Source organism: Zosterops lateralis, assembly GCF_965231275.1.
Source record: "Zosterops lateralis genome assembly, chromosome: 4".
NCBI classification, from domain to species: domain Eukaryota; kingdom Metazoa; phylum Chordata; class Aves; order Passeriformes; family Zosteropidae; genus Zosterops; species Zosterops lateralis.
The window spans coordinates 15049414-15192423 of record NC_139765.1 but is presented as its reverse complement, the minus strand read 5'-3'; the positions used below and the strand labels follow the sequence as shown (position 1 = coordinate 15192423).

The following is a 143010-nucleotide window of genomic DNA, read 5'->3' as shown; positions in this document are numbered from 1 at the left end:
GTTGTGGTTGACAGTTTTCAGACCCAAGAAATTCTCCATACAACCACTACACATTTCAGATGATCAATCCTGTCTGAGTAACAAAGTAGGAAAGAGAACAATGGCTCTAAGTTCACCTTGGTCAAAACCAAAACAGATTGCATCAGAATGGGCTAAGAGATTTCTTGCTTTCCTCACAGAAATCTGAGTCTTAGCCACAACACTGCAAGCTTAGTATTTTCATAAAACAGTGGAAACTTTGCAGAAAGCAACTGCTTTTCACAAAGATGTGCATGATCTTAAAAGCCTCATTTGGCCTCTAAATTTGGGAGCAATGTCAAGAGTTAATCTTTGACTAAATTTGCTCCCAGATTTTCTCCATACCTAATTTTCCATGGCTCAGACATTATTTTCCCGAAACTGAGTTTACATGCACAGAAACTAGTTTTGCATGTTATTTGACTCAGAATCTCCAAAATAAAACTGCTAACAAGGTTAGCAGAGCTTCTCAGGGGATCATTCTTTGAAGCACCTATGACTGAAAAAGGGAGTATCTCAGTTTTTGACTGCCAGAAATGTAAATGTGTTTTAATGTTCATATTATTTGTTTAGCACCTTGAGGCTTAACTGAGTTTTCCCTTGCAATAAGCACTGTACAAATACAGGAAAAATATTCTTTGCCCCAAATTTCTCACTGTCTGGAGACATTTGATATTAATGGAGCAAACCACTTGAATTTCTAGGCTGAACTTTTGCTATTGAGATAGAACCTGTTAAGACAGAGAATACAATGAGACAGTGAATACAGCAGTCTTGAGAGGAGAAACGTAGCTTCTTTTGCCAAGAAAAAGGTCACCAGTTAATGTTAATCACAGCCTCAAAAGTGCCTGTGGCACTGGTTCCCAGTGGGAAACAGCAATACAGCATGGAAAAATTGGATGGATGGAAGATAAGCTATGGCCATTTACTTTCACTGGGATATTTTCCTTAATAAAAGGATATTAAGGTATCTTCTTCTGATCTTTTGTCTCTCCTGAGTCTTTTTCTCAGACAATGATATAATTGCTGCATGATCTCTAGAACTGCAGACTAGTCAACATTTTCTGTGACATATAGGAAAATCCCTACTGAAAAAATACTTTTGTATTCTTTGACTCTGAACACAAAGGTAACCATGAAAAGAGACTTTGCTCACAGATTGTCAGGGATACTTATCTTTAAAATCCTTAGTATTTGTTTACAGCTGCTGGTTCCACTCTAATAAAAAAAATAATAATTAAAAAAAAAAAAAAAAAAAAAAAAAAAGTGGTGAGGAAGGGACTGGCAGCTGTAGAAGTTCAGTTTCTGTTTTCGCGTATCCCTTTTACTACCTGAAGCAAAAATGCACAACCTAATGAGTGAGACAGGCCTGAAATATCTCCTAAAGAGGAAAAGTGAAGGTTAGGACCAAAACAAGCTGTAAAAGGACCCTTGATTGATGCCATGTGCAAATGGTCTCATAAACCATACAAAAGTATTAGATCCTAATTAGAATCCAAATTCAACCAGTAAAAATTTATGACTATTTTGGGGAAAGGAGCTCCCAACTTTAGATACAGTTTTTGCCAAAACACAAAAAGCACCCCATAATAAGTTCCTTTTAATTAGGTGGTTTTTTCCCCTTTGAAAAAAACATAAACGCCAAATTTTCACTTTGAAGCTGGGTTTTTTTGTTACTCTTAGGTAATAATTTCAAAACCCACCCAAAGGAGATAGTTGGAGCTTCTAAACAGCAGTTTGCACTTTTTTTCCAAAGATTGGCTTAAAAATTCTGACTCCAACATTCAGAGAGCAAGTCAGAGGACAAGGCTTTATGCAATTTTCTCTCAAGAAGAGCTTCCCTGGTTTTGGTCCTCACTGCTGAGTAGGTTAGGTGAGCTGGAGCTGAGCTTGCCTTGTTTGTTTCAGCTCCACTGTAAATATCAATTTCTTTCCCTGCCCTCCCCAGCCATCAGCAACAACAGCTCCAGGAAAATGTAACATGATTCCAGGAAAGCAGAGAGGAGAACTCCACAACAGTGAAAAGGTTTTTTCACCTTTTGCTCCATTGTTGTTCCCCAGCTATTGAGCTGCCAAGCCCTGGCAACTGAGTGCCCTGCATCCCAACTCTTGCACTCAGATCAGATTTCCATTAGTGATACTGAATTATTTAGTGAATGCATTGAAGATTGAAATCAACTACTTCTGAGCTGTGCACCCTCTCACTCTATCTTTCATTTCAAGCCCCCTCACTATCATCACAGAAGCTATCAATCTTATAATTGGAGTAGAAAAATCCATGGAGTTCAGAAATAATAATTCATACCTCACTCTCTAGTATTAAAGTAATCCAGCATATAAAAAATCAGATTTCCCAGATGCAAGTGGAAGACAATGGAGAGGGCATAAACCCAGAAGAGTTATTTTTTCCTGCACATATGCTAAAAACTCAAGATATTTGAAAACAAAGTCAGGGCCCCAGAACTTGATCTTAAGCTTCAGTCACCAAACCATGAATACATGTTGTAACTTTACACATTTGACTGACTCTATTTTCTACAAGAGGATTAAAGCTCTTCTGCTCAAAATTATTCATGTGCATACATCTGCATGTTGCAGTTTGAAATCCACAAATATAATGCAGCACAGCAGGCCTTTCCAGATCCCCAGCATTTAAAAGGCTGCTCTTCGTATGTTGGCTTCTCTCACTACTTTCTTCTTTTGTTTGTGCTGGCAATCCTGGGAATCGAAGTCCTACATATCCAGGATTTGAAGTCTACTGCATTAAAAATAAAATACCTTAACTATGATGAAAAAAATTGCTTTGAGTCATGATCACCTTTTTTTCCATAAACAAACATGTTCATTTCATTCTAGTTTTGCAGTTTAGGGAGAAGTTTAAACCAATGGAAAATGACATTTTATTTTGAAGCGCTGAACAACAGTTACTACTTCTGTTCTGTTTTCATAGAGTTTGTCACTATGCATCGTAAAATTGAAGCAAAATGCAGAAACAACATGTTTTTTCTTTGAAAATGAACCAATAAAATTAACACTTTTTATTGATTTCAAACTTATGGCAGAAAATCACTGTACAATTAGAATGCAAATTTCCCTTTCAATATCTCACAGGAAGAACCTGATTTGCTAATACCTATTTTTTCACAAGGCACTATACCCACGTGCTTTTCTATGGAAGGACTAGCTTTAGAAGTAGAGAAGATAGTATTTATAACCCTACCAAATCTGTCCTTGATGCTTTATTAAGGCAATCAGCTAGTATCAGACAAAGTACTAAATAGCTTTGCCCTCGGAACTGGACTGAAATGGTCAATTTTACTCTCTGCTAAGATAGCAATAACAGATTAGGGGCTCTAACTCTATAACAGGCAAGTGACTAGAAAGCTAGAAGCATTCTGATCCTTTCCCTATGAGCTGAATCATGACACGCAACATTTTCCATTTAAAAGTAAAACTTTAGTAACCACATTTTTAAACACATAATCACTTTCCATTTAATCGTGCCTATATGATCAAAAAAAAATTTCTTAATATATTCCCTTTAGGATGAATTGGTAGCACTTTGGGGAGCAACCGGTACACCACCCTTTACATTCACAATATGATATTACCAGCACAATTCTGAGCCTGAAAGAAATTCCACTTACCAAAATGTTCTCTTGCCATCCTGATTTGTTTGTCAATTTGTAAAGAGTTCACCTGTGTAATTATGATGATGCTAAACTTCACATTTAAAGACAAATATAAGTGGTTTTAACAAGGTTTTTTGTGCACAATCAAATGATAAGAGTTTTCTTTCAGAGCAATTGAAGAACAGGCAACTAAATCCTTGATTATGAGTCTGAGTGAAATCACAGCAGTAGAAGGAACACCAAGAAAATAATATTGACAAATAATTATCAAACATATTCAGAAATACCATTACTGAGAGTTCTTTATAGCTGTTTTTCCCAAGACTCTGGTGGCTTAGTTCACAGTTGAGCTCATCAGCTTTCAATGGTTACAGAACAGGCTTGCACATGCTAAAAGAGGGGTTTTTCTTACTTTAGGAAGGACATTGAGATGCTTGAGCACATCCAGAGGAGGCAAAAAGGCTGGTGAGGGGCTTGGAACATAAACCCTGTGTGCAATGACTGAAGGAGCTGAGGTTGTTTATCCTGGAGAAAAGAAGACTCAGAGGTGACCTTATCACTCCCTACAACTCCCTGGAAGATGGTTGTAGTCAGGTGAGGGTCAGTCTCTTTCTCCAGGCAGCAACTGACAAAACGAGAGGACACAGCCTCAAGCTGTGTCAAGGGAAATATAGGTTGGATATTAGTAAAAGGTTTTTTACAGAAAGGGTAATAAAGTACTGGAATGGTCTGCCCAGAGAGGTGGTGGAATAACCATCTCTGGATGTATTTAAAGAAAGACCAAATGTGGCACTCAGTGCCATGGTTTAGTTGAGGTGTTAGGGCTGGGTTGGATTTCATGATCTTGGAGGTCTCTTCCAACCTAATGATTCAGTGATTCTGTGATTTAGTTAGTAGCAGTCACTATAGTAAAGGCAAGCATGCACTGAGACTGACAATTGTGGAAGTGACAGCAACTCATCCATTAAGTAGGACACGATAAAATTCAGGCCCTAAAATGGCAGCTTCTGATGATGATAGGGTTGCAAAGATAAATAGATAGATATTTTCACATGAGAATAAAATAAAAAGTGAAATTGTATTAAGGTTATGTAGTACTCTTTCCCTGTTATAATTTTTTTTAGAAACAACTGTGGCAAATGGGAAATTTGGGTGATGTCACAGACAGAGATAATGAGAAACCTATATAAAGGTCTGTTGTTAACAACATAAGAACTGGATGAACAGCTATAACCTGCACATGTGCAATACCTCACTAGTTAATGTAATGGCCAGGATCTTTTTGCCCATAAGAACAAAATTAGGTACATCTGTTCTTAACTTATTGGCAATTTCTTGCTTGAGATTTGAGCCAGTTGCATGGCCCTCATAAAGCACAATACATCTTTGATGAAAACTCCTGTGGGATGCTGTTGGCTTCAACGTCAGCTTGATCTAGGTTTTCCTGCTCAGGAGTTTAACAAAACGTGGCATCATCATTCACAGGCCTAAGCCTGGACTGGCTGTTATTAAAAAAAATGTGCACATTACAACCTTTTAACATCCACATTAAAAATTTCATTCTGGTATCAAATTATGGGGATTACTGTGGGCAATGCTGACACTTCTTGCTAAATGATGTGAGATTTTTTCCCCGAGGACCTAGTTCCCAGCATTATGTGATTGCATTAGACATGCAGTTTTCAGAAGTAAAAAGTGCAAACATAGAGGAGAAAGTCCTGATTCTTCCACTTATATTTAATGGGAAAATCTCAGACTATAAATGTTAAAACTTTGTTAAAAAAATCCAGAGTCAATAAAAATTCTGAGAATATACGTCAAACTGTATATAATAAATTTTTTATATTATAATATATAATACATATAAATGTTTAACATTTGGAGCCTTTATCACAAGAGTTGGTGGGAGTTTTTTCACATTTTTAATCCTTGGAACCATCATCATAGTGTGAAACTCAAGAAAACAGGCACACATGTTGGTCTTTTGGTTATTTCCTCTGGCACATCCTTCATTTCAGTAGTTTACTTTGCATATCGGGAATTTTAAGTGGGTAGAACACAGGAGAAGGTATCTTCCCATGCAGAGTAATTTCTGACATCACTCAAAAAATCCTAATTTTAGGCCCATTTCGACAAAATCACTGCAGCTATTGCTTGCAATAATTTTGCCTGTACTGTTCATTTCTACAGTGAAATTATGGAGGTTTTTAACGGAGTTAGGTCTGAGCAAAGATACCTGGTCCTACTTAGAGGGGAGTGAACAATCGGGGTAACTCTGTACCGTCCTCAGCTCTTTGGGTCATTAGTCTACTATTTCTACCAAGAAGTGGATAGGAACAGGGTCTCATCCTATTTTTTAAGATCCCTCAGGCATTTTAGGCCTTTTGAAGATACAACTTTTTTAGCAGTGTTTATGCAATGTTTAAAACAGAAGCATGCAATCTTTGCTAAGGTTACTTTTTTCCTAATTTTAGTATTAATGCTAATTAATTAACATATGACATTATTGATGAAATTATATTCAGAACCTAAGAGGGTATATGTACTTGTACTTCAGTAGCAATATTTTTGCTTTTACAATTTGATTTTTAACACTACATGAGATTCTTCAGAATTGTTTTTACCTCCTCAGGCTATTCTTTTGCTAATTATTCTGCCTAAATGTTAAGATATTGCAAAGTAGACTTTTCCAAGCAGTTGAATTCTATCTCTCTCTTCAGCATTTATCCCTCTCTCTTTAAATAGCTAGCATCCTTCTCTTTGTCTAAATGATGCTAATATAAGATCTGATTAGGGCAGCATAAATAATGCACATCTAGAAATTGCAAGGAGTTGAAAGCAGTAACACCATCAGATTTTTCTTAGGAATCACAGTTAACTGCCTAAAGGCAATATCATATTTAATGAAATGTTCCCAATATTTAACAAAATTCCCATGCTTCTAGTACAATTTTCCCATCTACATTTCCTTCATCATATCTTTTAGGAGGTAGAAAACATGAGTCTTTAACAAGGAGCTCGTATAAGTCTGTGACCCTGTATCACCATTGCCTGAATTCTTTCTTTGGTGACATGTTTTAGATTTGATAAATTGATAAATTTTTTCCCTTTTTTTTTTTTTTTTTTTTTTTTTTTTTTTTTTTTTTTTTTTTTGTGTGTGTGTGTGTGTGTGTGTGTGTGTGTGTGTGTGTGTGTGACATCTGTTTTGTTTCAGCTGTCTGGGATAGGAAATGAGGAGCACTTTCCTAGCTGCGTTGCCTGTCTTTAGCATCTATGGGTACCATTCATTTTCCAGATGAAATACTGTTTTGGAATGTTGTAAAATGATACTCCCTTTATGTTTCAAATTATTCCTACAGTTTTGGTCAAAAAAATGAAAAACACCTAATTTTGAAGCATAGGCATAGGACCAGGTCACAAATGTAATTCAATGCTCTTTATGTAGTGTTTTTCCCCTGGTTGTTCTGATGATGAAAGAAGTGCTGGGAATCCATAAACTTGCTTAGCAAGTGTGTCTTTTGTGAGTTTGTTTATTCATGAAATTGAAAAGTGAAGATGGGTGAAATCCGTGCAAACTGATACATTACCTGATCCAGACAGGAAAAAGTCATCCTCCATGGAATCCTGGTTTATTAACAGGGATAACCTGTTTATTAAATCCTAGATGAACTCCCACAGCTGGATTCTCCTGCTGCCCCAGGCTGACTAGGACACAGATTCATCCTGTAAGGAATGCCCAGATCCCACTGCAGGCACAGTTCATCTAGGCTCTCCTCACCACGGAGCTGATTCTCACCTGTGATTTCCCCACTAACACAATAAGCCAGCTGTGTGACTGAGTCTGAAATATTACGCAGTGTTTTGATACAAGAATTCAAATCCCACCCACTGAGATTATTGAACAGAACCTGAGAGAGGCCAACAATATTGTTTTAACATTCAGGTGCTTTTTTATGTGGGATGGTGGAGAAGAGGAAGAGTTTGGGTTTTGGAACCTCTACAGAATACAGACCATTTTTAAGCTCAGGCTGTCCAAAAAATAAAGATGAATTAAAGAAAATGGAAAGTGATTTCCTGTTACCCTTGTGCAGAATTACTTCACCAATACTGTTAAAATTCTGGCACTCATAGCTGTAAAAGTCATTAACCAAATGTCATCCTGCTTGAAGAGATCCTGTTTCATACATCTCATCAATAGTTGAGACATGGGGCAAGACTGAACTGCTGGTTTTGACCTTCATTCCTGTGCCAGATTTTTCACTATGAACTCTTAAAAGCCTTTGTGTAAATAACATATGAAGGAGAAGAAATTGGTCACTTTTGGTCAAGGTTTGGGGTTTTTTGGTATAGTTTTTTGTGTTGCTTTTTTTCCCTTAATTAATATTTCAGAGCAACAGCTAAGAATGGGCATAATTATTTCAAAAAGGTAAATTTGAAAGATTGAAAGAGGCAAATAAAAAAGAAGACTTGGAACAGTAGTTCTACCTCAAGGATAATTAGTTTTCTTCATTTGTTATCAAAAATTGTAACACATTTCATCTGAAAACTGAAAGCTTCATCTGTATTACTGCATGCTCTATACTGGTGCTTATCCCAATGGTTAAGATAAGTTAAAGACAGTATTTGCATATTTTTTTATTAGTAGTAGTAAGCAAAATAAATGCTAAGTTCAAGCCCCTGGATGCTGGCTGGCCTCTGTGTGTGTATGTGTGAGACGGGAACTGGCTCCTCTGCTGCTGGAGCTTCAGCAGAGCAAAAATGCACTCAGTGCATTTTGTCCTGTCCCATCCCAGGAGAAACCACGTTGGCACCGGTTGCTCTTTGTCTGGTGGCTGCACCAGATCTCATCGGATTCTCTTTCTTAAGAGTTATTGAAGAAAATAATGCCAAGAAGAGGACTGAAAGACAGTGGTCACTGAGGCCTGAGTCAGTTGGCTGGACTGTATCTACATCACGACACCTCCGTGGGAACCTCCACCTCACACCCTTGTGGCAGGAAGATGAGGAATTACCTACCTGCTCATCTGGAAATTCTATGTGCTTCTTCCAGTCAGACACACTGCTCCTCCACAGCCATGTTGGGGCAACTATGAACACAGCTGTACCCTGAAGCAGATATTTTCTTAACTGTTATGTTCAGCTCACACTGAGATAAAACCATTTTGTTGTTGTTGTTGGCCAGTACCGTGGTAGTTGAACCTGTGAAGTAAGCAGCTCTCTCTTTTTCTATTGACTAACAGAGAACACAAGTCTTAGACCAGGCCCTGTAATGCTTTTTACTGCTATTCTCACATTAAGATGGACAGAAGAAAAACTAAACAAAAGAGAAAACATTTCCATATCTATTGTTTTAGGGGATCAGAATCCGACTTTTTCCTGGTGTCCATGTATATCAATGGAAAGAATGTCACAGGGCTGCAGGCTGTCCCCTCCTTCTCCTCCCAGTTTCCATTTAAAGACCCAACACATTTGAGAAGAACAAATCTGTTTCCTATTTTCTGCACAATAGGGATGCAACTTTTTGCTTCAGGGAACAACAACAGAAAAAAAACAACCCACAACAAACCCTAACAACTGAAAGAAAAGTGCATAAATTCATTAAAATACCTTCAGCACAAGAGACTGCAGAAACTAGAAAATTCAATGGGAGACAAAGTGCAATAGAATTTTCCAGATGTGAGGTTAACATAGTGGGAGTCAGAGGACTTGCAGGTCTATTCTTGATACCCAGCAGTGATTTCCTGGGTGACTTTGAGTAAAGGAGCCTCTCTTTGGGAAAGGAGCCTCTCTTTGGGTGTCTGTGGTGTGTTCAGCGCCTGATTCTTAAAATCATACACATTTTGTGTTTCCATTCATCAATTCATATTCCCTGTTCCTTATAGAAATTACTTTTTTCTTTCTTTCTGCTTTTATAAAAATCCAAGGAAGGCCTTGGTAAGACCTAAATAATGGTCCTAAACACAAGGATCCAACCTTGGTAATCCTGCCCTAACCTTAAAATTGACACTGGTTTGAGTGCAAGACTGGGTCAGATGTCCCCACCAACATGAATTAGCCTATATTTGTATTATACAATTTTTATATACGTATAGGTTATGCAATATATACAAATTATTTCTGTAATCTAGTGAGGAAACACAACAAAAAGCAGCAAAACATCTCGTATTGGTTAGGGAAAAAGGGCAGCAGCAACAGGAAGGTTCAATATGCCTGGGGAGGACCAAAGTTCAAATCTGAGACAACTAGAGCTGGGAATCACAGTCTGGAAACAGAAAATTAATTTCTCACGCCAGAAAATTTTGTTTCCTCAAGACAAAGGTAGTAAGAAAGAATCTAAAGCAGAGAAACTAACTTTGGCCAATGACAATGAAGTTCCTGAATCATCCACCATTCCCAAGTCCTTGGATCCAAGACTTTCATAGAACCACAAAATCATTTAGGTTGGAAAAGACCTTTAAGATCAAGTCCAACCCTTAACCAAACACTGTCAAGTCTACCAGTAAACTACATCACTAAAAGACACATCTACACAGTTTTTAAATGCCTCCAGTGGGGCCAACTTAACCACTTCCCAGGGCAGCCTGGTCCAGTGCTTATCAACCCTTTTGGTGAAGAGGCTTTTCCTAATATCCAATCCTAATATCCGACACAACTTAAGGCCATTCCCTCTTGTACCATCACTTGCTTTAAGGTAATTGTAGAGAACCATAAGATCTCCTATGAGCCTCCTTTTCTTCAGGCTGAACAACCTCAACTCCCACAGCTGGTCCTCTTTAGACCCTCTTTAGACCAGACCCTTCACCTTACACATACATATGGCCACTTTTAGAGGTGTCTTTTTAATTGGATGACTGAGTTGAGAGATTGAAAAAGGCTGCCATTTAGAAGGAGCTGATATTCTGGAAAGATTAATCTCATTGTTTTTTATTAATAATAACAACAAAAAAAAAAGAAGATAATCAGATCCTGTATTGCTGGATTTTCAGAATTAGAATACAGGAAATTACAGAAACTTAAAAAAAGAAATAAATCTTAAATGAGAAGCCCAGAAAGTATTGGCATTCAAAATCAAACAGTGCCTCATAATCCTAATTAGCCCTTTTTCTCTTTCCCCCACATAAGCAAAAAGGTGCTTCATTTCTGGCTACAGACGGGACCTCCTTCATTATTAAAGGGTGAAAAACAGCCATAGATGATCTCCAGAGCACTTCAATACTGTCCTAGCTCTCCCATTAGGAGGCCACTTCTTAGAGAGGGGCACTGCAAGTAAAAATCAGCTTGACTGTAAATCCAGTATAAGAATTTCAGGGTGACTTACGGAGTCAGACATACTGCTCACTTGGTTTTGTATTAGGGAAAACTTTAAACTGCCAAAAAAACTTTAAGTGACTGGAAACACTAACAAGAACTTTTAATAGCAGTGTTACATGGAGAAACTGCTGGTTATTCAGTGATCCCCCTACTGTACAATCATCTCATTCAACTGGATACCACTGTTCTTATCTTCCTTTTCATTATACATTTCATAAAAGGCAGAAGGGAGGAGGAAGGAAAAAGAGTGAACAGCCAGAATAATAACCCCTTATATTTATATGGAGCCTTACATCTCATTAGGATGTACCTCAGAGATGATAGTGAGACCCATTAGCAAAACACAGATACTCTTGGAGCTAAGTAGGTATTCATAAATGGACTGAGAAAGACCAGAGCTTGTTAGACTATCATCAGCTCTGCCAGGGAAGAAATTTATGAGATCCATACATGCATTAACAAAAAGACACAGGTAATCATACCCTGTTTAAAGAAAACACAGTCCTCAGCCTGTTGGCAGATTATATCAGGAGCAAAAGCCCCAAAATCTAGACACCAAACACTAGTCTGGATCACCTAACACCATTTTTGACTGAAGGTCACTCAGGTTATGAGCTCCAGGGTTCAAAATATTCAGAACCACATTTTTAATCTTACTCTTTTCTTTTTAAGTCACTTCTTCATTCTCTTATCACCCTTAAAAAAAGCCAACCAACCACAAAATAGATTTCAACTACTCTGTGCCCTCCATATTTTGTGGAGAGTAACAGAACTTCCTCCTGAGCAGGTCTACATCCGTCCTCTGGAGAAGCCTCCTGTTCCCTCTAATTTTAGCAGAAGGCTTCATCCAAAAGCTGAAACCTCTGTGGCTTCCTGTCAAGGTGTTACATGCTTTGGAGGCAAATGTAGAACAGTTGAGGCTGCAGCCAGAAGTTCTTCTGACAGTCTGTCCTACTGATTTTTGTTATAGTTCCCTGACGGCAAAATGTTTATAGGCATTAACCAGGCAGTGCTTCATCCTCCTGGCTTCCTATCATCTACAAATTGTCCATCTGAATTAACACCCAGCAGCCAACTCCTGTTTCTTATCAATGGGAAACAAACCTTTTATTTTTTGGGTGTTGGAAATCAAAGCTTAACTCAAATACGGCAGAACTGCTTTCCTTACTGAATGAGAGCAGCAGAATCCATGCACTTGACCCACTAATACTTTAACTCCACACTCACATAGCAACAGTTCCTGACAAACACACTCACACATCCCTGGTGCCAGTTAAGATTGTGGATAGATGGACAGAAGCAGAGAGTGCACCTCTGAAGGTTTTCTTGTGCTGCTGTGAACTAATACAGCTGCAAATATAATACTCATGGAGCAATATCAACCTTTGAATGTGAAAATATGAGATCAAACACCTTGAAATTATGGGACTGTTTCCAATATTTACCTATTTTTAGACTTAACAACCTTGGCAACATGTCTTACAAGCATCACTACCTAGTTTAAAAGGTCCCTTGTTAGGTAGAGCCACATTTTAACTGCAGGGAAATACTGAAATCATTTGGCTGTGGTAAAGCTGCAGGGGTTTGGGAGGAAAAAGGTTTCAAAGCAAATGATTCCTGTCAGGATTGGGTTTTTTCCTCCCAAGAATGGGGTTTTATTGTTTTCATTGTAGTTACATTCCTACTATGAAAGACTTAGCTTTTTAAATAAATATTATTACATTTCATATGTAAAGAAAGGTTGCATGAAAAAGGGAATTCCTCTAATAAACTTAAGTTTATTAGCCTATGAGATAGATATTTTAATATATATATATATGTGTATGTGTACATATATAGTTATGTATTTCACCAGCTCTATTAAAGAATTTTGTAGGGAAAGTTGGCAAGAAAAAACCCTGTGTTAGAAACAGTTAACGGAGCTGAAAGGCTGAGTAACAAGGGCAAATTACAATGGATGAGAAAAGAGCAGTTGGCCTCTCTTCAGAACTACACACATGTGTAAGGCCACACATATTCAGGATTTTGGGGTGCAAACCCCGCAGGAGGCAAAGCTGTTTTCTCAGGTTTTTTGATGCACCCGTGAGCAGCTCTGCCTGCAGGTGGTGGAACACCTCTAGAGGTTGCTGTGGGGGCAGCCCCAAGCACATCAAAAAGCACCTCTCCTCCACAGACATTTCCAGAAAGCAGCTGACAGCCATTTGGTGCAGCTGGTGGCTGCGAAGGACCCCAGAGGAGTCAGTGCTTTGTACCACAGGGCTTGTGGATGTCAAAGCAGGGCTTGGTAGTTGTTCCTTGCTGTGGAGTGCAACCCATGACTAGGCTACATCCTCCTGCAGCCCCAGCCAGTCCTGCACAAGCAGAACAGGCAGTCTTTTTAGCACTATTCTTAATAATAATAATAATAATAATAATAATAATAATAATAATAATAATATTCCTAGGCTGTCTGAGACAGCAGGAAAAGGGAGCTTAAGACATCCTTTAAAAGACACAAGCACACAGCTGGCTGCTGGCAACAGCAGTGAGCATCAAAGGGATTGGAGGAGGGAGACAGAACCACATGTGAGGGAGGTGTTTTGGGGGCAGGCACTGTCCCAGAGAGACAGGACAAAGGAAAAATGACAAATGGATTCAGAAATACAATTTCAGGGTGGGACAGCAGAGGCAGGGGAGCTATCAGGAAATATTGACTGGCAGAGAAGAGAGGTTATAAAACCTTTGTGTCAGAAATGGCGCAGAAACTCCTGAGTGAGGCAGGGAGGGAAGCTGCTGAAGACAAGAAAGCAAGCAACGGCCATGAAATTCTCTGAAAATCTTCAATCAGACACAGCTGGGCAGAAACAAGCAGAGCTTCATTACATGCTCATGGGTTAGTCCTGAGATAATATGGAGGTGAACTGGAGAGTACACTAGAGAAACTCTTCTGAGATGCATAGCTAAGATCCTGAGGTGACCTACACACCTACATTGCAGTCCTGCTAATATCTGCTGGATCTCTCCTGTACACACTGAATGCTGTGCTGACAATCTGAGTTTATCAAGGGACTGGGAAGATGTTCCTGGAAATATTAAAGGTATCATTAACTTTTTCTTTACCATGAGCTTGAAGTTGATTTATCCAGAGGCTTAACACTCTCTTCTTTACACTATCATACATACATATGCAGAATTTTGATCCCTGGATCCCTTTCCTCCACTGTCCCTAATTCTTCACAACTTCAAAGTCACACTAGTCTTTTCCACTCTGCCAGAAGCAGCAACCCAGCTCTGCTGGCAAATAACACAAAGAAACTCAGCCCAGCCGAGGTATGCGCTTCTTCACTTTTTATTCTGTACATTTCCACACAAGTCACAATACAGAAAAAGTGTCCAAAAGGAACAGTAACCAGCTCTTTCACTGTATATATGTTTTTCCTTCCCCCAGTTTAAAATCTCCTTAGTTAGCAACACAGTGATCAAGATACTTTGTATAAATAGGGAATGCAAGAAAATCATGGAAGAAAATACCTTCTTACTTTGTTACAAAAAGCCCCTCCTCCTTGTCCTATTCCCCCTCACTGATGACTACCTGTGCCTTGATTTTATGTTAAACATATATCCTCCATTCATGGGTACTGCTGAATGCCTCAGATTCCTTTTGCCAGCTGGCAGCCTCAAGATGTTCCTGTGCATTATGCATGGGGTAAGGTAGCATAAAAGAGCCCTTTGAGATGTTATTACAACTCCTGGAACAGATGTGGGTTCAGATAATAGGGTATGTACAAATTCTGGAGCTCTGGATGCCCATGAAATGTTGGTTAAAAATGCACATTTGTTACTTGAATTTTCTGCTCTGTTCAGGGGGCTGAACACATTATGGAGTGGTCCAGGTTCTGACCTCAGTCACATTTTGGTTCACCAGGAGCAAAGCTAGTGCAGAGGAGATCAGAATCTGCCCATTGTCCTTTCTCCACCATCTCCAGGAAGCACCACTACATATATATAAATATATATATATATATATATATATATAGCCTGGTGGAACTCAGCCTTTCCATCAAGAGTTTGTTCATCACCATCCCACTCCTTCCTAGCCTTGATGACTCCCTCCTAGCCTTCTTCCTTTTTGCATGAGAAACTTCCAGTTCCCTAAAATCTCTGCTAGCCTTTATCCTTGTTCTTTACCAGTTTTCATCTCCCATTTTCCAGGTGGCCAGAGGAGATGTTAATATGAATGCCAGAGAATCTGTTCCCTCAAATGTTTCTCTCCATTCCCCAGAAACCTTTCTCATCAACAAACCAAAGTGGTGATTTCTGGACTCTTAGGCAATATTCTGTCATACCAGCATAATAGCAGAGAGGTTTAACAGAAAGAGTTATTTCTGAGATGGGCACTTGGAAAGGAAACATTCAATGAACTCAATATGATGGAATAAAGCTGCTCTAAAATTCAGCAAGATACTCTTCTCTGAAGAGAAATAAACCACCTGAATGCTTTCATTGACTTGAAACATAACCTGAGTTACAACTTTTAATGCAAGATAGCTCAAACACAGAAATCAAGCATGAGAAGTGCAAAACAGCTCATTAGAAAATTGTCTTCTCCATCCCTCTTTAATATTTCAACTTCAACCAGTTAAACTAAAAAGCATGGAACAGGGCTACTCTCACTGCCTCTCAAAAAATGGCTCCAGAAGAAGCGGGATGCTATAGAGGAGTAACATTACAAGGCACACTAACAAAATCCCAAAACACAAAAACAAACAAACAAAAATCCCCACCAAAAAACCCAAACAAACAAACAAACAAACAAAAAAAATTCAAAACCAGTTAATATACAGCATATTTTGGGCTTGTAACACAAAGCATCTTTCCTGTTTGAGTATGGGGAGATATTATGCCCATTTTACAGATCAGAAAACTGAGGCACAGTAAGGCTAAATGCTTTACCCAAAATGACTCAGTGGAAGTGGCCAGGATACAAACTCAAACCATTGCTTTGCTACCTTTGGCCCTATCTCTTTGGCCCCAGTACCCACAGAGAGAATTCTGATAAATTCTGAAAGCAAATGCTTTCCCTATTCTGTGATACACAACCATGCGGCACACAGTTAGACTTGTTAACTATCATAAGACAGAAGCATGCCATTAAACCAAGTGATTATTTTTTGTATAATCTTCTTTGTTTTGCAGCAAAACAAGTCAGGTCTCGCTGGAAATAAATCTTCACCAAGCTAGCTGTGACAGTCTCATAAAACAAGCTCAGTCTTTACATACGTTGCATTTTCATTAGCACAAAACTGCAGCTTGAGGAGTGTTTGCCATAGGAAAAGCATGTTTTCCCCCCGTAGCACAATGGTTTTTTCCAAGTCCAAGGCTGCAAAACCATAGCTGCTCTGAAAGCTGTGCAGAAGCAAAGTAGCAATAGCAGTGGCACAAAGGCAGGCCTGTAGCTTGTAGCAAAATATTCTGATCACTGACTCAGAGAGGACACTGAAACCTCCACGTACTGCCAGAAGGTTTGTGTGGGAGCTGCAGAACACAAGTCCTCGGCTTTATCATTGGCTAGACTTTTTAAAAATCTTTCAAAAGCCTCCTGCTTTCAAAAAGCTGTCTGCATCCAAAATGACTGGCACAGGGTTTGCAACACAAAATAATATGGGCAGGAGAAAAATAACCTTCATTTCCCACTGTGAAAGCACATTTCACCTTGAGGGGGTTTTTACAGAGAAATGTTGGCATAGTCCATGCCATATTCCTCTTCCCAGTGCACTGCACCCTGGTGGGTCAGCAGCCAAGGCTGGCAGCTCCTAAGTCCATTTTAGAAGGGTTTTTAACTCTTGATTATTTCATTTTCCAATAGAGTTACAGGACACAGAGCACATGTAACACATGGTGTGAGGGCAGCTAGCTGGCACCCCTTACAAAGGGCATTCTCAGGATGATTGCTCTGGGAAGACACCTGCAGGAATTCCTGTCCTGAGGCACCAGGAAGAGAATCAAAAAGAGCTTGGAAGAGCCCTTAAGAAAGGAAGTCAGTCCTACAGGCTTTCTGATGTCCATATGTATTTTACACTCTACCTGGCACTGGTGGGGTGTCAGAATAGCTACCTTCAAAGAGTTGTCACTTTTGCCAGTAAGGTGAGAGATTATCTTTCTGCACATAAGGCATTCCCTGCTTTCCCTTTCCTAGCTCTGTGAGGTGCAACAGCAAGCTAGGGAGAGACAAAGCTCCCAAGAGCTGCTTAGTGCTTTGAGGGCTCAGCCACTTCTTTTCTTTTCTCCCAAAGCTGTTGCATGATCAAAGGAGGCAGATGGAAGAGAATCAGTCTGCAGTGACATGTAAACGGAACAAAAAATCCTGATAAGCCCCTGCCATCTCCCTGTGATTTCTGTGAGGTACATGCTGAGCAGAAAGCTGTACAGTAGCAAAGCCAGCCACTTTGCATGAGACCAGCACACTCACTTGCCAGTTGGAAGCAGCTGCCTCTTCTTGCAAGCAAGTCACAGAGCAATACAGTTACATTTGCCCAGGCAAAGATTATTTAACAAGAAAATCACAAATGAAAGAAACATGAGAGACAAAAAAAAAATTATACATAGAATTTTCCTATTGATATTAAAACTAAGTCTGGAAAGACTGAAATCAAGCCCTCAAGTATGAAAAACCCAAGTCCATCATACTTCACATCTGTTTAATCCTGAGATTACAACTCGGGCATTACAACTGCCCTCAGAGGAGCCTTTAGTACTGCACATCCAACTCATTCTTAGTACAGAGAATTTCAACACTCCCTACCCATATCTGCACATGGGCAGAGGAGATCCAACCATCTGTGACTGGTCAAGCAGAAGTGTCCCAAGGGTAAGCACATGAGCAGGATTTTGACCTTTCCAGTCCAAAAAATGAAGGTAAAATGAACTAAGGAAAGAAGAGGTGATGAAAGATTAAAGACTTTGGTACAGAAACTCTAAAAGGGAGGGGAAGTGAAGGAAAAGCAAAGAGTACTGAAGAATATTTAAAATTAAATTTAAATAATATTATGTTCTATTTCCTTCCTGCCATTAGCTGCCAGCAAGATCACTTTTTTCCTTAGCTTTGACATGAATGTACTCCTCCGCTATGCAATGCAGATAAAGGTGAGTATTACAACAGTAGCAAGACCACATACAACAGCCATAATTGCACCCATCTTCTATTAAAACAGGCACATCAACAGACTTCCCATTCAGCAACAGACTTCCCATTCTGATGAGGGGGGAAAAAATGGTCCTGGAAAAGGGCTGAAGCAGGGGACAGGAGAGGAAAGACACCTATTCACTTTGTGACCTACAACAAACATATATTTTGATATGCCATTGCCTCCATTCTTTTGGAAGGAAAACCTGCAGCATGGCTAAGGAGCAGGGAGAGATGTCTTTTCACACATTAGGGCTCATGTCTCACTTCACAAAGCCTCAAGCTTTGCAAACAGAAGGGTGTCCCCTTCCAGACTGTCTAGTGATCTCTATAAGGGCAGGAATACCTCTACACCTGGGTGACATAAATATTGGACACAGTGAGCATCCACCTATTACAATTACATATATCCAATTATGATACATAATTAATCATTACAGTGTTATTCAAGAAGTAACATTGCAACTCTCTATCTAGAAAAGAGCAATACATATGGAGGCTGTTCTGTAGAATTCCCCATTCTCAGAGGCCAGCTTTACTTTGCTTTTCTAATTTTGTCATCTTTTATTTTTTAATGTGAATGTCACACAGGAAAAGCAGCCCTAGAAAAGTGGGACTGCTTATTAAAGCCTAATTAGCCAAGTAGAAATCACTCGTGTCTGCTGCATCAGACTCAAGAGCCTCTTGAGCTTCTCCATACCTACAAACCTAACTGCTTTGTACAGTTCCTAGACAGGATTTGGATTCTGTAGGAACAGAGATTACCTTCTAGCTCTTCTTGACCACAGGTTGAAGAAGAGTGGAAATTGAAGGTCACTAAGATAGCTGGAATCAAAAGGCTGTTTTTCTCATTAAAATGAAGTGCAACACTAAGAAATGAATTGCATGTGGTTCATGCACTAGTAGTTAGGTAATTGCAGCACCACTTTTGCTTTGGATTGCCACAGTGCACACTTCACTGAGTGCTGGGTTACACATCAAGCAGCCTCCCAGACAGGGACTAATTGAAGAGCCAGGTGTGGCACTTCACCAGCAAAAGGAGGCTGGCAAGAGATGAAGCAATTACAAATGTAGTATTATATTGCTCAAAGAAATAGTGCTTTATTTCTTGCATTTCAAAATGCTACAGCTTCCACATATTTTGCATATGAATGCTGAGGCTGTTAAAATATTGGTGAACTCCAAAATAGCATTCCCAAATCAGGGTTCCGATTCTTGTGGATGAGGGTGGCAAAATAGAAACAAATTTTTGAAGAAAGCAGGTTTTTTTGCCTTTTTTGGACATTCACCTACCTTTATGTGCCTGTCAAGAGAATTACTGCCTCCTTAGATTCCCCAAATCTCTGACACATAGGAGATCTAAGAGCATGAGTTGACTGTTTTAATGGGGCTTAGCATCAAATTATTTCCTGAAATATAGATGCGTTAATATTGAAACAAATGTTTTTGTTTCAAGGCATCCCCCTGCTCAGACTTTAGAAGTCATGATGTGCTACATCAGAATGAGGAGATTTTAAAATGATCTGCCTGTCTTCCCCAGTCTCTGGGTAACTAGATACATGTGTACTATGTAGGATGGATTGGGTTTTTGTCTTTTGGGAGGTTTTTTGGTGTTTGTTTTTTGGTTTTTTTTTTTTTTTTAATCAGTCATGGAAACAAGAAACTGCAGCTGAGACTGGAATGTGGCACCTTATAAATAAGGCAGGAGACAAGATGCACTCTGATGGCTGAATACAGTAAGGTTATTCAGCTCTAAGCCTGCCTAATCACTGAAGTCAAATGTAATGAATTTACTGGTGTGATCAAGGCCCGAGGGAGAGAATTTTCCCCTTTTGCACAAATGACACCACATGTGGGCCAGGAAATTCCTTGGCCAAGGTAGGGGGTGTTGCTCCAGTGCACATGTATGGGGGATGAGAGAACACCACTCTCTGTGGGCACCACCACTGGCAGCAATGCTGGAAACACGCTGAGGAGGGGAAACCCCTGAGCTCTGCTGCCTGCAGGGAATCTCAGGCAGGTACTCCAAGGATGTCCAGCGCCATGGCAGAACCCAGAGTAAAAGCAGCCATGGGCACTTGCTATGGTCACCTGGAGTAACTTACAGCACATTACTGAGTTGCATACCACAGATTTTGGCAGGCAGGTCATGGAATTTAAGGCTGTAGCAATCCGTTGTTAAGACAGCAAAATGAGATGATGAGTGCCACAGTGAGCACTCTAATACTGTCCCCTATGCATCCAGACAGACACAGGAATATAAGCTGTTTCCAGGACTGCTGAAATGTCCAAAGATACTCACAATTTGATGCTTTAGACTAATTAGGAAGCTAATTACCCAGTGTCACTTTGGCTCAGATTCACTGGAGAAAATGATGAGAGAAAACTATCTCATGAATGGAAAAGCATAGGTAAAATGGAGGTCAAAATGTTACTTTTAGCAAGCTTAAAAACAAGTCTTATAAAATATTTCTCTATAGATGTTAGTTTGGTGCAAAAGAAGCAAAAGGTGGGAAAAGGAAAATTACACTCCTCAAATGGATCAGCACAAGGAACTGCTTTTTTCTTGTAGTACCTGGAGTACAGAGATGGAATTTCCTTGGGGTTTTTTCAAGGCATTCAAATTTCCAGCATGTCCATACATTTCTTGAGTACCATTAAACTCCCAGAAAACTTGAGGCTACTGACATATCTCGCTCATTTCATACCCCAGAAACAGATCATGCTTTTGTCATCTTGGAAGGGTCAATACATAAGCATGTTCCCCAATACAGAGGGCATCTGGGGTGGGGCTGAAAGGAAAATAGGCATGTTCTAGATGAATTTGTGTTTGAAACTCTCACTACTGTGCATTTCAGTGTCACAGCAAAGACAAAGAAAAAAACAAGTCAACGAGGCCATGAAATATTACTGAAACAAACCTTCTACAGACATCACTAGAAAAGCTATGTGCCCCATCTATTCTTACACAAGAGTACCAGCTCAGCAAATACATCTGGGAAGATTGGTGGCAACAATATTTGTTGTTGTATTTTGTACTGTTGGATTTTGTACTGTTTTCTTTGTCTATGGTTCTTCCTTATGACAGTCTTCATGTGGCAGGGGACATCTCATGTAGACTGAATCCAGCACCATGAGACTGAGCAATTCTACTGCTGCTTGGGAAAAGCAAGAGTGACAGTCTCAGTAAAAACACCTACAGACATCCTAAAGTGCTAAAACACAGATAAGCAAGGCCCCATATGAAATGGTGAAAGAGCCACTGGAATATGACACCTGTTTTGTAACAGGCAAAATTTGCCTTGAATCCCTGTTTTACATAAGAAAAAGCTCAACCTCACATCTCACAGTATTGAGGGATGTCCAGAGAAGTTGTGATGACCCATCCCTGGAAGTGTTCAAGGTCAGCTTAGATGGAGCAGCCTGGTCTAGTGCAAGGTGTCCCTGTTCCATTGTCATTCTATGCTAGAATAATTGAAAAATGTATGACATCATCATGCCTTGGATAACACATAAAAGATATCTCTAGCATTGAAACATGAAATAATAAGAGTAACTGATGCTATTAAATTACAAAATTAAGTTTATTTTATCAACATTATAAATACTTTCTTTCCCTCCATTTAACTCCAAAATGAGATAATAAAACCAGTACAATGGAACAATTCAGAAGCTCCTCAGTTCTCCTGAAAAAAGTTCCTTTTAATAACAAACTAAAATGGAAAAATGACATTTTGTCAGTCCAGCAATCTCAGTAGCTGAGCATCCCTTGGGACTTTGTCATTCAAATGGCACAATTTCAAGTGTGTTCGCATATGTATGTGTGCACCTATATACATGCAAACTGATATTTATAAATATACATATATGTAGTAATATACACACATTAACAGACACAGCCACTGAACAGAAGCTTTTAGTAAATTGAAAAGCTTTATACATAATTTAAGTGGACTCCCAGCTGCACACTGGAATTTGGGCCCTGCCCAGTGCAGGCACAGTTACACTGTACTAATCTAGACCCTCAAATGCTCCAGAGATTCAATATATTTATGTCACTTTTAACTGCTGCAGGGTCTGCCTGCTTCTGGAATCCCATCACACTTGAAAAGGGTAAGAAATAGTCCTGCAGCATTCTGGTCGAAAACTGCACTCTGTGAAACAACTTCTGATATTCCTTGCCACGCATGAGCCATTGTAGAAAACAATGGATGTGCTCCTTTACCTGCAGATACAAAACACCACCACTATCTAGTGCATCATGTGTGCAGTGCTTTGGGACACCTTGAACATTAAAGGCACTACATCCAGCCAGATCCTCTCCTACCTCCGGTGCTGGGGTGTATTTTTATCATACAGTAGCTGTCTCCTACTGAGCACACAGCATGGGCAGCTTTCCAGAGACACAATAGGCTCGCTCTGATCATATCGTCGTACTCCAGCTTTCAGTAAAAGGCAAACCATGCTCTCTTGTGTGCTCTGAGTTCCTCTGTGCAATCCAAATGGCACAAAATTGCTTGGGAAATCTGCCCATCCTGACAAGCTGCTCTAGAGCCAGCCACATCTGCATGCACTTCCTGCGGGGTACCAGGGATGAGCTGACAAGGGGAGGACAAATGGGGACAGAAGGATCAGAACCAGCTCCCTTATCATAACCCACATGTGGCCTCTGGAGGCTACCTGTGATTAAAGCAAGCCTTTACTGTTCCACCTGCTTCATGGGACTAAAGGATCAGGGAGCTGTCACTGCCTCAGTGACCATACTCAGCTTGGTCTCAGCACAAGAGAGAGCCAAGCTCCTGTGTCATTGAAAGTCCCTCTATTTCTCAGATCAGCAAAGCAAACCAAAAGATTAAAGTGATGTTAACATAATTCTTATTTTCATAAATATATAGAAATATTACAGTAGTGTCTTTTCTCACAGCTGCGAAATGATGCAAGGCCTACCATGAAAGCACAGTGTGAGGATCTTTCCTTGTGGAAATATCACATACACCAAAACTATATTCTTATTTTTTATTTTAATTGTTGCCAAATTCTGTTCTAATATATACACATACTTATTTTCTCCACAAGCCTCTGGATAATTATCAAGGGAAGTAATTTGTCTTTCATATTTTATTTTTTAAATGAAAAAAGTAAAGGCAGAAAATAAGACAAAGCACATTTCATGTTGCCATTGATCTATAAATTACAAATATATATAGTTTCCTTCCAGAGGAAGAAATACTAAAGAAATATTTTGCCCATATCAAATAAAATTTTGAAAAGAGGAAAAAAATTAAAATATATTGTCCAGCTCCCCCCTCCCTACCACAACAATCACTCATAGTTAAAAAAAAAAAAAAATCCATTCTTTCGATTTTCTCTGCTTCTACCAAAAAAGAAAAACTTATCTGGATAATGACCTGAGTTATTTTCATGTTTTCCAAATGCATGTAACCCGGATGATCACCATCTATCAGAGAGCTAACCCTAACAAAGGTTGTGAAAACAAATACTGGTGGTCCTTTTGAATCAAACAACAAAGCAAAGTTCAAAAATGTTTTGCAAGAGTTATGCCAAAAGTTGGCCATGAGAATCTTCATGGGTACTGGTCTGACAAAGTAAAAGTGGAAGCTCTGCTATTTGGTCAGCTGAGATATCTGTAGCAATTGGAAACTCAAAGGTGAAACATTTTGTCTGTGTATTTGTTTGCTTTCTCTTCTTTTATGGTTATAAGATAGAGAACAGATGAGTACAGAAGACACAGCTGCCCTTTACAGCAGCTAAGCTTTACATTTCAGACCTATTGTGGGTAACAAGGCAAAGAGCTGCTGCTTGTCCTTCTCCAGGGACAGACTCCCCAAAACTTTGTTCCCTTGAAAAATCAGATATTTTACAGATTCAGACAAAGGAGTTTTTCCCATTCCCAATGTGACCAGGCCAGTGCCCATTTGTTTGTTGGCTGCAGCGAGCCCAGGCTGGCTGCTGATGTTCCAGGTCTCTTCCTCCCTCTGGCTGTGCTGCAATGGGGACTAGGTCTGTCAGTCAGTCCATCAGAATTCCCTCAGTCTTGCACAAATCTCTCCCCAGTGTAAAACATCTTTTCAGAAGCAAAGAACAGCTATCAACTTCTAGGCAGGCCTGAAACCTGAGAAGAACTGGGTCAGCCATTACACACACAAGTGATATGAGAAACCTTCCTGGAGACTTTCTGCTCTGCCATTTAACATGGTTTATCCCATGTAACTCCTTTCCATACAAATGCCTGTCTCACGAGGATACAATAACCATATGCCCAGCCACGATGAGGCTGGGTTTTGTCACTCCTGTAAATTTAACCTTGCCCCACTCCCTGGGAAACAAGGCAATAAGCAGCATCCTCTCCAAAAGCATGGAAATTCTGTGGTGGCTGAGTACTGACAGCACAGCTTCCAACACGATGGCAAGGGAGGGAATATAGCTGGTAAAAACACCGGATATTTCTTAAGGGCATCCAGAGCTCCTCAAATATTTTGCTACTGCCTGACCATTTGTGAAGACAACACAGAGTTGACAGGTAATATTTAACTGATGAGAAGTGAGCAGAACAGGAGAATAAAAGCAATGCAGGAAATTGTAAGGATGGAGGAGGGCCTGCTTGGGTGGCTTAATGTACCAGTTAGTTTGGATTTTGTTCCCCCACACCCTTTTTACTCTTTCCATTTTTTTTTTTTTTTTTTTTTTTTTTTTTTTTTTTTTTTTAATAAATTGTACAGATGAACATGGGAGAAGTTCATGCTACTTGCTGGAAGCAATAAAGATAAATTTTTGTGGCCTATGGATTCCACAGACCTTTGAGTGTCCCACCTCATCCATCATGGGCTAACTTATGGAACATAACTGTTCCGCAGCAAGACTCAGTAGCCCTTAGAAACTGGTGGCATGTCATCAGGTGTTTTCCTCAAGAGTGAGAGACATGTGGATTCCATCAGTTTCTTCCTCACACCATGCCCGAGTGCCTCAGATGCAGTCTCGAGATTTCCAGGGATCCTCTTGGACATTTTCAGATATCAGACTGCTGTCTCTAGATCCTCGTGGGAAACCATTTGATAGTTCTGTCGACTCTCCAGGTAGGAGGCCAGATCTGGATCGCCAGCTTGCTGAGCCCTGTCGCGAGGGGTCTTACCCTGTAATAAGAAACACGAAGAGAAAATCTTGTGCTAACATGTTTAGAACAGCGGATGATTTCTAGGCAGAAGACAATTAACAAGTCAGAAGCCACTTGTCTGGGTTTCATCTGTTTCAGAAAGTTTTTAGCAACGTACAGTTTTGTCACTTGAACAAGAGATCATAGAATTATAGTTGATCTCTCTTGCCATTATAGGCTAACTCATAGAGCTGAAGAAGGTAGGAATTGTTTTGATTGCCTGGTTGCAGCAAAGGTGCTTCTGGCTCTGGAATCCAGAGAACCACCTCACTCTCAGCTGCTGACCACAGGGTGCTTGTGCTCAGAAACTCCAGAGAGGTAGCTTCTGGACCATGTTCCTAAGCAATCAGATTGTTGTAATGACAGAATATTCTTTGGATTTAATTTTTCCCAGATTTCTTTCTCAGTCAAGCTTACACCAAGAAAGTGCTGTGGTTACTGTCACATCAGTGAGCATAGGAGCAAGCAAAGGCAAAAGAAAATAGTTAGCCAACCTCACAAAGCAAGTCAGCCACAATAATCAAGCCTCACAGATGCTGTGCAATTGGAAATCAAAGCTCCTACAGGTGGTCCTTGCTCACAGGCCTCTCTTTTGACCACACAGGAGGAAGATAATGCTGTGCCATGGAGATGTCTCATTCACACCCAATGCACTGAATAGTTTGAGGCCAGGCTCTCACTATGGTGACAATGACCCGTGTTAGGGACTGAACTGAAGTTTCTTGTACTTGTTTAAATCAATACAGTTTTCTCTACAAAAACAGCTTGGTTAAAAGGAGCTGCCCTTGGCACATACAAGGAAGCCTCAGTCATGCAGACAGCAGGGACAGATGCTGATGGGCTGCAGTAGTTTGTAAGTGGTTGATGAGGCTACGTTACCTTGGAGTCTGTCTTTCTCAGAGAGGCTCCTGCATCCACCAGGAGCTGGCAGATGGCACGGTGGCGCTGGCAGGCTGCCTTATGTAATGCTGTCTCACCCCTAGACCAAAGTACAGAAACCAGCAGTGAGACACATCACACCAATGTACATTTACGAAGCATGAGGTGCAGAGGATAGACACAGAAGGATGCTGCATTTCTGTGAGGTTCCCTCTTGCTGGCAGAGGTAGACTTGTGCACTCTCTCCCTTAGCATCTACATCCTTTGACTCAGTAGGAAAGCCGGCAATGCACAAATAGCAGACGAAGAAATTCTGAGGGATGGGAAAGAAACATGCACAGATTTTACGTATTCAGAGGACTGAATGCCACATTCCCATTCAACCACCAGCTCTGTTAACCACTGAAAAGGGAAGCCAGCCACCTTCTTATTTCAAAGCAGCCAAAACAGCAACGGGGTTTGTTTCTTCCTGCAATTTCTTTCCTCAGGCTCATTCTTGGAGTCATCCTAGAAAAATCCTACCCATCAAATCTAGGACTGGTGCACTTGCTGCCCTGGTTCTGATACCCTTCTCTCTTGGATGTATGAGAGCAAGAACTCTCATGTGTTTTCCAACACTGGACTGCTGAGCTACTGGGGAAGATTAAATACAGGCTTTTCAGAAGATAAGACTGTGTAGTGGGAGCACATTTGTTGCAAAGCTTCTCACTCAGACTGGAGCTAAGTCTGACAGGATTCTGAAACAGTCTTAACTGAGAGTAAAGATATCTATCTAGACTTGCCTAGGAAGAGGAGGAAAGTATGCTTTGAGTGGGTTGAAAAGGAGTCTTTAATACAATTATCCAAAAAGTAGGGTTGGGTAATTACATTACGTAACCTGTGAAATAACAAATGATAATACATATAGCAGGACAAATCTCGCACCTACCTACACAGAATGGATAAGGAATCTCAGCCCCCATCCACGACATGGGAAGTGAATTATTAAGAGGCAACCCTGTTATAAATATGCTCTTGCTGCATGAGAACTGGTATCAGAAAGGCATACTATCCTCTTTCCCCCTGAGGACCAAAAGACAAATTCATACTGCCAGTTACAGCCTGAACCTCCCCTTTCCAAGAGTTAGGGGCAGAGGAACCTCTGTAAAGGGAAGCCCTCATAGCTGCGCTCACTGACACTTTATGTGGTTGTGCTACACTCCTGGATGAAAAGAGCCAGGCAGTCCGTCCAGCCCCCATCTCCTCCCGACTCCACTCATGCATCTTGTGCAAAAGGTGTTCTCTGTTAGCAGAGGAGGGCACTCTGGGATGAGAAATGGTAGGCTTGATCCCTATGAGAAAGACTGCTTTTGTTTCATATGTATTACACATATTTTGCAGTATTAGTCATGCTTCCCTTACACACTTTTGTGAAACTTTGATTATACAAGATGTAAAAAAAATTTGAACTGGAAAGTAATTTGTTTAGGTTGGCTTGTTTTGGTATTTTTTTATAAGAGCAGAGCTGATTGATGTTTTAACTACTTGATGGAAACCTTCAACTGCACAAGTCCTGGCCACTTGAGAAAGCTAGGCAGAGCACCCTGGATGAATCAAGAAGGGATTGGAAAAAAAAAGTATAGAGCAAGAAAAGTAATTTCCTGACTTTTAGAATTTACACTTCGGGTTGGTCCCTTAGTAGCTGGAGGCTAGAAACATCAAAACACAAGGCAAGTCTTCTATTCCTCTAGAAAGATTAAGGAACCGTGGGAAGCAATAGGGAGAAACTCCTCTATGAATCCAAGAAATTTGTGTTTTAGGCAAGAAAGCCACATATGAGGTGATTAATGTGTGGTTTTTAGGAGGCCTTCTGTTTGTTTGTTTCTGAAGAGCTGTGCTATTTTACAAGCTTTTTCCTCTTTAACAGTTTGCACTTGAAAACCATGAGGAGTCTGCTAGTTTAACACATAATGTGAAGTACAGAGTAGGTTGTACTTACGTTTCACTGTCTGTCATGTCCAATAATTCTGATGGACCTGCAAAAGACAGCTGGGTATGTCATATAGCATTTGTCATCATGACTAAAGAATATGTCTACCAGGAGAAAATTCCCAGTTAAAATATATAAAAGAAGTCAAGTGAAAGCTCAATCTGCACTAATATATCAAATTTCAACGTAATATTTGCTTATGTGAGCCTTTGCACTAATAAAATTCTGAATGCACAGTCACTGGCTGGAGTGTCAGCAACAGGGAGTAGCAGACTCTAAATTATCCTGGGAATGAATATTCATGAAGTTTATTTTCTCACTCTTCACCTTGCTCAATTAAGTGTTTCACATAAGTACAGTACATTGAAAATGCTGATATACTGGAAACCCTGATATATTGCAAGTTAAAATCTATTGTTGCTATTAGAGGGAAAATGTCACTAGGAAGTTGAAATTAGCCAAATTTCATCCTGAATGACATCCCTGTGCTACTCCATTTAATAGCATTATACAAAATATAGATCAGGGTGGAATATTCCCAGCAGTCTTTATATTGATATGCAAATCCTGTACTCAACGGGTTAGCAATGATCAAGAAAGTAAGATTAAGAAAAACAGAAAAGATTTTTGTTAAGTGTGAAAAATATAATATATTTATGTTAATGTCCTTTTGTCCTTGATATTCACTACAGGCAGATATTTATAGCAGCAAATTCCATCACTGAATTACAGTGATATGGAAAGGCTGGGATCTGGATATCATTTGGAAAAAAACTTTTCCTTTGCAGTCTGTCATATTATTTCTCTCTCCACTGCTCTGGAGTGTAGTGTTAGATGGTATAGGGCAGTTAGCAAGGGGAATGGGGAAACTTTACAAGACTTTTCATTCCTGTGCAAGAATATTTCTCTCCAGCACCATTGTGACTTTGAAATTCAAGAGTCCTCAAGAGTTTACAGCAAATCTCACCTGAAACTGAGGAGTTTCACACTACTTGCTTACAAAGGCCTACACACAACCTCTCTACAATCCTTTCACTCTGAGTGTGTGTCAAAACGCATCAGAGCCTGTTTTTACCTCACTGATTTTACAATGTACACATGGAGTATCACTGGGGCTCCTGGAGCTGCAGGCAGCTTTTTCACTTCATCTTCCATCATCATGAGAAAGGGTGGTGCTTAGTCTTCAATGCACAAGATATTGTGTACCACTGCATACTTGTCACGACAGCTCTCCAAACGCAGTAGCCACTGGCAATTATTTAATGCCCCCTGACTCTACCACCACACCTCATCATCTCCACACTTGGCAGTTGTGTGTTCACTCCTACCTATCAAAAAGAAGAATCAGTCACTACCCCTGAGCTCCTAGGATCATGAAGAGTGATAATGGGGGATAAGCAGAGCCTCTTGTTGAGAGGAAAAAAAGATAATGTCTGAAAAACTAAAAAGACAATTAAAGAAATACATATGAAAAAAAAAGGAGTCCTTTACATTTACTAAGAGAAAATTGTGTTCTCTCAAAAAAAGGTAATTTCCCATAGCTTCCTGCAATGTGACATCCCAGTGATAGGTAAACAGGAATGGCTTGAAGTGTCTTGAAGAAGACACTGCCACCTGTTATTTCTGCTCAAGGTTGGAGCAAGGAAGGTTGTATTGCCAAAGTGGAATAGGGTGACAGGTCTGGATTTATGGGACATAGAGGTACTTGCCCAGGTAAGTGGAAGAAGCTGTTAAAAGGTAAGGTAGTCAAAGAGAGAGTAGTTAGAAGAATATGACCTGAGAGAGAGAAGAAAGCTGGGGCAGAGTGGGTCTGGAGAGAAGCCAAGGGTAAAGGAAAACTGGTGTGAAGAAGCGAGAAATAGCAGGGCTAGGACAGATGAGCTCAGTGCTGAGGACTGTGAGAGCAGCCTGTGAGTACAGACCTGAGGAGATGGCAAGTACACCTCGCCTAAGTGCAGAAGGTGCTCTCCTGGATACTGTACCAAATTAGGCATTTCATGGGAGAGCCCTGACTCCATCCAAGTCATACATAAGGGCCAGATACTGGGGTTAATAATTAGCTGCACAACATGGTACCAGGATTCTTTAATTTCATTCTCTCAGGCCTATCTCTGAAGCTGGAATGTCCCAACTTGCAGACTGAGCTGTGCCCTTTACTTCTTTATTTTATTTTCACTTGTACTTCTCTTAAACCATCTCACACCCTCCTCCTAATTCCCTTTCCCCTCTTTTTTGGACCTCATTTTTATATCAGTCTCCCTGGCGCTGCCAACCGACCATTCCAAATCCCCCTCCGCCCAGGGACAAAAGCTGCACAGATGTGGGAAGGGCTGGCACTGGGAAAGCTAACGGCACTGTCATCCTGACCCAGCAGGGAGGCGGCTGTTTTACCCTGGGACAAGAGGCAGAGAAAGAAAAGGGGACCAAGGCACAGAGAGAAAGAGGACAAAATAACCCACTAGAAATCCGGAAGGGAAATGCATGAGTGAGATTTCTATCAAGGAAAACAGCAGGGGGGGAAATAAAAACAAAAGATAGAAATGTGTGGAGAGGTGAAGGGAGGGAAAAAAAAAAGAGAGAAAGGGAAAAAGAGACTGGGGGGTTGAAGAATGGCAGGATGGGGACGGGGGACGGGGTGGGGGGAGAAGTTCGAATGAAAAGAGCTGAAAAGCATGACGCACTGAGGGGAAGCCCAGCTGAGATCACTCTCTTTCCTCAACATCGCCCATAGACTGTCTGTGTAGAATTATTAACTTTATTCCTTCTCTCCTTTTGCCCTCTTTCACTCCACCAAAGCCCTTTTCCAGTTCCCCAGAAGGCAAAGCAGCTTGAGCTCGTTATGGGAGGAGGGAACGCAAGGAGATGCTCAAAAGCAGCTGCTCCTTCGCTGAGCTCACTACAACAACAACAAAAAAAACACTTTAAGTGACCATATTTCAGAGGCATTTCCAAACTATACAGCACCACACATTCTTGAAAGGCCTCTGAACCCACAGCATAGCCCTCTCCAATGGATGTGGTTACAGCCAACCACAGGAGACCCACAGATATTAACCCCTGCCAGTCCCATGTCCTGTCAGTCCTTCACAGAACCATGGAAGAAGGGTATTTACTCTAAGAAGTAATGTGAGACATTATCAACATTTCTGGATGTTTATCTGTCAAAACCCTCATTGTTTAATAACCTGATTGAGGTTATTATCTGGGGGACAATCTGGATGTGGATCCTTACCTTCAAAGTAAGAGTATTTTTAAAATAAGAGTAAACTGGAAATTCAGAACTATTTCTAATTTTGCTCCAGCTCCACACTCTTATTTTCTACCTGATGTGAAAATTAATAGTGTGCTTTTTCTGCTAGTGTCTTTTAGCTCAGAATTTCCACTGTAATATAGAGGCTAGTCAGATAATGGGAGCATTCCTTCCTGCATGTCTGTCAGCCATGTTGCCCTAAAATTTGGTAAACTTGAAATTAAATTAGACTATGTTATACCTTGTGCCTTTTAGAAAAACTAAACTGTTTTCTGCTCAGGCCCCTCACAAATGACCATTGCCCTAAAAAAATCCTCAAATCTATACATACCAACAAGTGTCATACAAACTCACTCCCATTCAAACTATTCAAACATTGTCCCCAACACACATCTCTGTCACAGCAAAATTTTCTTTCCCAAAGCCTTCCAAGGGACTTCTGAATCTGCTCAGGATTCAAATCCAGATTCACTGATGGCTCTTAACTCTGGACTTTGCAGAGATTAATGAAAGTTCTTTTTTTTTTTTTTTTTTTTTTTTTTTTCATTTTCAGGGGATGCTTTTTAGGGAAGCAAGGACATTGAGGTTTGAGGACACAGAAATGTTTAGGATGGGATGCCCTACATAACTGTCTGTTGCATTACAAGTTCCCACTACAACCTCCTAAGGCAACTGTAAACATCTTTCCTTTCTTCTGTTTAAAATCAAAATACCATAGACGAGCTATAAAATTCCTGTTTGCCTTTTGAATGTCTAGAGAAGACAAGACAAAGACAAGGCAAATAGAATTACTTATATAATGTTTATAAATTACAAATTTTTCACAGCTGTCAGATTAAGACTCTAATCCAAGTTTGATACCAATACAGATGATTTAGGAGGCCCTTTTTTAAATAGAGATTCTTAAGCTTTCCTTAATTCTGTTTGTGTTAAGCAAGTAGACAGTTAACTCTTCTCTAATGTACATGTGTTAGGATGTGATGCAGCTGCTGACTGCAGCATTAAAAAGCTGTGGTTCTGATACCTACTGAGTTTGGCCCTCACTTTCTAGCTAAACATTTCTTACCTCAGCTACAGACAAGTTTTAAAGCTGACCCTTTTACTAAAAGTGAAAGGCTCCTGATTTAGGTGGGTAATCTTGAATGAGAGACAGGTCTGTGTATATGCCCTTCCTGCACAGGGGACAAACAGTTTTATTGGAGCAGCAGCCAGCACAACTCTTCCTGCAGCAGCAAGCAGCTGTTGTCCTGACACCTACTACATTGCTGCTTCAGCTGCTATTCCAGGCTTGTGCTGAGCCACTGTGAATTATCTGGCTGTACTGCACAGCAGTCCCCCTGTGTGACTCATCTCTGCTATTTCTAATTTAAGATAGGCTATTTTCCTCCCCTTAACATCTGAAATAATTCTGATCATGATCACAGAATAACCTTTCATATAAATGTGCTCTGCATGTTTGCAGAAAGACATCTCCACAAAGGACAGCTTTAGCACCACTGCACTGTTTTCCTTCCTTTGTAATTCTAGTTCTATGGGTGCCACTCCTGTATTGCATTGAATTCACCCCACTGTTTTTCAGACTAGACAGTTAAAGTTCCTGGAACAGTGAGTTTTGTCTTCTTTTGTTGCTATTGGTTTTTTAGAGATATTCAGAAGATTTTTCCCTGTGTAGTTAATAATAGATTTTCTATGCCATGTGCTTGAGGGTATTTTACAGTGGAACTCCTATTATCATTCACTATACTCAGCTATGTATGGGAAGCAGATAAACTCCAGAGGAAATGTGACTGGGCAGAGCTAATTGCCAGAACAGAAGTAAGACTCATTTTTATGACATTTTTATGGGTGGATATCAGCAGAAACAGGAACCTCCATACAGGGAAACCTTTAGGCACTGGATCAGGTCATATACAGTAATTAATGCTGAGAAGATGCCAAATGCCAGAGAATGCAAAGAAAAACAAGGACATTATGATGATGATGATTCAGCAAGAGAGCTCATTTGTGGCTCAGAAGTGGCCAGAGTAGAAATGAGTTTCATTAATTGCTTGGTGGGAGAAGAGAGGAGGCCTCTATTAGATTGTGCATTGTCCCATGCACTCCCTGATCCCCAGAGAATATTAAACAAACAATGCATTTGGAGAAGCCCAGAGGACATATGTCTGGAAAGCTGCAAAAGCCTCCTGCCATCCTTGGGGATAAAGAAGGGAGAGAGGAACTGAGCTGACATTTGCACAACCTTCTGATTTGTCTTTGTCTAACAGTACATAATCCCTCACATTTCTCTGTTTACTTCAAAAATTCCCATGGATTCGCTGCTTACATTCTTATCAGTTTAAATTATCCCACTTTAAACCTTCACAAAAGAACAATAACTGGGTCAGACTGTGACTAAGTTAAAGTATATGCATCTAATAAAAATCCTAGAGAAGCATCTATGACAGTGAATTGGCACAGGTCATGTGCAGTGTGAAAAGAGACCAGGGGCAGTAAGAAAATAAAGCAAAATTATTCCTGTCTACAGAATTCAGTGGTACATATGTGCACTGTGACTAATGCGATAATCCAGAGCAGTAAAATAGGAGGCTGAGTTGGCACTGGTAAGGTTTGCTAGAGCTGATGGGAAAAGCAGCCATTATTTGGATAAAAGGCCAACTGCACTGACCTATCCATGTGTAGGTATCTATGCTAGGGAAGTAAAATTCCGCCCCTCTCATACAGATTTTTGGGGCACAGTTCAGTTGCCCACACACAGATATTTTGTGCTGTTTGGTACGCCCATGGGCAAGCCTTGGGATGCATTTGGAATGACAGAGATGCTTGCTTGGTCTTTGGCTGTCAGTGCAGGTTAGGCTTCCTGTGGGCCTTGTATGTTATCCTATAGACCCAAGCAAATGTCCTGGATATCCAAGGGCAAATTACATTAGACATTTATGTTTATCTAAATGAATAAAGTGCACAAGTCACTGTGGCTGAATCACTTTCTGGGCTCCAATGACTGCCCTGATGAAGATTTCCTTTGAGTTAATCATGCTAGATAGAAGCCTGTTGCTATTAAGGATGCCCTCCTCACTTCCATCTGCCGCCAGAAGTGCCTCTGTCACACCAGAGCAAATGAACTAAGCCACAGATTGCTGTTGACTGTGCAGAAAGTTGGACCTATAGAATACCTGACACCTATACGTTAATATTTAACTTAGGGGTCAAGCTTGAAGAGATGCATTGTTGCTTCTTCCTTTTTTATGAGTTGTGCTTTTTTCTTCTCTGCACAATTTGTGCAATACCTTGGAGCATTAACTAACACTTATTCTAATTGCCAGGGGCAGTCTCTGTGCTCAGTGCTAACACTGCTGCTGAAATACTGTAGCTGATTTTGATATTCAGAAGCCAAAATAGCCACTGATATTTTGCAGTGGGGCCAGAGAAGAGTTACAACTAGAAAACTTCTCCTACAGTGAAGGAGGCTGTACTTCAGCTCTATGTGCAGAGCAGTGACTATATTACTGTGGCACTCTCCAGCAGTGAGGGAACAAGGTTGCTGTGGTTCAACAGGCAGAAGCTCCTAAATGTGACTGCCTCAGACACCAAAAAAAAAAAAAAAAAAAAAAAAAAAAAAAAAAAAAAAAAAAAAAACCACACCCACCAAACTGCATTGCCTGCAATCTCTGTTACTGACAAAGATAAGAAAAAGGAAAAAGGATAATGGCATCATCACAGTCCATAAATACAAAGTGGAGATCATAAGTTTTTGCTATTGGGTAGTCTTGAATCTAACAGACATAATCTTCAAAGGTTAGAATGGATGCTAGGTGAATTCATATAGGAAAAAGTAAGCAGATTCTTAACCAGTATGTTACTAAATGCTGAAATAATAGCACTGGTTGTACAGGCTCTTTGTCACTGTAAATGTTTAAATAGAGATTACATGCTTTTTACAACATATGCTCTAATTGAAAAACAGTTCAGAGGATTCCTGTGCCAGAGCTTTTAACTAGAGCTTCGCACTGCTTGTTCACAGGCCCCCTTGATACAAACATGAAAATGCCATCCTCCTCAAAAGCCATTCTCATTCTTCTTTTTGCACTTTATCTGGAGCCATCACTCTCATTGCTACCCCATTCCCAGGCTCCTGCAGGTGGACATTTCACTGAGGGACACCAGGGATGAGTGAGGCCACTTCCAGCAGCCTGGTGTGGTTTTGCCTGACTGACACTTGGCTGAGGTACAGCTCTCTGTGGGTTTGCTTACTGGGACTCACCATGCTCCAGGATGTATTTCACAATCTCGCTGTTCCCAGTCATGGCAGCGTGGTGCAACAAGGAGCAGTGATCAGGTCCTTGGATTAACAAATTGGCTCCTTTTTTACAACATTCTATGAACTGGAAAGAGAAAAAAATAAAAAAGAGAGAGAGAAAAAAAACATATGGAAGGATAAGATGGGAGGAGTAGAAAAACAAATTGTCAGTAAATTCTTTACTGGTTCTTATTGTAAGTCAGTACCAGAAAAAAAAAAAAAATAAAAATAAAAATAAAATAAAATAAAATAAAACATTAATTTAAAGCCAGCTTTTAGGCCTTGATATAAAACATCTGAAACAAGAAATGTTGACAATTATATGGGTTAAGGAGAACAGTCTGTGTTTCCTAAATAATGAGACATTGCTACTCTACTGGTGATGATTTATTGCTTGCTAGGAATGCTTGCAAACCACATCTGGCAACACTGTTGAGATATATTAAAATATATGTACTTGATAAAAAATTCTGACTTCTTTGCTGAAGAATCAGATTTTTCCTCAGCACAGGAGTCAAAGATTTTCTGACTAAATCAGAAAACTCCAACTCAAAATTCCACAAGGAGGTGAGGGTGACTGTCACCTTCTCCCTTCTCACAGTCCCCCCTCTTCAGGGTTGAGGAGGCTGAGGAGGAAGAACTACATGGTGTAAAAATGAGAAGGGAACAGCAAGCAGGTGGGTCTCAGAAATGCTGCAGACTTTGGGGGAAGGGGGGTGGTGGGACTTGCAGTTCAGATCTCTGCAGATAAAGGAGAGAATTGCTACAGTGAGGACTCATTTATGATGCAGTACATCTGAAGAAGGGCAAGGAGTTTCCCCATCAAAGCCAGCTCAGGCAAAAGGTTTTCAAGAAGTGTAAAGGAGACAACATTTTTATGACTGCTCGAAGGACTGCTCCCTAGATGCTGCTGCCACAAGTGCTGAGGCAGTGGTATAGAAGGGGCACCTACAGGCAAAAAGTTGGCCTACAGCACTGTCATTTTTACAAATGGCTCCAAGCTGGCTTCTCACAGATAAAATTGTAATCATTAATCACAGTCCTCATCCAAATTCGAGGGCATGTTTTCAAATCCTGACTTGGCTACTGAGACAGGCAGCCTGAATAGCGTCTGACATGGGACTTCAGTCGTTGGCACAAAAAATTTTGCGTGAGTAGTTTTTGCCTCCCAAACTTACTATACCAAGGCACTACATGTTTTGAGACATCCATCAGGTGATAAAACAGCCAGCTGAGGTTTGTTCTACCTGGTCTTGTCATTGCCTAGGTAGACTTTGAGCAAGCTAACACTTGGGGGCATGACCACCAACCTCACTGGTGTGAAATATTCTTTCCTGTGTAAGGCTGTGTCAGAACTACCCTGCTGTTCAACATTGCCAATATAGTAATTTCCCTGTTAGTAACTGGCACATTCCTCCATGCCGTGGGCTCTGAATCCTGGGCAAAAAGACGTTGCCTAACACCAGATCCTATCCAGACAAATTTCACACCTCACCTGAATGATGTGTTCCCCTAGAATTCAGAGTTTCCTGGAAAGGCTGTAAAATGGCGCTTGCCAGAAGTCCCTACAGCAGCCTATTTATGTTTTGAGCAGAGGTGTAATAAAATTTACAGTATATCTGACTGGCAAAAAACTGTGAATAAGTGGAAACACAGTGCTCTGTACCTACCTTCAGTAGATCACCAGATATGACTGCCTGTAAAAGTGCTACAAAAGACAAAAAGAAAACTGATGTCAGGCAGAAAGCATTGTGCATACAGCTTCACAGCTGAGGACATAGCTCACAGCATATGCAACTTAAGACCGACATGCCTCAGTCCATATACATTCTCATGTACTACCAAAACCAGTGCAAACCCCTCACTGACACATATTGGAAAGGCAGAAGACAACCTGTGGTGATGTTAGCTGTATGAGCATCAAGCCATCATCTCCAATGCTGTCATGGAACTCCAGGCTTCTGTCTGAATTTTTCACTTGGGATACTTCCAACAGTGTCCATAATGTGGACAAGGTCATGTCTCCAGCACAAGAACCATCACTGAAAATACCAGTGGTATCTGCACAGAGAACCTGAAAGTATCTACAGACCTGTCAGACTTGGTCATACTGATGGTGGAGTGGTCAGTCAGTCCCCAGTAAACTGAGAATCCTGAATTGCAAATGATTGAGTGACAAGAAAAAAATTTCTTAACAATTACTTGTATTACAAAAGCATTTTGAAACACTTTGTCAGCCTTTGTATTTTAAACAGACATAGAAGAAAAAAGAGACAAAGTGGACAAAAGCCCACAACAGGGCAGGACAGAGCTGCAAACAGCTGGGAGCTTCTCACTACCCACTACTGTCTGCCCTGAGCCTGTTATAAAACAGAAGGAAGGCAAAAGCCTGGGACTCTCTATTGCCCAGAGAAGCCACCTATTACTATGTGGCTATCTCCTTTTCTCCTCCTTTTCCTTATCATGATATATATTGTAAAAACAAAGATGAATAATCTTTCTGAGAAAGCACTTACGTGGTTTGCATCTTACAAAGCACATCTGCCTCAACTCATACCTTTCCAAGAGTGCCTAAGCCCATTTCTATCTTTGCATCTAGGCAGTGCAATCAAATTAAGTGTTTGCTCAAGTGCCATCCTTGATAAAGATGCCAAAAGTTCATGTGAGCAGGAGCAAGGCAGGAAAGAGAACCACAGTATAACCTTGCTCCTGAAAATAACACACAGGAAACTGCACAGTGGGAATTCCATGATGAGCATGCTATGCCTTCAGAAATAGCAAGGCATCCAAGCTAAACACTGCAGAAGAGGAAGGATGTTCAAAAGCAACTCAAGAAATGTCCCTTTCTTTGAAAGCACCTGGGGCTCTGTGGCTTTCAGTAATACCTCATGTCCCAGCCATGAAGCAATGAGAAAAGCAAAACCCCAGTCCGGCTAAGTTCTGTCTTGAGGAAGCAGTAGCAGCCATTCTTGCAACTTTAGATTCAGGGCAGTTTTTCAGTGGCCATGAGTTAAATTAAATCCTAAAAATTTCCCTGGCATCTGTGAGAGCAAGGAGGCACAGATTTTAGGAATGGAAGAAGGTAAACACCAGCAGGTAAGAGCTAGAAAATTCTTCAGTTTTTATTTTCAGTGGTTTACATTAAGAGCTACAAAATTCTTCAATTTTTATTTTCAGTGGTTTACATCCTTCTTTTTTTCCCAATAGTTCTAACAATTGCTCAGCCCAAATTAATAGCAGAGCAGAATTTAATTCATGTAATTTTCTTTATCTATTTCTCTCTCTTTTTTTTTGTTCAGTCTGGTCTCACCGATGCCCTTATTCTTTAGGCTACTGCAGTCTGGATTTGCATAAATATTTTGCACTCCTTGCATGTGAAAATCAAATGGACTTGTGACATGAGATTTCATCACTTTCTACATCCAATTTCTTAAGACATAGCTTCCCTGAAGTCACTTTCCTAAGAGGCAGTGATACATTTTCTTATGCAAGCCACGCTGAAGATTGCAGCTCAAAAAAACCAGGAGAGAGCTGACTTTATGAAAAGCCTGACAAGATGTGAAAAATCTTCTACATGGAATATCCATAATCAGAACTGGTCTGGTGATAAGGGTATTAGGATAAAGCAGCTCTAAAACAAATTCAACGTAATTAGACCAATCTTTTCATCTTTTTCCTAAGCCTCAAATCCAGCAAAGTATTTAGGCAAGTGCTTAGCTTTGAGCTAATTACATTCTTTTCATGCCAAGTCTACCTGCACTCTTAAAATTAAGTGCTTTGCTAGAGTAGAACCTATTGGATAAATGAATACATTACAGATCAACAAAACCAGCTGGCATAACAAGAGGATAGACTACAGTAAAATAATTCAGAGCTGTATGCCCCAGCACAGGAAGATTTAGAACCTATTGAGCTAGAAATGGAGAAAGGTTCTTTAGGATTAGGAACATGTTTACATAAATATATGAATATTGCTTAGCACACTAACCCCATAAACCCAAATGGAACTGTTGGGCATATTGAGGAGGAGGGCAAAGATGGCAAAAAGCACCTGGTTGTTAAAGAGGTGGGGAAGCAAGCAAGCAGATGGCATTGACAAGAGAGAAAAGACTAAGAAGTTGGAGAAAAAGGCTGTTAACATGCAATGCCAGGCTAGCTTAAAATTAGAAACATTAAAGAAAAAATTGTTTTATTTCTTCTAAGCAACACTGTACAGCTGGTGTAATATATAAGATGAACTATGCACTGGTTTATATTATATAATACAATACACCTTCAGGTCTTAAAGATATCTCAAAATTTATTTGATTTAATTAATATTTTAATCAAGTCATTATTTTCTCAATTTCTTCTAAGGAAGCATTTCTCATTACTAGTAAAATTGTTTTATTATCTTTCATATTTATTTAGCAAGTAGCTTTATTGCTGATGTAAGGTGACAGCTTGGCAAAACTGACAAATGGAGAGCTCTGTTCATATATTGAGGAAGCACTCAATCCCCAGACTGCCTCCTCTGCCTCCTCAGCAAAGCTCCAACGACCCAACTTAGAAAAGAATCTTCATTTAAAAAAAAAAAAAAAAAAAAAAAAAAAAAAAAAAAAAAAAAAACACCAACCACCCTAAACTAGGCCTGCCAGCAAACACAATAAAATGACTAGCAAAACAAACACTAAAAAACCACCTGCTACAAAACAATCCCCCCCCACAAACACACACCCGACTTATAAATTATCATTGAGCAGATACAAGTGGATAATGCACCAACAGAAAAAAAAGTCATGTTGAAAACGCTGCTAATTGAATTGTGATAGTGCTGCAAACTAATACAGCTTGAGACACAGGATAAACAATTACTAGTACACACTCATGCTGAAAACAATACTTTTCTTAGGGCATATATCACTTATCTAATTTCTATGTTAGTGTTCATTGTTTCCATGGGAAACAGCTATTTTTATTTTATATTATAAAAATCTATGCTAATATCACTGAGTTACAACAAACATTTTTGTGTCCCAGACAAACTTAACTTCTGAAATAACAATTCCTCTCTGACTCTGCATGTGAATCCAGCAGCATTAAAACAGTGCTGCAAAGTCAGTCATTAAACACTGAGCATCAGAGAAAGGAGGAATGTAGTATTCATACTCCATAACTTCAGAGGCTGCAAGATGCCTGTGAGGTCTCACAGGGTTGCTTGGATGGTCAAAAGAGAAGATAACTCTCCACAGAAAATAACCTGGTTTGCCCTGCAACAGTTCATGTTGTGCTCCACAGATTAAAGGAACTCTAGAGAAAATGACCTCCAACTTGCAGCACCTAAATTAAGAGTCAAACTGAGACAGAGAGGGGATCCTTCAGAATGGCATCATGTCAGGAGACATATGTGATCACCTCCAGAAACAACAACCAAACAAAGGCAAAATGGGAGGTCTTCTTTTAAGGTTTTCCAAGGGGTGATACTCCTAACACCAGGCAATGCTCACAGTGTTGGAATTTTAGTCCTTCAGATACCATACAGGCACAGAATGAGAATGTCTCATAAATGTGAGGGCTAACAAAGACAGACCCATGACTGCGCCACATCAGGAGAATACAGCAGGAGAGGGGCATAAGTCATCACCTCACTCACTTGAAAAGCCATGAAAATTCTCAGCAGTATCACAAGCAAGGAAAAACCTCAAATTTCCCCTTTCTGTATGCCCTGAAGAAAAATTTTCTTCTAATCCCAAAGCAGCCAATCATCTTAACACCAAGGACAGATGCAGGGCTCATCACCAGGTTACTATCACACCAGAAACTGCTGCTAAAACACTTTCAGAAAGAACATGAAGAAAAAAATTCTTATAAAATCTTGTAAGTAACATGTTACGATCACAAGGTTCTTTGCTTAAAGTAGGTTGTAATGGTAGATATTAAGTAAGTTAGTTGAATAATCATTAGTGCGACAGTAAGAGGAGATGATCTGCACTGGAAAGAATCTCAAAGAACAGGGTAGTTCTACAGCCTGCAACTGTCAGCAGTACAGGGGTAATGTGCCTTTTCACTTGAGTAAAAGTTATTCATAAACCATAAGTATCCTCCAGATTTTATTAGTCAGATTGCACACCTGATCTGACTCTTTCGATGCTATATTTGAACCCACTATTCTCTACCAACAAAGCCACAGGGAATGCAGATAAAAACATGCAGTAACTTTGAAGTTTTCAACATTTACAAGCAATGCTTTAGTGAAGATCTAAAAATTGTTACTGAAGGGAGCAGAATTGGTTGAAACTATGTTATAAAGTATAAGTACTACACCAAGGATTTGTTGGATTCATTATTTAAATGCAGACAATTATAGACCTATGAATGAAATGCAGTATGACAGCAGGGTATTATTTGCAATAATGCATCCTACCATGTGTTTAAAAATACCAGAGTATCAATGCATCTAATCAGAGTATGACAGTATAAACACACATAAAGCACATGGGAAATTATTGCAGAATTCAGCTACCATAAATCAAGACCTGGTTGGAGGAGGGTGCTTTGACCAAACTGATTTGGTAGGTGGCATCCTTGCCCATGGCAGAGGAATTGGAACTAAGTGTTCTTTAAGGTTTCTTCAAATCCAAACCTTTGTATGATTCTCTGATCTCAAGCAGAATTAGGGCTCATAAAACCTTTAGTCCTTTCAAAAGACACAGTATGACAGCTGATAAATCTGAAGTTATCAGCTCCTTGCAGAAACCTCATTTAACAGACAATGCTTGCCTCTGCCTAGCCCTTTCTAAGACACATCTAATGCACTGATTCAGCATTTGGAATTGATAACCCATCAGCATTTCAGTGCTGAATGCTTCTTACTGGTTGGAGGCAGCTAATAAAAAATATAAGACCTTTGGTGTGGAGTGCCCAGAACTGGAGTGTCAGTGTTCACCATCATCTCCTACTAGAATGCTCAGGGGAACTCTTTAAGGAATACCTCATAAAATACTGCCTTGTTCAGACCTTGTAGAGCTGATAATGAAGAAGAAACTATAAGAGAAGGTGACATCATCAGAATTTGAAGTTATTACACTTAACTTGGACTATCATTAGCTTCCAGAACATTTCCAACCCTTTATTGCTGTTTCAGTCTTTGTGTAATTGATAGAGTCAGAAATTTAAAGCAATTACTGCTCTACACATTGAGAAGTTAAAAGCTGACCCTGATTAGAAGACTACTTTTACACAGTTGGAGTCTTCTGAGCTGTTAAAGATCAGCATTACAGAAAAGATAACAAAGGAAGCCCTCGGGGTTTATTTTTCACTAGTTTTACAGAAATCAATAGTAACTTCTATTTCAACCATTCCAAAAGCTATGCTCTCAAAAGACTGGAGTCCATATAGATTATCATTCAGAAATACACTCTTTTCTCTGTAATCAACAATTTGCTCATAAAAGCTTTATGACAAACTGACAATAATATAACTTATCTAGAAATGTACAGAACTGATTTTTTTTCTACTCTAGCCACGATCTTCAGCCTTGACCTGAAGATGGAAGGGGAGGGAGGGGGCAGGTACCACAGGGAATTGCTTTGTGGATTACTTCCCTTCTGAGAGGACTGTGAGAAACCGGCACCTAAGATAAAGGGTAGTAAATTCACCTGATAGTTTTGAAGCTCCTGCCTGTGCCATAGAACAGTTGTAGGGATCCATGAAGAGAGGTTGCAAATCTATGCACTTGAGCTTTAACAAAAACTTTACCTCTTTCCTACATTTTATCTGCTTTTAAAGTTACAGAAAGAAACACAAACTACCTATAAAATACATGTGCCAAACTGTCTACATAACTGAGAAATTAAATTACAAAACTAATAATGCTTTGTTGGAATAAGTGTGAGCTCAGGTCTTTGATCTACAGACAATCTCAAGTCTCACCAAAGCTGATGATGCTTAAATATTTCCTTTGAAGATAAGCTGAATGAAAGGAGCAATTAAATTTTTCTTCATGTATTTTATGCACCTGCAAGTAGTGGAAGTGACAACTGAAGACCATGAAAAAATTAAACAGAAATTAAACTTTGCAGGTTAAGGAGTCCTCTAGATACTGGAAAAAAAAAAAAAAAAAAAAAAAAAAAAAAAAAAAAAAAAAAAAAAAAAACCACCAAACAAACAAACAAACAAAACAAAAACAAAAAAACACAGAAATAACTGGTAAAATCACTTCTGTATTCATTGAAAAAATAAACAGGGGATAGAAAAAGGTTTCTTGCTAGAATTCTACCTCAGCCCAAAGACTGCATAAGAGGCATGATGGAAATATGACAGTGAAAAATACATGCAGTTTAGAGGTTTCCCTAAACCCTATCATAATGCTCCTTGTGCTGAATAAAGCAAAGACTCATTGATTTACTTTTTTTTCCAAAATGTACCTTTGCTGCCACTGCCCTAAAGAAAAATGTGTTAAACAAGGGCTATTCACAGGTTTCAAGATTTGCAAAAGCCTTGGGTTTCTTATGGAACTTGTAGGTAATACCCTCAGTCCAGGCAACTCACAACAGCTCTGCTGTGAGGCACTATTTCCATGAAAGACAACGGAATAAAGAGCCTGAGAGCTCAAAGTACTCCCAAGAGACCAAGAAAACTGACAGTGCAGCCACCTGCTGCAGCCAAGAGCTCAGGAGCACACCAGCTGAGCAGCAGTCAGGCACACACACCTGAGGACTGTGCAGCAAGAGGGATATTAGGAAGGCCTTCACACAGTGCCTTGAGCTATTTCATCTGGACAGGAAAACGTGCATAAGCACATCCTCTTGTGGTTTGAGAGAGACTCTTTTGAAGTCTGCTGGCCCTCTGAATAAGTCATGCTTCAAGAACATCTATTTCTAAGATTGCACAAGGAGGTAGAAAACCCTTCCAAATATTTGAGGGCTGGCCTTCAGTTACAAAAGCACTGCATCCCGAGCAGATTTAGAGAACTGACACAGTTTTGATTGCACCTGTTTGCCTAACTTGTGAATAAGAAAAAAAATTGAACATGTAAAAAAATCAATCATTACTCAGATGGCTATAAATATGCATTATGAACATTTACCTTTTAAGAATTTTAAATTCAAACTGCACCACAACATTGTAAGGGAGAAGGCAGGGGGGAAAAAAAGGCAAAAATAGCCAGACATGCTTGCTGAAGGGAAAGAAAGGCTAAATTCTCACTTACACAGAAGTCCCTTCATACAACTCTGGAATGATAAAGAGGCTTTCAAGCAGATGTAAATTACACTCAAGCTGCCTTTAAAGCCCTATTTTCACTCAGACTGGTTTAAAGCTACTTTGATGCCAATTAGAGTCCAACCTGAATTGTTTATGTGGCACAAGTGGAGAGCTGAGAGTGCAGTTGATAGGAGTGGAAGCATTCTGACTCTAATGCTAAACTTTTGCTGCAAGAACACTTAATTCAGATTTACAAAAGGAAAGGATGGTAAAAAAAAAAAAAAAAAAAAAAAAAAAAAAAAAAAAAAAAAAGAACTTCCTTGGTAAATAGATCAGAATGCCAAAGAATAGTCGTAAATAAACTAAGCACCATCTGGCTCACATCATCACTTTTTTGTCTTCCTTTTCCCTTCCACCATTTTTATTTTTAAGCCAACACATCAATTAATGTCATTCTCAGGAGTGATGCAGTGGAAGAAAATGTCTGTGATGAAGTGAGACTGCACGGCAGGGAAGACTTTAACTGACTAATGCAGTAATTTTATCAATAGAGTGACACTACCCTGGCAGAAAGAGAATTCTGGGTAAAATAATTAAGCCGTGGTTTATTTTCAATTCAAAGATAAATAGGACAGCAAGAAAGAAGCATTGTGGGTCACACTGCTCCTCTTCTCTGGCTTTGTGGACCATTCCCATCACAGGTACTCTTAGTACACTCCCTTCAGGTATTTGCCACTGCAACATTGGCTGTAGTGCCTTTGCCTGGCAATATCTAAGTAACCCTTCCTTAAAAAGCTAGGGTTTCACAAGAGAACTAAATAATCCAAAATTCAGTTCAAGAGTATTTTTCCTAGCCAAATTCTTCAGTGGGGGAAGTGATTGCCACTCTTATCTGACCATGAGCAACCTCCATCAGAAAAAAAACCACACCAGAAGCAAAGTAGGTTGCAAGGTTACCCAGAGCTTCTGCGTGAAAACGAGCACTGATTCAAACAACATGTTCCTTACTCATACTTCCTCCAGAGAGGAAAAAGGTAATGGCAGTGGCCATTGTGAAATAAATGTTTTTCTGTTTTCATCTATTCAGATGCCCATGTCATCCAGACATCTCCCTCTCAGCTGCCTGCTGACCCCTCAGGCTGCTTGGATGTGATAAGAGGTGGGGTGTAGGCATTTTTTAAAGGTTTTATCCAGAAAGGACCTCTCTCAGCCCTAGACATGTGCTTTCACAGAATACTTTCTCTTGCTAGGGGACCTTGGGTCTGCATCTATACCAGCCTCTGCTGAGCTGAGAAGCAAATGAGCAAACCCACAGCAGATCTCCAAGGCATCATTGGCTCAGCTGGCCACAGACACTTTTGAAACACTATCCAGGAGGGCTTTCTTCTTAAAGTGGCTAATTAATCAAAATAAATACCTACAGTTGGGAGCCTCCCTCCAACCCCTCCCATACTCTCTTTAATTTGTACAGAGAAAGTATTCCAAGACATCTCAATTTGTTGCTGGGTAAACAGCTGCAGCATCACCATGAAGAATACAGCATCTCCCCTCTCTCTTTTGAAGGTATCTGGTGTACAAAATAGCCATTAATTTCTTTTTTTCTTTATTTTTCTAATTCTACCAGCACTGAAATATTTGGATTCATCTGCAGCACCTTGCTCATCCTTTTAATTAGTATGGCAGACTGCTTCAAAACTCTAGAGAACATCCCTTTGCAGATTGTGACTATCAAGATTAGTGGAGATTGGATCCAGAAAGAAGAAAGGAGGCTGAGAGAGTGAAGTCTGCGTTCCCAAGGTCATCATGGGCAATGGGAAATTCCATTTTTGGAGGTTCCAGGAAGTGTTATTCTTCTTGGGCTATTTTCTGGGACTCCTACAACCATCTTCCTCCTTGGATGTGTTTAGATTTCCTCTCTTTAATGGAGCAGATGGCACTAGAGCAAATTCCATAGTGTACAGTACATTCTGCCTCCAAGGCAGGAGCTGATACTGCATTGCAAACCATTTTCCTGTGTGAGATGGAGGCCTTCCATGCACTTGATCAGTCCCTTCCTTCTAATTCAGATAGTAGATCTCTTTATTCAGAGGGATAGCCAGAGACAGAATTACACCTCCCACCTAAAACTTCCAGTTTGAACCCATACCAAGCAATCCCTGTGGAAATGTTTTTCTAATAGAGACTAATGTAGAAGTCAACATTATAAACTCACTTCACTTCTAATGTGCTCCTGGCTCTACACAAATCCCTCCTAGATGTAGGATATCTAGGCTGGATAACTCCAAGTCAAGGATTGACTCCATGGCATGGAGCCAGCATCTCGCAGAATCTGAAAGACCTTTGAGTGTTGCTATATGTCTTTTCAAGCAAAACATCCAGCCTTTATCTTAATCTCTTTTATAATATTATTAGTTTGTAATAACTAACTGCCTTCAAAATTGCTCCGTTGAATGTATTTCCCTCTTATCTTAATTTCTCAGTTGCTCCCTATTCCCTCATGAATTTTGAATCTATTACACACAAAATGCCCCAAAACCACAAACCCCAAATCACAGAAATTAGGCTGATGCAGCAAAACCACATGTCCCCTAGAAGCAAACAAGGCAAAAAGCCCAATTTCATTGGTTTATAGAGAAATGAATATGAGAGCATTGATATAAATATTTGAAACCTCTTGTCTCCTGATCAGAATGCAAGTCAGATGTGTAAGGATTAAGCTCTTGAGGTGCATTAGTACAGCTACTTAAAACTGAGTAACTCCATCAAAGGCAAGGTTCCTCTGTTTGAAGTCAGACACACAAATACTGAGCAGCATCAGCTCCAAGTTGCCATGACGTGAATAACATGCCAATGTCCCCCCTATACCATTGATAGCAACACTCAAGAGTTTGTTGGGTTGTTTTCAGAATACTTGAAATGAAAATAGAACTCACTGTACTCTTTTTAAGGCCATTTCCTTCAATTGCTTGCGTGATGATGAAGAATCAACTCAAACATACAAGGTAAACAAAGAATTGTAGAGAGAACCTAACTTTGGCCAGATGAAACTACAGATATGAATATTTAATGCAGATTTCTGGAGGGTAGCTGTAAATAGGGGTGGTCAGGGCATTATCCAGCATGCACATAAAATACAATGCAGCTCTGAAAAGTGCAGGGTGAATGGAGGGTTTGTTAAACCTCAACCATTCACCTGATGATAACCAGACAATGACTGTGTAGTGGCAACACGATGTATTGGAAGTCTGCATTCCCATCACACTACCATACCTGTTCCAGAAACAATGGATGCAATAACCTCCAACAGTGTCAGACCTCCTGACCATATAACCAGGACTTTTTTATACTGCAAAAATATAGCAGGTGATACTCTTCACTAAGAGATGACTTGCCTGGCCCTCCATCATGACATCTACCAGGCCTTCTGTGGGCCTGACACTTGCCAATTGTTGAGTCTCATCTAACCCCAACACACACAGAAAACCACTGATTTCCATGCTGCAGGGCATGTAGCTGCAGCAGGACCTACCTGACAGAACAGAGTCGTTAATCCTCTGTCTAAACTAGTATGCTTTAGGATATACTTGGCTTGTATCATTTTGCCAATCAGTTAGAGCGTTTGAAGATTAGGGGTTTTGTCTACTTATTTTGTTAATTAAAAAAAGAAGAAAAAATATATTATGGATTTCACTCTTTAGTTATCTATTTCCTAGCTACCTGTACCAAGAACAAAGACACAAACCTTAAGAGGCTTTGGGTATTTTTTCTTTTGAAGTTTGGGATTTTTCTAGCAGTGCTCTTTCTCTTTCTGTGCCAATTAAAATGGCTCTGTTTTGTAACTGATAAAGGTGCCTTTAACACTTGTCCACAACAAGGAGCATTGTGTGCAGTTACAATTGTTCAATAGACGCCCAGTTCCAAACAGATGGTGCTTTATCTTCACCCACTTGTCAAGATAGCATAATGCATTGTCCTGTCAGGGATTAATGGAAGTGCCACTCACATTAGATGCTAATTCTGGTACAAGTCTGTTAGAACACTAAAGATGCTACAGCTACTGTTTTCCACCAGTGCTTGTAGCAGTCAGTCCACACTGGAGCAGAAGCAGGACATTCAGAAACCAGGGTGAGGAGCACAATGCAAAAATCTACTCAGAATGCAACCTTCTGGTCAATGGGAAAGACTCATTTAAAAAGCAAGAAAAGGATGATAAAAAAACCCCACAAAGAAACAGTAGAAGAAAAAGTGAAAACTGAATTTTAAAGCAGACAAAACAAGGATTAGGAACCAAGAGAGAGGTTAAAACAAAACATCCAACACAACAGAGAAAGAGCCTTTTCTCAGTAATGATCAACATATCACATCATCAGAAAATTGGCACTAGAATGTCCATAATAGGGAAGAGCAGCTGTAATACAGGACAGAATGTAGGTACAGTGAGAATACATTATTCTTCTCCTCACTACATAGGCCAAAGCATTATTGCCTTATTGAAAACAATTGTTTAACATATTGAATAGGTACACAGTTGAGTACTGATTATTAATGAACATACAAGTCCCAAAACTGATTCCAAGATACATACTCCAAGAACAATATACCAGGAGACATCTGCATAAACACTATAAAAAACAGGAAATTCAGAGATAAGTTTTCAGCTCTCTCATGGACCTTTTTTATTTAGATAAGAGATATGAGACCTAAGGCTAATTTGAGATGTCTCCACACATACAGTCTCTGTGGACTGAGAACCTTCTGGACTCTAAAGAGCTTATGTGCAGCACTTTTATCACATTTTCATTTTTGTACTGTGTCCATTTACCATGGTCTGTAGCTGGCATAGTGAAATAGAAGAAATCCAAGTATTGGACCCTTCTTTCTGAAAAGTCACTGGAGAATGAGAAGTCTTTTGTGCTTGAGAGAAGCTCCTACATATTTATATGGATGACAAACCTAGTTGGATACTTCATGGTCACAAAACCTCTAATGACTAGCTATCATTCACTAGTTGGTCAAGGCCTTTCACTCTGCATTTCAGAAGAGGTTGCTTGTGAGATAAAGGGAAAAAAGGCAAGGAGGAAGAGGCTATTCAGAAATGATGATCAAATCTGAAAAGCCAAACCACGGCAGCAGATGGTAGATGGCAAACAGGAAGGTTTTGTGAAAAACTAGAATAGTATAAAAATAGTGGAAAGAAGGAAAGCATTCTGACAGCATGAAATACTAACCTCTACAGATACACAAGGAAATGCATATACACCGTCTGTTGCTCCATTAATAGATAAAGATGAAGCAATAGAGTAAATGCAAGGGAAATGAAATAGCAAGGGCAGCTATCACTAATATGAGATGCAGCTTGAATCCAGGTCCTGAAATACTATATTAGACCATAACGATTTCAAATCTCTTCTGAGAGTTGGAGATATGAGGTATACTGTTAACTTCTCACAAATGTCCTGTACTGCATATTAGAAGCTGTGGTCATGGTAAAAAGAAGATGAACTATTAAACAGGAAAACTCCATCTGGTTCACCAAATCAATGAGCTCTAGATCATAAAAATCTAATGGGGCACATCAGGAAATTAAACCCATATACTTCTGCCAGTCTCATACTTTTATTTGTCACAGGATCTGCTGCTTCCAGACACTGGGAATGGACTAGATGGGCCAGATATATCTCTCGTGTTTGTTCATTTTTATGGCCTTCTTTACAACTTTGGTTACTGAGACTCACCAAGGAGATGGAAGAGAGTTTATTACATTATTAATGGTAATATGTTTGACATCCATTATACTGGACTGAAAACCTTGGCTGGAGGCAAGGACAATGTAGGTTGATACCTAACTAGTCACTCCACACTCCAAATTAACATAGTTCAGTGACATACTTCTAGGCTCAGACCTCTTATACCTCCATTTGCAACGGTCCTTACTATTCCCATCTGGACCTTTCTTGAGTAATGCTTATGGTAATGGCCAGAAAATGTTCTGATTGTGTGACTGCATACAAATTGGGTGCCAGAAGAAAATAGATATTTCTTTTTTAGACCAAAACAGAATTCCCAGTTCAGAGCCACATGATGAACTCTCTCCTCTCAGTCAGTCTCCCTTTTTTTGTTCCTCACTCCTTATGAAACTCTGGCAGTGCAATTATCACCCCTTCACAGTGCCAATTACTGGATTTCAGTACCACTGTAGCCATGGACTGTAGATGGACTTAAGTTTGCTGTGTTATTAAGCAGCTGGTCACCACAAACTCCCTCTTTAGTCCATAGGGAAAGATCAGATCCCTCAAGTCTCTCTCACAGCAAGAATATTCCCATAACCTGCCAGTCTTGCTAATCAAGTCATGAGGGTTTTCCATGTAGATGAGCCTAGTTGCACTAAATTCCATACTGTCCTACTAAACTGACTTTACTGGTAGCCCAAGATAGTGTGTGTTCAAGCTTTTAAAACACAGTGCACTCTCCTCTCAGTGACAAAGATGCTGTCCTATGAGAGTCATAAAAGATGTGCTTATATTTACCAAAAAATGTTTCGTCCTTTAAGCCACACATCATTTTCCATAGGTGAAGCTCCACAAAGTTGGATGAATAAACTGTAAACGCTTGCAGTAGTTCCATTTGATTAAGTGAGATTCATTTTACAAATAACTCAACAACTTCTGTCAGTCCCAATTAAACTAACTAATTGACCAAGCATTTGATGTTTAGGGGTGAAACAAAGTTTCATCAATATCAAAGTTTCATTTTTATAAAAAGCATTTTTCTCCACCACAACTGTGTTAAACAGAGCTTACTCTCTAGTCTTTGGTCTCATTTTAATATGCTATTAGTATCTATAAAACAGATCTTACCTTGATCTTCTGAAGAAACTGGTGACCTGGAATAAAACAACAAAATCCAGTCAGTCTTTGGTAAAAAAAGGTCAAAAATAAAGTTCAGTCTCAGACTCCAGAATGGGATATGGAGTAATCTGAAGCTTATATTCTTTATTCCTTAGGAGGACTGAAAAGCATTTGACAAAAAGAAAAAAAAATAGGGCTGAACAGGCCATATAGCAGCAGATTCTGCAGGCCAGAGTGACCATATGGAGCCATCTCCTTGAGGACTGATGCCAAGACTGTCTGTAGATACTTGGCAGAAACTCATCTGCTACTAACACTGCCAGGAGAAAACCTCACAACTAGGGGTGGTCAAGGAAATTACATCTTGGCAGGAACTCACAGGCATTACAGTGACCATTTTTTTGCCATAAATCAATGTAGTGGTTATCATAAACAGTAGTCATAATTAATAACAATTCATGCCACTTTCACAAAAGTAACACAACAGGTCAAAAAAAAATTAGAAAGCTGGACAGATGTAAGTACAGAAAAAAGGCAACATACCAGAAGCGACACAAGAGTTATAGGATACTCTAACCAGTGGGTTAGGACTCTGATAATACCCCAAGAGAGGGAAGACTTATAAAACACAGGTGACCTCTCAGTGTCCCTGCTGATAAAGAGAAGAACCCCAGTGAATTCCTGGGATTTGTATCACAGCTCCCATCACTAAGGATCATATTCTTCATGGTTTTGGTCACAAAAGGAACACAGAAGTACTGGCTCTCAATTTTTCTCTTTGCTGCAGTAGTGTGGCTTAGCAAAACTAAGGCTAACCATGGAGCTGAACCTGGGATGTACCTTCATTATTTAGGCCAGGCTGACAGCACACACTCCAATGGACTAGGCCATTCCTCAGCACTTCCCCAGCACAAATTTCAGTTTCACACACAGCCTCCCCTCCCAAGGGTTTGTTCCTGCAGTAACAATGAGTTTGTTCCTGCAGTGAGTGGGGCAACCCATGTTTCCTTTCCAAGATATTTAATTTCACAATAACGTACAAAAATAACAAATTAGAAAAGATTTAAAAATGTTAGTGTTGCCAGCAAACAGATCAAAGCCAACATAAGAAAAGCAGCCGCAGAGAGGTGAAGGGAAAAAAAGGAACAAAGGGGAAAAGAGCACATGTATATTTAACTGAGTCAGCAGGGGTTGAGGGCTGGAGGGGGGAAAAGAAGTGAAGGAACCCTGGGTTAATGGAATAAAGGAGCTGAGGAAGGAGCCATGATCACGTTTCATAGCAAGGGTTTGAAAATTAAGGTTGAGGTATTATAGAACATCAGAAGCAAATATGCAAATATGTAGATGCAAACAGGAAAAATCAAAATAAAATAAGGAAGCTTTCCTGCCAAAGTATGTAAATTTTTTGCTGTAAAATAGAGACAGATTTGCAAATAAAGAGAGGAAAGAGTTGGCACACAGCTGGAGCAATGGTCACTGTAAAAGGAAAAAAAATCTGATTGCCTAATTAGGATTCTGGCTGCACAAGAGGCCAATGTGTCTGTATGGATCAGAATTAATTAATCCTCTACTCCCATTAAAGCCTCTGACTGCTGCTGAACATCCTAAGCATGCATCCTGCTCTGCTGCCAGCTAGGCCTGCTCTGCCCTCACCCTCCAGCCATGTGTGTAGAAATACAGCAGGAATACAGGTAACCCAAAGGATTTAGCAGGCACCACTAGAACTGTCCTGCTTTGACCAGGAAGTTACGGACTTTTGTCCTTAACTACTAGCAGAACCCCATCTGTAGATCAAAACCCAATGCATTTTCTACAAGGTTAAACAACTCAGAATGGGTCATGTCAAGAGGTGAAAATTTTTAGATACTTGAAAATATTTTTACATGCAAAGGTCATGCAAAGTTCCTTGGCTCACATATCCTGATTCTCAACCCATTGTTAATGCAGTATTCCACTGCATCAGCAGAATTTATTCCCTTGTTTTGTTTCTTAATTGCCCAGTTCAATCACCTTTCAGTTCTTTATTTGAAACAATAAAAAAAAAAACAATACAGATTATCCTATAATTTGGCTCTTCTTTATGCTTGGTAAAACAGATGTTATTAGTTCCTTAAAGCATCAACACAGAGAGACACTATTACAATACCAATGCCTTCCCAATGAAAACATTGATTGAAGGAAAGGATGAAAAATATGTTTATGCATATTTTGTGTGCCTAAAATTACTATATATTTTTCAAAATATTACTACCTTTTTGCTTTGTTGTATGCCTCGAATACAGTGTTTATAAGAAATTTAACATTACTACTGATGTTACTATCAATGTTTCTATTTGAAAGGATCCATGAATTAGCTGTGTAGCCTGGTATCCTGAGAAAATACGGTTTATATAACCTTGTTTATATGAGTTTCATCAGGTTCATATCAGTATCTTGATGTGTACATATGCACTTCTCTTTCTCACCCTGATAAACTCTGAGCTTGTTGGCTCATTTCATCCGTTGTTTGTTGACAGAGAGTCAATTCCTGTTTTCACACAGCAGGAAACAAAGAACATAAGCTCAACTTTTCTGATGTAGCAGCAAAGCCACAAAAAAAGGTTTCAAATATCCCAGATAGAGGAAAAGCCTCAATGAGAGCTTCCACCACTGGAGGTACCAAAGGCTCAACCACAATGAACTGGGCTTCCTTTGTTCCACTACTGACCTGAAGTATTTTGGCAAATAGTGGAGAGGACTTTCAGCATCCTCCTACAATTCCAGGCCATACAATTTAGCAAGGGGGAGGCTTTCCTAACTGCTCAAGTCCTGTCCTAACTGCACCAGGGGGAGTCTTGTTCATAGCTATGACGGAAGGAAACGAGACTGTGGAAACTTCCCCACTAAATAGAATTGGGCATTTCATGCACTGACTTGTCCACCCTATCCTTATGACAGCTCTAAGGGAGGAAAGGGAGAAAGCCTAATAACCTGCTCTAAACCACATCCACTCTCTCCACAGCCACAGGGGGCTTTCCTGACAGGAAAAAAACAATCCAGTAGATGCTCATATTTCCGGTCACACATCCTCCCTCAGGTCTGTAAGAAGTGTGAGAGATATACCGTGGCAGCACTGGTCACCAGACAGGTGTTCCAAGAAGGGAGGATTCTCATCTGCTAACATCCACACAGGAACCATCTGTCTAGTGCCTGTCAGCTACCCTCCCAGTATGATCCTGGCTATGTGTTTTGCTGTCATAAAGAAGCAAGTTATCATCTTCACAGCCTCCATGCATCAAAAAAAAATTACAGGCAAGTCAGAGATAATTCAGGAAAACTAATATGCTGTCAAGATCTGTGGCCTTGCCTGGGTCAAAACACTTTGCCGAATGACATCTTGAAGAGATTTTCATTTGGTTAAACAAAACAGAAAAAATCTTCAGGAAAATGTTCAGGGACTGCAATATCCTGTTCTTGGCCATATCAGAATGGAATAACTTTTTTCTTTATATATACATATATACATATCCACTGGGTTTTTCTTCTGGTTTTATCTTGGTGCAAAATTAGCTTGTAGAAAGAAAGGGTCACTATCTCCCCAAGAGAGTAAAGACAAGCCAGATCGTCTGTGACTGGCTACATTTCCAGAGTCATGAGATTCAATTATTTCTTCTACCAACAGTGATATTTATTTCCCCATGCATAAATGAAACTGAGGAGCCTGATTTCACATATTTTCACCAAAGGCTTTAATCTGACTTCCCTCCTGCTCTGGTTTTACAAACAGCTATTGTTGTAGCAGATAGTTGAAGTAAAGACATATTTCTGTGATAGGGAAGAGGATCAGAAAGCAGGAGAAGGAAAATCACATTGTCAAGAAAGGTTTTATCACTTCTGTTTGCTTTCAGTGCTGTTCATAGCTCTCCTTTCTTACAGGTCCTGCAGCAGTGTTCTCCTGTTGCAGAGTGGCAAACTCAGCCTAGAGGGATAACAGAACTTGCAAGCCTCAGCCTGCAAGGGGAAGCTGTGCAAGGTCTGTTCCACCACCCCTTATGCAAGCAAAGCAATACCCTTTGGGCTTAACATAAAATCCACAAGCATATTCCAGAAATCAAGGTACACATATTTAGAAATGCATTAAAAAGCCATTAAAATGGTGTAAAATCAGGTGATCATACATATACTAGATGCATCCAGCAAATTGGAATACTTACAATATTGAAGGCATGAGACCTGCCCACCTAAAACCACAACAGGCTTCAAGTTCACTGTCCGATCCAAAGCTCACTGGAATTTTTTCCACCCACTCTTGAAGGGTTTGGATGAATTGCTGCAGAAATCTAATCCTCAGTATAGCCAAGGCAGCCTTCAGTATCATACAAGCCTCTCTCAAAGAGCCAAACAGTCAGAGCTGTTTCCAAGTGCACTCTCCAATGTGCAAGCACTAGGTTTGTTCAGCACTAGATGGGTGGAAGAAGGAATATTAATTTCTAAGGAAGGAAGTGCAGGGAATGTCACAGTTTTGAGCCTGAGTCAGCTGAGACTTAGGAACCTAGAGATTTACAACCAGATTCCAGGAGACGAATTCAACAAAATTTCAGAAAATGAGTACATTATTCATGAAGACAAAAGCCTCTGGAGAAAAAAAACTTGGAGCTGATGTAAAGCAGCTATTTTACTCAATAAACCTGTAGCAGAAACCATCTGCACCAGACCTGTTTAAAACCAGCCATTTAATATTTAAAGGCCAAATGACAATCTCTATGTAGCAATTCTACTGGGGTTTATGGCCATTCCACTTTTTTCCTTCTTAAGAAATGTACTTCTTCAAACTTTCTAATCCAGTCTGACAATAGCTGCCTGTGATGAGGGGAGAGGAAGAGCTGTCCAACCCATTCCTTCTCATTTTGCAAGTGCATCTCTTCAGAAGAGATTGCATCCCTGTTGGGATTTATTCACATATTCCTTGATTGCAAATGAAGAAAAATTTTAGCACATCAAGTATTTTTAAAATACAGGTGAGGAAACTCTTTCATTCAGCAACTTGTATCAATGCCTCTGTGACTGTGAGTCCCCTGCAGTCCCAGCTGCAAATAGTGCATCATTTTACTGGTAGAAAGGCAGAACTACTTGCTTTCCTGGTCCCTGACCAGATAACTCTGTCTGGGCATCACCATTTTCTGCCATGGTACTTGATGAAAAATGAAATAATTTCTAAGAATTTCTGAGAGCTTCCCCACACTTTCACTTTGACCCTATATATTCCCAGATCAAGTGACCATCAGAGACTGGAGAAGTATAGCAAGTTAGCAAGTTTAGCAGAAGCAAATGCAAAGTTCTGTGCTTCAGGAGGAGTAAACCAATGCAACAAGACAGGTTGGGGGTCTAACACCTGAGAACAGCTTTTCAGAAAGAAGCTTTTCAGATGTTCGCAGAGAACTAGTGGAACATCTGTCAGCAGAGTTCCCTGTGATGGGAAGGGCAAATTACACACTGAGCTGTGTTTGCAAGTGCAGAGCCATAAAGTGGATGGAAGTGAATTTTGACTCTCTACTCAGTGTTTGTGAGCCTTGAGAACAGGACAGACATTAACAAACCGGACTGAGTTCCAGAAAGGGCTGCAGAGGTGGTATGGGCACAGGAGGATGGGCTATGGAAGCTGGGTTTGTTCAGTAAGAAGAGATAGTTTGGGCAAAATCTAATTGCTGCCTTCAACTACTCAACAGGAAAGTATAGAGAAGACAAAGTCTACATGAAGAAAAAAGCAACAGTCATAAGCTAGCACATGGGAAATTCACATGGGATGTTAGGATAAAAAATTTTTACCATGTGGATGATCAAAGAGAAGAATAGGCTGTGTGAAGAGATTGTTGAATCTCCAGTTTTGCAGATATTCAAAACTCATCTGGAAAAGGCTCTGAAAGGCTTCATCTAGCTGGATCTATTCTGAAGATTTGTATTAGATGACCTTCAGAGTCCTTCCCAACCCAAGGTTTTCTGCAGTTCTTAAAGTCTCTCTACAAAACATTCTGGTTTTACTATTCAACGTTTTCTGCCAGTCTTTCCTCTCAAATATTTTCTCATAAGCAGTGGTCATACTGTCTCACACACATGGGAAAACACTGACCAGCAAACTCCCTGAATCTAAGAAACTCCATTCAAGTTATTTATTTGTGTGCAGAAATCTGTTTGGACGTGTCCTGTAACCTGCAATGACAATCTAGAGATAAACACTAGAGAGATTATTCTTTCTTAATCCTGCTAAAAGAAAAGTTCAGTATTCCCTCTTGCATCTCTAACTTCCTTCAGAAGTCTCTGTCTCTACCTGCATAGCAATCACTGCCTCAGGCTGTTCACATGCAGCCCAAAATACAGGACAGTAATTGGTGCTTCTTAGGGAAACCAGGGCAGCTCAGATGCATTCCATGCTGGGTCTCAGGCATATCAGGGTCCCCTATATTGTCACATATCTTTTTTCACTACTGTTTAACATTTTGTCTCCTACCATTCCTCTGTCCACTGCGGAATGTTTGAATGAAGACTTGTTACACCATAATGTAGCTATACCTGAAGCTGTACTGACACCCAGAGGAACAGTCTGGGAATTGCTGCTTAAAAAGGGAACAGAACATTTTATTGCAAAATCAGATATAAACCCAAACGTGCCTAGCACTAATTTTACAAAAGGAGAAGAAGGATGCAGAAACGTTCTGTGAAATTCATTTTGATTGGGTGATATTTCTACCTCAAAATATGACCTGAGCAATCTGGCTTGGTATTTACTTGAAAAAGAAGGTATTTCCAAATGAGCAGTAGGATTGCTGTAGGATGATCAGTTTGTTTGTATTTAGGGGTTTTTTTGTTTTGTCTTTTTTTAAATGCTTGGACTTTCTTTCTCTTATCATCACATGGCACCAAAATATCCAAAATATCTCAGTGGAATTCAAGAAACTTATTTTGAAGAGGGCTTTATCCTAGCCTTTTTTAAAATGATTCATCCATTTCCAGACTTTAATTACATCTTAAAAATCCTCACTGACCTATAGAAAGTGAGATCTAGGCACACCATGTAATGCTTTAGTGAAACAACAACCTGGATGTAAAGGGTTTGGAGGTTTTTTGACACAGGTCGTTATTAATATCTGGAACAGGAGCTAAAGTGGCTACATTTATGCACTTCCTTAGCATTCTATATGAGAATAAAAGCTTATCTCTTAGGTAATAAAACATCCGGCTTTTCCTCAACAACAATTCAGTGCACTTTTGCTTCTTCTAGGAAAAGATTAAAGCAGAGGTCACTTCGTTAGGACTTCAACTTTTATTTAATCCCGAGAAAGAAATCATTCTACTAAGCACAGTGCCATGACAACCCCATTTTGAGCACTTCAGATATAACCTGTTTCGTAAGACACACCTCCACTTGGCCCACAGGCTAGATGGAGGTGAAGCACATCAGCTGCTTGGTGTCTTGAGATACTACCCAAACAATTTTCAGCCACTTTGGGTTTCTAAACAATCCAGAAGCCACCCTAAATGGTGTGCTTCTTACAACAATACAAACCAGTCACTTTTGAGAAACAGCATTTTGTTCTTGAAACACATGAATCCCTCAGAAACAAATTCTTGCAATTATGTTAAAAAATAAGTGGCCTGGTTTGCACAAGTGCTGAGCAGAAAGAAACCCTCACTTTCCTGTCATCTTTTAAAAAATAATCTAAAAAATTAAAAATCACCTTAGCTAATATGAGTAACACACAGATCTTAGGCAGAGCAGAACTAGTGAGCCATTTACACTCGTGCTGTAGACCAATTAATGGAGAATAAAACTTCTAGTGGGAGCTTCAGATATGGCTTTTATGCTGCACTTTGAGATGTCTGGCACAGAAACAGGAATCTAGGATTCAAGGTTACACTGGCTCCAAGCCACCTCTGGCTCTCTGATTTCAGCTCTTGGCATAATTTAGCGAGGTCCATCTGTCCCTGCTTGCCAATGGGCATGAGCATTTCCAGAACTTCAGCAAGGCTTCTGTTATGGCCCTGCTCCTCACGTATTTCCCTCCCATGCACACACCTCTGTGCCAGCACTGCTAAACACTCTCTGTCTCAGCTACCAAGACAAAGCTGTGGGTTTTAGTGGTCCTTTCCTAGTGCAGAGGAGGAGCAGGCAAGCAGGGACAAATTGAATGCTTTTAAGCTTTCAGGAGTTTCTCTGCTCACCCAAGTCTTTTAGCAGGAATGTACCTCCTACACCCTGACATACAAGCCCAGAGCCAGGGGACTCAGACTCTCACACTAGACATGGAAGAGAAAGGGCAGCTCGCTGCAGAGCAGCCATGCCAAGACACACAACCTGAGAAACAATGAACTTTCTAAGCAGCCCCAGTGAAAAATCTCACTTTTTGTGCCATGAGTCAAGTGAAGGCTCATGGAATATCATTCCCAGCCCCACCCAAACACTAATATTTGCAGGTCTAAAATACTCCTTTGCAAACCTCAAAAGATGACCTATTTTCTCACAACTATCCTTTGTCTTTTGCTTTTTTTCGCATAGTATTTTAGACATTTCTCAGTTCTCAGCCACAGCAGAAATACAAACATTAAGGTACGTGAAGAATTATGGAAAGGTTTGGCATTTTTGAGTTTAACACAGTCAGCTCAGGTAAACTAGTACTTCTATATGATAGTTTAGAGTAGCTATTTTACCAAACAACATTTCTATTCTCTTTGAAAGCCTGTGTTAACTAGAACTTTGGGATATGAACAGGAATAGAAATACAGTCTGAATGCATATAATGAGATGTCCAGGTGTGAAAGCTTGAACAAAATATGTAGCCAATGTGTGTGTAACACATGTACAGGACTGTGTTTCTTACCCAGGCTCTGAAGCTTACTAGTTTTGGCTTTGATAAGACAGCTTAGTACTGAGTGAGAACACATTAAGAACCAGTCTCCTCTCCAAGCAGATGGCAGCTCCTTATGGCAGGGACAGAGCAAATGGACACAGGCTTGCTATTGCTATTCCTGTGAAATGCTCAGAAAACTAGGGCTGGGAGGTTTGAGCGTCGTTTTTTGTTGTTTTAGTTGTTTTTTTCTTACTTCAGCTCTTACAAATGAGTAAGAAGTACACATAAATACAGACATACAAGTCCAAAACTACAAGGTACACATGCTTGATTGGCTTGTAAGATTGCCATGCTGGAGAATATTTGACCTATATTTATAACAGTGCTGAAAGTATGCCCAATAGAGTATATCTTTCTGTCAACCATCCTTTATCACCCCAGTAAACTCATCCATCTCCTTTTCCAGTGCCTTTAATGTCACTGGGGACTGTAGGTCTGTTGTTTCCAGTCCATAAAGCTGGAGACGGATATTCACATTCTACAGTGGCATTGTGAGATCCACTCTGGCTACCCTGCTCCTGCCAGGTACAGTTACCACATGTCCAATGCTTGCATGGAAAGCAGTAGGTCTAAAAATTAAATTATCAAATGTCATTTTCTCTTTACCCAGACAAAAAGAAAACGAGATTATGAGAAGTTATTCTCTTGATATATTCCTGTCTTCTTTGGCGTAAAGCTGTTTTACTTTTCAGAGAAGATTCTGCTTTGCAAACCAAGGACTAAAGTAGGCAAGCAAGGATGGAAGCAAAGGGGAAAAAGAACACAGTTGTTAAAAAAAAAAAAAAAAAAAAAAAAAAAAAAAAAAAAAAAAAGAGAGAAAAGAGACTACTGCTTCAGTCTTGGCTATCAGCCAGAGAGTGGAAAGCAGATTAATAGCTTTTATGGTAAACCACTCAAAGGAAACCAAAGTACCCAGCTATCTCTACTTTGACAACATCATTTTTTTATCCTTTAAATGCACTCCAAAATAAAAACTTACATTCCACGTAGAAAACTTGACTTTCCCCCTTTATCTACTAGAAATATTCAGAAGGCATTTTCAAGCTAGGTGGTAGCTGACTTTTTAACATTCAGGTAAGATGATTCCTTTGTCAAGTACATGTGCGTTCTGTTGCTTGAAGTTGCCCCAAGGAGAGGAGGAGAGCTGGACTGCTTGCATTTCCCTTTTGGAAAGTAGGATGCCAGTCAAGAAGTAAGATGTCTCTAAAGAAGCAATTTTGTAGTCTCATCATGTGTGGGAGTGTTTTGCATGTCACTGTCTGTCAAAATAATTTGTCAGCAGGGTGAATTTCCTCAGCTGTGCATGAGATGCCACAAAAGTCATTAAGAAGGGCAGGTTGGTGAGAAAAGAGGAAGCTAAAATCCCATCCAATCCACTCTGGGGAGCTAAATGCTGAATGATTAAATGTATTGGTAATAAGTACTGATGAGAAAAATAACACTGTACAGGATACAGTACAGGATGTGCTCTATTTCTGCCATCTATCAAAGGGGCAGATGCCCAAACCCACCTCACATGTGCCTACTGTGATTAAAACCCCTTTGCCTCAACAGCAAAGGCTGGACATTTTATTCCTGAAAAACAAAACAAAACAAAACAAAACCAAAAAAAAAAAAAAAAAAATAAAAAAATAAAAATAAAAAAAAAAAAAAAAAAAAAAAAAACCACATTTTTTGCATAAATAAGGTTATATACATGCAAATCTAAACCAAATTCTGATTTTTTTTTCCTTTTCCCAATTATGGTTAACAAGAGCAGTAGCAAAAGCTTAAAGCTCAGTATTACTGGGCTGGGGTTGTCAGGATGATGTGTAAGTACCAATTACTAATGACTGTTGCAGAAAATTTTAAGTAAAACCCATGAATTTTCTACAATCCAGTTCTCTGTAGATAAGGCCAGACTTGACATTAGTGACACAAAAATTCTACTAATCAAAACAGAGGAAGAGATGATTAAATAAGGTTTTGCCTGTATGCGATCACTTAAATGTAACACCAGAAGTTGCTGAAAGTTTGTGTTGAATAGTTTCCAGAACCATCTGATTGTCACTGTTTGCAAAGCTCCCTCGGGTCCAGTGCATGCAACCACCACAGAGCTGTGGTTCATCCCCTGACTTAGTAGGGCTTGTATGTGACAACACCTTCCTTTGTCCCGTTTTTGTACCTTCAGACATCAGAACTAAATGCCAGGATCTTTCCATGCCCAGAACCATCCCTCCAGCTGAAGTAGCACAAAGCACTCCAGCTAAAGTAACACAAAGCCTCTTGAATCCTGTGTCGAGAGCATCTGTTCTCATGTTTCACCCACTCAGGATAAACCAAGAGCATATCTCATGCAGGCCAGTCTCTGCAAAGGTATTTAAGTATGAAATTCCTATCCATTCTCTCTCATTTTAACATGGTTTTCCTCTCTCAACTCTGTCTTTCTTCTACAGCTGACTCAAGGTGTGTCTACTAATCAGACTTGGCCAGGAGTCCCTGAAAAACTCTTGCATTTTTCCCCACTAAAAATTTCCCAAAACAATGAACGTGGCTAAGAACTTGATGTATATAGGGAAATCATGTTCACAACAAAAGCTTAATACATGATATTGTTAACCACACCTGTGCACTAGACTAAAAAAGTTAACACATGCCATCCTTGTCAAAGAATTTCTCATAAGCAGAGGTAAGGGAAGATTCATGGAGGAACTGATGAAAGGTTTGCCTAATGGTGGATAAATTGTAGCTTCTATCTGGGTTGTGTATAAAATTTTAAGTATTGTGATTGCATCATGCTGACAAATAGTAAAAGCTTTAAAAATACAAAACCAGACCCCACACCAAAACGCAACATTTTTTTCATACTCAGTCTCACATAGGGAACTTGCTTTCCCTCTAAACAGTTATTCGTTTGCTGTATTCTTATAATTTATTTTTCTTTGCTTTCTTCAAAGTTCTTTCCCTATTTAACCCACGTTTACCTTCTTCCGAATAATTTTAAGTTCTCATTATAATGCTTTCCCTCTTCTTTGAGTCTACATCTTCCTTTCCACTGACATCATTTTTCTAGCAAAAGGCAGAGCTGCTTTAGGCAAATCTCTCATGCTCCACTTTTTAGGTAGTGAGAGAAACACCTTACAAGCTATTTGTAAAAGTATCCAAGACAATAGAAGAGAAAGAATTGGGAGAGTTGAGCAGAAAACAGACACCATACTCTGTTATATTCAAGTTCCATTATCAGGACTACACGGGAGTGTACAGTAAAGGTAATGGTGATTTACACCTTCACTAAAATAGGATTTGTTTGAAAGCAATCAGTACTCATGGAGCCTCATCTGCAAAATGGAAAGCAATTCTTACAGGTGTACAAGTACCTGATTAAGACATATGCAGTTCACTCTTGCAGTGTAATTTTACAAATGCAGCTTGAGTTAAATCTGAACTTGAAAATTAATTCAGGTTTTTCTATCAAAAACACCACGGTAGACTTCTCTGTCTATTTAGGAGCTGATGCTGAATTTTCCAATACAACATTTTTCGGGAAAATCCTTAGATTTCTCAGGTCCTTACCAACCTTTGAAATTTTAAAGATTCACTGTCACTAAGCAGTTCCTGCTTAGCATGTTCTGAATTATCTCTTTATGTTTTCTAAACTTCAACTTAATGAGCATTCTTTCTCCTTTCTACATGCAAAATTGTATCCCTGATGCTCTTCTCATCTTGTAATACACAAAGATTTCTCTTTAAAAAATACCCTAAACCATCTTGTAACATCTGCACTGTCACACTGATTTCCTGGGCAATGAGGAGATTCTTGTGGTTGAATTAAACACTTGGCATTTAGCCTTTTTCTTCTTCCCTCTGAGAAACTAAGTTATTATTGCTTCATAAAGCAATGCCTGGATGGTATTATTAGCTAATTAATGTCTATTTAGTGGAAAGGGCTGCAGCCATCTTCCAACACCTACAGGCATTTTTTTCTTCCTCCCCCTGACAAGACCAGATGGCATCCTGGCCAACCTTCACCCACCCTTCACAAGCCATGCACTTTGTTCAGAAATGCAGCCAGCAGCCTGGGAAACACATTACCATCACAGCTGGACAGATGCTAGAAAAGTGCTAGTTACTGCCCCAAATAGTGGGAAAATTAATGACTTAAATTAAAAGATGTAGATGAAACCTTTATGAAAGGCATAATCACCTTTTCATCTTTATATGCTGTTGGAGTTTTTATGTTACTGAATTTTTCAGCTTTCATCATGTAACAGGATGACAAACAACTAAGAAGAGAGATATATGGCCAACAACTAACTCACAGCAGGCTGTGAGGTCTTCTGCATCTCACTGCACTATTTAATCATAGGATGAACTCATGTACAAAGAAAGGGTCCAATTACCTGTATCAGTGCAGTCAGGCCAGAATATTTATCTTTTTTCAATATCAAGCACCTCTAGTCCTGGTAAATTTTTTTCCTAATGTGGGTTTTTTAGTGCAGCGTTCACATTAATTGATGTTCTTAATAAACTACAATCTGCCCCAGCTCTTGGTTACTGCATCAAGATACTATTTCATGTACTGTCCAATCCATCACAGATCAAAGACCCATCAAATAAGAAACAAAACATGAAACACTACTAATCAACAGCTACCTGAAAATAACATGAAGTTCAGTTAACTGAAAAGAAAAGCATATTTTTTCTCTCAGAAAGAGAGAAAACCTGCCTCAAAACCATTATAATCACACTATGCTTTAACCAAACAAGCTTGTGATCAAAAGCAACACCTAAATTATAATTATTTTTAGATCATGTATTCTGTTGTCTACTTTCATTTATTGAAATAATATGAGGGATCATTCAACTTCAAATTTTTATCTACATTCCTCACTTGTCAGAAATAATTACTTGATCTTAAAACATTTTACATATATGTGTGTGTGTGTATATATATATATGCATATACACACATCTATATGTGTATATGCATATATACACATATATGTGTATATACACACATATATGTATGAGTATGCACATACATATATATGTATATATATGAATCCTAAGCATCCTGAAGTTACGTTATGACCAGCTGTGGTCATACCCTGTTTGGGAGAAAAATGACCACTGAGAAAGCATTTCCAGTGAGTCAGGTATGACACTTTCTCTCATATAAAGTCCCCTGTCATTTGCCCTAGGCTATAGGATAATGCATTTTGAGCTGTACAATATTTCTGACTAGATAAAAAACATTAGATGCTGATGACTCTCAGAAGATCCATGATAGCTCTGTGTACAGGAGGAATTGACTCCGCTGTTCTCTGTCATATTCCTGTTTAGAAATTTTGCTGAAATCCTTTTCTCAAGGTTTAACTGAAAAATAATTTCTGAAGGGACAAATCTCTGCAAAGAACCTGTGAGCAACTTTAGCTGCCAAAATATAGTAGTGCTTTCTAGAGTACTAATTTTTTTCTTTAAAGCACCATGCTAGAGAGATTTTTATTTTTTTTTTAGATTGCTAAGTCAAACATCCAGAAGCTTGGAAATTTGGGATCTCAGATCATACTGCAATGCTGCTGCACTCAAATTTTATGACAACTTTTAGTCACATTGCCACTTTCTATTTTCTTCTGTTGGACTGTTGCTTCAGTGTTTAAGTAGAAACCTGCTTGATATCCTCTCGTATATGCACTGTACAACCTCAAGATTTATTTCTTCCACACTGCCAAAACTATGCACAGAATGTAAAATGATTAATGTCCTGCTAAGCATGTCTGGCAGTCTCCCCATAGTATCCAGGTTTCTCATGACTGTGAAATGTACCCTCCCTGTGCTCCTTTAAGGAGAGGTTGCGATATTATCCATATTCCACAGCTGGGAAAGCAGGCACAAACTTTCCATTTATTTTGGTAATACAGTCTGAGGCAACAGAAATCCTATTTCTCAGTTTCCAACCCTCCACACTCTTTGAAAATCTCCTTGTAGTGGCCTCTCAGTAACCAAATCTACTTCACAGTGGACATGCACAGAATGAGGAGCCCATGGTTAACTGGCCACTTATGAAAAGTTTGTTGTAAATCTTCACCATTCAGAAATTCTGTCACAGATGCTGAAAAGAGAATCCAGGCCCACAGAGCACCATTCAGCTGTCTTAAATTTAATCATACCTTGCTGCCTCCAGTGTGGTCCCCTGACTCATTTACCATATACCTTCCACCTTGGTAGCAAGTCAGGCAGCATCTAAATATATTTCAGAGCTTGCCCACCTGTGTAACAATCTGTATAAAGCCACAATTCTGTATTCTGTAGAAAAACAGTCACAGATCCTTCCCCTATGCCCCTAGACTGTTTCACTCATCTCTTACCTATCTGTACCCCATGCCCTCTTCCTTTTCATTATTCCCATGCTGATTCCTCAGACACCCGGTCATCCTCTGTGCCCTGAACAGCTCCCATTCTTTAATCCTCTTCACCAAGCTCTTGCACATGCTCCTTTTTTGCTTCTACTTCTTTGGCTCTTGGAACTTCTTTTCCTTGTTCCTTCATACACCTTTTCCTGCCCATCTCCATGTGACCATGACTATTGCATCCCTTTTCTCCTTGCTGCTGGAGATCAGCTAACGAGCAGCAGAGTCCCACTTTCCTCAGACCTGTGGCCAGGTCAGAAATCTGAATTAAGCACAGAGGAGCATAACTCCTCTGTGAGCATGTACAGACAGAAACTTTTGAAAGCAAAGCTCTTGAATCTGAGGTGTCTCCAAAGTGCATGAACAACCTCATCGGCAGGGCAAATTCAGGGGTAATTTTCCAGACAGTAAAAGGCATCTCCCTGGTACTATAATGACATTTTACTAAATGTCAAGCTTCCAAAATTTCATTCCAATGAGGTTCATTCCACTACACACTAACATCTCAGGAAAGAAACACTGTATTTATTTATTTGAAAGAAAATCTTTTAAGGAGCACATATCCCACAAATCTTGTCTTCAGAAAGAATTGGCTTTTTTGTCAAAGTTTTTACTAAAAGAAAAAGAATCAGTCATAGATTGGGTCTTAGCACGAAAAATTTCAGCTAAAACAATTAAAGTTTAGAGAAACTAAAGAAAACAATTCCTCATAGTAGGCAGTGACAGGAACGTTTTACTCTGAGCAATGCTACTAGCTTACTTAATAAATCTACCAAATGTAATTGTTACAGCTAAGCAAACATTTCCAGTCATGCTGATGTAAACAAAATCATTCTTCTTATCAATAAGAAATTAGTCCACATGTTCTCACCATCTCTCCACACTGCCTAAAACTGTTTAAATATCATTTTTCTCACAGCTTTGCCAGCTTCAGATTTTGGGCCCTGTCATTCCAGTCTATGGAAAAATGAACCTGAATTCACAATTCTTCACTTAGCAAAGAATATCAAGAACTGGTTCAGAATCCCTAGGGGAGAAAACCAGGCTATTTTCTCCTGGCAGTGCTACCTTGATCACTCCTTCTTGCCATGACATCTCCTCCTGACAGTAGTTACCATTTAGCTGGAAAATTTCCAGCTGGTAGCCTCATGGCTAGACAGCTTCCATCCACACACCTGTCCTGGAGCTGTAGGCTCTGCCTGCTCTGTACCTTGCAGCCCCCTCCCACACACAACCTGACAGAAAATAAAATCTGAAAAAAGGACTGAATTGTCACTATTCCTAATTTTCCTACACTATGTTTTAAAACCTGCTCATTGTGTTGCTGATACAGTAGAACTAGAAATACATTATATACTTGGCTGGTGGGTGGAATATAACCCCAAAACACAAATTAACTTTCAAAGCCAGTAATAGAATTCTGACAGACATTTCCCACTAATCTTTGGTAGTGATCCACTGATGGTTTTGAAAATCTAAAGTGAAATAATCAAAAAATTAAAAACAATTTCTAATATAGGTGAGCAGAATAAGAGAATTTTTTTAATCAATCTGAACACAGTAGATAGCACTAAGGTGGTAAAAAAATCTTTTATGGGGAAATTATCAAAACTACTGTACAGCCATCCTACATGGTTCAAGATTATATGAAAACCATTGCCTATGTCTTTGACAACAAGCAGCAGTTCTAGAGGTTTCTGCTTTATCACATTGCATCAAAACTGCCTTAAAGGTTAATGCTTTGAGCTTTCACCAAACCAGTTGCCAAGAAGATTTTCTTAGTTAGAACTTCAGACATCCAAAATAAAGTATTTTCTTTCAAAAACTTGGATTTAGGTTTATTAAGAGAGGAGGGTGCCACAGAATGAAACAAAGGAAAGAGCATAAAATAATGGACAAACAGGAAGATCAGAACGGAGAAGCAAAAGAGAAGTAGCAAAAAGTATTTGTAATTTCAGCATGTCGGCAATCATTAAGCTTAAAAGAGACATTAGGAGTTGTCTGTGGTGACAGGGACAGTGCATCATCAAGCAGAGAAATGCAGAGGGCTCTTACTGCAGCATATGTGTCTGGCTGGCGTCCTTTTGTTTGTCAGGTACCTCATAGTGGGGAGAAATCTTTCCAAGGCTGCTGTCACTCAGCATCCTTTTCCGAGCTGCAGGGTTCCACCGATCCGATATTCTAGGGAGAGAAGGAGGAAGAAAAAAGCATTTACACCCCTTGTGTACTCCACTTTGAAGCTGTCTTATGCTCATTCATTCCCAGCATTTTTCAGACCATAGCCAGTTAAAATAGATTAATTCATGATGAGTACAATACTGTTCCTAGAGATGAATAGAAGCATTTCTGGTCTGTCAAGAGGATGATGAGAAACAGAGATGCTTCATGATCATTCTTAGACACAAAGGGCTTCAGGGCCTTACACAGTGGAATCAGAACTCTAACCATGTAGAGAAATTTGTAACTCAAGCATCAGAGATTTATGGCAGCATCTAGGGTCAGGTGGTGTGAGGTGGTTAAAAAGTGCTGAAGTCCACTAGTCCTGCTGTGTGTTTCTAATGGAAACCTAATGGAGTAGATGCTACACTACTGTTGTCCTGTCATTACCATGGCTGGATTTGTTCCTACCTCATATCCACCCTCCCACATCTAATCCTTCAGAAAAGGGGACCAGAAAGAAATACCCACTAATGCTACTGCTGAAAATCAGATCCCAGCAGCACTCACCCAGTTGCCTGCTCCACTACCAGATCAGGCATTCCTGGTGGCGTCCCCACCTGCTGAGACATTACCATCTCTGGGTCCAGAATAAAAATCTCGTCCTGTGAAATTTCCGTCACAAAGTGCAAATGTTCCTGTCAGAGCAACAAATGCAACAAATAATGAACCTGCAGCATCACTGGTCTCTCAGCTGCCCTAAAGTGAGTTGGCTGCATGTCAGGGTCTCTGAAGAATATTCAAGGAACTCTGTGTATTTAAGTGTGTATTCATATGCACATTAAAATCAATGCCACAGAATTCACCAATTAATGTCATTGGTTTCAAGCCAAACAAGATTCCCTATGAACAAGCTGCACACTCACAGCAACACTTTAATGGCTGTTACTCAATGACTATGCCATGTTGATGAAACCTGGTGGTCTACCCATAAAGCTGAGGTTTGCATTTTGAAATGAGGACCAACACCTCAGGTCTCTTCTTTAATGATGGTTGACAGAACTTTTCATTGTTTAGGGATACTCTTCCAGATCTCCACCACTTGTACATTCTGTTTTCACATCTCCAACACCAAAGCTCTCTTTCTCAATCCTTTATTTTTGTTATTGACAGTGAAGGTTTCTTATCTTTCAAAAAAAAAATACTGTGTGAGTATGCCTGTCTAAGGCAAATGGGCAGGAAATTTGCCACTGTTTGTGTGCTGGGACCAACATACAGTACTAATTTTCTCCCCACAGAATCACAGGATGAAGGAGTAGGCATTAAAAATGACCATTTGACCAGTGGCAAGTATTAGAGAAATGCAGAATAAGCCAAACTGAGTCAAATTGCCCAGTTTAATCTGTAGCAGCATCTTCTTCACACCTGCCTTCCCAATATCAGATTACAACATCCAACTGTTTATTTGACTGTGTGCAAGAAGTCCCACGGTATCTACATGCAGACACTGAACATGGGAGCTCTGAACTAAAGTCACATCTCCTTCTGCTTGAGCTAAAGCATCAGCTGCTTTTGCTAAGAAACAGTAACATGTTCATGTGATTCAGAAACAGCTTACACAGTTCTCAGGGGGACCAGATACAAACAACCACAGCGTGAAATCAACAATTTTTGCTTAGTACTGAGACACTAATTGGTCTACTCTGGCTACAAATCAGAAACACCAAAAGCCCTGTAAAATTTTCAGTGTCTTTTAGAAAGTATATTCAGATTGTCATATCTATGCCATAGGTTTGAATCCAGCAGAGATACACATTATTTTGGGGTTTCTTGTGAATATTTTATACATCTCTGTTCATAATTCTCAAATTGTAACAGCAACTTAACTTCCATAGCTATTTCTTGGCGCGCACACACACACACAGAGGATCAAGACTTCTGGTGCGTAAAAATATCAGTGAAAAGATAAATACAAATAAATTGGTGCCACACAGATGCCCCTAGCAAGACTTGATAAGGAAAATTGCAGAAAATTCTGATCTGCATCAGATTGGTAGTAAACAGAATGGCAGATGGTCAGCAGATATAAGACTTCAGTGAAATAATATGAATTAGATCAACTAAAAAACAGACCGAATTTTTTTCTCTGCTTCTCAAGAGACATCATGAGTAACATTTTGCAATATGCAGGAAGAACAGCAGATAATTCATTTTAAGGTGCATTTGACATAGCTTTAAAAATGAAAGAAATCTGTAGAAACAAAAACCAAATAATGATTTACCTGAGATCTGTCAATGCGGTAAAAACGATCAGCAGAAGTTGCTGCAAGACAGAGAAACAACAGCAGAAAATAGTCTGAGCAGGACTGCATGGACAATATGAGCTGCATAATATCACTGGCTCATAAAAAAAAACCCTCGGTCAGGGAAGTCACAGTGCCTCCACAAGAACATAAGTTAATTCCTTATGTCCATATGGGTGGTGTGTCTCAGGTCAGTACTGTGACCAACGTCTCTGCCAGCGGCACGGATGGTGGGATGGAGTGCGCCCCCAGTGAGTTCCCTGCCCACACCAGCCTTGGTGGAGCAGTGAACACTCTGGAGGAAAGGAATACCAGCCAGGGGGACCTTGGCACGCTTGAGTTGTTGGCCAGTGCCAACCTCATGGAGTTCAGCAAAGTGCAAGATCCTACACCAGAGCCACATCAATCCCACACCTACAGGCTGGGTGAAGTGATTGAGAGCAGCCCTACAGAGAAGGACTTAGTGGTGATGGCTGGTGAAAAATGCAGCATGAGCCAGCTAAGTGCACTTTTAGCCCAGAAAGCCAACCATGTCCTGGGCTTCAGTAAAAGGGGAAGTGGCCAGCAGATCAAGGGAAGGTATTCTCTGCCTCTACTCTTGTGAGACCTCGCCTGGAGTGGTGTGTACAGCTCTGCTGCCCCCAACATAAGAAGAATCAGGAATTGTCGGAGCAAGTCCAGAGGAAGGCCATGAAGTTGATAAAGGGACCTCCCTTACAAAGACAGAGCAAGAAAGTTGGGGCTGTTCAGCCTGAAGAACAGAAGGTTGTATGGAGACCTCAAAGCAACCTTCCAGCCTCTGAAGAGGCCTACAGGGAGGCTGAAGGTGGACTCTTCATCATGAACTCTGATGACAGGACAAGGAGTAAGGGCTACAAATGGGAAAAAGGGAAAAATTAGGGTGGATATTAGGAAGAAATTACTGTGAGAGTGGTGAGTTAGTTGAACAAGTTGCCCAGGAAACTTGTGAATGCAAGTGTTCAAGGTCAGGCTGCGTAAGGCTTTGAGCAGCCTGGTCTAATGAGAAGTTTCCTTGCCCATGGCGGGGATCTTTAAGGTCCCTTCCAACCCTTAACATTCTCTGATTCTGTGATATTCCTATCCCATTAAATGCTGAAGTTAAAGACAAGGCTTAATGAAACAGTAGTCACTGAAAATATTAACTTTTATAAATATTTTAAAAATGTATAAAATGGATTTCAGTCTTATAAGAAGAATTGATTACATTAAAATGCGTGACAGAAAAAGCTGGTTTTTTCTGATGAGAGAATAGCAAGCACATACTGAATTTGATGGGTCTAATGGGATTAATTCAAATGCTGAATCTAAAGAACAATAATATGCTTGGGAGCTCTTTATAAATCAAATACATGGCCACAGATATTGACTCTGAATTAGCAATATGTTCAAGGAAAATTTATGCTACTCATGAAAAACACATGAAAATAGGGAGATTCACTAAATAAAGCACGTATTATGAATCCTGTCATTGCCAAATAATTTATAATACTAACCCCAAAAGTATTTATCATCTACAATGTGCTTCATCAGATGTGATTTTTTTAATCTGCTTTGCATTTATTTGGGTGAGTAAAATCAGGTTCATTCACTCTGCAGTTTTGACACAAAAGCACAGTGATGTAGCATTGTAGGTTTTAGTACTGCACAGGAATATCAAATACTGAAGACAAAAACCGAACATATTTTACCCATCCAGCTTTCTCCAAAAACCAAACAGATTCTCACTATGGCTTTTATCAATGTCCCTCATGAGAAATAAGGAAGGGTGATTAGAAATTGCCAAGGAGAATTTGTTTTTGTTTTGAGCATTAAAAATGTAAGTGTCCCCATGCTGAAGCTTTTGTAAAAGCAGATGCCATCCATTTCAGCTGCTAATTCCTGTGTTCTGGAGCCTGATGTAAAGCCCAGATAAGTTATCTGCTTTGACAAAGTCTGAGTCAAATTCAAGTGCAGCTCTCCCGTGCAGAGTTACAAGGAAAGGGAGGTACCTTTCCATCACCTAAACACTGTAGTGCCTAAAGACTACAGCACCTGCAGAGAAACCAGGGTGAAGAACTCAGCATTACCAGCAGCACTGAATTGCCCCAACTGGCTGCACTCTGAGCTTGGGCAATAAAGTCTGCTCATCACAGCAGAGACACTGATAAACCAAGCTTCTAACCTGCCTCAGGGGAACGCCCCTCTGTGGGATGAAAAAGCAGCAGCAGATATTTTGATTGTTAGATTAAGAGCCTGTTTCAAATTTTAGAGGCGAAAGGGGGGCAACTTAGTTCCTTTTTCACCTGCTCAGTGTAACAAGAAGGAACAGTTGCCCCTCTCCAGCAATACTCTCAGAACTATCCTCCATAGGCACACAGAAGCAGGCAGCATGCTACGCACAGGAGAAGGGAGATGCACTTACCATCTAGGAAGCACCATCTAGGAGAGAGCCTCTGAACAGAAAGTACTCTGGGGAAAGAGTTTTCCTGGTCCTGGATATAGCATGAAAATCACATTATTAAAAATCCCAACAAACTCTTTCTTCTCTAAAAAGGACTATTTTCTTGACTTTAACTTTTTAATTTTGCTTTACTGACATTGCACAATACGATTGCACAATGTGGAAAATCTATATAACCCAGGAACCAAACAAAATTACTGGGGAGGGATTAAGATCTTCTTCCTGACCTATATTTATCGAAGACTCAAACAGGGTACCCCATGTGTTTTTAGCTCTTATAGGAGAATGTGTTTTTAGCTCTTACTGGAGAGGCAAAAGGGAACGAAAGGGATCTAAGAGAGTGATCCTGGCTCTGGGTGATCATGGCTTTGGTCCATGCTGCCAGTGAATGGTCAGCCAACTTCCTAAATCTGCTGCATATAACATTTATACACAAATATATTTGCACAGGGCAAAACAGAGTAGCATGGATCTTTGGCACTTAAAATTTGTATAGACACAGTCTATCCTTATTCACATCTTAAGCAGTACAATCAGCACATCTGTAAATGTTGTAAATTCAGGTACATGTTGACTCAAAATTAAACTTTACTCTTGTTTCAGACAACAGACCACAGAGTAGTATACCAAGCCATGTGGCAGGAAAAGAAAAAGTAAAAGCAACAGGGAGGATTTGATTTGATCCCATAAACCTTATTGTCATACACAGCTTATGGTATTTAGCCTCTGTGCATCACAGAGATGGAGACAATGAGCAAATAACACATCTCAAGGATTTCATAGAAACAGATTTTAAATACAGCTTTGTCTAATATGAGCAAACAGGCTTGTGGGATTTTTAGGTTTGATTGCATTGCCACTGGAGTGTTTGTTGGGAAATCAAGGATCTCTGAAATCCACTAGGCTTGCTGACATTGTTGTATCTACATGCACAAAGCTTTATGTATCTTAATATTTAGTCCACTCTGTGTCAAATGGAGGGGACTGCAACACAAAGGACAAAAGGAAGAAAACATCCAATGATGTGTACTAAAATGCAGTTTATAAAAAGACAATAAATCAGTAAAATTCTAAGAGTAAAAATAAAGATAGGAATGAAGATAGAGAAAATGAAGATAGGAATACTGATGGTAAATGTCAACTCAAGTCACAAACTCCACATTGTGAGGTACTTCCTCCAAGACTTCATTACAGTTTAACTACAGAACTAGCTTGAAAAGTCTCAGGCCCACAAGAATGATATTTTGTGAGCATTAAACTCATTAGAGAAACAAAACAGAATAAGAAAACACTCCAGCATATTTTTTTCTCATTTGCACCTGTGTTTGCTAATATTTCTGCTGACTGCCTATGTTTCGAACTGCAGAGGAATCACACAAGAAAACTGCATTCATGAGATTTAAAATACCCATGACACCTTATTAGTGAGGTATGCACACAATTCCATTAGCTCAAGCACCCTATTCATGCCATTTATCCTCCCCCCACTTTTTCCCATTTCTGTAAATGTAGAGGGATATCAACAAATATGGAAGAAACCTCAAATTAGCCTAACGAGACAATTTGCAAAAATGACCCACTGAGAGGGAAAAGAATCCTAGAAAAACAAGTACTGAAGACAAAACACAGGGAGGGCTGCATTTAAAATGTAGCATCATGAAAAATGAATGGTATGTTAGGGATTTCACACTGCTGTGCACTAGAGAAGATGGGTAGGGCAACTAATTTATAAACTGCTGTAACTGCAGAGGTTAGAGCCAAGTAAGGAGCTGATTTCTGACTTTTCATACTCTCTTGTACATGTCCCCATATACACAGATTTAGTTCTGCATTTTACCTCAGGCAGTTTCCTACACATGGAGCAGTGAGCAGCCACTTAGATTAATTTATAATAAGTGGAACAGAATCATACATGCTGGTTTATTTGTCAATTTGCTGGACACTAACACTGTTCTAAAACTCAGTTCCAGGGCAACAACTGATGGAAATGCCAAGAATATGAAGTTAGCATTGGATAGAGAAACAAAGAAACAAACCATGAACTGATATAAAGAAGGCAATTCCAGGAAAACATGCCAAATTGCATTTTCTTATAGCATCTGCAGTCAGTGCACATAGAGGCATTCACATGAAACTGGAATTCTGTATCACTCAAGTAATCATTAGCCCCAAGGAGATTATCTGCAATTTCAGCACATTTGGTTCCTGCAGGTTGGGTCTCGGTATGCTTTCTCAGTGAACTTATTCCAGCACATCCAACAAGACTTGCATTGTCATTTCTAGGAAAATGGTATCAACACCATGCAAACTTGTCCTGGGATCCTAAGCACTATGTCAACAGGGTATCGTTTGCACCAAGTCTCTGTGCTAATATGAGATCATATGAGGAGGCAGTAGTTATTCTCACTTAGTTTACTTCCAATTTAAGCACTCTACAATTAATTATTTTACTGAGAGAAAGACACATTCTGGAATGACACTTCCAACTGAAAAGATAAGTTCTGTACTGCATAAATTGTAGAATAAGATTTTAAAACACAAAGAGACCAATTTTAAGAACTACCCACCTAAACTAAAACCTATTTATCTCATGTAGAAAACACACATGTGCTTAGGATGGACTAAAAATTACCCTGAGGACTATGTAAAGTAAGGGTAGATGACTGTCCTGTACAGAATTATTGAGAGTTTGGGCCTGCTAAAACACCATTTTTTCCTCAGTGATAGACTTTATTATAACAGCTATATGATACAACATGTCTTTGCTCAGTTTCTCAGACAGAGAAACAAATTTACTTCTGTCATTTACAGGGCACATTTTCTCATTCACTTCAATATAGAAAATACTGTTATTGCAATATCACTCGCATCATCAAGCTCTGCTAATTTAAAAGGTGATTCCATAAAATTTGTCCAAGAGAAAGCAGAACTAGCTTTCAATATTTAAGGGTAAATAAGATAATCAGATAATTAGAAATTCATCTAACTATGGGTCTTTCACCCAAGAACATATGGTTCAAATGCAAAGAGTGTCATTCCCATTTTTAAGCCTCTTTCTGTTCTGATACTAAAAGGAAAGCTTATCTTACCTGGTAATGAACTCTCTGTGTAGTAGATGTTACTGACTGTAGGTCCTGGCAGGAGAAAGAAAGACACAGCAGTGAGGAAAAAGACTAAAGCAGCAAGAGCTGTTTGTAGTTCTACTATCTGAACTGATTGGGTAAATACAAATCATTTTGTAAATATTTTTCACTAGTTTTAAGCATATGAAACAAACTCCACGGAGAAGTCAAGGAAAGCTCACTCTAACTTTATATTTGTATGCATTTGGTCCAAAAAAAGTTTTTAAAAAAGAGATTATACTAATGTAACTTTATCATGTTACAAAAATCTATTTGTTCCAAGAGAACTATCTAAATGGACAATATCAGCAACAAAATTAATGAAAATATGTCAAAAACCTTTAAGATGATTTTGTAAATATATCTGAGTGATTAATGCACCAAAGAAAACCACTGACAGTTTTCTCTATTTTAAGACAATCTCACTCCAAGAAGGTCATATCAGAATGACCCTGACATTTAACTGGGTTCAGGCATCTAATTTATTTTAATAGAGATTTTGTCAAATAATAATAGCACATGACATAGTCTACTAAAGAGCCTGGCCTGCAGTCCATTGCCCTCCAGCAGCATGCAAGTTGGCAGGGCCCAGTAAACTTTGGCATCTCTATTCCCAGCAAATGGGACTGAGTTAAATCAAGCACATACACACAAAAGTAGTGCAAACTCTGCAAAAGGTTGGAGAAACACAGCTCCTCCACAACCACTGTAGGTAATTCAAACAAAATATATATCAGTGCTTCCTTCAGGGTTGTACCTAAAACTGCCTGAATCCACTGTGAGAACACATTTCTAATCTGATGAGATTATAATCATCATTATTTCTCTGTAATTTTCTGTACTGGATACTTCAAATATGCACCACCTTACAATATGATTTTATGGCTGATAATAATAATCACACCCCAGGTCCAGAAATGCATTTGATGAAGGGAATCCTGGCTGAAATGCAAAGAAGTGAAAGTGTGAAGTGAGATATTAAGTTTCATATTCAGACTTCAAGTGCGGAGCTCCAGAGTCTGTGGGAAGTCAATGGCTCCCAAAGAGTTCAATGGAAGGGATGAGGTTCATAGTTCCTAAGTAAACTAGACCAACAGATTATAAATTTGTATAAATGTTAATATATAAATTGTTTATAAATGTAATGTCCTCAGACTTGTAAATGTTATTACAAGTTGTCACTAAGAGATTGAAAAAAATCAGAGATGATACATTAATGAAAATCCATTCATTTCATCACTAGAGGAGTTCATACTTAAAATGATTCAGGTAATGAAGCATTTGGAGTCTGCATTTTCCAGGGTGTATTGTAAAATGAACTCTCATGAGGCATGGTGTTTGAGAATAAGTGCAAAACTATTGTTAGCTGCATGAACACCCATTTCTGTGTCTGAAAATATCTAGTTGATATTTGCTGTGTTTATTGGTGTCTCAGATTACTCTATGACAGTATTAGAGAATGACATTTGCATAATTAGACCCACTCAAATACCACAGTGCTTATCCTTGCATAACAGACTTTTCATAATCCATAATTTATGTAATTTCAACAAGGTACATGGAAAGTCCTAATATTCCATTATAAATCAAGGAGAAGTTAATACACCCATCCACTTCAATTTTGTTATCATTTGAAAGGAATCAGTATGATTTTTAATTTCCTGCTTAGGGAATATTTTTCAGTACTTTTCTTATCATATCTTAATTCTAGAATTTTGTTTTCAATGGTAGGCAAATTGAAATACTCTTGATACATTGTTGTTGCAATTAGTAGACCCCAGCACTTAGAACTGAAAGAAGCATAAAATAGGTTTGCAAATGATACCTGAATTCACAAAAGCCTCACCTCTTGTAGACGGTCAATGTACATACGACAAGTCTCCAAGTCACAATCTCCTCGTACAACTATGATTCCTAGGGGAATGGCTGAAAAAATCAAAAACAAAGAAAAAGCTCTTTAACTGAAGTCTCTTGAACTGTAACAGACTTGCAATGTTTTCCAACTTTGTTTTTTTAATATCCTCATGAAGGTTTTCTACCGTCTAAACCTTAACAGTTACATAAAAAGCAAGAGTATATTATTAATCATTAGTTTTGCCCATTTACAATTATCAAATATTTCAGTTTCAACCATCTTTCGTGGTTTCATGAAAGAAGCTAAAACATATTCAGTTAAATTTTATACTTCATTATCAAATATTACCTGTAAATCAAAGGAACGTACTCCAGAACAAGAGTTATGGGGGGCACCTTGTACCTTGAAATAAGAGTTATATTTCATTCTCAGAACTCAAAGTCTACAGATTTAAAGCAATGGAAATCACAGCCTGATTTCAGGGAAAACTATTCAGAGCCTGGTTATTTTGGTGTAAGGCTGCTTTCAAATCAGAACAAACATTGTTCCATCTATACACAGAATCAACGTATTTCATCAGACAGAAAAAAAAGATAATTTGTGAAAATACAGAAAAAAATATTTCAAGTTAGGGCACATTTTTTTAATAACAGGAGATTGAGGTTTCCACATTCATTCTGTTCTTGCCACCACAAAGAGTCCAAAACAAATTCACAAAAAGAAAAATAAATAATATAATAAAAGAGAAAAAAGTGAGTCCACAAGAAAGGTACCAAGAGAGCTACCTACAAATCTCATTAAATAAAAAGAAAACAAGTGAACACTCTTGAGTACCTGATTTTGTTAAAATGAATCACTGAATTAAGTGTTTTTTTTTTTTCTCCCTGAACTGTCTTTAATCAAATAATGGCCAAAAAATTTATGAGAGCAGTGGGAAAGATATTTAAATCTTCACATGAAATGTTCCAGAAGCAGAACAGAATATCGACTCGTAAACAATTTTGATAACTGGATAACAAGCAGCAATATAAAATCACCAAGGTTTCTGAGATAAACAGAAAACACAACTGTGCTGCAATCCTTCCTGCTGCTGAAAAGAATTTGATTAATAGGGAGAGATATTTAAATACTGATAAGTTTTTCATTCTGATAAGAGAACAAGACAGTGCTAAAAGATACTGGGGAAGAGAGCTCCTATTTTTGTGGTCCACCGAGGCTTGAAGCACAAAGAGGAGCTCAGTGGTTTCCAGGGAGAAGAGCTGGGGAGCATCTACTGCAGTCAAGGCCACTGTAGACATCAGTGGCCAGCACAGGGCTCAACAATGCCAAAAGAATTGTGTTTGGGAAGCAAACTGAAAAGCAGAAGAGCTATGGACCCAGAAAAAGAGGAGGCAGGGGGAAAAAAATGCTGGAGTAAGAACATAAAGAAGAAATAAGCAGGAAGGAAGAGATCACATATCTCCTGAAACAACATTGACGTCTAATAGTGATGACAATCTCCCTGCACATTTTGAGACAGGCCAGGTGGAAATAGTGCTTGTGGAGACCTCCCAGACTCTTTCACTACAGAACAGAGACTGAGACAAACATGGAAGGAAGGTCAGAAACAGGGCTTGCTTCACACACTCCAGTGCTCTGGGTTACAGACTGATTCTCTTTGCTTAGTGTTTATTATTGCTTAACCTGCTTTGGCAGGAGCCCCTTAAGCTCTTCGCAGAGAGTTCTTAATGGCTGTCTAGTTTCAATTGAGCAGATCCCCTTGCAGCCCTTACTTGAAAGAAGCGTTTATTAAATTCATTTATAGCACTAAAAACTGAATTGCAGAAGACACAGCTACACCTGAAACAGCTGCAGAGCACTAGGGAGTTACAGCACTGACACCACAGATTTTATGTCTCTTCTATGCACTTAATGAGGACTAAAGCTTGAGCTGATAAAACAACACAGATAACAGAACTGGAATCCTTAACTATGACCATTCCTGAGACCAAAAGAGAAGGACCTTAAAATATTTGTCATTCTAAAAAAAAATCCACCAAAATTTCTAAAAAGAAAAAGCTAGCATGCAATAGATATCTTAGTGGTGATACTTTGCAAATCTCATCTAATGATTGAATAAGTACTGATTCACACCTTTAATTAAATTATGTCATACTGGTTCTTAGTCGTCAAAGAACAGTTCTGAAACTCTGGACTGTGGATTTGTCCTTAAAAAGAAAAGTGCTGCCTTAACTGTTTGGAAATAGTGAATTAGTATGATCTATGGCTTTTGGGGTCAATGTATGAGGTGGGTTTCAAGTGGTTCCATTCCATATGGTTCATGGTCTTTGAAAAACCTTTAAAGTCATTACTGGATAACACTACAGTTGATGCTAAAATGTTGGTTTCCAATTGTTGTTGTTTGTTTGTTGCTTAGCTGGTTCCTTTTGCAAGACCCGTTTGGCTTTCAGCAAGGAAAATGTTCACAGCCCTCATTTTTAACATAAACCACAATGAGCAATCAAAATGCACCACACAGTCAAGGCTTGCAAAGTGCTTCACTTTGCAAGTAGTTGCTATTCTAAAACAAATGCAAATGCTTAGTGATTGATAATGGGATAGAAACTCTGGGGTTGCTGCTCATTCCACAAATAGTGCAATACCATGCAATAGAGGCAAAATGAGTTGATTTATGATTAATCGATTAAAAGCCAAGTCAACATGCATAGCAGACATTAACATTGTGGGCACTTTCATGCAGGACCTAAGGAGCCTCTGTATTTGCTGTGTGGATAGTACAGAACTGTGCTGTGGGGCACAGGGATTACCGATATGCCAGGAGAAAGCAGGGACTGTAAACACATTAAGAGCATGGGCACTACAAAACAGCTCTCTATGTAGCCACACGCTGTCCACTTCTGTGAATATATGGATAAACCCACATGTGAATATGCCAAAAATAAGGGATAGTCCCAGATCATGAGCCAAGCCACAGCACCCAAGATATTTTTCTCCTGTGGCGCCTGCTCTTCTGGCCACTTGCATCCATCTCATAGTTCCTTTGTGTTCCTTGAATGATGAAAAAGGATTTTTTCCAGGCAGCTGCGATGAGCAGCAGTGCAAGAACCCCAGGAAATAAGACAGGCAGGCAGTTGCTTCAAAATCTGGACCAGTACTTCAGAAATGTTTTTGCTCCTAACAACGCTAACCAAAACCAAGGATCAGCTGGAGGAGAGTAGGGCAGATGCAGCAGTATGGCCAGCCTGGTGTTCTAATTAACTGCAAGATTAGGAGTCCTCATGAAATGAACTATGGAATTTATAAACAACAAACAAATCTTCCACCTATTAAGTGCTCATTATGCTGAATACCTAGAGCTAGTGAACTCTTTAATAGTATTGAGGATGCAAATGAAGGAAGCCCAAATATACTTATATATATTATAAAATTCAATCAACTTCCCTGTTTATTGTTATGAAAGGATTCAATTTGTGATCTTAATACCATGATTAACCCACTCAAATCCCAAACAAAACAGCCTTGAGACAGAACATTACAGTAGATGTGAATTCCAGGAAAATTCATTCTGATTCTGACATACCTCAGGGGACTGGGGAGATTAGACAATGGACTGTAAATGTTTAATGTAACAAATAAAGGATCCTCACTGCTGAATATGTCAGAAGAATGCCATTTTTCCTGAAGGGCTTCCACTGATATTAAGAATATGAAAGACCAAGTAAATTCATGATTTATAAAATATTCAGACATTTATATTAAGAGGTTTGGCTTTTGCCAGTATGGTTTTAATAAGACTGCATTTGTACAGAAGGGTTTTCTCACCACACAAATCTAAGCCATGTGTCTCTTCAGATCCCTTCTGCTTATTATACTGAGAAAACCCAATTCTCCCTAGCTTCATTGGTTATTTTTGCCCAGTTTCAAAATCCTCACATATAAGGAAGTAAAACACAGTTGAGGTTATCAGATTAAACCAGACCACGTTTGAAAAGGCAGTCATCCACTCCAGTCTCTCATTAATTTCTCCAGTACCCTGCCAAAAGGGAAGAAGCTGCCCAAGTCAAAGGAAGAGAGAACCTGTGCCAAACAAGGAACAGATTACAGAAAAAATTGAAAGTGGCTGGTAATGGATATCGGGACTAAGAGCTGACAGCAGAGATCTGGATAAACAGTGAATAACTATTTAGGGTAAAGAACAAGAACAGGAATCTGAGCTGTGAGGTCTGCAGAGACAAACTAAGGCAGGCAGGAAGGATGTGCGTGGGATGAGTTATCCAAAGGGGACAACCAGGACTGAAAAAGTAAGAGGAAATCAAATCAGAAAAGCTGTAAGGAAACACACAAGTAGAATATGGACAGAAGAACCTCACAGAAAAGCCTACATGAGAAAGACAAACTATAGTGTGATTTCCTGGAAAGTTTGAAAAGGAATTTACCATTCTTGCTTCTCTCTACTTCTCCAGGGTAAATATTAATTTGTGCCTATTTGAAATACTGCCCATCTCTTCTAGTTTAAAGAAGATGACAAACTTAATGCATGACAATTACCCAGTAGTTCAAAAGGCAAAGGAACTGTACTGGATATGCCCTGTGAGATGTCAAGACAAGGTAGATTCAGATTAGACAAAAGGAAGAAATTCTCTACAATGAGTGGCAAGACACTGGAATGGGTTGCTGAGAGAAATGATAGATGTCCCATCCCTGGGAAAGGTAAGATCAGAGACTTTGAGTAGCCTGCTCTAATGGCAGAGGTCCCTGACCATGACAGTGGGTAGGAGCTAGACAATCTTTAAAGATCTCTTCCCATTCAAATCATCCTATGATTCTATAACTCCACGATATGAAATTTCAATGGCTTGGGTTTACTCCTTCCCCCAACCTCAGGAAATAACAATTTCCAATATTTAACTCACTACTGACTTCTAATCCTCTTGCTTTCACTTTGCTGGGAGGCTTTAAGCAATCCATCCAACCCCTTTCAGTTTTAGTTCTTATGAAATCACTGTCATGAAGAAATGATTAAATTAGCTGATGTGTACACACAACACATTGACATAACAAAGTTTTAGAGCAAGGTACTGACTTCTAAGAAGAATAAAGGTGCTGTTGTCTTTTATGGAGCTTCCACCATGTGCCCAAAGATATCTCCTGACAAATAAATGCCCATTGGTGCATCTTTTACAGGATGAAAGAGACTGTTTGTAGCTGCACAACCTGCCTCATCTAAATCCATCCAGCTCAAAGTTGCTTTCCAATATAAGCACATTTCCTTTGTGGCTCATCAGGAAGTCTTCTGCTCCCTGCTGACTTTTATATTACATATTCAGGATATAAATACCAAGTCTTAAGTGTTGTTGTCCCTTTCTTACTTAGCAAACTATTCAAAATCACATGAACAAGTCTCCAAATTAGCTTCACCTGTAATATCTCTAAGATTTAAAGAGTCAGAATGTCTCTGACATTCAAGAATTCAGATCAAGAATTCTAAGTGCATTTCTGGTATGAGGAAGCTACAGTATCACTGTACATGTACGCATCACAATCACTCACAAGCTTGGCACTCTGTACCTTGTTTATCTGATAAGAACTCCTAGGATGACCCCCAAACCCTCAGGTAGCCCACGGATTACCAGAGGCACACACGTTATAGACATTTAGCTACAGATAATCAAAGAGACAGGAATTCAAGGTCAAGATCCCATCACATTACAGCATCTTACAGCATCATGCCATCACTGCAATCGAATATGATTTCTCTTTAATCTTAGTGGTACTGAGGAAGCTAAGATTATTTTCCATGGCTAGGGCACACACAACAAGTTAAGGGCAGCAAGGGCTGACATACCCTATTTAAAAATCCCACAACTGTTCAGTTAGTGCTTATGGTGGGTTATTTCACTGATATATTTTTATGGTGCAAATCTGAAATGGTGTTCCTAGAAAGACCTAAGAAGCACTGAAATTTAGGCTACTAGCTAGCTTATGGTTGGTTTATTTGTTACTTTTTTCTTTTTTAACACAATTAGTTTCTGCATGTGCATCCATTGTCAGGAAATTCTTACTTATATTGGAAAGGAGAAAATAGGGTGTCAGACAGAAAAAAATTTCTGCCTTAAAAATAACTCAATTGTTCACCCACAGTGCTGCTTTGGATCACACTTTCCTGCTATAACAGGAAGCCAAGAGAGTGCACACAAGATAAGCAGGCAACAGAGGCAGAATTAAATTCTGTCCACCCTCATACTGGCCAGAGATGGCACAGGTTGTGACTAAGGCGACAAGTGCTTAGAACATGAATAAGGAGGTGTTCGAAAAGACAACTACATTTGCAGTGAAGAACATTACAACATAACTAAAATGCCAACATATATCCCTTTCTTAAAATGCTGCATGGAAGCATTCATCCCTCCTCACTGAAGGATCAATAAGCATCCTCTGTACCATCATTAATCATCCCACACACAATACTGAGATGCTGACAGGAGAAAAGAAGGAGCAAGGGGAGGGAAGAAAGGGACAATTCAGAAACAGCATCTTGGTTAAATGCCAGCTGCATTGACAAGAAAAGTAGAAAACAATAGAAGGAGCATGAGCTAAGGACAGTCATGCCCTTCAAAGGACAAAATGACATTCTTTAATTGTTCTGGAGGCTTTCAAAATGAGGTGTCTACCTCCAGCAGAGTGAAGATTAATCTTCATTGAGTAGTTTGTATCATGAGCTCCTCTATGTCAGGAAGTGCAATCTTAGGTGAAATACTTGATAGATTCAAATCAGTATTTCAAGCAAGAGGGCTTAATGTATTTACTTTGAGTTAAAATGATCCAGATTGTTATACTAGGGTCAGAGCTTTCAAAATTGTATTATGGAGACATGTAACAGGCAAAAACCATAATAGGTTCTTTGCTATTTTTTCCTTCAGGGATAACTCCTTATTAACTGGCTTCTTTATCCTGTTCAGATTGCTTAGAGATTCTGCTTTGTTCTCAAATTATTTAGAGAGGTCAAAGTTTTTTTAATCCTTGTGGATGGAGAATGGATATTAAGTATAGCATTCTGGATTCAGTCGTAGGTATTCTGTCAAAGCCTGAACAAGTACATAAACTTGGTCTCCTGCAAACATCTAGTGAGACATCCATAGGCACAAGAGCTACAGCCCTGCTGAAGGAAACCAGCTCCTCTTCAGTAACTCCCCAGTAAAAGAGGCATTTGAAGCTAAAGAACCAGAGAAGCAGGCTTATGAAACCAGTGTATAATGCAAGTTACATGCCCTCTCACAGGACATTCCTACTTCACAGGCTAAGGTGAAGTGCCTTTTCTGGTTTCTTCTAGGATAATGGGGATATTGGCTTTCTTGTATTCTTACAGTAAGTAACAACAGTAATGCACAGGCATTACTGGGACACTTAAAAGAGGACTGCTAGGAAAAAAAAAACCTCAATGAAAAATATCTGGGGAGAATAGTCCTGTCCAACTATGTTATATTATCAAGGTGGACATGCCTTAACAACAGAGACAAAAGGGTTTTATTACAAATGACCCACCAGTGTCCAAAAGCCATCATTTTAACTCTTGATGAGCAAACATCTTTTTTTTGAATGATAATCTCTTAAGCACACTGCTAGTAAGTGATCAAATCCATATGAAATCTAAAACCTAGATGTTAGATGTTAGATCAGTTGCTGGCATTTTCTTATAATGTTATCATTATGAATTTTGGCAGGTGACAAAAAACATAAATACACAATTACCGCTGCAGTGACAATAGTGTAAGAAGTTGTATATTTTGCATCAGAACATGCAATGGCTCCTAAGGACAAAATACATGCTAACTGCAGACACAGAAAATTTACATTGATAATAAGGATGGTTGAGGATAGTTCTTCTCAGATGGGAAACCCTCAGATGAATCAAGTTGTTTCTGACAGTGTTGGGGAGTTGTGTGTTCAGCGTGGCCTGAAATCTACTCAATGTCAAACTTTCAATTTAAACTTGAAGCAAGTTCTTCAGTGAGAAATAATCTTGATTCTGTTAAAATTCTCAGTCCAGTGAAGAAGGCTTTGCTTGCTTTAAATATGACCAAAATTCACTAACTTTAGTTAAGGCTGTCAAGGCCTATATTAAGATTGAAGCCATTTCAACTCTTTTGTTGTAAGGAGAGATGGTAGATTGAGGAGGGGTGGGACTAGAGGAGTGCAGTGGAAACAGTTTAACTATCTTCCAACAATAAGAGAAGCAAACCAATTAAAAGGCTTGTCATCCTGTAATTACCAGAGAATTCTGTATTGCAGAGGGAACTGAAGATCTGTTGCACAACAAACAGTCATGCTTGTAATTTAATATGAATAATGAGCCAGATGCATAACAAGACTATTAAATTGTTATCACCAGCAGCCCTGTCCTTCATTGATTAATGACTCTGTGTGTCACCAAGGAAAGGAATTCCATTTTTAAGTGCAGATTGTAATCATCAATGTTGCCAAAGCAACCACTGTCTGCTTTTGACTTACCCCTAAACAAGGCAATTAAACCATTACATGAGGAAAAAAACCAGCGATTATTCTCTGAAATGGAAAATTGAAGGCTGGTAAAGAATAAGGGTGTGGGGGACTCAGATTTATTCCCCAAGATAAACGTACCTGAGCAAGAACCATATTCCAGGTCAGTGCACATTCTCAATATCAAATATATCATGGTCTCCCACTCAGTTTGAAATCTGATGCTAATCATAAAATCTGATAGTTTCAAATACTAGAAACCCAGCAGAACCAACGGAAACACATGAATGAGAAATAACGTGTGTGAAAACCACTTATTTTATAGTAAATATAATCAGAGGGCAGAAATATAGTTAAATAAGAAAGCAGGTGGAATCTCTATACATGATTTTTATAGAGGCTGTTTATATAGAGAGAACATATTTGTACATATGCACATATAGATAAGCCTATTCTCTACATTTATTACTTGTATGTAATGTAATAAAAAATGTATGCTTGACTCTGTGTTTGTGGGGGGTTTTTGTTATTTTTGGGGTAGGGGTTGTTTTGGTCAATGTAAGATTTGAATAGAATGTTCTATCAAAGCAGCTACAATCTGGTTTCTTCCAACTTACAAGCTTCCCGGAGTTTTTCCTTGTCGTAATGTAGCCCCTCATATTCTTGTAAATTAATCCTGTTCACTCTGATCCTCAGGCGATCTGGGATGGAATGAGGACTGCAAGAAAAGAAGAAAGCTTCTTAGACAAAGTGTTCCCTGGAAGAGCAGAGGAAAACAGGATATATGAAGGGATTTAAATCTTCTCTGAAAGAAGAAAACGAACAAGCTCCTTCAAAAGTGGGCCAAGTCCCCACAGGCCTATTCCTGCATTTAAGATTATGACTTTCTACTGCACAGCAACATAGACATTACACCTTAAATAATAAGCAAGATCAAGAATCCCGTTTGCTGTTTGTGTGACCTGATACTGTAAAGTTTTTTCTGAGTTCTCTGTAGCTACACCGCCCTTCTCCAGTTTGACTTTGTTTGCATTCTTAGAGCCCTACCACAGCCAGTAGATTGATCTGCCAACTTGAATTTCAAGACACGGAAAGATGCTTCTTGGGAAGTATCTCAGGACAACCTCTGCCCATGAGAGCATCCACACCACATAACTGAAGGATCCCAATCCAGCATCTCAGGTGTGAGAAACAGTCAACAAAAATGTGGCTAAGAACCAGATTTCTAAAATTGTGAGTCTAATTCTTAGAACCCAGGAGGCCTTTTAAAAGCAAGTAGCAGTATGGCAACCTCACTTTCACAGATTTCAGTCTGATTTAGATACCTCAACCACTGACAATTTTGAAAGACTCAATAGGTCAAATTTAGAAATTTAAGTGCTCATATACTGATAGAAATTTGTCCAGAAAAGCTTTCTTTTTCATTTCACACTAGTTTCTACCTTATTGTAACATATTATTGCATTTTTTAAACTTATCTGGACGCTATGAAAATAAATTTACCCGCACTTGTATCTTCCACTTTTAAAGAAAGATAGACAATCTGCGCATTAGAATACACATAGCAAAACTCTGTCCTATAGGAACTCAGCCACAGATCAGTTAAAAATAGATTACTCATTCTGTGGTTTTACCAAAAGATTGTCTATATTTTCTTTTAATCTTGTTAGAAACAGGACTCTGCCTAAAGTAATATTAACTAATTCACACTGCCTTTTGAAAGTCCTAATGCTGTGTGCTATCATAAATATACAGATTTGCTTCTTTCTGTGTCTCAGTTTTTAAACTATTTGACTTAGAGCATTTGCAATGCTAGTGAAGGACAAGGCACATCTCACAAATGTTACATGTGTTACCTCATTTCTAAACATGGGTTCAAATGTGAATTTTCTTCATTAATGTTATCAATTAATCAGTGGTAGACTTATGTCCTATCACAATGGGTCTCATTTCAAACTCATTTTCACAATGAATAATCTGAGTATCTCCTGAAAGCAGGAGAGGAAAGACAGGGAAACAGGATGACCTCACGCCAACATCTGCCAAACCTTGGCTAATTGCCTCCCTTCCAACCTACCTGTGAGAACAGGATGGTGTTTGGACACCAAGGAGAGAGAAAGACAACACTGACTTCTGTAGATATGCTGACTCACTACCTAATGCCATGTAAGGAAGAAAAACAAATGTTATTTCTTAGCTTGAAGACGATGGCAACCTATTGCATGCGCAGTATCACCTTCTGAGTAAAATTAGTCCTTTCACCTGAAAAGAAGTGAACAATATCCTTTGCTTGGAGCTGGAGAAAGGAAAATATCTAAAATGAAGATCAAGTCTAGAATATATCTTTTCTTCCAGGAACCACAAACACACTCTCCCAAGTTCTCCTTTAATTAGAAAATGTTTAAGAGGACACTTCTCATGCTTTTGCAAAAAGTATAATTTTTGATATATAGGCACATTGTATATCTCTGACTGCTTCTGCAGGAGCAACAAGCACACCATCTAAAGTGTGCCATATTTTCTGAGGAGAAATAGGAGCAGGTTCAGTGTAGGGCAATCACACAGCAAGTACCAGAGTCTGATATTCTGTTCCACCCTCCTCTCACACCATTTTTATAAAGACAGGCTAAAACCACTACATAAACAGGTTGTGTGCTAAAATATACAACTGGAGAGAAACAGAACTTGGCCTCTTGTCCATTCAAAAAGTTTAGTTATCTTAGGGAAAAAATGTAACCTTGAAAACAGTAGCTTTCTATAGAAAATAAACTATTATCAGAAATAATGCCAGGAGTTCCTTTCTACAGGGCAGAGACTTATACTTTTAGCCAGGTCCAGTCACAAGTAGCATATTCATAATACAAGTAAACATTCCTAAAAATGTGTGTGTATTGACACATACACAAAAGAGACATTTATTCAGTAACTGAAGCTTGATGGTTTTGTTCATCAGTTCTTTGTAAACAACCTTTGTTCTCTTAGAATTCTCGTTGGCTGGTATATAGTGTCACTAAATTTTTTTACCTATTCAAAATGAATTTGTTTATAAAACTCACTATTTAACTATTCATTTCTTGTGCTATCAGAATAGCAATTTACACCAGAGTATATTGTCTTCATCAGTCAAACTAATTAACTCATTCATTCACAGAACTCTATGTAATGCAGCTGAGCAAAATACTTCCACTATCAACACTACTGCAGTCTTCATAGACACTGCATCATAATCCATATCATTATACAAATAGATCAATTTATCTTTGTTCAGACATACTCAGTATATCCAGAAATCAGAAAGATTAAATACATAAGCATGTCCATGTAAAAGCAAATAACAGGGTAATGAATGTCACTGAACACAAATATTAGTACAGTATTAATAGAAATTGATGTCTCTGAATACTATGTAAAACATCTTGCTCAACCTCAAGGAGACGAAGAAAAGCTTTCCACATAAAGCGGCAATTGATACATGAATTTGGGGGATTGCTGCACCTTAATTCAACGTAAAATACTTAAATTACTTACCTCTTACCAATTATTTTTTTAACGGTGTTTCACATAGTCAACAAAAAGTATTTGAAAGTACAGATGAATGAAGTCCATTACCTCCTAAAGAATCTAATTAAGAACTCATTCCACAAACACATCCATCCACAGAATTAAATCTTAAATGTCATTTGCCTCATGAGGATGTAAATAAAGATTGAGGTCAACTAAAACATTCTGTTTGTTCATGTTTATTATTTATAATGATTTCATTTAAACACAAACCTATATATGAATCTTCTCCGAGATCTCTCTACTAGAAAACACACTCAGCTTTTGATGAAGTCATGACTTCCTCCTCTCACCCCCATTAATCATCCAGCAACAAGTGAGGGGATGCCAGACAGCTCACTTTGACCACAGCTGGTGGTCCTGCCTCCAGTCACTGAGGGAAGAACACAGGCAGAGCAAGCTTGGGTCCTGCCCAAGCCTGGCACTCCCGCACAGCAGCCGGTTACACTTCTGCCATGCCACAAGCTTGATTCAGCTGGGAAAACAGACTTGTAAATTATAAATACTCCATTCCCTATATCAATTATTTATGAACCCAGTGAACCATTTCTTATGCTTCATGTCTCCACAGAGAAAAGAATAATCAGAATAAACAGTCCAACAAGTCTACAGAATCCAGTGACAAATTTCTGATAGATCCTCAAGAATACAGCCTACACCATCCTACACACAGATTTTAACATGATTCAGTAAATAGAAAAGGAAATCTACTTCCTCCCACACAAAAAAGGCTTGAATAAAAAAAATCAGTCTTTTAGGAGATATTTACAGTGACAATGAATGATTAATGAATTACCTGTCTCCTAAAGAAGAAATAAACATGAAAATTTAATTAACTGTTCCAGTGTTTATAACAATTGGAAAGAGAAAAGCTGTAGCCAAAAGTGAAAAATGAATTCACCTTACTTTCAAGATCACATTGACAGAGCTTGGAAATGATACTTTAAAAATAAGTTTCTGACAGCATCTATCTACTTAAAACATAAGAACTGCCACAACACAGCAGATTCACTCGCTTCTATGGATGAATTTCAGTGCTTCACAAAAAGTTCACTACTATTTTAAGGTAAAGCTCTTGCTAAGAGCTTTACCTTAAAAAAAAATCTTGAAATTATAAGCTCTAACTTTTCTTTTTTTCTTTCATTTGGGAATCTGAGCTAGATAAGCAGCCATGTCATAGAATGCTGGGCCAAAGGACCATCCCCTTAGTGAGGAGAAGCATTGGAAAGAAAAGATAAACCTCATGGATGGAATAAGAATTTCATGATAGAACAAAATAGTATAGTAATAATCATTAAAGAGTATAATATAATAACAAATATGTTAATAATACTAATGATAAGTGGTGGGTAGAGAGAGTTATAAAGACAAAAGAAAAAACTGATGCACAATACAATTGCTCACCATGCAGCATATCCCCAACAGAAGTCAGACCCCTCCCAGGTAACTTCTCCAGTTTACACACTGGGCATGACCTTCTCTGGTGTGCAACATCCCTTTGGCCAGTTTGTGTCAGCTTACCTGGCCTCACTCCCTCCCAGCTTTGAGTGCAGCTCCTCAGCAGTAGAGTGTGAAACACTGAAAAGTTCTTTACTTGGGATAAACACTACTTAGCAACAGCTAAAACATTATTTTTGCCATAAATCCAAAAAACAGTTCTGTACAGCTACTAGGGAAAAAATTAGCCATGTTACAGCCAAAACCAGGACATGTTATCCCAGATAAGCCAGGTTAACCCAACTGTAGTAAATTCTTTGGCACTTTCTTATCTCACAATTGCTTCAGTAAACACACTTGGCTTTGTAGAGGCTAGACCCACACAAACACAAAGTACAGACACATACTGAAGTTTCCAGTATAATCCTGGTACTTGATTTCTTCTCCTGCACGCTAACTGTGCTTCTCTCACACTTTAACCTTCCAAGCACAGTGGGTTCTCTATAAGTAATAATCCCTCTAAACAGAATTATAGAATTTTGGTGAGTTGGAAGGGACCATAAAGATCACTTAGTTCCAACTCCCCTGCCATGAGCAGGGACACCTTTCACAAGACCAGATTGTTCAAAGTCCCATCCAACTTGGCCTTGAAGACCTCCAGGGATGGGGCACCCACAGCCTCTCTGGGCAACCTGTTCCAGTACCTCACCATAAAGAATTTCTTCCTCATATCTAATCCAAACCCACTCCCTTTCAGAGATGATTCCACTTGTCATTACATACTCTTGTAAATAGTCCCTCTCCATATTTCTTGTAGTCTCCCTTCAGGTACTGGAAGGCCACAATTAAGTTACTCCAAAGCCTTCTCTTCTCCAGGTTGAACAATCCCAATTCTTTCAGCCTTTCCTCATAGGACAGGTACTCAGTCCTTCCAGTTGCCTAGGGGGCCCTCTGCTGAACTCACTCCAGCAGGTCAAAATCCTTCCCGTGACGGGGACCCTGAAGCTGGATGCAACTCTGCTGATGAGGTCTCACAAGAGCAGAAGAGAGGGGCAAAATCACCTCCATTGACCTGCTGACCCCACTGCTTTGGGTGCAGCCCAGGATATGGTTGGCTTTCTTGGCTGCCAGAGAACACGGGACAGCTTCTCGTTCAGAAACCCACATGTTAAACAGGAAAAACTGATGAAGAAACAATGAGATTACAATGAGATTTACAAATCCCTGTAAATCATTTTTCAGAAAAAAAGGGAAAGATATCTATAAGAATTTTCATCCTTAACTCTGCATTTAGAGAACAGTTCACATTCTACCACTTTCTCCCTTACACCTTGCCTCCTACTGTTCTGTAGGACTTAGACTCTTCTCTTATAGACAGTAACCATGTTCAGCCTGAGAAAGTTGATTCCATTTGGAATTTAGACCTCTAAAAACACAAAAGCAATATTTTCTTTTTTTTTATTCAGACAGGTTTTATATGCATACTCTGCTGCAATCCTTACCACATAAACCCCATAAAGAAGTAGTATTTACCAATATTGTAATATTTGATGATATTTGCATTTTCATTCATGCAGATTTTGTAATTAAAAAAAATAATTACAGCCTGTCCACAGTGTTTATTCCACTTGTAGTAGGACTGTAGGAGCTATGCAAGTAAATATTTTATTTTTCAAATGTAATTTTTTCAGTATCCTTTTGCATCAACAACACAAGACAAATGTACTCTAACACATGCATCTTCTCATCTCTGAGCATCCAGCAGGAAAATGCAAAATTTTACCTTCCTTTTAAAAGAACCTCAAAAATGCAACACTTGTATTTACTTATACATCTTGTATAAGAATTTGCAATGGATCACACTACAGTTCTACTGTCTCTGCAAAAAAAGACCATATGAGCCTAATAAATTGGCTGCCCCAAATTCCCATGCATCTCCTGCTGCAGAAATCCTGACATTTATCAAAGATAGGCTATATCCATCACCAGGTCTCAGTAGGATGTGCCCTGCTGTTCAGTACTAACTGAAACTCAGTCTACTTCTATGTTTTTCAACAAAAAAACAAAGGAATATTTGAATCTCAAAGCCATCATAATCCAAATCAAATTTCCTTGCTACCTCATGGGTTTTTATTTTAATTTGCCAGATACATTAATTGGCAGTCCCAGTCAGCAGCATGTTTAATCTATTTTTACAGATTTTAAGATACAGAACATCTTTGACTTTCAAATTAGTTTGGGGCTTGCAAGTCTTTCTCTCCCTGCTTTATTCTAACAGCTGATATCAAATGGGACATTAAAATGAACTGTATCAAAACTTGGAGGTCATTTTCCCTGAGCTTGGAAACAGTACTCATTCTCCTGGACACACAGCTCATTGTTCTGTGTAAGAAATGAGGGCTATCTCAACTTTTTTTCTAGATGCTAATTTAGATGTTAAATTGGTGAGACAAGTTGGTTTCATTACTTTATACTTCTCAGCAGAATACAGCAAACAGGACCCATGGAAAAAACACACCAAACTGGAAATCTTTCCTTGTTTGCAAAATAACAATGAAGTACCTGCAGCTTTCTGAAATTTCACAGAATCACAGAATGGCTGAAGGTGGAAGAGACTTCTAGGGGTCATGGGGTGTAAACTCCTGCTCAAGCAGGAGCACCCAAAGCAGGCTGTCAGGACCATGTCCAGGCAGGGTCTGATTATGACTTAAGATAAAGATTCCACAACCTTTCTTGGCAATCTGTGCCAGTGCTCTGTCAACCTTATGATACAAAGCATTTTTTCCTTACAGTCAAAAGAAACCTCTTGTGTTGGATTGAAAAGATCTCATCTCAGTTTTTTCCAGGAATGGTGCCTGGCAATAAACTTCAGATGTGCCTGTTCCCATGGACGTTTGAGAAGCTGGCTCATGGCTGAACCTGGTCACCATCACCAGACATCCTGCTCACCTTACTTGGCTACTGTGGAACTGTGCCCTTCCTGGCAAGAACCTATGCCCATCAGTCATGCTGTCATCTGAGCTCCCTCTTCCCATTTTTTCCCTGGATTTTAGTGCCCCATCTCTCAGCTGAATGACACAGGGTAATAACAAAGGGCTGTGGAACTTATAGAATAGAAAAAAGCCAGATACTCACACAGTGAAGGAGTCAGGGGGAGCTGAGACTCTCCTCAGGTCAGCAGACTGCACTTTATGGATACTATAAGGCAGCAGGAAATGAGTGGCCAGGATAAAAACGGCACACGGTGAGGACAGACAAGAAAAAAAAGGCGAGAGAGAGAAAGAAGGAGTGGAAGAGAAGAAAGAAAGAGAAAGACACACAACATTTAAACAGAAACAAAAGGAATGTGTCACATAAAAGTTGAATGAAGGAACATGCAGAGCTCTGAGTTCACACTAGAAAGCCAAGAGCAACTGAAGACATGCAAATGGAGAAAATCACTACTATGTGGTACACAGGAGCTTTCTAAAGACACAAGTGAGGACCAGTGACAAGCTTGGCACACAAGTATACAAGGAAGACAAGGGACCCCAGAATTTCTTCCACAGGCACTGAAAATTTTCAAAGCCACAGACTTTGGAAGCAGGTCCAGAAATGCAAACATCAAAGCTGAGATCCAGATGGACGGAATTGTCTCCAAGGGTTGACCATCTCTAGTTACTGTTTAAGAAAAAATATACCCTCACTGGAGATTTTGTATCCACAATAACAAATTGCTGTTTCCATTTCTCTTTCTCATACCTTAGGGAAACTTGCATTTTATATGTAGTGACTCCCAATATTAATTCACCTTCAGAGTTTATATTCAAATTATCCCTTTCTTCTTCTTGAATATATCGAATATCTTTTATCTAAAACCTCTTCCCTCTTCTTTCTCTTCCATTATGCAGAATGCTCTTCCTCAACTCAAACTAAAAGTCAGTAAGAGCAAAATACATTTTGCAATTCAGAAAGTGTTCAGTAAGTGAAACTTACAAGGGAATATAATGCAGGAGTTTCTAATCAGAAAATTATTGCTGGAAAAGATGAAACACAGTTTCTCTTCTTATTCCCATAATTTTTGGTACAGCTCACAACAACCACATTCTTGGCTCGGTCACAGAAAACCGAGCTATGTGTTGTCTTTTTCACATGTTGCTGTGATCAATAGTGGAGAACAGGAGTGAGAAGTGTTTCAAGTGTTTCAAGGAGAAAAAAAAACAGCCACATTAAAAAAAGGATCAGGACAAAAGAATACAGAAACAGTGTAAAATTTCTTCAAATTAAGTCTTCTACTCATTCTCACTTCTTATCTGGCAATAATATCAAAGCTGACAATAATAAAAACTCTGCATTTCTGTGACCAAGATAATTTTCTAATTGCTTTCCTGGCAAGGAGCTCAAGAAGGGCTGTCTAGTAATTAAGGATAGCTCCAGACCTACTGACATCTCACACATCTAAAATTCAAATGATTGTCATAAAAAAACCCTTAATCTATCATGTTCAATCCAATACCAGGCTTTCTGGAAGATTCCAACAGTACAAGGAGTTATATCCTAGAGACCAAGTTAAGAAAAATAGATAAACATATTTAATTACAAATTTCTTCACTTGTGCAATACTACCAATCGGAATCATATTGAATGAACTTCTTAAAATATGCTTCTTAGATTTTAAGCTTTAACAAGTCATTTACTTTTTTATCACAGTAGAAGATTCAAGCCCTCTCTCCTTCCTTTTCAACACTTCAGAGTGAAGTACATACACAGATATATATAGAAATAGATGTAAATATATACACACACAGCTTCCGATATGTGAAGCTGAGACTACAGTTCCTGACAGATCATTTGCATTTTCCCAAGACACAGATCTGCAGAAAAATACCTCAGCCAAATCAAAGGACTCTAACAGCAATTTAGTGTAACATGGCACATTTAAATCCAGCTAAACCATGAAGAATATTCCCTTGACAATTGGCATAGACTACAAATCTGTATTTCCCTACCACAGTTTAAATTCAGATCTAAAAGTCCAAAATTAACCATGCTAATTATTGGTTTGAAATACCATGAATTCTCTTTTTATATTTGTATGAGTCTCCTTCAGTGCAGAAAAAGATGTCCTAGGATTGCTCTTTTCTTTACTCTAGCTTTCGTTAATGATTGAGGAGTTATGGTTGGGTGAAATTGGTCACTGCTGCCCATATTCAAGAGTCTGCTATTCTCTGCTTAAGACAGATGAGTATACCTTATGTATTTTCCAGACAAATAGAAATTGCACTTTAGAGAAATGGGCATCCACTGCAACTTAGGGCATTAGTCTCAGTAAGAGAACAGTGCAAAATTGAACAGGAACATGTTGAAAGTAACCAGGGTGGATTTGATTACATTGATAGATTGAGAGCCAGGGGATGACAAAAAACTCTTAAGGGCTGGAGTCAAAGTTTGAAGTAAAGCAGTATCTTTCTCTAGATATACAGCTATAAGAGAGACAACTTTTAAGACAGCTGAAAAGAAAAGTGTGCCTAAGACCTTGTCCTTTTTTTCCAGTTATATTAGTTCATCTATTGAAAGGTATCACATCTCTTCACAAAACTTGCCTCACCATTACAATTGCAACGGCAAAATTCCCCACCCATTTCCCCAGAAATATTAAAGCCTCAGTGCATGAGTGTTTGAATTAAAGGTAGATCATTAATAACTTTAGGCCATTAGTTCAGTATCTTTGGATAAGGGACAGGCTGTTTTGCTTCATGTTTAGAATACTTGATGAAAAACATAAAAATCCTTTGCATCACTCATTTAACAGCAAGACCTATACAGGGATTACGATAATACCCTTTACAAAACAATCTAAATTATTTTATTGGATGCTCATTTTCATAGATCAAAATTTGACTATTTAAGTTTCTTCTGAATAAAATATATCTACAGTGCTTGTAAATAAATTTTAATGATGAAAAGGAACATTAGTCCTGTGTATTCGTCTTCACAAGCTACTAGTTTCCAATCCTCTTAGCTTTTCTGTAGTCATGTTTACAAAACCCATTTCTCATTTGGGTTTCTATACTGGAGAAGGATTTCCTGCAAAGTACAAACAGTTCTTTCAGGACATTCAAATCTCTCCATAAACTCTGCCAGGCAGCATGTGCTCGCAACAGAGACTGAAATATGTCCTGATTAGTTCTTGATTGTGGCAATTTCTTACAGGGTCTTCAATGCAGCTTAAAAAGTAGATCAATAAAGCTGAGAAACTAAATCAAAAAACTTCAAGGGCAAATGGCATACATATGCAGAACCGTCAGAAGCCAAGGGGCACACTGCCAAGCCTGCAGAAACCTCTCTAAATAAATAAATACATCAAAGAAAGATAGAACACCAGACTAAAAGCAAGACAGGAGTAACTCAGAAGATAAAGAGTAAAAGAAAGTCAGCTAAGTATTTAAAATAGAGTGAAAAGGAACTTCAGAAGATGTGATTTTTTTAAATTTATTTTTCAAATGCACTGCAAGTCCAGTACATGCAAAATCCATGACAGAATATGGTGCCCCACACGGGCCTCCTGTTGTTAGGACATGCACATATGCAACTCACTCATTCAGCAAAGGCATAGATGTTCTCCTCTTGCTTTTCTGCACCATGTTGGCTTGGTTCCTTAGGGAGATGCGGATGAGGGAGGGAGCCAGCCGGCAGGGTTCACCATCCACTTGCATGGGGATAGACTTGTACGTCAGGAGCGTCACCTCCCGGCACTGGTGCAACCTCTCTCCATGACCACCCACCTGGAGAGCAGCCTGCAAAAAGCAAACAAACAAAAAACCACAAACACACCAAGCAGGGGAAAGAAAGGAGATCTCAGAACAGAGATAGCTGAGGCAGCTAACAAATCCAAAACGCCACTTTGCTGACAGCATCCATTACTCAGTACTCCATATCTAAGCTTTTCTAAAAAAGCACAGTGAAAGTCTTTTCACCCCAAAACTGCAAAGCAATACTTAAAATTTCATAAAGAAAAATGATGGGCAAAGAGCAGATATCTAACCACATTAAAGGACTGCATTATAGGACTCATCATCTCTATAAACGCATGTGCACACACAAATTACTAACTGTGTTCATTCCCAAACCTTTCAATTTGTTTTGGTTGGTTTGTTTTTACAATAACAGTAATACTAATAATTATTTGCTCTTTAAAACAACATCCCTAATTAGATACATCTGTGAGACAGAAAAATTATTTCCCCTTCCTGAACAGAATAGCCCTTAATGTGAATCAGATAAATTCAAATTTTTTATTATGAAAGCTTACACATCAGGTCAACCTCAACATTAAACAGGCCGAAAAGAGCAAAGAGAAGGACCTTGTTAAAACAATTAAATATCATATTTAAGAATTCATTTCAAAGAAATTAACAAAGAAGACAATGAACAGATCATTCAAGTTCTAGGCAGACATTTTTGGGCAGAAATGAATTTTTTAATGAATATGACTATTATGTGACAATTAACTCTCATCTCTCAGATGCAGAAAAAAATCTCATATTAATGCAATGCTGAGAGAGCAGCCTAAACACAAGTCAAGGCCTGTGCATTTAATATTATGGATCAATTGACAATAGATCAATGATATAATAATACTTCTTGTAAAATAGTTCTTTTGCTTGGTTTCACAGACCCACTTAGGTACAACAACCACATCTGAGGGACATACAAGGCAAGTTAGGATTATATCAACACAGCCTAGGGTTACAATTGTTCTTCAGCGTCACAACCAAAGGACAGTTCTCAACTAGGCTTTCTTGGAAGAGAAACAACAGCTCAAAGGGCAATACTTCTCAAATTCAGCCCCAACTGAAATTGTTGGTAGCTTTTGAGATCTGTCTAGCCACTTCCATTGGCTAGAACTGTGCTAATCGCAAGCACAAAAAACTCTTCTGATTGAAAACTGTCAGTTTGTACATGCTAAAGAGAATTTTTACAGCATTTGTAAAAACACGCCCTAAACTTTTCACATATATTCCACAAGATCTAATATATTCTACATATATTCCACATATATTCCATATATATTCCACAAGATCTAGGCTAATAAAGAAAATTTTTCTTGTGGGTTATCTCCCTAATCCACTAGGCCTCTTAAAAACAAAACAAAACAAAACAAAACAAAAAAAAAAAAAAAAAAAAAAAAAAAAAAAAAAAAAAAAAAAAAAAAGCCAGGAAAGTATCCTCAACCCAGACAAACTTTTAAAGGAAAGACTGACCAAGACTGCCTTTTGCTTACTTTGAAGATTAGATTTGCCTGAATTTCTCTTTAAGGAAGCAAACACCATTATCGTGGGTATTTACTGAAAGTGACATGGACTGAATGCAAGTCCCACAACAAAACAGGATTATCCATCTTTGTTTTAAGCCAGTTTACATGAGACAGCAGCAACAAAGGCCTATGGGTATGGAGCTAAGTGTGAGATATAAAAACTTGCCAGGAAGTCCAGTAATGGGCCTTCTGTTGGCCACACTAAATTCAAGCTGCAGTGCCTTAGGTAGGTTGATGCTAGCATGGGGATAATTGTCAATGCTGGCTTCATTTAACTACCCCCTGAAGACATTGCCACAGTGTTTGACCACTGCCATAGCAGGGTATTTACAGTGAGATTGCTTTTATGGTAACTCAGTTTTAGTTTACTTTAAGGACAGCATTGAAAGAAAGTGCACTGACAAATTAAAATTATTATTGGCTGAATTTCCTTTTCCTAGCACAATAAAAAGGAGAGATAAAATTCATGCAAGAAATAGTAATAAAGATTTCCACAGCTATTACTGAAGTTTCACAAGATTTTTGGTGAGCATATGGAAATTGTATGTGCATATAACTTTATATAATATTTCATATTTATATACCAGCTATAACTAAAAAGAGACTTTAATGCCATTGATTGAAATATAAAGGAGTTAAAAAGAAAAAGGAGTATTTATTTGATTGTAGAACATTCCCACAGTAAAATCATTACTTCCTGCTCCTATCATACTGTTCTTACTGTAATCATCTTGCCGTTTAACTTCGGAGCACTACACATGCAAATCAGCTATATTTTACAAGTAGTACTCTTTATTATTAAATAAAACTTCTCTTATTAGAAAAGAACAAGTTGACTCTGCCATTTAACATCAGAGCACGCTTTCGCCTTATCTGATCACAGGGAAACACACTTGTTCATCAGTGGCAAGGGATATTTTGCCCTCTACAGTGTTGCCCACAGAGTCCCCCAGGCTGGCAGCTCCCCCATGCACTCACCAGCGAGGCCATGGTGAACCCAATGACTTCAATGTAGCCATCGTCATGGCGCTGGGGCTCAAAGTCTCTGTGGTCACCAGGGTTCCCCCAGGGCATTGTGCCAGCACAATACCTACAGAGAGAGGTTTGAAGAGTGACTTGGAGAGAGCAGCTTGCCTTGATGGGTCCTGACTAAGTAGCCTTTTAGCCTGTTCTTTTTGTTTTCGAGCTGATACAACACTCTCAAATGTATCCACCATAAACTTTATCAGGTTCCTCTCTGAGAGGGGAAATAGGTCATGGAGCAGCAGCACTCTTTTCTCCCTATTTGCTTTGGTTCCTGCTGCTGAGCTGTTGAGCCATAAAGTTGTTTTGCCCCTCTTTCCTCTCTTCCTGCTAGCTCATCAGTCCTAACTGAATGTTGCATAGTTTGAGGAGGCAGGGTGACATAAGAAGCAGGAACAGATACAGTTATGGCATCTTTCTTTTCTACCATCAAAGAATAGATGTAAAAGTGATCTAAAAGTGATAGAAGGGGGGACTTGGAGAGGTGACACCAAGCAGAAGCTTGCAGTGCAGGACTCAAAAGGTTAAGTGCTTGGGACTGCCTGTGGAGCAAAGTAGGATGTTGTCTAAAGCAATGGTCTTCAAAGTGGGGTGCATGCTAGAAAAATCCACAACTGACAAGACAATTAGAGTGTGTGAAGAAAAATATCACATTTACTTTCAATAAGAAAGCAAACATTAAAAACAAACATTAAAATAGGTGGGTTTTTCTTCTTTATGACATTCTTAATTCATATTTGTGCATGCTTTATATTGCTTGTAATACTGGTATAGAGGTACATGTATATAATTTATAAATATACATATATTGGGGCCACACTTAAAAGCTCTTCACTGATAGAAATACACAATCAAATTAAGTTTGGAGACTACTGTTCTAGAGAGCAGGAGATTAACAACTTTTGATAATTCAGCTATGTTTTTGTTAAGGACACCTTGTAACGTGTTAAAAACTATGACTTCTTTCAGCAGTTTGGTATTCTTTAATGGGTAAAATATTTATCCTTCCCCTCTCTCCATTTCTGTCCCCTCCTTCCCTTTTTTCACACTTTGATGCTAATTAAGCAAAAGACCAGGTATCTGTCTCTTTACTAACTTGTTTGCAAGTTACATGCACAGCTTTTCAAAATGTGTTTGTTAAGCATCTCTACTGTGTCAGGATATTCAATTTTTAAAGAACAGTTTTACTACACCCTGAACTCTGATGCCATTCTGCATAGTTCGTTAACAGCATTATAAGCAGCCAGCTCTCAACATGGTAACCCAGAGGCAAAATGCTTCCTGCACATTCAGCCAGCCTAGGACAACTGCTAGGTGTCTTTTGAAAACTACTGTTATTTTTCTTGTATAATTTCAAGAATCTGTCTTGAGCTTACCTGGGTATGTTTAAAAACACTATACACTGGAACTTCAGCTCCTGGATCTTTGGAGTCAGGTCTGTACCATCACACTACAAAGCCAAAGTGACAGAGGACAGAGAAATTGCTGAATGGAGCCACAGACAAGAGAAGTGTTGCTGCTTTGTAACAACTTTCCCAAGACTTTCCTTGGAATGTGTTGCAAATGTCATGCTCAAAACTGAAAAGTAACAGAGCCATTAAACTCTCACCTCACTCTCTCTCCAAACCTCCATCTCCACCCCCTTCCCACAATGTTATGACACAATTTCTTATACTTACCACAACTTTAACATGCTTGGATAAATCTCTTGAGCTTCTTTGCAGAAAGTCTGTAAAGGCTGCCTGCAACAGAAATAAGTGCAGGAGTTGACAACTCTTCCTCTCTATTTTTTCCCTCAGTTCTTATCCCTCCACAGAGCTAATTACTAAAATGCCATCCTTTGGTCAAACTTCCTCTCTTAGAAGACATGATTTTATTTTATGGTTTTAAATTGTGTTACTTCTCCTTTTGAGATCTTAACTGGAAAATGTCCTTAGACACCCAAGTGTAATGGTATCCTGAACAATTAAGCATTGCTCACATACTTGTTTCCATGTTTAAGGCACGTGGGTACAGTGGGTGTTATCATCCAGAAATATGTCATATGTCATTCATTATCAAACTGGAATTTGCTCTTAATGGCTTTAGAATAAAGCGTTGTCCACTTGCCTCCTGAATGCACAAGTGGGCAATTATATGTGTATATTCACCCATCATTATTCACTCCAAATATCTGATTTGTGCTCTGCACTCCCCATGACCCGACATCCAATACTGCTCCACAAAGCTACTAAGATATGGGCCATAACTTTGGGAATTCCTTTAGGAAAGTCAGGATCAATGCAGCTCCCAAACCCTGAAAGAGGCAGAGCAGTGCCTTGACAAGCTCATGAGCCAGAGGCAGAGGGACCAAGATAGAGCCAGAGGCAGAGGGACCAAGATATGACCAGGACTGTGTCCAAAGGAGTGGCACTTTTCTCACCTGCTCAGCTCTGTATGATAACACTACCACAGGCTCTTTTCTACAGACTCCTGTGTGTGGTACTGCCAGAAACAGCATGTATGCATTTGAAATTGTAACAGGCAGAATGAACTGGCATGAACTCCTGACGTGAGAAAGTGAGGGGGGAGTTAATTAAGACATTCAAGCAACTAAGTTAACATCATTCTGTAAGACAAAGACGTACTTACCCCTGCATAAAACATTTTATTTCTAAATCGGCTGTTGAATTTCTCTGGATTTGCTTCTGTGAAAGGATGAAAAATAAAAGTATGAACACCCGAATAAAACAAGTAGACTTCATTATACCTTCACATTTCCTGCCAGCACTACAGTGCTTTCAGTGTATTACTCATAGAAAATATTAACATAAATATGTTTTCCATGTGTGAGTCCCCCATCTGTGCCTTTCTCTGCTATCAGATTTCAAACATTGAATTTCAAACATTGAATCCTTCCCTTTTCTTGTAGGGAGGGGAAATAGAGGGCAACATGAGCAAAGAGATAATAAGAATTCAATCAGTTAATTTAACACCTCTCAGATTATTCATCTTATGATCCCTCAATAGAATTTTTAAGACTTCTGTTTCTAACAATGGAGAACAAATCTGTAAGATTTATTAGAAATTTATGAAACAATAACCCATGCTTTGAACCAGGAGTAAAGCATTAGTAAATTGCAAGATGAAACAGTCCTTAAATTCTGATGTGTTAGATTTACTAAGGAATAGACATTTCTACCCAAAGGTCTCTGCAGGAAAAAAAAAAAAAAAAAAAAAAAAAAAAAAAAAAAAAAAAAAAAGGAAAAAAATAATTGGTTACTCTAAAACTCATTTAGAAAGTAATTTCATTTTTTATTAGACTTCAAGTGATGGAGAATTTTAAGTCTAGCAGTAATGTATATCTAATGGTTAATTATTCTCACTGTTAATATAAATGTGGGACTTTCAATCTTGAAATTTTCAGTCTTCAACTGCCAACTGGTAAATCTTGTTATGGTTCTCTGTGAGATAAAAGAGCCTTCAACTATCAGATATCTTCTTCTTGAGTAAATACTTTTAGGCAGTGATTAAATTGCCTCTTAACCTTCTTTTCAATAAGCTAAATGGAGTTCCCTTAATCTCCCAATATAAAGCACATTTTCCAGAATACAGTTTATTCTTGAGCCTCCTTGGAAACTGCTTTCCTTGTTTGTGCCATCTAGAGATTCCAGAAGCAGCCCTCCGGACCCTGTATTCAGTGTTCATGCCAACTACTCTCCCTGGCTCATATCAAACTACCAAAGCAGTTCTTCTGGCTAAAGCATCACATATACTGTGGACACATCCAAATTACCTCTCAAATGACCACTTAAAACAATACTTCTAGTTCTCTTGAAAGCCACTACATCTCGCAAAATACAGCCCCATTTTGTAAGAATGATTTGCTTGTTGGCTCAGTTACTATATCAGTTGTTGTGTCACAGGTGACTCAAACTTAGCCAGGACCACTTCTACTTCAAACTATGAATTTAATCACGTAAGTCAATCTCATCTCATTTACTGAGCTCACTCTCTTTGCAGAGAGTCTCAACACCCCATGCTAAGCAGCAGAAGGCTTCTGAAGGCTTAGTGCCTGTGCTGCACATTCTCTCACGTGAGTATCCTCAATGGCTCCAGACAGCAGACACCACAGCACTGGACCTTACATGGATCTTACGACAAATACTCCCCCATAACTAAAGCCCCAGTTTATAACAGGAAAGGAACATTTCTGAAGTCAGGGACTCAGCAGTCCCTCAAGGTACTGGCCCCACTTCTGGCAGCACAGATGAGCACAGGTAGGGAGGAAGGACTCTGTGATGTAAAATAGAGCCTTAAGTTAATTAGAGCATAACTTTGGTTGTAGAAGTAAATTGTTGAGTGCGTATCTGAGGCTCACTCCATCCTCACCATTCCTAAACCATCAAGGAAGTAGAAAATGGAATGTGTTAGATTCTGCCTGTGTGCAGTGAGAGAGTTTCCTGCAAATGAACAGTCCTGCACAGTTGAGGGATCAAACAGCATGTCAGTGGGGATAAAGTAAATTGCATCTTCCATGCTCTACCAAAGCATAAGGATGACAATGGAGGAAGCTGGAAAGAACCACTACACAGAACACTTCTCAAAGAAGCAGAGCTAAATACATTAGACTTGGATCCAGCCCTCGAGTCTCAATCTGATTAGTCACAAGAAAAGTGTAGAGGTTGCCATGGAAAAGGCTACATTAATATATAGGTTCCTTTGAGAGACTGCAATCACTGCTTATTCTAAATATAACAGCTGACCAATCTCCACTGCATAAAGTGTCCTTCTGGGCTGAGCGCTCATGTCAATTTATCTTATTTTGGTATGCAGGCACGATATTCATTTTTTTTTAATACTATTTGTGATTACAATAGTTCCGCATAAGAAAATGCATACAGCCACTTACCTCAAGAGCACAAATACTATACCTGTGAAAGTACTTCACATTTTGCTACCATTGCTAAGAGTTTCTCTGGATTGTCATCAGGAGTAAATAAGATCATAATCTGCTTGGCATTGCTTAAATCACTGAGCCAGGGGATACTTTGGGCTGGAAGGAGCCTTTAAAGTCCATCTAGTCCAACCCCCTGCAATGGGCAGGGACATCTTCACCTAGATCAGTTTGCTCAGAGCCTCATTCAACCCAAGTGTGAATGTTTCCAGAGATGGGGCCTCCACCACCCCTCTAGGCAACCTGTGGCAGTGTTTTACTGCCCTCATTATTAAAAACTTCTTCTTTATATCTAGTTAAAATTTACACTCTTTTTGTTTAAAACCACTATCCCTTGTCCTATTGAAACAGGACCCATTTTTCAAATAAATCCCCTTCAAGTATTGAAGGTTATAATAAGTGCTCCCAGGAACCTTTTCTTCTCCAGGTGGAGCAACCCCAATTCCACATGAAAAACAATACAACCCCCATACCAGCAACACCTCCAAGACTATAAGCTTTCCTCTTCTAAAATACATAGAATTCACTCCATATATTTTAGCATTTGAGAAGACAAGGATGACATCAACAGTGAAGACTTGCGGTAAAAGAAGCTCTCCTGGCCATACATACTCAGACACACAGCTTGCTCTGCCAAGTGCTTTTTCACCCATGTAAATTTTTAAAACACTGACGTGTCTGGAATAACATTCATTCTTTATAGGGCTCCATAACTTCATTATTAAATAATGCCTCCATTAAATGAGAAAGTAGGCATGCATTTAATCTATGCTGTATATTCACAGTCACATTAGCAATGCAGAGTGATATGCACTCATAAAAAAAATGCATACAGCTGTCATAATTTCATTCCTGTGCCCTTTTGTGGCCCCTCATTATTATTCCTAAAGCTCAAAGCAGTCTTAAACATCATAAAATATGCATTAGCTCATTCCATCATGTATCCTGTTCTTTATTTAGCCTGGCATCAAAGTGCTATCTTTTCATCTTGAAATGACACTCTAATAGTATGACAGTGAATATAAGGAAGGCTGTGTTTCAGAAAAAATACCTGCCCATGAAGCTGGAATGCCCAAAAGCTGAAGGCAGACACTTGGACAAGGTTTGTTTCTACAAGCATACCTGCCTTAACCCTTATAAACAGAGCAATTCATGTCAGTGCAAAGCTGTTCATATCAGTCCTTAAGCCACATGTCAGTCTGTACAGGGTGCCATAACTGCCACTGGCAAGGGGACAGACAAGGTGCTACAACTGCCCAAATCCCTGACACTTGTGTGGACATTAAAGCCTTGAAATTGCATAGAGACACTGTGGGTCTGTACCAAGCCCAGGGACATTAAGGTATACTGATACAGATGTAGCATATGTTCAGTTTGAGAGCACAATTATGTTCCTGCCACTTCCAGTCTCGTGGTTCTTCTCTTCCCTCCACTTCCACACCTGACTTATATATTATCTGCTTTATAAGATCTAGCATTTTGGAAAGCTTCCCTTCTAGCCCTTTTCATCCAGCACATTACAGTCTTCTTTTTTTTTCATTTCTTAATCATGAAGTCCCTTGGAAAATCATGATAAAATCACTTTTTCTTCTTGTATGTATCTTAAGGTTTTATCTTCCAGCTTTACTTCTGAATTAGAAGAACAGGATGTTAAATCCAACTCTATTTCTAATTAATAAAATAACTGCTCATCCACAAGGCTAAGGAAATAAAAAGTTCCTATTACCTCTGGATTCATGGAACTCCAGCGTAACATGTGCATCAAATCCAAGACTGAAGTAATTATTGAAGACATTGAGGGGAAGCTGTAATTAGATAATTAAAAGACACATAAAAACAACATGAATGAAACATTTCTCAACACACCAGGGTTTAACTATTTAAACTTGGCTCATCATGGAAACCTACTAAGAACAAAGTGAAACATATCAGGGAAATGTAAGCAGAAGGTTGCCCTGAAGGTTAGTAATGGATTATGGAAAATTATCAGATCCAAGAGCCCAAAGAACACAAATAGACCTACAGTGCTTTATGATCGTATATGTGTCTTTGTTAACACATCAAAGGGTTCCTTATGTTGTCATTTAGATTTCCCATAATCTAAATAAAGTGGCTGAGACACTTAAGATATTCACCAACACAAAGGTTTTCAAAGGTTTTACTGTCTCTTCAAGCTCAGCATGACAAATGAAACTCCAGCTGTGTTCTTCTCGCTTCATATATAACCAGGAGCAACCCAAGTCCCAGAGAAGAAGCCCTAATCCTATTGAGGATGCATGAGGCAGGCAGGCACACATCTGGCCTCTTCATTGTTTCAAACACCCAGCAGGGCTGTAGAGAGGCAACTGCAGCATCCAATAGATAAACTGGAAATTATAATTAGAAAAGGAAAATGGTTCACAGAATCAGGAGATTTTTAAAATTATGTAGTATTTTCAACATCTCCAGTCCAAATGATACAATACTATGTGATTTCCTCCCAAAAATTTTCTCATTCTTCAACTACCAAGATACACCAGTGGAGATTATATGGAGACCAAAACACAAATAAGTTAAATATAAAAATGCACTACACCCTGCTGTAAAGTAGGAAACAGCTGGTATCCATTAGCAAAATCCTAAGGAATAAAATTTTACATTCTGTTTTTAGCTTTGTCTAATTGAGGAATGGATGGCAGTGACAGGTTCCCTTTTCCTGCAACTAGAGAAAAGCAACAATGACCTTTCTGATAAAATGCTAGGGATTTTTTCCAGGATTTAATCTTTGACATAAACACTCAACGCCAAGGTGTTTCAAACAACACATAAATGCCTTTCATGCATCTCTGGAATCACTGACATATGAAAAGAATGGAAGGAAGAGATGCAAATAGAAAACTAACAAGTTGCAGAACTCCCCACCCATGCTGCTTCAAGTGTAACCCAAAGTGGTTCATAAGCATTCTGTGGTTTCCATGGGGAAAAGCAGGCTCTAACCTTACGTGCCCCATCCTCCAGCTCATCCTGGGGCAAATCAGGGTTGCGCTCAACCTGAAGATTCCAGCGGTCCAGCTGGACAATTGTTCCATCTTCTACATGGCACAGGATCTTAGACACCGGCTCATCTGTGTAACCCTGGCAGCCGAGGGACCAGAGTATCAGCCACAGAAGGTGAAAACAAATCAAATTACTCATCAATTATCTGACAGACTTCCCTCCTTTCACACTCATCTAAGACCCTCAATAAAATTTTCATCAAGCATTTTAACAAGCTACTATTGATGTATACAAGTCTCGGGTAGGCAAAGTAAGGCCATAAGGAGATGAATTCAAAATATATTTGCCTTTCCTGGAATAAGTCCAGTAGTAAAGGATAAACAAAGAGAAAGTTTAAATTATGCTTAAATTAGAAGCCTGTTTACTGTTCTTGTTACTTGGCCTGAAATACCAGATTCATCTATGTACACTTTTATTGCAACAATATCATTAGTAATTCAAAATCCCAGACTGCAAATTGAAGCAAACTGTAATGCCAGAGTGAAGCAGACCTTGGACACAACCCTGCCTGCTATTTTAGCCAGAAGGAAGTTCCATTCCACACAACTAAATCTGAGAAGCAAGTTGAGAACTCCCACATAAGGGCACCCCAGCCAGTCCTTACCCCACCCCAGTTGAGGGTTCGGGCAAGGTCATTTCCAGTGCCAAGTGGAAGGACAGCCACAGGAGGTGGGGGGCTGAGTTGAAGCTCATCAAGGACGGACAGGATCCAGCCCACCTATAAAAAGGGAAATTAAGAGAACCGTCAGGAATATCAAAGGAAAAAAGACATTTTTTGATCATATCATATTATTTTTCACAGAGAAGATCTAATAAAAGAAATTTAAAAATGAATAAAGAATAACATGGACAATTCAAGGTAATTTTTTAAATTACCATTATGTCAAAAGAAACTCAACCTTTGACAAACAGCTATGAAAGAAAATGAGAGAAGCATTAAAACAGCATGGTGCCTCAGAACTTGTCCTGCCAAGCATGAATTTGCTCACAAGTCTCCCTTTCCCAGAGAAGAGACCTTAGTCCCAAATTATGTCAGTGAGTTCAAGGCATTATATCTATATATATTTACAATATACAGATACACACACAGATAATAAAAGAATAAAAGACTGTACTGAAAGACAGACTAAGGCTCAGGGTTGGAGGCTTTGGATTGGAACAATGAATCTGTCTCTTTTGTATCCTAAGCTTAGTTATTTCAGAGAGCTATTTCTTCTATCTTTCTTCTGGATTACATAAAGCATGCAAATACAAATATAACCAGAAGGAACAAATTACTGTAAATTACATTCTTTTTATTAAATGGTAATTTTTAAAGGGGAGAAAGAATTGTTGTTAAAGATGTTATCAAATTTTGCTGACTGAAATTCTTGCTGCAAAAACAAAGGATTCTTTCTTAAACTACTTTTCACTTTAAAAAAAAAAAAGATTAAGAACTCATGCTGCATTTTTAGATGAAGAATTAATAAAAACTAACAAAAGATTTTTTTCCTATTGTCATTCTTCAAAGATGCAGTTTCTACTGCAAAAGTGAGCCTTTAAACAGGACAGAAAACCAAAATCCTGACTACAGTTGGACTGATGTTTTCTTGCCCCAACTAATATTACTGTGGTTTCAAATATATTCTCAATCCAAACCAGGATAGCACTGGTGCTTCACAAGAGGCATCCAACATAACGTGGCCATCAGGAAAAATAGCTGGGGTTTAAAGGACTGCAGAGGGGGTGGCCAGATAAATACAGAAACCACCATGCTATTTACTATTCTAGGGTATTTCATTCTCCAAGTCTCTTCAAAAATAAATTTCAATTTGTACAAATGGCATTTATCAGACAGCTATTTATCACAACCAACTGTCCAATTATTAAAGCATTTATCTGGGATGTGATCCCCATTGAATTCATTGTCTGACAACAGCCGTCTCAAGTATTTACAGCTCTTATGACCTTGGATGTCACCAAAATTACTGAGGTCTTTTAAAGGGATTTTCAGAGGTAAGTAATCCTCCCTCTTTCAAAATATCTATACCTCTGTACTGATAACAAGAGACAGAATAAAAAGTCAAGATGACATCAGTAGGGCCAGGACTTCTTTAAGTAGTTGGTCATTATCATTGCCAGTGACTTAATCCACACATCTGTGCTTCAGCCTCCCACTGCTACAGGTAACATCACAATACCCACCACTTTGTAAATGCTTTTAACTGATGGACAGAAACTGCAAATTACTAATTTATAAGCACAACATTGCTATTTAACTTGAGGTCATTCCTAAACCTTGTACATTAGTTGCACAATCCAGGATGACACAGACTATCATTTCCCTGTAAACAGAAAGCTCCTGAGTGCTTTGAAAGCAAAGCTTTCTACTTCTGCCCTGGGAAGTAACAGCAAGCAGTCACGATGGAAAAGTTACAATAAGTTCTGATTCACCTCAATAATGAGAAGTAACATCTGGTCTCATTGCATATTCATTAAGTCCATTTAAGCCAGATTTTTCATTTACAGATGTAATGGCTTTGGGAATAACTAGATATTAATTTGTTTCAAACTGAGCAGCAGCCAAGGTAATAGTGGAGTGCTGCTCATACTAATGAGAAGGTGCTGCCACCTCTCGCTCGCAGAGTTCAGCAAAGGGAAATAGGATGGTCCAACTCGATGTAGTTGTATTCTTTTCTCTTTTGATATTTTCATGATTAATTTTTCCCTCTTCCTCAGATGGGAAAGAAAACAAATGGAAACACTTTCTCTCAGCTGATGCATCCTGCTAAAAGTCTTTCATGTTTCTTAAGGAAAGTTCATCATTCAGTAACAGTCACATCTTACTTTCCCATGTACCAGGAAGGCAGTAGTCTTATCATTGATTTTTTTTTTCTTCATTCTTGAAGGGGAAACATTGATATTAATAACCCTGCCACTGGGGTTTTAAAAGGACCCAGAGAAGCTGAAAAAATTCCCCCAGAAATTCAAGCAGAGACAAATTAAGAGAGGGGATTCTGCTCTCTACAAAATAAACCAACTACCTTTCCATGCCCTAAACATCTGCATTGATATGTTCTGTCCAATCACTGCATCTTGTGAGTAGAAATGCATTTTCCTTACCATACTTAGCGTTAAAATTGCCATCAAATGCATGTTGGGGAACTGAGCTCCTAGAGATTAAAGGTCAGTTTTTTGACTGTATTTAGCACTCAGTGGCACAGACTGAGATTTAAAATATTTTCAAGTACTGGAAAGAGAATGCAGTTATAATTACTCCATTACCACTCATGACCTTCAGGCCATGAGCTGCAGAGTTTTTCTCGAAATGAAGGTGCTCAAATCCTTTAAAGGTCTGACCCCATTCACTTACCCAAGAACACAGAAATTCTTTCATAAAGAAAAGTACTGAACCTGGATCTGCCAGCATCTAGCAGGAAGGAGCAGAAATCAAGATTTAATGACTCCCAGACCCTAAGTTATTCTTCTAGACCCTCAGATCTAATGTATATAGTGAGAGGAAACCAGATGGATTAGTCTTTTTTGCTTTTAAGCTGTACGAATTCTTCATGCATAAGGGAAAGAGGGCTTTGGACATGAGAATCTGGCCCTATATCTTCACAGGCCAGGCCACACAGAAAATTGAAAAACAAATCTTAGATTTCACAGGTGTAAGATATGTTATGTCTCTGTGCCTGTGCAGGCAGTGTGAGGTGGGAAACCCACCACCGTGAGGAGTTTAATCACTTGGCCAAGACCATGGGACTGCCAGGTCCCTGCCACGTACCGTCCCATCCCCACCACATGCCAGGATCCTCAGGTTTGGCACTTTTCTGTACAGCTCCAGCCTGCCCAGGGAGGGAAAAGGGGAAAAAAAGGAGAAAAATGTAAGACTGTAATGCAGACATTTTTAATGCATTTTTCTGAGTGACAGTGTAACCACCACTTACTGCATTTTCAAATATTCATTACTAAGAATATGAGTGGAGATGGAAATTCAAAACCACTAGGATGTGAAATGGGACCTTCCTCCATGTTAGGCAGCACCTCCTGACAAGTGTTTGTTTAGCATCTTCCCAGATTTTCATATTCCCTCTAGGGAGGTCAAAATCTTTCATTTTTCTCTTACCTTAAAGCAAACAAATTTAAACACTGAGGTTTTAAAACAATATTTAATGTTCTTCATCATGGCTTTTTGAGCTACCATTTCTCAGTCTTGTATAATGTGACAGATTTTTCAGCTAGTGACTATATTTTAACACCACAGAAGGCAAGAATATGTAATAGAGTTCTTTCTCTGGATATGTGATCTAAATATCAACAGGAAAGATCAAAAAAAACCACCCATTGAATTCCTGTTCCTTCAGTTTCACCCTTCAGAAAGCCATAATAAAATATTTTCTAATGAAGGGGGTGACTTTCACATGTAGAGAGCCAAGTGACCAGAGGATCTAACCCTCCTTTTCCCTATTACACAGCTCTGAAAAATGTATGTCTAACTTAAAGTTTCTAAACCTCATGAGACAACAGCAGTGCAAGTGTCTCTGCAGAAAAACAAAAAGCTTGGATGTCTTGAATGGGAAAGACTTGGACTGTTCTTCTACAGGCAAATATTTGATTTTACATTATTACTGTAAAATTTTTACAGTAATAATATTTACAAAAACATACAAAACATACAAAACATATTCACAAAATGTGGAAGTAATTCTGAGCAGATGGTTAAGTAAAGTCAGTATCTCTATATCCAATACCACAGTAGGATGCTTTCTTAGGCCCTGGAAGCAAGAATCAGCCCTTTAAAGAGAGGTACTCTCTCCCTTGGAAGAGGCTTGCACTTCAATTATTGCCTGGCTAAGCTGAGTTAGTTACTCAGTGAGCGGGGCACTTGCACAGTGCTGTCTGTGCCACTTGCACAGTGGCAGTCTGGAGGCAGGCTCACCCCACTGGAATGCTCATTCATTAAGGAATGGTCAGGCATTGGGATCCTCAGTGAGCCTTGGAGCCATCTGGACCTGGCTCTATCTGGACACCGGGGCAGCTCCTGACCTCTTCTCACAAAAGCCCTCACTGCATCTCTTCCCTTTGCCACCAAAACCTGGATATGTAAATCTCACAGGGTAACTAACCCAGCCAAGCTAGATCTTTTCCCGTTTTGCAGAGCAGAAACAGGGTGCACAGCAATGAAGGCTCCAGTACTTACGCATCTCTTGGTCCTTCCTGAGAGAGATCAAAGACCTGGCGTGGATTCAAATACCACATAAACATTTGGAGAACTTTGGTGCCCTGGCAAGAGAGAAAAACCAAAGGAAGGAAGTTATGAGCAGTTTAATGATTATTGGAAATGATAGTGTGCATTATTCACTATATTTCACCTGCTTTTCTTTTTTTCTGTGCTTTATAAAGCAAATATAAAACAAGAAGACAAACTAGAAAGTGGCATAGCAAATGACTGCTCTGTAGAATAGCAATCCAGGATGAAGTGCACATGCAGGCATATAGACCAATTTCAACAACACAGATCACTACTATAAGAACAGGCATTTGGGGTCAGACCAAAGGTTCATCTCCCACAGCAACCTGTTCTCCTGCTTCTCACCACCTGCAACAAGAAGGAACCTCTGTTATCCCACCTCACCCTCAGGTATCCATGACAGCAAGAAGTTGAACAAGAGTGCAGCTAAAGTCTCCACAACACTGGGCAGTGTGCTGCCCAATATCCAAGCAATGATAGTGCTCTGGCTTCCACCATCACCACAATGATCATTCATAATTGTAACCTCTACCATCTAATGAAGCAGGAGTCAAGGACTTTGTGGGGTACAGCTGCTCCAGTGGTCCCTCACTCAATGCAGTGTGGCCAGCCCATCACCTAAAGGTATAATTTCTGTTTTCTTAAACTCTGTGGTTCATATTCCCACCCAAATATTTTCCTTCACATTCTGCCCAGACACAAAGTGACAGGATCTCTTACTAGCAGCAGAGAGCTAAGAACTCTATGGGCTGAAATTGTAGTCTAATTCAAGAATGCCTTTCAGATGTGGCCTGAGGGTACACATCAGGCATTTTCCATAGCTCTCCCTTCCTAGGGATGGATCTTCTGCCTGACACCTTCCCTGAAGTGAAGAACCAAAAATAGCAGTCATAGGACCTAGGAAAAGGTATAAAAGAGAGAAAATAATTGTGATGTCTGCCATAAGTATTCTTCCAGTCTCAGCTGTGTGCAGTTCATAGAACTCTTAAAGCCGAGGGAGGTACAGGACTTCACAGTTTTCACTTCCAAATACCTCCTCCAGCCTGTGTAAATGTTTAGCATTAACAACACCATATTGCAAGGAGTTTTTTACTGAACTTCAGACTGTGAGAAGAACCAGTTTTTTCCTTTTATTTTGAATCAGTATAAACAGGTTCATTTTTTATCCTCCCTAATTCTAACAGACAAGAAAATGAGTAGTGCCTATACTACTTACTCTTCATGCTCTATAGGCCTCTGGTGTACCTTACACCAATCTTTTCCATTACAAGGCCCTGTTTATTGAAAAACACTAAGAATATTTGATATTCAAAAAGTGGCAGAACCAGGAAAATATTCACTTGGGTAAGTATTCATTCCAAGAATCCTAAGGAAGAAGTCCACTGCATTTTAGTCACTGAAAATTGGTCTCTGTGGTACAGTACAAGACCACTAATGATTTTTTTAGATGCCATAAGAACATGTCATTTCACGTTCAGTAATTTCAAAAGCCTTTCCTAGCAAAACTAAGCCACTTTTTGGATAAAGTCTAAAGGTTCACTGAAAACGTAAATTTTCTGTGGAAAGATGAAATCTTCTGAAAACCTCCAAACTATCATTTTAGATTCCTTTCAAGAATCTGAAGACAGGAGTACAACCACTCAAATACTCAAATATCCATTCCAGTCATCCTACTCTACTGAGATAGAAAGGCCATTCCACAGCAAGGACCTCTTCTGAAGAGGGTCTTCAGGTTTCTTCAGGCATAGAGTCCTTTTTTTCTGACTGACACAGAAACAGTGTCATTTGCAGAAACCCTGCTGGTAAACTTGAACTTTGCTATCTAGACCCAGCTGACACTCTTACCTGATTCCCTCCACTTTTTGGATTGACAAAAACCAGCAGTGGCTTCATGAGTGGAGAGGAGATGGGCTTTATCACAAAAGGCCGGCCTTTGTTATCCTGAGAAACAGAAGTGAGAAACAGCTTTAGTACAAGTGATGTATGTTTCTTTGGCATAACACACACAGAAGAGCCAACCTAGTACTGATAAAACTATTTCAGGAACTGGAAATAGTACAGCCATGTCAATGTGGTGCCCAGCTGAGAGTAATTTATCCAGCTGAGACAACAAAACAAAATAAGAGGGAGAAAATATCATTTCAAGGTAGCACACAACTATTTCAAAATCCTTTTGAGATTATTTCTGACCCTATTGCTTGCAATTATTCACACAACACAAATAATGTATCAGACACAATGTTAATTCTAATACAAACAGTTTTTCCAAAGGAAAATAGAATTAGATAATTTACTTATTCCATTAATTCCATCTAAGAGACAAGTTGCATAAGCACTTATTTGCAGATAATCTGCTCTCAAATTCTTGGCTTTGCTGCCTTCCCACCTTTGAACAAATGCCACAGATCCAACATGACATTATTAATGAGAAAACTATTTGTCTCCCTACTCCCTAGTCCCTGCAGGGTGCTCAAGAGCCCAGCAATGAGGGCAATGTCCTGAGGTCTAACAGTCACAAATTCCAGTTTCTGGTTTGCAGTTCTCTCACCATGCAAGAAGGACTTGAACCAGAGAGCCCTGGCTATGCATGGGCAAGTCTCCCTCCACCTCTCCCATAAGGCTGTTTGTCTATATAATTAATCCTCTAGGAAGGATCTGGAAGCAAGGTCTTCTATGAGACACATGGTAAATAAACCAATAGATCAATAAACTGTTTTCTCTCTCTGTGGTCCAATTTTAATACAAGATCCCCTGAAGAAGATAGCCTAAAATAGATCACATCTGGACCACAGCCTTGCATCAGTGCATGCACCATGGGTGTCACAGCCACAGTTTCACACCCTGTTCTTCTAGTGGCAAAAAAAGGATGTGAGCTGCGTCTCTAATCCCAAGTGAACACTCTTTCATGAGGGTGCTGGTCATTCTATAGTCTAGTACCTTGTTTCTTGAAAAAAATCAACTCAGAAAATAAAACTTTCCATACATGTTTTATCTCTTCTAACAACAAATTCAGTATAATGGAATTTCCAAGGGAAAAATACATTAAGCACTTCAGTGAAAAAAAAAAGGAAAAATAAAGCCTAATAACTTTCAAGTCTGTGTTTAGACATTTAAACAAAAGGAGTATGATTTCCAAAGCACTTGAATACCTACTTCATTTCCTCTTTTGCTGGCTTTTCTTTTAAAGGATGTTCTCTTCTTTCGCCTTGTTGAAGTCTTTAAGGAGTTCTACATCAAAAGAAAAAAGAATACATGAAAAGCAAACCAAAATTTAGAAGACAGGCCCAGACAGAGCCCCTTTACGAAGCTCTTCCATGCATGTCCACTTGGAGAATGATAAGAGTATCTGGCACATGCTTGAGATTTAAATTACATGCGCTGCATGCTTTACACTTCCACACCACCGTTTATGGAGAAAGCCACACACGGAGACCAGACTGGTGCTTTGGAACTGGAAACTTTCTCACGCTGTGAGGGGGGAAAAAAGATCAGATGCTCCCATTGACTCACATAACACCACATGTTGTACCTGCCAACCCTCCCAATAGGGGTAGGAGACGCCCGTTTCCCCTTCGGGGCTCCAGTCTCCTGCCCAATCAGGCTCGTCTCCTGGTATGGAGACCACCTGCATAAAGATGTAATAAAAAAACATGATAAATAAGATATTTTTCATGTTTTTTTGTTTGCTTTTTTTTTTTTTTTTAAGGAAAGAAAACAACAAGTTTTAGCTCTGGCAACTATTATGACTCAACATAACATAGGCCACCATGGCATATGATGCTGGCACTGTAGAGTCAGTTCCAGCCTATGAAGAAACTTGTGTAATCATCTGCTAAGGAACAAAGTGAATCGTTAAATTTTTTAACGATTTAAGTAAAGAAGGTGTTTGTGGGGTGATATTTTTAGTGGTTTTAACTAACAATATTGCTTAACTACATAGGAAAGATAATGTACGAGTGCTTGTATTTTGCAGAACCTATTAAAATAGAACTAATGTCAAGGCTATTCTCCAGGCAGATGACAATCTGCTCAGTGATACTGAGAAAAAAGGTGTTCTGATGTGATAAGAGCAGTCCAAAAAAGGGGAAATTTTATTATATATTTTTTTTATTTCTTTTAATTCACTAGTTGAAGTTATACCTGCAGGAAAACCTAACCATTTCCATAACTGAAATTTTGTCTTATGGGAAATACTCCAAATATTTTTGCAGTATTACAACTTCTAGTCTAGCCATCACCAGGAAATAAAGTAGTATACAGAATTAGAAGAAAGATCATTGATTTTTTTTTCCCCCTGGATATAAGAGAGAAAGCAAGATTCACTCAGCTCATGTGAAAGTTCATTTCTGTCCTGACCTTGATCAGAAGTGTACCACTAATGAAAGTCAACAAGCAGAGATCACCAAATCTGTAAAAAGTGATGTTTATTCTTAATCCTGCTCGCTATCCAACATGAACAGGAATAGCTACTAAATTTTGTTTACTACACATCAACCACTTTTAGAATTTCAAGACTTGTGTATGACACACCAGATACACAAGTTAATGCTTCCACATCCCTGAGAAGAAAAACCAACAGATATCTAACTGAAATACCTAAAGGCATTGTCCTCTATTACATAGACCAAGAGAAGCCTGCCACAGAGCACAAGCTCAGCATTCCTGGAGAAGAAAATATGTATGCCTTACTCCTTACTGAAATACTGAAGACAAGACAGGTCTTGTACATCAGTTTCAGGAATTTGTTCTTTTAGACCATATTTTGAGAAATAACCTAAAGAAGTGTTCATATTTTCACAATCTTCCCTACTCTGATACAAAGTGGTCTTGAAAGCATTGCAAAACTTAAAGGCTGCACTGACTACCAAGTGCATCAGCAATCCCATCTGCATGGTCTTGCATTGCCCTACCTCAGTAGTCACATTGACTGCAGGCAAAAGTCTTGATGTCAATAGAAAGTTATGAAAGTTACATTCAAAGCTGCCTCCCATGGGGGCCTTAGCCCAGTTCCTCAGACATTCTCTGAAGGATTCTCCCTGGGCTGGGGCAAAGTCTATCCACACTTTTGTTATCAGTGTACTGAAAGCTCACATACATACCAAAGGTAAAGACAGATCATAAAAGAATAATTTAAAGAATGTTTAAATGTAATTGTCATTAAATCCCACTATAATGTACCAAACAGTAGGGTGGGAAAAGGCATATATTTATAGCTATTAAAAAAAGCTATATTCAAGAAACAGTTGAAGGCTAAGCCTCCATTCATGGTTATAAACATTTTCATTTCCATACTCAAAAAGACACTAAATGCTGCATCTCAATAATGATGTTTCACTTTTTATTTTTATTTTTTTTTAACATGCCTACATCTATAGTGTTAATAGACCCTAAAGCTTTGCTACAGTAATTGCAACCACGTGTTCATAGCAGATGAACCGCAAAAAGCTGCTTAAACATACACAGGTGTTTTTTTGCAAACATGCAGAAGAGTAATAGCCAAAGAGTATCAGCAGTCTTTGCACACTGAAGTGAAGAAATGGATACATTTCTTGTTCACAGAACAAGGTGATGAGACATAAAATGTTATTCAGCAAGGTACCTGATAGCAAAGCATACCTTTAAAATGGGCACCATAAGTAAATCCTAACTTGCCTCTAGAGAGGAAACCTCTCTTTTGTGGATGTCAGTTTGTCCATCTTCAAAAAGAGATTTTTCATATTATTGAATGGTCAGTATAGCTCTCAGAAAGCTTAGGTAGATGAACAGGATTGGAGTCCTTCTTGGATGGTGTTGGATGGTGTGAAGGCCATGGATTACCTCAGACAAATCTGATGAAACCTTTCAACTTTCCTTTACAACATTTCATCCTCAGTTTTCAAAGGCTTTTAGCACACTGATTTTCAAATTACTTAAACAATGAACAGCATCTGAGAAGGTCAATCTCTACTGTGTTCTGGTTGTTCACAAACCACTATCAGACAAGCCAGCTGGATTCAGCAATTGAGGAAATTGAGGAAATAAAGAAATAAGCCCAGAAATTTAGGTATTCACTAGAACTAATTCACAGTCCTCAAAGGAAGAGAACAATACACCAAGTTTACTCACCTTGAACAGAAAAACCTTGGAATTTTACAGTTACTGCCTTTGTCTTCCCAAACAGAAGACAAACTAAGTCAGTAAATCCATCAGGCAGATCCTCCTTATCATCTACTTTTCTCTCACAGCACAAGCATATAAAAAGTCCACTGCCAGAGCTAACACCACTTTGGCTACCAGACCTCACCTTAAACAAAATACCACCAGTCAACAAGGGCAACCTGGTTAACAAACTAGGAAATGGAATTGTTTTGAACCCCAGGAAAACAGACCTGGTATCAAAGCATTGCTAGCAATACAGAAATACTGGAAATCACTAGAAAAGTTACAGAAGTGATTCACACTACGGATAACATGGAAGAGGTATTAGGAGTTTTCCATTCATGTAACGGGGTCATTACACACAGGGCTGCCACCAATTCCAAAACTGTTTGAACCATTCTGAATATTCTTCATCTTGCACTCAGTTGCTTACAAGAAGCATTTAGACCATTGGTTGTCAGCATAAATTTGTTCTTAACCAATTACACCACAACGCTTCACTAGCATAACACTGTTGGTAACGAGACACAGAGTGTGGTCCTTGTGCAAGCCTAATATTTGAAAGGTGGTGACCCACGTTGTATTAAGCATGGAAAACTATTTTTGAAGCAATCAAAAAATAAAAAATTATAAAACAGGGCAAGGTTTTGCTACAAAATGCCATCTTATTTACTTAAAGGAAACCACAAAAACAGGATGCAGGCATCACTAAAATCAATTTTATATGAGAAGGAAATTCAGTTCAGGAGCTGTCTGTGACCAATGTAAGCAGTTAATTAGAGCTGAGAAAATATTTTATACCCAAAAAGCTTCTAGCCATATTTATTCTGACTGTGGGATATATGAAAAACAGATTGTTGGTTACACATTCATTTTTTTAATGTGAAATTGCAAAAATTTTAAATACTGTGTTTGTACTATCTGGATCAATGTGAAGGGAATATTTCAAAGTGTTTACCAAACATTTCTATAGGGTGAAGAAGGTCATAATACATAGAAGTAGAGCTGGCCAGAAACAGCAGGAGAGGAAAAGTATTTCATAAGAAAACAATAAATAAGAGAACAAGAGTTCTTGCCAAAAATCTGAAAACACATCCAAAAGATGCATCACTAGTTTCTAAAGTAATAAGGATGCCTTTCCCATAACTCCAATGGATGCTATTAGGAAGATTCATGGAAATGCATCCATTGTCTGTGTAAAATACAATTTTGATCTATTTAATGCTTCAGCTACTCAAGATAAGGTTTTGCATGCTACTGACTATGAATTTCAAGGACTAGAGATGTGAGTTAATAATGAAGTACTTTCTCTGCAGTCATGACTCAGGCATACAAAGCTAACAGATATTTTCTTTTAGTCTAACATTTTAAGCCTTTATTTAAAAGATTTTTTTCCATAAATTATAATTATCTAGAGTAGATTTCTTTTTAAATTTGAAGTTGTAAAAAAAATGGACAAGAAAGCAAATTCTCTACAGATATTATAAGGAAGGTACCCTGCTTTGGGCAAAAGATAAATCAAAAGAAAATTACACATCAGGGTTTGGCTGGGGGGCGATTTGGGTTCTTTTTCCATTTGTTCATTTTTTGGGTGGTTTTTTGGGGGGGTTTTTTGGGGGGTTTTGCTTTTGTGGTTTTGTTTGTTTGTTTGGTTGGTTGGTTGGGTTTTTTTGTTTGTTTGTTTGTTTTACTTAAAAAAGTATAAAAATTTAAATTATTAAAGAAAAGCTTCTTTTAATAAGGTCAAACATGGATACATCTGTCAAATACCACACAGTTGCTGAAAATTGGCCAAGGATATTAAGTCCAAGCCAACATTCCTCAACAAAGGAGAACAAATTATTTCTCTGGAGGAGACTGAGTAAAACAGAGAAAGAATATGAGGGAAATCTACAAATGGCAAAAAGCCTTTTTTCTCAGAGTGGAGGTGGCTAGGAATCTCACAATGCTCTCTCTTGACTTAAAGGAGAAATAGAGGCCTCTTCTATTGACTTTTTGGTTACTCTATCCATTTATTTTCCCTTCCCTCTGCCTCTTGTCTTTAACAACCAGTTTCCTACTCATGTCCAAATCTGTCACATCCCTAAACTGGAACTAAAGACGGTGTCACAATTTAGGCCTCAGGCCTTTTTCCAGTTTCATTAAATACTTTTAGTGCCTTGGCTACAGCCTCAACTTCTTAGCTTCTCCTTGACAGCCAGGAGGCAGAGTCAAAAAGCCCAGGTCACTTCCCAAGGATGGACTGAAATAAAGAATATTACTCTGAAATAAAAAAAAAAAAACAACTAACTATTTCTGATTCTTTGATATGTTCAGTGCTTGCTTCTTTCAGTTCAACTTGAAGTAAAAACAGACTTTCAAAGAAAAAAATTATTCTTGCATAATGTGAACCCCCTTTTAATTTTTGGCCAGCTCTCTTTTGGACATTTTTTTTCCTGTTGTGTCCAGCAGTGAATTACCTTCTCCAAGACCTACCACATCCATCACAGAAGTTTTGAAGTCCAATGCTGTTATGTGCAACACAATGAGCATGTGGGTTTACTGCTGACTGTGCAGGCACTGGTGTAAGACCTGATTCTTTACATGTCTATTAAAGGCAAATTCAGAGGGATGCCAGTCCAGACACAGCAAGTCCTACTGCACTTCAAGGAAATGTTTGTGAAGTTTCTCCCTGTATTTGCTCAGCTCTATTAAATGAAACATGCTTGACTGCCTGCCACATGGGGGATGTCTTGCAGTATGCTTGCTGAACTCACAGGAACAACTCTGAGCTGAATTAGCTCAGAACAAGTCATGTTTGTTGCTAATCATCTCAAACAGGGAAATTTACTGAAGGACTTGATGGAGGAGAAAGAGGATACAGGTTCATAACCACCATGGATGTATGCTAGGTTTCAGGGATATTGACAGGGTTGAACAAGCATGCCTTGGTGAAGGAGGACCAAGCAGAGAAGCCAGGCTGGCCCTGCACAGCCAGACAGGCCCTGCACAGCCAGACAGCTTCAGAAACAGACGTCAGCATGCAGTTACCTGAGGTTTCTTCACCTTAATGATCCAGGTGGGAGGCACAATGACAGCAGCATGAGCCCCCAGGGAACATGGCTCCTCAATGTGATGTAGCATGAAACAGGTGACTTTGTTATGAAACTGGAAGAGAAGGAAAGGGTAGAGTCAAGAAAGAGGACAAGAAAGACAAAAGGGATGCCTGGAGAAGAGGGTGATGGTACAAAAACTGGAGAAATATTCCCAACTCCACCATTTTCAAGTACTTCAAAGCATGGACATGTAACTAAAGATGATCTTCCTAAGCTACACAGTCTTAAAAAAAAATGCAAATAAAAACAAACCAAGACAAACAAAAGCACCCAACCAACAAACCAAAAAATCCTCACAATCACTCCTAGTTAAACCCAGACCACAGTCTCCTAAAGTATTTTCCACTTACCGCCAGCTTGCACCAGGAACAACTGATGGCCACAATCTCTTTACTATGGAAGGAGAATTTCTGCTGAAAGCCCTAGAATAACCAGAGGGAAAAAAGGATTAAATTCCTCTTGACTATAAGAAAATATATTCCTCTAACTCTATCCAGGTGAGTGTGCTAGGCAAGCAGATTATTGGGGCATAAAACAATTACAGGAGGTAACAGAAGGTTCTTCCACTGGATATATTCACACAATACTTTTAAAAGGATTTTATGTTTTCCCTTAATTTTTTTTGCAGTTAAAAACAATTAAATAAATAGGTTAAAAAATGTCTATTTTAATTTTTAATGGATCTCTGCAGACCTGAAAGTTTCAGATATTCTGTTGAACAAAGTGTTCTGTCATTGCAGCCTTGTTTGTTTTAAATATAAACAAGAATTTGTTGGGGTTTTTTTTACTACAGAGTAGAATTGCTTCTTTTTTTATGATAAAAATAAATTAACTACAATGTCTCTCTGGGAAAGTTCTGACAGAGAAATAAAGTAATTAGGTTTATAGTTTTGTTGAACTGACTCTGATTAAAATCTTTCCAGTAAGTTCCAAAAACTCAGTGTGGTCTGATTCAGATGACACAATTAAAATAAAATATTTCTTTATATTTTGAAAGAAGAAAAGCCTTCACAAACCAGAAAATGTGATTTTATTCTCCTAGAAAGGAGCTTCTTTCTGTAGAATGCAATATGACTTTGCTGTAAGTTTTAAGGCTGGAAAAGACAATTGGGTCATATATATCCTTCTGCATGTAACACAGGCAATAAATAATAAGATACAGTCTGTAATTTTGAGCTGAGTTAAAGCTTTTTTAGTCAGAGAAAAAAATAGATTTGGGTTGATGTCTGGAGAGATAAAAAGTTCACAATTTCAGTGAACAGTTTGTCACAGTTGCCTTTACTACTTAGATTTCAGATTTGCAGTTGGTTGCATCCTTTATTCATGGCCTTCCATCAATCCTCTCTCTACCTCTGTAAGTAGCCTATCACCACCCAGGATTTTCTAATTCAATCTCTCTACCAAGTGATGAATTTGTAAGCCAATTTTTACCTTCAACAAGCTGAGTAATACCTAAACCTCCTACATGCTGGACAATGCCCAAGACCCAATGCAAAAAAAGTTACAAACTGATTTATAACTGGTATTGCCTCACTGCTTCTGTTATTAAAGTCCTTATCCTGCGGGACAAATGAGCCTATTAATGCTCAGTGAAATGACAAGATCAAGCGCACCAAGAAGGAGAATTAAATAAACAACAAAAAAACCATGCATATATGCCTTGGTCTTCTTAAGTGAGGGATTGAGCCACAATCTGCCTACACAGGGTGGCTGAGGACAATTATCTTGATACTCAGAAGGGGAGCAGGCTCTACCTGCCTGCCTAGAAAGCAGAAGTACATCTTGCAGCTTCATGTACAGGTGTCCCCAGCATGTACTCAAACCAGTTTGCCACATGGACCTCATTACCAAGACTAACTCCTGAAAAAGCTTGTGTCACCTCTGGCTAGATTTTTGGGGTTTTGTTTCAATCCTTCTCCTAATGCCTCAGGGTTTACATTCAGAGAAATTCAAATAGTAGATTCTTCATAATGACAGTGATCTGGCCTATTCAGGTTTAGCAGTGGAGTGTAGTGAAGTGGCTTAACAAAGACAAGCTGGCCATATATTTCTAGCTGGGTACATCTTGTTTGCCATTCGGTGTGGGCATAAGAACAGAGAGACAATAACTGTGATGCAAGTGCAGGAACTGAGGTCTGACACTGGACAAAAAACACTCTTTCCTCATTTACTTACTCTATTGCTTCACAATGTTTCTCACAAATCTTACTCCTCCTTGTTCCAAAGTGCATTAAAATAAAAAAGAATTATTTCAGTCCCTCATGGACACAAATTGTTTTGGCTTTTTCTGCTGTGTAACATCCAGGGGGGAAATTCTTCTCTCCCAGAATCTCCAATAATAAAAGTCTAAATTCAGTACATTAATCCCACAGCCCATCAGCTGTGCATTTTAAACATATGGACTGAGCAGCTTGTCTGGTTCTAGATGGATCATTTTTCCTTTATTTAGTAAGTCATTTGGCTTTTAGGGAGTCATTAGAGAAAATGATACAGCAATAAAAACATTAATGATAAGGAGCAAAAAACCACCACTTTCCTCACTCAGATTGCTTTACAAATGTGAGCGAATTCTTCCTAAGGATACAAGTTTCATGTAAGACAGCATTTATTTTAAACCTAGCTTTACAAATAAAGTAATTGATAAAACTGGTAAAATAAACCATGCATTGTAAGTCACAGTGAGATTTAACAGGGACTATTGGACTGAAACATAGAAACTCTCCGTATTTCACTAGGACTCATATTTTCTGCCTTCTCTGAGTGAGAAGGAACACTGATTTCTTGATGTCTTCAATCGTGCAAGGAGGTCTTCTGCACCAAATTAGAAATTTTGAGATAGAAAATCAATTTCATATTTTTGAGAACATCAGCCTAAGAGTGTATAATTAGCACTGATTCTCCAGCAGCCAATCCCTCCACAATGCATGGAGCCCCATGTTGTAAACTGCTCCTGTAGAAATAAACAGTTGTGCACACCAGAAAAAAATGTACACGTAGGAAAAGAGCATTTGAATGTCCACAAAACAAGCTTGTGTTCATAATTCAAGCTGTCTGAATAGTCTGGATTAAAGTACAAATTAACATAGACACTGCACACCAAAGACAGCCCATAGGGATTACTAGTTCTGATATGTTTTATTTATATCATCAGAAGGGTTTATTATTAAAGACTATTTTCCCACCAGTGTTAGGGCTACTAATAATAATTTTTGCAAGTAATTTCCTACAAAAGATTTTCTCTTTTCAGTACTCTTAGAGATACCCTAATGCAACATAAATGTAGGAGAGACAGGTATTATTACAACTTGAATATAGACTGCAACAGAAGCATTTGGTTGATGAGCTCTGCTAAAATAAAAAAGAACTGGAATGGCTTTTCAAGCACTAGAAATTTCAGTCTTAACTTTATATTCAGCTCTGCATCAATCCAAAGGCCTTTAAAGGGACCAGGGACACTGTAGACACCCACTGCATCTGTATGGAAGACGTCCCACTCTGGACACCACAGAAGGTTAAAGAAATAGTATTTGTTTATCATTATGGTCCAAAATGTGCTCTCAGTCTCAGAAAACCCCTCAGCCACTCCTAACTGGAAGCATATGACAAAAAGATTCCATTTCATTCATTCTTAAGCTTGTATTACTGCACATAGTTAAGAAATGGATGCTGGACCACATGGTCTGAGCATTTTTACGTCATATTATAGAAAGATTAAAAAATTATCCTGATTGCTCTGGTGATGCCAGGTGACAAACAGCTAACAGCTATGAAACCGTCTTTTTTCCCACCACGTCTTCACGAGAAAGAGAAGAATTCTGAAACATCATGAATGATGTAGGTGTAGGTGCCATGGCTTGGGAACACTTAATTGCCAACCCTTCCAACACAACGGCTATGAAGCATTAGGAAAAACAGCTAATGTGTGACAGGTTTGAAACAGTCAAATATAGTTCACATAGCATGTAGTTAAGTTCAGGAATTTCTGGCTAAAGGATGTTGTAAATGCTACAACTTTACACGAATTCAAGGTTCAACACGGCAAGACCACAGGAAAGAGATTACCATTGACTGTTAACTACAAAGGCACCGTTTCTGGAAATTCATGAGACAAAGACAGATATAGATTGCTTGGTTACACTGCACATTCCAGGTCCTCTTCCCTTGTACCAATTTCTCTATATAATACTTCAGCAATAAATCAGTGGAATCACCCTTGGGAAGAAGAGTAAAAAAATCTAAAGCCTAGATGAGTTTATATAAGCTGTATTTGCACTAGCAAGTAATGTGTAACAAGGTAGCACAGGTTCTCTTACTACTTAAGAGATTATACACAAGCATTGTCAGATAATTTTACTTTGGATGAGCTGTAGTCTGGTCCTGTGGACTGAATTCCCGCCAGTAACTCCATAGTGAACTTTCAATTAAGTTTAATCTAAAAGGAATTCAGTTCATTTGTTACAAGATTGTCCCACATGTGGACTACTGTAAGTGATGATAACAAGGAAAAAATTCTTTCAAACTGCACTTCTGATTAAAGGTGGAACATTGACAGACCCCTGTGTGCTCAATTTTTCAGTGTCGGCCGTGGCACATAATGGTACACAGAATATAAAAGCTATGCCAAGGATATGGAGTGCATTAATTCCTATCCACTTGCTTATGATTTGAAACAAGAGATGGGTACATCCTGAAAACTCTTTTTTAACTGTAATTAATGATCATTAACATACTTAACCATCTCATTTCAGGCATGGGATAGGACTGTTACACAACAATGAGATCTACCAGAATCCTTAAGTATTCCATGAGAAATACTTTTTTATTTTAAATTTAATTTTTTTTTAAATTTACTGTCATTCTGTTTCAATGAGTTTCCCTTTTCTTGCAAGACAAGAGAATAATAAAGGTGGCTCTTACTTGGAGGTTTTTGGAATGTTATAGCAGAGTACATGCATTTTGCTGTGATAGGAGACTGCTTGACCAATAAATATAAATGGGTTTTTTGTTTGTTTATTTGGTTGGGGTTTTTTTGTTATAATTTTCCTGGCAAAGAACAATTCTACTACAGCATACTCATGTTGTTCTTAACCAAATATTTCTTATTTAAGGGAAAAACTGAGATTTTCTCTGAACTTCTCTATATTCTCTCTTTGATGGTTGGATTTGAAGACTTATATCAACCAAGGCTGCCCATGGGAACATACCCAGCACAGGTTTTGATATGATACCTAGTAAGTACTCTCATTGCAAAATCAACTCCAAATGCCTGTAGGGGATGTCCAGGCCAAGAAGACAGAGAAGGGTGGCAAAGTCATACCCTAAGAATGCTGTGTGCAAGCTGCCTTGCTGCACCATTGCCATGGTACTTGCTATAAAAGGGCATCACGTTTTTATTGCATTTCCTGCTGCAGCTAGTAGCTGACAATCTGCATGATTATCCCGATACAAATCTCATTTTCCTCTGAATGAAGTGCTGTGCCATGGAGACGAGACATGGTCTGTCTTACTAGTTGGAAAGAGGGAGGAAAAGTAGAATATAGTGCCGGAGAAAGGCAATTAAATCCCTGTTAATTTAATTCTTAAGTATCTCTTGGTATATTTCAGGGTTTCATAATATTTCAGAAGAAAGACTTTCAGTAGCTAAACTTCCACCTTTTTATACTTTTTTAGAAATAAACTTTTACAATCTATGAAGCAGAGGAAACATAAAGCAGTCACAAATCTTAGAGGCTGCTGGGGCAAAAAGAAAGAACAGCCTTTCTTTTCCAGGAGCCTAAAAATAGGCCATAACAATTTTGGCACAGAGGACAGCACTGCAAGAACATCGTATTAGTACAGGGTTAGCTTAGCAATTAAAAAGGCTCAAGGAGTCACAGCTTTCCTCCTCCACATTTTCAGCAGCCAATACACCACAACCTCCCAGGACAAATGATGTGCGCATTCCTGCAGATGCAGCTGCCTTTCCCTTCCCATGTGGGAATCAGTAATGCTCAACATCTCAACATGCTCAACATTGTCATTAGCTATTAAAAAAGGCCAAGTGCTTGTGATAGAAAAAAAAGGGCAGTGACTAAAAGGACCTACTGGCTACCCTGAATTCCTACATGCCTTGTGTCATGCTTGTGCTGTGCTGGAAATCTTACCTTTCCACACTGCTTACATTTACCCTCCTGCCTCCGCCGGTGCACCCAGTGATGCCGCACAAAGTTCTGCAAACAGGGACAAAAAGATGTATTACAGGAAGCATTGGCACCTTGCACTCAATCCATCTCTTCTTCACCTTGCACTCACATACCATCTATGTGAAATTGGTTAACAGACCCCAAAGAAAAAGCCCCTTCAGCCAACAGACTAATTCCTGGAGCAAAATGTGCAGCAAGCACTTCAGGAAACCTCAAAACCCACCAAAACTGTAGGAGGAATAAGGACAAGGTGGTGTTTTCTTTATCCACGTTGGAATGAGGCCAGAACTACTTCCTCAGTATTCAGGGTTTTAAATGTTTGATTTTATATTTCAGATACTGCTAGAGAGGGGAAAAAAAAAAAAAAGAAAAAAAAAAAAAACCCACAACACAAAAAAATCCACCCCATCACACCTAAGAGAAAAGAACTGAAAGGAGAGGGAAATATGTTTTTTAAAAAATAAAAATACTAGCTCTAAGGCCAGGAAGAAAAAAAATAAAAAGACTAACTGAATGAATGGGCAAAAGACAACAAAAAGGTGAAATGGTTTCTGTCAGTGTAAGTAATAGAGTGCTTCAGCTAGAATTCATCTTACATTTATTCTGGAGACGGGAACATGTTCCACTGGGAACCAATTCTCTCTCTAAGATTTCTCTCAATCTAAAAGCACTCCTACAGCTGCACACCAGGGGGATCAGTACACATCAAATGAAAAGTGATCATCATTTGTCCATTACTTACTTCTCTTGGAGATCTGGAACCTCCTTCTCGGAAAGTTGGTTTGCAGCGAAAATTAATCTGGCATTGAAATAAAACTGTTAGAATTTAAAGTGAGCTGAAAGAAAATTTATTCCAATATTTTGATCTAGGCTAGACTTCCAAAGTATTTATTATCTATTAAAATATTAGCTTTACTAGGTGAAAAACTAACTTACTTATATGTCAGAAAAATCTCTTTTCATAGGCCATATTAATTCTCTTTTCTAGACCTCTACACAGCCCCCATCATCACTAATGCTATTGCTACCTACTCAGTTCCAATAGTTAAATTGCCTCCTCCTTCTAGAAGGAAAACATTTTATCTGTTTTGGTTTTGTGAAGATCATTTGCAAACAAATGCACACTTCAGCTTAGGTCTCAAAAGTTAGTAAGTGCTGGGAATTTCACTCTGTAAGACCTTTTTTCATATCCTATCTTTATGTCTTCACAAACAAAATCTGTGGAGAGAATGACATTTACATAAATAATGCAAATTCTTATAGATTTCTACCGTTTCCTTAGACAAGGATGTTTTCATCCACCTCCCCAACCACAAATCATTTGGGGAGCACTGTACTGCTCCATGCAGTGGTGTTGCCCCTCCAAAAAGGGCAACAGGAGCTCTCATGAATCGAAAACATTTTGAGAAAGGTGAAGAGAAAAAGAGTATTTTATAAAAAAGAAGGCAGTCCTGTGAGAAAAAAAAAATAACGTTTTGAGAAAAGAAAAATAATAGAAATGAGAGTAGAGGGATGTAGACATTAAAAAACACACTGAAGAAGAGAGAGGCCTGCAAAAGTCTAAAGGGTATGTGAATAAGGATGCACTAAATTAAACAAATTCAAGTTTAAGTTGACTGTCCTTCAAAGAATTAAACATTTGAAGATAATGCACACCTATGGTTTTGTTACAAAGGTAGCATAACCAAGTTTCTCCAAATTTAAATACAACTCTCCCTAAATAAATAAGTTCTTTCCTCATTTAATTTTTGCCTTCAAAATAATAGCTCTAGGGAGAAAAATTAAAATAATTATTAAAAAGAAAAGCACACAAAAAAAGAAGTAAACAAAATACCTAGTAACTATAAAGAAACAAAAAGTGTTGTAATATTAATCTTTTCCCATTGCTCTTCACCTGAAATTGCAATTTGTTGTTTCCCTGTTCAGTCATGGCAGGCTGTAAATTTTATATTTATTTTGCTTAAAATGTTCACCTTTGCAGAAAGGGCCAAGCAGAAGACTTATGTGCTAGTTTTACACTTTACAGACTTTATAACAGCCCTCTGCCAAGAGGAGGATTTCGTGGTCTCCAAAAGAGCACAGAGAAGCTGGGTTTTATCTAAGTGCTCATTTTCTCTGGCTGGCAATGCCACCAACTTGCTGGGCTGTGGAAAGTCAGCACTGCTGGTGATGGAGGAAGTCATAAAAAATTCACTGGTAACATTTTGTGCTGAAAGCATGTGCTAATGTTAATTTCACTGTGGATAAAAGCATCGGGGGTGGAAATGGTACCTCTCTATCTTGGTATTATGGCAATCACTGTGGGATTTGTCAACATGAGTCCAAACACTTGGAAAGGAAAAAGCCCTTTCCTTATAGGATTGCTGCTATAAATTTGTTTTGCATCAGCCTCTTTTATGAAGAACAACATTGTTAAACATGTAGGAGTGAAAATGAAGCTCTAATGAAAGCAATGGGGAAATTCCCACACATATTTCTTTGCACATATCCCACCAGGAATGAAAAGGGTGGAGATTTCTTTAGCACATTTCCAGTTGGGCATAATGAAGACAAACCTCTGAGGGGAAGACTAAAATCAGTAACAGATATTCTGTAGGTGCCTGGGTGTGATCAAGGATCCTTGAAGGAAATGAGAAGCAGGACAGATGCTCACAGAAATAACAGTAGTATAAAGGAAAGGTTTGATGTTTTCCATTTTACAGACAAAAACTTGAATTCTGAAGATTTGAAGAGAAAACAGTATGGTCTAGTAAATACAAGGGGTAAAGTTCACACTAGCATCTTACACTGCACAGCTCATAGCAAGTATAGCTGTCATTTAATGAATTATGCTGGCTTTAGTTGGGGAATTGTAAAAGGTCAATTTTGTACATTGCAGGAAACTCCATTTTCTAGCTTCAATTTTTAATCTAGAAGTAGAGGCAATTTCTTTTTTAAACATTGAAAGTGTGAAAGCATTCTGTAGTTTTTGTTCTTTGTCTGGTTTTGGATTTTGTTGGGTTTGAGGTTTGAAAAAATATACTTTAAAAGAAAAAAAAAAGTGGAATTTTAAGCCAAGTTTTGTTCACAAGTACGTCGTTAAAACAGCTGTGAAAATGTAATTTGGCTTAAAGTGTTTTCCAGGCTGAAACCTCACTAAAAGGATTAAAAGCGTGTTGGTTACGTCAGGCTCCAGAAGATGGCAATGTCTCACCTTCTCTAGCTGCTCCATGCAGGCGTTGTGGACCACGATCTTGCAGGCAGCGCACTTCCTCCGCAGGGCAGACTTCTGCAACAGGAAAAGGACACGGGCGTGTATGGAGGTGAGCTAGTCCCAGGAGGCAAACAAAGTCAGCTGAAAAACAGGAGATTTTTCGCTCCCTATGCAACACATCTTTTTTTTTTTTTTTTTTTTTTTCCCCTCCTTTGGTGCTCTCAGTTGTGTACTAAATAAATGAATAAATGAAAAAGACCTGAAGCTCTTCTGGTTAAAACATGAACTTTGAGAAAAAAACCCAGCCACAGCAGTCCAGCTTGTGAAGTAGAAGAGAATGCCTCCCTGTAGGTAAGGGATGAGGTTACCACTGCAGAGCATAACTCTACAAGTGAGCATCTTACGAAGATGATGAGCAAAGAGGAGAAAAACTGCACAAGCAAAGAGGAGAAAAACTGCATGTACAAATCAGAGAACTCAGATCGGTTTGCAAGAAGTTATTTCATACTTATCATAAAACACTTAATTTGATGGGCCTGACCATTGCCTTGCAGAAAAATACTTGGATCGTTTTAGCAGAGAATGATAAAATTCTTAGAGAATGCTGTTAGAAGCTTATGAAATGTTACAGCAGGGACAAAATTCTCCATTATTCTGGTTAGTTTTATTAATTTCAGTAGAGCTTTTGAAATAATTTCCATTGAATCCCCTGGGCCAAGGAATATCAAAGGCAAAAGAATACATCCAGAAGAGAGAATGTATTTACTTGTTTTACTTCCATAAACTCAATTTAATTAATTAGCTTGGAATTAATCTTTGTAGAAATTTAACTTACAGATTTGTGCTTGAAGTATAGAAGATTTATAAATACACATTAAGTTGAGATTTGTTTGCTTTGGATTTTTTACATTCAATTTATTCATGTCCATTTAAATCTCTAAGAAATTATTTCTTTATAATTTTCAACATATTTTAAATAAGCTCATTAAAAAAACAGGGAACACCGCTTCAGCTCACATTATGCAATAGTTATAATAATTTTATTGATTCTCATAACTATCTGGATACAGATACACCATAACTGTACATGTTCACATGTACATGGTGTTCTAGTGTTTCACTTGGAGAATCATGATATTGTATAGCAGACTAGGTTTTCACATATTTTGTGACTTGGTAACATAAAGCAAGTTTTTTACCTCTGCGTTTACCAAGTATGTTTATCTCTGTGAAAATCATATGCAACATCTTACTAAATTTCCATGTTACTTTCAATGCACTAAATCAGAAGAAAGAATTTGATCGGTTTTAGAGGGTCAAACTTCTGCTGAGAGCACAGGAACTGTCACACTGGGTCAGACCAAAGGTCCATTCAGCCAAACAAATCCTGTGTCCAGCTTATGCCAGAACTCAGTACACCAGGACGACTGCAAGTGCACAGCAAACACACGGTGACAGTGGCACTTCCTTTGAGCACTACCACATAATCAGCAGCAGCTGGGGCTTTGCTTCAGTATTCTGAAGGAGCCATAGGCTTCTCAGGTTTGGCCTTAATGCCATATACCGTAATGTAACCCATTTACTTGGGAAGTTGTAGGAGAGGGATATTAAATTTGTGCTATGGAAAGCACTAGCATTTTGGATCACATTGCTCTGAAAACTGGGGGTGATAAGTGAATCAAAACGTTTTGATTTGAATTAAATACTCTGAAGGTGGCATGGGGAGGGGCCATTAGGGAGGATGGCAATAAAAGCAGAAAGACAGTATCATGAAGAGTGACAGATGGTAACTACAAACATCCCAGAGAAGAGGAGTTCCCTTTAACCTTTTCAGTCCAAAGGCTAGGATATTCCCTTAAATCACTGTTTCAAATCAAGGACATGAACACAGGATCCCCACTCTCTTCCCAAGCTTCCTAAATATCAGATTTAGAGGGGCTTGGTATTTTCTTCTCTTTTGATGAAGCAATTTAAACAAAACACTAGGCAAAAAGAGCTCCTGATATAGACTGGAACAGTCAAAGAACAGATACTTAAATACCTGAGATCAGTCCAATGAAACATTTCCATAGACAGCAGAAAAGCTTCAATAGGAGAAAACTAACCTTGAATATTCCCAAACAGGAGAAGATAAACACCCAAATATGAGTGCACTCATTGCTGGTGAGTGCATTCAAGAGTCTGGAAAATTCAGTTCAAACCCTTGCAGTGATTAAAATTGCAGAAATTTGATCAGACCCTCTTCTCAGAGGCTGCAACAAGTAATATATTTGCCTATATTTTCATGTAAAATAGACTAGTATTTTTAATATTCCTGAAACACCTCAGTATTCTACCCTTTTTTTTTTTCCTTTACCATGTTAGTAAAGCTGTTTGTTACATACATTCTCACTGTGTAAATAATATGGGTCAATCAAAACTGGTTTGGCCTTTTTTCCTGAAGCAATAAAGTCTTTACCAGCAGCTTTTTGCCCTTTATGCTCTCCTTTTGGAACATGGGCAAACAATTCAAGCTCTCAAGCAACTGAGCACTGTATCAGTCTGAAACCAGGCTCAGAAAGAGAAAAAGAGACCTGAAAATAACTCACTGAGAATTTGACTTGGCAGCTTTCCTCCCCCAGGTAGCAGAGGTCCCCAGAAACATTTGTCTCAAGCCACAGATGCTCTCCATTCACAGCATTTTCCTGGGAAAAAGAAATAGTTGTTAATCTGTTTTGTGAAATTCAGCCATGTGAGAATATAGGGAAAAAATCTGATTTTCAACATGAATTTAGAAAACTAAAATAAGCTAAAAAAAAAAAAAAAAAGCCAAACAAAAACCAAGTACCACACTACCAGGTGTTGCTTTGGTTTTCTGCAACATAAAGCCATAGCAGATAACAGTATTGCCCTGGCTAACCATCCCAGCTTAGAGGATGCTGACAATAAAATGATGTGTCACCAATCAAAGCCAAAGTATTTTTGAGCATGCTTCAGTTAAAATTTGCTGATGCTCTTCCCACATGCTACATAGTTTAACTGGGAATTCAGATTTCATAAGCATGAGATGTACACAGAATTTTAAAGAAAAAGAAAATCCAGAGAGAGGAAACAAAACCACAACTAATGAACTTTCGATGGAAGAAACAAAAAATTTGAGAACCAAGCACAGGAGTAAAGAATAATATACAGACTATAGCTTTAGGGTGATGGGATAAACTAGACAAGGGGAAATGCTTTCTTTGAAAGAGCTGGGTCAACACTCTGCTTGTGAACACTTCAACAAAACATTACACTGCCAGGAGGAGCTAGACTTTATACATGAAAGAAAAACACATTCATCTGAGAATGGCCTCATAAAAAGAATCTACCTAGCACACTGAAAATTAGGAGCAATCAACAGGCTAGCATCTAACTTTGTCTTGACAGCCCCATTTGACCAAATTTGTACCTTGATTCTATGCAACTTCATGTTCTAGGGAAATCTGATTTCTAGTAGATAGACTATGGGCTTCACTTTCTTGTAATTCTGGTGTGACTAAAATGCCTAAAAGTCTACTGTACACTACTTGAGCAAAGTGAATAAATAAGAATTCTGTTCAGCCAGAATTAGAGCACAATAGAAAACACTTTGACAGTCTGACATTTGGTTCCCACACTGCAGAAGTCACAAATGATGACGCTCACCAAGCAGATGGTGTCCGACAGCAGGATGCTCTGAAATAGCCATCTTGGGTAAAATCATTTATTTAAAATACCACTGTCAGTTCCAAAGTGATAAATTGAGATTGCTTCTTTGGCTATGATGAGTTCTTAGGTAATGCAGAAAAGCAGAAGTAGCAAAATCCTTTGCTTTCTGGAGTGCATCCGCAACAGCCAGGACCTATGCAAGGCTGCACATGGTGCCTACCACAACCATGGTGTTCATTTCCAATAAAACAAGAGGACAAAACCAACACTGGCTGTTTTCCGGTGAGAAGTCTACCTGTCTGCAGGTCCTTAATTTCATCAGAAATGTTCCAATTCCCAGAGCACAATAGTTTAGCTGCATATTTTCAACACTTTTATAATGCAAAATAATTTCCAGCAACTTGCACTAACTTAAGAAATTCTTCAAGCCTTTCTTAGAGGGTACATTATTCAGATTGTAAACTCTGTCTCTCATGTGTCCTTATATTGCAGCTATTTTCCCCTCAGCAGCAGGATATGAGCTCACCAAAGAGTGCTTGACCTGAGCAGGTTCTCTGCTGACAAAACAGTGCAAACAACATTATAACCCAGAGATAAATCTCATCGGATATAAAAAATTCTTCAGAAAGACCAACTCTGAAAGCTAAGTAAGAAAGCACACAGCTCCTGGGACAGAGTTTTCAACAAGGAATAAAAATTACATTAAAAAATAGATTAACCACTCCTTCATTTGGACCAGGTCCACATGACTTGCCATCAGGATTTCTAAAGATAAAGTGGCCTATTTCCATAACCTAGTTTAGATTGCTTGTTCTCTATTGTTCCAGATTGTATCAGAGATTTACATGTCTAACTTTACATCAATGTGTAAATGAAACTAGTTAGTAGTCTACAAGGATGACCTCTGTAGTTCATGTTATTACAGAGTTCTAACACAACTAAATAATAAAAATGTAAATAACCTGATCTGGTATGAGTGGCACACCTCCAGACACCTACTGTCCCAGAGAATTCCACAGCACTGTGTGTGAAAACTCACAATTTCAATTCCAGCAAATTGACTTTAGGAAAATCTTTCATCCTGAATCAGAGAAAAGAGCTGAAACTGCCCAAGATGAAATGCCTCCCCTCAAAAACCATTCCTTGTCAGTTGATTTATCTCAATAAGACCAAAAAGAATTATTTAAATTTCACCATTTCAAATTTTACAGGAGTCTGTCATTTATATGATGAGATATTCTCTTGCCACTTATGAAAATCAAGATGATATAGTGAAAGGAAGTGCTGTGACCTTTTGTAAGCCAAATTATTTCTTCAGTTCTGACAGAAAATTTTGACAAAAATCAATACATTTCTATGAAGAATTTTAACTGCAACAAAACAGTATCTTCTACTCCAAAATTTACAGGCAATATTCCACAATATGCTGGACAAAAGGGCACTCATCTCCACCCATCAACACAGAAGCTGACAGTGGTCCCTGGAATAAGCTCCTATCACCTCTAGGATGATATCCTGTTTAACACAAAGCGAAACCACAGTAAAGGTTCTGCCATCACTTGTATATTTTAACACAGACTATATTTTTTTTTTTATGAGAAGTTTGCCAGTTTTGTATATTTTGTACTTGATGTCATTAGGTTGGCTTTAGGATTTAATGGCTTCTGAGGAAGCAGTTGTTCACTTTCTGTCCCTGAAGACACAGATGCCTGTCTCATGCTCTTGCCATTTTCCTCATGATGAATCTGTGTCTGTAAAGCTACACATAAAATCAGTTCAGCTAATGCAAAAAACTAGATGTCTCACCTACCAAATCAGCCAGGCAAAATGCCTCACCCTGTGACCACATAACTGCTGGATCTGACACCAAGAGTGGTGGGTTAAAGATGGTTTCAGTGGGACTGATGCTTTTGGTGCCAGCTCAGTGTCAGGGCACCTCAGCTGACCCATCAAATCAGCTTTTGGGCTGACACATTTTGCTCTGACTTGCTATGTGGAAAACAGATACTGTCCATCATTGTGGATAGAACAGCAATGACTGTGGCCTAATAAAGAAAACTGTGAACTCTCTCTCCTTTCCAGCTTCTCAGCCTTCACAAGTGTGTGAACTCAGTGTCCTGGAAGGAAAAAGAGCCCCTGCTCAGTGAAGCAGTGGCTGCAGTGCTTTCCTGGCAGCCTGGCTCACAGGGGACAAACAATGTCAATATGCTCCCCCAGATGGAGATCTCTCATTTGATTGCTCCTGATCCATAACCACCCTAACAGCAAACTAAAATAATTTCAGTATAGCAAACATTTCTTGCATACAAAACAAATACCACACACAATCCCCCGTGAAGTGGAAGAGAAATAAGAAATCAGGGACCAGGAGTTTGGGAACCATGTAATTACGTGCATGTGTTCATGACTTGCTGTGCACATTTCACTAATTCAACTAGATTTCTTCAAGTGCTCCAGCATAGTAAATGATAGAGCAGGAGTTACCATTTTTCTAACGCCCACCTCTATCTCCATAACTCACTGTTCTTCAGACTGCAGTCAGCATAGTTTCAAAAGCAATAAAGATAAACCTGACTGTTTTAGTTTGCAATGTCAAGCACCTGTACTTATTCAGTCAAACAAATAAACCAGTCAGTGCAAATTTACAGTTCAAAAGAGTTGTGACTCTAATTGTAACAGGAGGAATGGAGCCCTTCTCCACTCCCACTATTGCTGACATTACCAAAAAATTATTTAAGAAAAATCTCTAAAATAAATCAGCAAGAAATTTTTCCCTTTGTTAACACTTCAGCAAGGGAGAAGAATTTTCTTGCAATATGGATTTGGGTGATACTTATGATTAGTGAAAAATTAGTGGTCATCAATCTAAACTTAATTAAAATTATTTGTAAACAAAAATTGTTACTTTTGGCCCTTTTCTTTATGAGATGACTATTGAGCAGAAACAAATATGTTTGGTTGTTTCTTTCCCAAATATCTTTCTGTTATGTTTAAATTATGTTTCGCCCTTAACTCTGAGATTTCAGAGTTTCAAATATTCATGTTGCAAACAGGAGCAATGCCTCAAATATTTTTCTGTTGATATATACTCTCAATTTTAACTCCATCTTAGCACACTTTAATGTGGGAATATTTTTCATGTAGAGGTCATCTATTCCTTAATTATTGCAAATGTAATACATGGACATAGAACAAAATTAAACAGCATAGGAATGTTTCTCCTTTCCCCCACCATGCTTTCCAACATCTCTGCATCAATTACCATTTGAGATCCCCATAATCCTCAGCTGAGAGATCACCTGTATACAGAAGCAGAATAACAACATTTGTCTTCATGGAGCAGCAATGTTGAGATGCTATCAATTGAGATGATGATTCCCTGTGTTCTCATGAGCCACTGCTTTGGCTGATAACAGCTGCTCTTCAGAAACATGAAAAATACATTTTCTCTAGATGGGCACCTTCTGCAAAATCACTGCATCCTCTACACCAAGGGAAATATACAAAGATATGAGCACCATTTTGAAACATGACAGACCTCTTTTCTCTTTAGATCTCTCTGGAAAGAATATCAGATCTCAAACCTTCATGAAAAAGAAGCAGCAAAGAAGAATTACTGATCCAGAGCCCAGATTTTAAGTGCCAACTGCACACAAAATTTCAGCAATTTTTAAATATGCTTGGGGCTTGCACTCATCACTACTTAATTTGAACTAGAATTCCAGCAGCTCTTCATGTTTTTGTGTGACCAATGGAAAACCCCATGATTCTCCTTTTGCCATGAGAGTATATAAAAATATACATCTCTTTTCAACTGAATACTTAATTCCCAGTTACAAAACTTAGACTTGAAGACCCTCTAATGGAAGGGAAGTCTTCCCTCAGTGTAAAAGTATAGTTTTTAGGAAGTTATGATACAGCAGCCAAACCATTCATGGGGAAAAAAACCTGAATTTACCTAGAATGAGGAAAATGTTTCATCATACGTAAAACGTGCTACTGTATTGACACATATGCTAATTATCCAAGCTTTAGTGCCTCATTAAGCACTTCCAAACACTTACTGTCCATGAAAGTAAACAGACAGAACTACTGTCTGGTGCCAAAAAGGCACAGAATATAATGCAACAGATGACTCATTTCAAAGTCACATGCTCTAATCTTAAATATCTCACTGGTATAGGTCACTTCATGTCTGTTTGTCTAGCCCATACCCCAATGAGTTTATCTACAAGGATGTTACAGAAAATGATGTCAAAAGCCTTGCAAAAATCAACACAACAGCCATTGCTCTCCCCTCATCTATGAAGCCAGTAATTTAATCTGCTAGGCTGGTTAGGCATGATCTCCCTTCCATAAATCAATGCTGAATACTCTCAGCCACTTCTTATTCTTATTATTTCTGGAAATTACTTCCAGAAGGATTTGTTCCATAACCTCCCCAGAAATCAGGGTAAGACTGATTAACCTGGAGTTCCCTGGATCCTCCCTATCCTTCCTGAAGGTAGAATTGACATTTGTTTTGTTGCAGTCCTCAGGAACATTTTCTGACCATCATGACCATTCAAAGACAACAGACTGTCCTAGCAGTGATATCAGCCACTCCCTCAGCATATTTATGTGCAACTCCTCAGGTCCCATAGACTTCTGTGTGTTCAGTCTAAGTATTCCCTAACCTGATCATTCTCCACAAAAGTAAGTTTTCCTTCTTTCAGACCCTGGTATCAGTGACCTGGGGCTGCTGAAGGTGGCTCTTACCAGGAGAAATGGAGGTAAAAAAAAAAGGGGGGGAGTGGGGGGGTTTGAGCAATTCAGGTTTTCCATGTCTTTTGTCACCATGTTCTCTGCTCTATTCAGTGGCAGCCCAACATTTTTCCTGCTGTTCCTATCATTGGTGATTTGCCTATAGAAACCATTCCTGTTACCTTTCCTGTTCCTGTTAGACTCTACACTAGATGAGGTCTGGCTTTCCTTACTCCATCTGTGTGGAATCAGGTAGTGCCTTGTACAATCCTCCTGACCTAAGCCTGCTTCCACATATTGCCAAATGCCATTTTTCAGCTTCTACTGTGACGCATAATTTTCTGTTAAGATCTAAAAAAATTCTGGCTTTGTCTTTTACACCCATAATTTATGGTAAAAGTTATAATAATTGTCTGCTAAGAAACATTCAGCTTGTACCCAGATAACTCCAACTGTGCATTCATGGAGCACAAAGAGTGGATCAGTCAAGTTTTTTCATTGACCTCCAAGAATGGAAACTGAATACTTTCAGATGCCTCCTAAGATGTGGGGGAAAGATTCTAAGTCTCATTATCATGGGAGAAGGAAAGAAATGGGCATTAACAGAAAAAATACACTATAAAAAAAAAAAATTAAAAAAAAAAAAAAAAAAAAAAAAAAAAAAAAAAAAAAAAGAGAGAGAGAGAGAGAGATTTGGGGATGTTCAACAATCTACTGCTCTAGTGGCCATCAATAGTTTTGTAGACACCATAGAAAGCAACAGCTAGAAGGCAGTATTTAAAAGAAAATTACAGGAGGACTTTGTGTACAAGCTTATAGTTATAATCCTTGGAAGAAAATGGCAATAGAAAAATAGACAAAGACCTGGCAGCAAGTACACAAGCAGTGAGTTGGGTGGCTCCGTCTGTACTCACTTGAGAATCTGGGCTAGAATTACTTATTTGCTTTTTTAACACTTGGGCATGATATCTGAAATGAGGGCATGTGGGAGAAAGGGATAAGCATAAACATATCACAGGGGCAGCCATTTGGGTCAGTTCCTTTTTGGTAAGGCATCCCCAGCACTCCCCTCTGGTTATTATAACA

General features: G+C 38.9%; 1 protein-coding gene across 4 annotated transcripts; it reads right to left on the bottom strand.

Moving 5' to 3' along the window:
* Positions 1-24776: 24776 nt before the first annotated feature.
* On the bottom strand, positions 24777-124559 carry DGKI (diacylglycerol kinase iota). Of its 4 annotated transcripts, XM_083859487.1 has the most exons (28): positions 124488-124559; positions 124073-124189; positions 118046-118132; positions 116750-116845; positions 114854-114936; positions 113438-113498; positions 110276-110389; positions 109612-109749; positions 108362-108440; positions 104331-104386; positions 103379-103441; positions 103076-103149; positions 101655-101766; positions 98957-99156; positions 95516-95578; positions 88000-88100; positions 78878-78957; positions 76999-77043; positions 73871-73940; positions 71428-71468; positions 69716-69843; positions 69044-69169; positions 51727-51752; positions 37357-37394; positions 35651-35771; positions 28152-28188; positions 26174-26273; positions 24777-25274 (listed from the first exon to the last, which is right to left on the bottom strand). In XM_083859487.1, exons 2-28 carry the CDS (start codon positions 124163-124165, stop codon positions 25158-25160), a joined length of 2349 nt encoding a protein of 782 aa, XP_083715613.1. In that variant the 5' UTR covers positions 124166-124189; positions 124488-124559; the 3' UTR covers positions 24777-25157. The 4 variants fall into 4 exon arrangements, with proteins under 4 accessions (XP_083715613.1, XP_083715614.1, XP_083715615.1 ...); XM_083859488.1 differs by lacking the exon at positions 95516-95578; XM_083859489.1 differs by lacking the exons at positions 71428-71468; positions 95516-95578 and having other exon boundaries at positions 73845-73940; positions 78878-78986; positions 87978-88100.
* Between the last annotated feature and the right edge of the window lie 18451 nt (positions 124560-143010).

What these genes read in the sequence shown, in the direction of transcription:
- DGKI (XM_083859487.1), bottom strand. Translation starts at nt 124,165, where the DNA reads ATGCTACATCACATTGAGGAGCCATGTTCCCTGGGGGCTCATGCTGCT. An exon ending in CCCCCTGACTCCTTCACTGT is followed by an intron (nt 88,101 to 95,515) that starts GTGAGTATCTGG and finishes CTTTTCTTGCAG; the next exon opens with TCCTCATTCCATCCCAGATC. An exon ending in ACATTGACCGTCTACAAGAG is followed by an intron (nt 77,044 to 78,877) that starts GTGAGGCTTTTG and finishes TTCTCCTGCCAG; the next exon opens with GACCTACAGTCAGTAACATC.